The following is a 142,569-nucleotide window of genomic DNA, read 5'->3' as shown; positions in this document are numbered from 1 at the left end:
TCTAACACTAAGTCCTGCTCCTCTTGGTAAGTCCTGACATGTCGTGACAGACTACTCTGGTATTAGAAGTCAGAAACACTTTGGCTGTCTGAGTGATCTTCAGCCAACTATCGTGGGTGAGAACATTTAAGGCAAGGTGATACTTTGGTAGGGTTTTGCTTAGGTTTGAGGAGGGCTTAGGTGCTGTGATGGCTTTTTTCTGTTATTTGACCATTTACATTTCTGCATACTTTTACACCTACATTATAATATATAGAAAAAGAAAAATGGAGCAAATTTAATTATTAATTAAAATTTCCAGTTTCACAAAACATCAATACCACTTTTACAAAAGATTAAAAATAAAAACTATTTATTCAATAATCAATAAATAATATGGTAGCTTTTCTCTGCAGAGTAGTAGGGAACACTCATTCTTTTTTGTTATTTTAGCTTAGTTGTTCAAAAACACTATGGGCTGTGAAAATCCCATCACACACTCTTAAAAAAATTAAAAAATCCAGACCTTTTCAGCAGATGTTTTGAACAGCTCTATTTGGACAGAAGTAATTATTTTCTAAAAACTGAGATTATCTTGTTGGGAGAATATCTACATATCCATACTTTTTTTTTTTTTTTTTTTGAGTGTGAAACATCCTTTATGTAATGCTAATATACAACTGGTTGTACCATGTTTTCTTTCACTGTCAGGCTGCAAAAGTAAAGTTGTAGGATGATGTCAAGATTTTTCTAATTTGTTATACTTTACATTTCATGCTCTTCAATGTGACTATTGCCCAATTACGATGCTAAAATTGTACATCCTGTAGCTCTAGTCACAATGCAGCTTGTTGGTGGTAGTAATTGGTAATTTTCTGGACATTTATAGTGTGTTGGGGTGTGTCTGTTTATCAGACAACTTCCTGCACAGTCCTCCTCTGGATTATGAACTCATTGACCTTGGTATTTGAAAGGAGTCTTGTCAGACTCTGCATATGTGTGTGTTTGTGTGTTTTCCCTCTTGCCTTTATGCCCTCCAGCTTGTGTACATGCATGCTCATGCTAGTACGTCAGTCAGAGCTGCCCTTAGGCTCTCTAAGCCATCAATTATTGATAAAGCTTGTGTCTCGCAGCAACACCAGTGTGCTGCCTGATGTAACAGAGGCAGCTGCTGGATCTTTAGTTTTTATTCCTGCACAATATAGAGTGGAGGTCTGTGAGAGGAGTGTTGTTATATTTAAGTTGTGTGTATGTTTGTCTCTACTCTCCAGAGAAGCTCTTATAGCTGATGCAGTGTCTCATTAATCACAAATGCCTGACAGCTGAAGCAGCAGCCACCTCAGCTAACTGCTGCTACCACCTTCATCTGTCCACTTTGCTCTGTACACTATTTACATATTTTTTATTCTCTCTCACTCTCCATTCACTTCTCACACATCCACTGCTTCTATCTTCTTACACTGCCTTCCAGTCTGTTGACCATTCCTCATGGTTGTTTGGTTTAATTGATGTTGGATTTTTTTTTTTTTTTTTTTTTCCATTTCTTTTGATTGATTGTCCACAAACAGGTATACTTGCATACCTTGGAATTTGTAGCCATGTGTGATGTTAATGGATGTGTGAAAGTTGTTTCATGCGTGTGCTTATTGATCTTTCTTTTGAGAAGAATAATATAAAACTGACATGTGTTTGTTTTGCGTTCTTAAAAATAATTCATAAACTGGCCACCAAACAAAAACTGTTTTGATAGGTGTTTTTGATTGGTGTTTGATAGGTGTGTGTGGACTGCAGTGCCTCCTGCTCGGCAGCAATTACTGAAACTGTTGTTTTTCATTGCGCTGGTTCAGACTATAAGCCCAGTTGAATCAATGAATCAACCCAATATTCAGCAGACTGTTCAAGTGCACTTAAGAAATTGCTCAATTCTCACTTTGTGTAAATACTGGCTCCTCACAAGTCAGAGGCACTGGAATGGTCTTCATCATCAAAGGTCACAGTTTGATTTGCACTTTTGTTTTGATGTGTCTCCCTTTTAGCCACTCGTGCACTGCGCTGCGAAGAGACAATAATTATCGCCCTGGCAACAGTCTCCGTGATGGCTGTGGTTGCTGTAGCAGCCTTCTTTGGGTACCGCATGATGCACGGTGAGTTACCATGGCGCCACACTGCGAAAAAGAGACATTCATTATGCAAGGCCATTTAAATGTTTTTGGACATTTCATAATGAGCTCACAGATCTGCTGTTTGTAGCTTTTATTTTTTCAAGTTTTAGACTGTCTCTGCTATATACTGACTTGGCTGTGAACTCTGTGTGTATGTTAATAGGAGATGGTAAGCAAGGCCTCCACAACCTGAACATGATGGAGGCTGCTGGCTCTGAGAGCTCACTGGACCTGGACAATCTTAAACTACTGGAGGTTAGTGGCCAAATCCATTTGTTTCATCTCTGGACCCTGTATGAAATATTTTTAGTTTGGTGTTAGTCATCTGTTCATCACTGGAAGTGAATCAGTTTTCCGGCTCAGAAAAGAGCCAAAGTATTCAGTGTAGTGGTGCAGCATGCCAGCATGACACTGTGTAACTTGAGTCTCTTTAACTTAATAAGCCTGAAGGGAGCCAATACAGAAGCTACAGCAAATAATTTTATGGCATTGCAGCCACTCAGAGATTTAGTAACATTACTGTTAAAGTCGCACATTACCTAAAAAATGCTGGATTTGGTAGTAATGTTTGCAATATGAAAGCAGCATTAAGGTGTTAACAGTACGTCATCTACATCCCAAATCCTGTGGATTTATTCTTGCCTGTTTTTATATGATGAAAACTAGTATCATTGATTCAGACATGGAGTGCTCTCCTCTGGCTGCAGCAGCTCAACATACAGGGTGTGTACAGTACATAAACAAGAGGAAGAAGGCAGGCAAGAGCTGGGAAGAGAAAGGAGAAACAAATAGCACTGAGGCAAAAATTTGCCCCAAAATACATCAAGGTGTACAGTTACATTTGTCGTTTCAATGTGACTTTTGATCATTGGATCACAACAGGACATATTAAGTGACAGGTCCCGGCACACAAAAATAGGATTATGCTTACACTGACATAGGATCCTGAAAACTCAATATGGAAGTGGGAGAGCTCAAATTGTGATAGAAAGTCAATGAAGACAGAGTAATATTTAGCTACAGTGCTGGTACATTCAGGGGGAGGAATTTAAAAAAAAAAAAAAAGAAGGAAGCAAGACAGTTAAACTATTCTAAAAAAAACTCATCCATTTAGTTATTTCCTTTCATATAAAAGCTTATCATATCCTGACTTGTCCAACAGGAAGATGTTCTCAAATGCCCATTGCAATACAAGGCTATTTTTGTGCTGCTCACACTGATATGTCAGATAAAAGCTAAATTGTCACTGCAAGCAACCAGCTTGCTTCTCTTCTCTTCTCTTGTCTTTCTTTCTTTCTTTTTTTTTTTTTTTTTTTTTTTTTTTTGGGAAATGCACTAGACCAGTGCATGCATCCATCAGATAGATGCCTCCTTTAATCCCAGCCACAAAAAGCTAACACACCAGACAAAATTAGACTCAAGCATGACAGTTACTACATTTTAATGACTTCAAATAAATCCAAGTCATGGTGGTAAGGAAAAACATGTGAAACGGCTGGTATAGTTTCTCAGAGAATGGTTCTGAAGCCGTGCTTCTTGACAAATTAGACAAACCACCAATCAGTATGGAACATAATGAACCAGTGACATAGATGCACTGATATTTTTCCTTTCTTTAGACACCTGTTAACTGCATTTCAGACTCTAGTGCAGAGGAGGGATGTCTTTTCAGGCAGGAGTTGAATTCAGGACACCGTCCTTGTGTCTTATCACATCAAATGCATGCACACGTTCTTTCACATCACACTCATTGTATAGGGAGCTATTCTCAGACAAAACAAGAGCCTGATGCGTTCCCAGTGAACTTTATAGCTGCAGATAAACAGTAAAGCAGACATGGAGGTGGAAACTAGACAAAAACATGCACTCCTCCTGAATTCATTTCCTACTAAAAGGCAGATGGCATTTAAAACAGAATATTTGGACCTTAATGGCTTGCTGTGCTCTGGCTAATTTAGGGACTCTAATTGAATGATTTGTTTATTTTCTTAGTTCAGTCTGTCTGGCTGGCTGCCTTTTTTAATAGTGGTAGCTTTGTTTCTTTATGTTGACTTCCTGTAGTTTTTGTGCATCTTTACCTGATAATGCATAGCACATGCAAAATGATCCTTTCCCATTTCAGCTGATTGGGCGTGGCCGATATGGTGCGGTGTACTGCGGCTCTTTGGATGAGCGGCCCGTAGCTGTGAAGGTCTTCACTGCAGCCAACCGCCAGAACTTCCTCAATGAATGTTCCATCTACAGGCTCCCACTGCTGGAGCATGACAACATCGCCAGATATGTTGCTGCAGATGAGCGGACAGGCCCAGAGGGCCGAACAGAGTACCTACTGGTCATGGACTACTACCCACATGTGAGTAAAAGGGATAGGTGCTAAACAAAGAAAAAAAAGTTCAGCAAGGATTCAAAGAAGCAAAAAAATTATATATATGTGTATGTATATGTATATATATATATATATATATATATATATATATATATATATATATATATATATATATATATATATATATATATATGTGTGTGTGTGTGTGTGTGTATTTTACTGTGCAAAAGTTTTAGGTGGCCTTTAGATTTGTTGTTTTTGCAGCATTGAAGTGCATGTTTATTTCTCAGTCTCTTTTCTTCAGACACAAGAAAATACAGGAAATATGTGCACAGCCTTAAAAGACACACAAAATATGGAACTAAATGGGTTCTAAAGGTTAAAATCAGTATGTAGTGTGACCCCTGACCCCATGACAAGAAGTGGCAAAAACCATTAGAAACATCTGTCATGTGTTGAATGAAACCTGGAATAAAAAATAGTGAATGCCAAAAATGTCATATTGTCTGAACAAAAGGATTAAAGACGTGTTAAGTGTAAAAGGAAGGTCACACTAAATATGACCACTTTGGTTTATAGAAGCTGTGTTTTTTTTTCACTGAACCTTTTGTTTTTACTGTTGTAAATACTACAGTAAAGTATGTATTTAAAAAAAAAAAAAAAAAAAAAAAAGACCTGACATGAACTTGGGGAGGTAGGTGAGTGGGTTGGGAATCACCTGAGGATATAATGATGTTAGGACATAGTATATCCAAAAAGTTAAAGATCAGCTTCACCGTGAGATCACAATGTTCTGCAAAAATATTTTTGTGGTCGTATTTAGTGTGGCCTTCCTTTTACACTCAACATGTCTTTAATCCTTTTGTTCAGATAATATGACATTTTTGGCATTCACTTTCTGATTTTTATTTTATTTTTTTTATTCCAGGTTTCATTCAACACATGCCAGATGTTTCTAACAGTTTTTGCTGCTTCTTGTCATGGGGTCAGGGGTCACACTAAATACTGACTTTAACCTTTCCAATCCATTTCGTGTGTCTTTTAAGGCTGTGCACATATTTCCTGTATTTTCTTGTGTCTGAAGAAAAGAGACTGAGAAATAAACATGCACTTCAATGCTGCAAAAACAACAAATCTAAAGGCCACCTAAAACTTTTGCACAGTAGTATATATACACTAATGGTTAAACCATCTAAGCTTTTCCTGCAGACAAAGCTGATGTGAGGACTGAACGTCAGCACTAAAATGCTCACAACTGCCTCCAGCTTTTCTTCAGTATTAATGTGCCTTAAAACTGAGCATTTGCTGTCAAAAGCCTTCAGCATCCTAATTAGAAGTCAGTTGACCACCAGCCACCCAATGAAAGGAGTCTATTATGCATCACAACATCACTGCAATGCATGTTTTCATGGCAACACAGTGCAAGCAAGGACATGAGTCTGGGACAGATAATGCATTTGCATTCAAGTAAATAATACTCAATAATATAATTTATTGCAAACGAACAGATGTAATGTAATTTCGTTTAGTAGCGGATGCACGAATTGCACGATGATTGATTTTGAGAGAAAAGATTAAGTGTATGCATGTGTATGTGTGTTTTTTATTGTGTGTTTATGCATCAGAGTTTGAGCAGTAATAGATTATCTAGGTTGATGAGATAATTAGGAAGGAAATTAATGATATCCAATCATTTCTGGTAAACATTTTCATGGGGTTAATTATCTTCTTAAAACACATCATTGTCATCCATCCATCGTTATCAAGATTAACATGAAGTTAAGATGGAAGTTACAAGACCATTATAGATACAGTTTCTGCTACATGTAAATGATTGTGGTGCACCGCCACACCAAAATAAAAGCCGCCATGCCTTCAGAACTCCGATCTTTTTTTTTTTCAGATGTTACAGATGTAAATTATAGTATATGAACGGATACATATAAACATAAAGTCTATATTGGTGCACAATTATGGACCATAATAAGAGTGTGAAATGTGACACTGCTCTACAAATAACTTAATTTTGAAAAACAAACACTGGAGTCTCATCTTCCTGTCCGGCTCAACTGCGGCTCACTCGAGAGTGGTGGCAAAGAGGCAACAGAGCGAAGTAAACGGAGAGAGAAATGTACCTAAGTAAGAATAAGTTTAACGAGTATTTTGCACCACCACCCCCCCCCCACCCCCCCACCCCCCCCACCCCCAGTTTCAAAATCCTTACATATCTCCAATTATTATTAACATTTCGGGAAGTATTCAAATAATTCGTCTTTAGAAAATATGTCTTGAAGATGTGGGTTTTCCATCTCCAAAATAATATTAACCAAGGTCGGTGGCATTTAATTTTTTTTGCAAAACAAAATAACTTGGGTAGATATGATATAACGATATTAAAGGTTCATGTAAGCAAAATGTGTTTTCAAGTGGAGATCATTTTTAAGACATTTTAAAATGACAGTACTTGACTAAAGTATTGTACAGTCAATAACAAATTACTTATGTTGATTAATTTGATTTCAGCAGCTTCTGTTAAATATACATGAATACGTGTTGCAAATTATCCTCAGGGTTTCTCTGGATGTTCAAATTTCAACTCAGTTCAGTGGAAAAATTATCATTCGGTGCGGCTGTGAGTACACATACTAATGATGAAATTTAGCTCAAAGGACCAACCTTAATGAGGTTCATAACTCAGTGGGAGTCGAAACTTGTAAGGTCCATAAATTTCATTATTGCTGTCTTGAATTATTTCAAGAAAAACCTGAAATGAACTGGGAGAGCTTAGAGTGAATATGGCATGTTTCTCACTGGAAATGATTCATGTCAACTTCGCTTAAAAAATACACTTAATATCTTTAACTAAATTCCTTCCAAATTCCAAACAATAAAAAATGTTGTTTTGAATGAAACCTAGTGTAAATCAGCCATTTGCATAAATTCAGATAGATAAGCACTGACAAGCTGATAAAATGGTCCATCACAAAGACGGATTTTCAATGTTAATTGAGTGAGGAATCTCTGTATTATGTTGTTGGGTGTGATCCTCCTGGGATTCAGTTAATTGAACAATAGTCTCTTGCTCTGTGTTACTGGGAGTGAGAGTATGTGAGTAAGGGGGTAGGACACACTATCAGTTGATGTTTGTTGACTTGTGTTTGAAGTGACAATCCTGGAGTCAGCTATTTTTTTCCTCCTATCTCTGTCTCTTCTCATCTGTCAGTTTATGCAAGTGATGCTGTTGTTTAATTTCTTCTGTGTTCTGTCCCCCACTTCACACTCTCAATCTTTCCCCATCTATTCTCTGCTCCCTCCTCACCTTTTCTTCCATCCTGGCTCCTCATCATTCCTTCTTCAGGGTTCTCTGAGCCGCTACCTGAGTGTACAAACCAACGACTGGGTCAGCAGTTGTCGGCTGGCTCACTCTGTCACCCGTGGCCTGGCGTACCTGCACACTGAGCTCTTCAAAGGAGGTGAGCTGGAGGACACAGAAAAGACACATGCACACACACTCACAGTTAATTACATAACTGCTCAGTTTACTCAGGCTCAAGTTCCAAGGCTGCTGCTTCCATCTGTTACTGAAAACACAAACCCAGACAGAGAATCGTGGTGCAAAATGGAAAAGCTTTTTGTGTCTTTAACTGTGTTAGTTTAGAATAACTAAGAAAGGCCTGTGCTGCTCTCTCTTCCTGTCTCAATACCCAGTGCTTGAGCCGTCTTAGGACCTCCACACTGGAGCTCCACGTGGGTCTGTTTAGCTTGGAGCGCTTTGCATCCTCGCATTTGATACACACACAAACACACACTGGATGCACCTCATGCCAAGGGTATTTATAGACTGGCCTCAAGCTAGAGTGAAAAATGGAGAGAGGGATAAAATAGGGGGAAGGCAAGATAGGGATTCAGATGACGAGGGAATATCCTGTGGCTCAATGAAATCATTCTTCAGAGGCAGAACTGACAGTTACTGTTTTTTTTCCGCATCATCTAACCTCAGCTCGGCTCCTCTTTTCACATCAAACAAACTAACTGCACTCGCAAAGACCAGGGCTGTGGAGCACGGAGACTAGTGAAGGGACAGAAGTAATTCTTTTTGTGCAAGCGTGTGACAAATACAGGGCTTACAAAAGGGAAGAATCAAAGGAGCTCAAGTGATCGGTAGACCAGAGGACAGCACACAGGGAGGCAACAAAACCTAAAGAAGGACCTGGTGTTTGTCTGCTTTGTGTATAGCCGCTAACAGCAGAGTCTCTTGGGCTTGGGTACAGTCATCATCATCCTCCCCCACTCATTCTGCACATCAGTAGTAGGCAGGAAAGCTTGGCTGACTGAACTTCCCTCTTGCTCAGTGCACCCTCTGCTGGACTGCGAAATAGTGCAGGCAGAGGCTACTCTGATTCAGTCTTAATCCCATTGTTGTAGATTAGATTAGTGGGTTTAGCTCTCTGTTGACAAGTGCAGCCTGTTTTGGTGAACAATGAGTAATGAGGGAAACGGGATGCTGTTTGAAAGGATTTTCTGGATGTTATCATCATTAGCACATAACAAAAACTCAACACTATGTCAGGGTAGCAAGGAATTTTGAGAAAATGGCTTTTGATTTTTAATGAAAGATAAATGAGCCCACTTTCATTGTCACATCTTCTCTTCATTCTCTCTCTTCCTCTTTCAAGACTTGTATAAGCCTGCAGTTTCCCACAGGGATCTGAACAGCCGGAATATACTCGTCAAAGCTGATGGCACATGTGTCATCATTGATTTCGGCCTGTCCATGAAGCTGACAGGAAACAGGCCGGCACGTCATGGGGAGGAGGAAAATGCTGCTATAAGTGAAGTGAGTGTAAAAGAATTTAGAAGAAAAGTTTTTTAGGATTTTTCTTTTCTCGTCTTTCTTTGATCCCTTTTCTGATCCCCTTCCCGTTCAAAATCCTTATTTATTTCTCCTGTCTCCCAGGTCGGCACAATCCGCTACATGGCCCCAGAGGTGCTGGAGGGGGCAGTGAACCTGAGAGACTGTGAGTCGGCGCTGAAGCAGGTGGATATGTATGCCCTTGGTTTGGTCTACTGGGAGACCTTCATGAGATGTACCGACCTTTTCCCCGGTGAGCAAGCCACACAGACCATAGCTGAATGCACAGAGTTGAATGAACCATCAAGAATTTATTTATCAAACCAGAAAAAAATGAACAAGCCAGTATATTCATAGGTTGACTTAATGTATGGGCCTGATAGACATATATAAGACATCCTTTCTCCTCCTGTCCTTTTCTAGGAGAATCTGTGCCAGAATACCAGATGGCCTTTCAGGCTGAGGCAGGAAACCACCCGACGTTTGAGGACATGCAGGTCCTTGTGTCCAGGGAGAAGCAGCGGCCCAAATTCCCTGAGGCCTGGAAAGAGAACAGTTTGGTATGTGTGTGCGCAAGAGAGCAGAGCTACAATTTAGGTTATTGTATTGTGAAAACCATAAATAAACACTATCAGTACATTGTGAACCAAATCACAGGGTTTCTACAGGCATTTTAAAAATCAAATATCCAGTAATATGAATTTTGATCCTTTAAAAGTACAATTTTAAACAGACAACACTCTTTTTTTTGCAAATTTTGTATTTATTGCAATGAAACTACCAATTAACCACAAATGCACAATGTGCAAGTGTGTCACAATGTGGCATGTGGACAAATGTAGTGGATACTTGGTGAAATAAAAAGTTAAAATTGGTTCAGTTTATGTTACTGTAGTGATATCTAATATGGTGTATTACAGGTTTAACAATGTCTGGCTTCAGAACATCTCATTTATAGCACTGTTGAAACCATTTAAAAATAACAAATTACAAACCTGCTGCAACACCCTGAAATTACAGTATGAAGGCGTTATAGTGCCATGGAAGTCAGAAAAACATGTAGCCACTCAAAGAGAACCACCCATTAATGTGTATTCTCATGGGAACATCACCAAAATCTGGCCCTAGCATGACCCACTTTACATGAACTAGATCTTAAATTGTATTCATAATTATCATAAAAAGGTTTAACAGTCTTAAATTTAAGTTGTTGAAACCTGCAAAAGACCTCTAGTTAACTGTAGGGAAATCCATGAAGGTATTTGGTGGGAGTCAGCCAGTAAAGCTAGAAATATGTCTAATTTTATGGAATTAACATATGCCTGTTCAATACAGATTCAGTGATGTACTTAAACATACAGATAGCTAAATATAAAGTTGTTGTTTCCAGGCGGTTCGCTCTCTAAAAGAGACAATGGAGGACTGTTGGGACCAGGATGCAGAGGCCCGGCTTACAGCCCAGTGTGCTGAAGAACGACTGGCAGAGCTGCTTCTCATTTGGGACCGCTCTAAATCTGTCAGCCCTACACTTAACCCCATGTCCACCACACTACACAATGAGAGGTATGGACATAAACACACTCCACATTGGTTTGTGTTTCTCCTTTCAGCTGCATCTTGAATATTTTCTTTTTCTGTCTCACACTAGAAATCGTATGACGCCGAAGTCTGGTCCATACACAGACCATCCCTCAACCTACATCGAAGAGCACGAGGGTGTGGCTAAAAACACACAGGCTGAAACCACTGGCTCTGTAAGTGGCAGAGCTGTGAGTGGGACTGGAGAAAGAAACAGGAATTCCATCAACCAAGAACGCCAGCAGCAAGCCAATGCCCGTCTGCCAAGCCCAGAGGGCAGCAGCACTAGTGGAGCTGGCCTGGCCCTGAGAGGGAGTCCATCAGCCTCTACTACAACCACCACCATCATCTCTGAGTCTGAAGGATCTACAGGGGCCACAACGGTCCCTGTGTGCCTCCACTTGACCCAGGAGGACCTGGAAACAACTAAGCTTGACCCTAAAGAGGTTGATAAGAACCTGAAGGAGAGCTCAGATGAGAACCTGATGGAGCACTCACAGAAGCAGTTCTGCTCTCCAGACCCACTCAGTCCTGGCAGCTCAAGCCTTCTTTATCCACTCATCAAGATGGCCAGCGAGGCCTCAGGTGCATCAGACCCAGCTGTGGCCATACCCACCACCATCTTCCCCCTGCCCAAGCAGCAGAACCTGCCCAAGAGACCGTCTAGTCTGCCCCTGCGTACCAAGCCCACGAAGAAGGAGTCGTCATCATCTTCACTCAGGTTCAAGTTTGGACGTTCTGGGAAGTCCAACCTGCGTCAGGTGGAGGGCACAAAGATGAACATTGGTGCAGTAACAGGCACAAACACTGCTGTGGAGGCCCACAGAGGTACAGGCACAAACAACATACCTGTTCTACGAGACACACATGTTAATGGTAGTGCTAATGGCCATGCCAGCGGGGCTCTCTCATCCATGGCAGCAGGTGGGGCTACAGGGTTTGGAGGATCCAGCATAACTCAAAATGGATCCGGAGCCTTGCGGTCAGATGACAGCAGATTGAGTCTAGGTGTCATCACAGCCAGCCCAGATGAACACGAGCCACTTTTAAGCCGAGAGCGTGAGCAGCCTGATCCGAGAGATGCCAGTTCGAGTGTTGCAGCTCTCCGTTCAGCTCGACCCAACACTAACAACAACAACAGCAACACAGGCCATGGCCAGGGGGATGGGGAGAGTGAAGGAGAGAGTGATGGAGGAGAGGAGACTGCAAGCGCAGAGGGAGGCAGCAGAGAGACCACAGGCGGGCCTCCGGGAGAAAGCTCCGGCTCCGGCCCTGGCTCTGTCATTTCAAACCCCCAAGGAGAAGCTTCCGTCACCATGCGAGGGGAGGCCCTGCTCAGACAGCCACGGGCTCGCAGGCCTGAGAGACCCAACTCCCTCGACCTGTCCTTCACAACCATGGACCTGGCATCACTAGGTGATTTCACATACTGACTCCAGTTCATTGCGGTAGACTTGGTGTTTTCCATGTCCAAAAATACATTTCAGACATCTATAGAGCTCCAGCTGTCCAGTAGTTTCATACATAGAGTTTTTATGTCTCAAAGAGAGAAGTTTTGGATTTTATACCACTCGAACCTGGTCATGTCATTGAGGATCAGTAGAAATGTCAAAACAACAATATGTCATCTAAATAACATTCTGAAAATTTCATTTAGATCAAAAACTACTCTATAGTCTGAATGTGTGTAATGAGACAACCTGACCTCAGTTTGATGAGGCCCCTTTGGAAATACATTCACACTGCAATCCTGCAGTTAACTCATGGAATATACATGGATAAGGCAAAAAATTTGAGCTATATTCAACTTTGGAAGCGGTTTGTTGCACTGCTCACAGTTTCAAAACTTGTGATAAGCGTCCAGTGTAAATTATATGGATCAGTCATATATAACCTGTTAAGTTTTACAGTATTATTTTCAGTATTTCAAGGATCCAAATGTGGAGTGTATTCTGATAGGACTGAACCAGTTATCAAGATTATCAAAACTGCAGTGTGCTTGGGTACAATTTTTTTTAATATAGGTATAGGTAGGATACAACATACTGTTTTAAGTGAAACATTGGTGTCTTGAAAGTTTAATGAAGTTCCTAGTTCAGTACAGGCCCAGAAAAAATCACCATTAAAAATTAAATGCTAATATGACCAGTGAGACTAAAATCATGACTCATTGTAATCATAATGTCATGAAGTCCTGGCAGTTCTGTATTTTTATGTAATTTAAATTTTTCCAAATATCTTGATAAATTACAATTACTCTCTTTGTATTCACATTTAAACATTTGCCTCCAGATACTGATGAGTGTCCCTCTGTGTTTTCCAGAGGAGGGTTTGGTGCAGCCAGACGGAGCATTGGGCACAGCAGATAAAATCAAGAAGCGCGTCAAAACGCCTTATTCCCTGAAGAAGTGGCGGCCGACTACATGGGTCATCTCAACAGATACCAGGGGGCCAGAAGTCAATAACAATGGTTCTACTCATGGTCAAGGCCACAGCCACAACCGGCCCAAGTCCAGTTCTGCTATCTACCTTCAAGGGGGGAACTTGGCCAGTGAGCCCAGTGACACACATGTGTGAACATGGACCCTCCTACAGGACTGAAAAGCACCACAGAGAGCATTTGGTTTTTGTCTGTTCAGCTCTCTGGTCTGATTCAAAATCAGCAAGAGGAAGCTATCGAGTGTCTTGTGAACAAACAGTCGAGTCTGATCATGTACAGTAATTAGGTCTGTCTCGCTCCTGTGTGTCTTTCTGATGACGGCATTGCTTTAAATGGAATCCAGCTATGCAGCATTCTCATCCGCTTTTGTTTCTGTGGGTTTATTGATCTCCCTTGGTTGGTTTGCTTCGTGTTTTCTGTTTTGTCCTCATGAGCATAGCAGCGTTTTGAGTGGATTTCTTTTTCTATGTGCACTTTGAACAGAGAAAATCAGTGTTTAAAAGTCCTATTTGTTGCGACCATGACAAGACATGGTCTCTAAACTTAAAAAGGCGATGACAAACAATCAACACTTCGAGCATTCTCTTTCCAGTACTTTGCTGTATCAAGCATTAAGAGTAGGCTCTGTAAAAGAACTGACGGTCTTAAAAGACAGAACAAGCTACTTTAATTTTTGTATTTCCTTGATTTGTATGCAATACCTTTTATTTGTCCATGTATCCATTTTTTGTGTCATAATTTTTAATTGTGCAATAGGATGTAGCTTTTAGATGCGTTCAATGTTTAATCGCTTCCATTACTTTCATCATTGTTTTATCCCTTCATTATTTTGGTATGTTAATCTTCATTGCACTTAAGTATAGTCACAATTGTTTCTAAACAATTCACCATACACTATCAAACCCCCTGACTCTAGAGGAGAGGATGGATGACAATCCTCTCTCTTTTTCTTCTTCTCTGGACTTTTAATCTTAAAGGGGGCGCACACGCTAACACTCAATCCTAGCTGACTGAACGAGTTGGTTTCCTGAACTTCTGCTTGCACAATTACACCCAGAATGGTTCCAGATTTGGGGTCTGTTAACACTACAGTCACCAGAATCAAATCTATGGAGGGATCTGTAACAGTGTCCGACTAAATCGCTGTACCACTATCACCTGACCTCACTGTGGACTGTTTCAACTGTGTGTTTAGCTGTCTACGTATATGTGACTGAAAGACCAGAAACACTATAAAAAGCCCAGATTCTACTCTTCGGACTCTGTCAGAAACCAGACACAAGTCTAAAAAGAAAAAACCAAACTCCTCTGAAGCACGCTGGATATTATTTCTGCTTCTTGTTGTCTCATCCTTTGGTGTTGGAGTGAATGATTTAAGTATGCGTGTGCCAGTGAGCATGTGTTGTGTTTTCTTAATGTCAGCAAGCATTATAGTCATTGGGGCCTAGCGCTGTACAGGCGTGCTGAAATGTCATTGTATTCATTCTGTATTTTCAGCGCTGCTTCAGGGCATATGAAAAGATCTCATTTATGTTTTTGTAATCTGTAATTTGTATGAAAAAAACAATGTATGTGTACTGCATTAATATTTGCATCATTTTTATGGAACTCTGTTATGCATTCAATGGACATGGCCTTTGATTCCATTGCTATGCGTCTGCTCGGTACAGTTTCTGTTAACATTTTTGAGTCAATATGAAAAGAAATCTCAATAAATGTATGAAATAATTGTTGCTCATAGTTAAGGACTTGTCTCAATTGGATTGCAGGCTCATCATTACCTCCGCCAAGGAGGTTATGTTTTTGCCAGCGTTGGTTTGTCTGTCTGTCTGTCTGTGTGCAAGGTAACTCAAAAAGATATGGACGGATTTGGATGAAATTTTTAGGAAATGTTGATACTGGTACAAGGAACAAATGATTAAATTTTGGTGGTGATCGGGGGGGGGGGCGGCACTGATCTGCCTTGGCGGAGGTCTGTGCTCTCCAAGTGCTTCTAGTTATAGATACATCAATATAATATCAAATTACACCATTTTCCTTACCATTATATTGTGTACACACAGTACTTCAGCAAAATCACTTTGTCCCCAGTGGACATTCCTGAGTTTTGTTTAGCTTGTTTATTAATTGTCTGCTCTAACTTTCCCACATTTTTGCACACAGATATGGTAAGAATAATCTAAAATTACGAGAAAGAGACCTTCTAAACTCTCCAACCACCCAAGTCTCTTGTGAATAAATAGATTATTCTGTTTTTGCTGCATTATGCGCAGCCACCTTTCTTTTGGAAATGTGGTAAGGTTAATGATCAAACACTGCATGAAAAAGAAATTCATTTCAGCACTGCCGGAAGCCATAGCTATTAATATACATAAATACAGACGAGTGATAAATTCAGTGGAAAGCCTTTTGTGAACCATTTGCTATGGCCCTCAACTCTAACACCTTATGGGACATTTTGGACCAACATGTTCTCTACATCATCAAAACATGAAATAAAGGAATATCATTGGGGAAAATGGTCTTAATTGTCCAGCAAAGTTCACAGAGCACTGAGGCTGTTCTGGAGGTGTGTGGTAGACCCAGTTTGTGTTGTTTTTTTTCCTTTAATTCATCACCTGCCTGTACATTCATTTCTAAGATTAATGTGTATTATTTAAGTATAATAGCAAAACTAATTATTGAAAAAAAAGCAATAAGTAGGATTGTTACCTTATATTTGTAGAAGAGTAGACACAGGTGTAGAGTTCTTGGGGACCTGCCACTAAAAAAATTATCTTTTTCAGTAAGAAAATATAAAAGTAGAGATTATTTTTAGTAACCCATCGCTATCAATCAAGTTGAGGAATCTAAAGAAAGCAAAATAGAAATTAAACAAGTAATCATCAGTTTAGTATGTGGTCTACTGTTGACTAAGGTGTTTTACAGTCTGATGTCATATCACTTTGGACCACTATTATTGCCTTTATACAAAAACGGCTAAACTATTAAAAATAAATAAATAAATAAGAAGTACACTGGGGATTGCTGACAACCATTAGAGCTGAGAAAAGCCATTGTAGCTAGGTTTGATTGTCTCTTTGCTTTCAAATTAATGTGGCATGCAGTAGGTGGTGGCCTGAATGGCTTGGGTGCTGTATCTAAGCCTCATAAAGGAAGGGAAAACACTGATTATGTATCGTTATAACAACTAATTGTCACAGGTTTGTAGAATTGGATCCCTTCCAGCAGTATACAGAGGCCCAACACCAACCAACTAGAGTACTCCACAATTTTTTCTTTAGCTTAGAAAGAGCTGAAGAAAAAAATGTGGAGTACTCTAGTTGGTCAGGGATAGAAACTAAAAATGAAGAATCAGCTACTCATCTAGGACAGAGCTAAATCATATCAAAGTACAAAAAACAATCACTGTTTTTCATCGTATTAGAACCAAACAGTCAATGTTATTTCTTCTTTGAGTTTATCAGTTTATGTTTTGTCTTCTAATCTGTATTCCTGGCAGCTGTTTGTTTTAATAGTTTGTTTTTTTAAACTCGAGGTACAATTAGTAGCCCATCCAAAGTGGGAACTCAGGTTTTACTATGATCAGACTTTTTAGTGTGATTTCCAGTTCACCTAACAGATCTAACAGGCCTTTTTCACAACAGTAATTTAGCTTGAAAAGGAAAGTAACAACAAAATCTCTCACCCATCTGTATGTTTACCCGATAAGGTACATGTATACACTTTTATGTGTTATATAATAATATGATATTTGTATGTCAATTAATTCATACAAAAAAATCAACTAAAATATACTTACCTTACAAAGATTTTGGTTTTCCCTTTAACTTAACTTAATTATCAAGTGTCTATATTAAAAACAATCCCTATTAACTTGTTATTTTTAAATGTGCTATTTCAATCAAATCATTTGATAATGATTATTACATTATTATTATTATTATTATTATTACATTAAAAGCAGAAGCTCAGATTTATTTTATATCTATTCTAATGACTTTTTAAGAGGCTAATGCCTCTAGGTGATGAGAGCAGATGTACTGTATTTACACCTACACTGGCAGAGATCCAAAATGTTTCACAGCACACAATTTGGCTCATAAAATGGGAAAGTACATGTGTTCCTGATATCATTGTTCACTTTGGTGTTCAATGTTCATTCAGGAGGCCGTTCTATGGCTTAAAAGTAATGGATCAAAATGGGATGCTGAATTTTGTGTTGATACAAATTACAGCTGAGTGTTTTTCTTCTTGCCAGGTCAAAATCAGGATGTTAAGGTGTTAAACACTTAAATGTAATGCTTTTAAAGGGCATTCCAACATAATTTAAACTTAATTTGAGAATTTCAAATACATTTGTGAATATAAACTCACTAAAAAAGCATTTAAGTTGACCATTTCACATGTCCTACTTTTTATTCATTTTTTATTTATTTATTTATTTATTTTACAATTTACCATTCATTTTACTTGGGCAAAATGTTTCTCATGTCATAAAAAACAATGTAGAACCCTATGTGTGGTAGAAATTAAACAAAAGGCAGAGATCCCAATGTGCACAGTTATATTTAGGAAGGTTACCTTTAGGCGCAGAGACCAGCAGCTTTAATGCTACTCCATTTGTGTTGATTTTTTTTTTTTTTTTTTTTTTTTTTTTTGGTTGGATGATTGTGAAAAACCAGACTTGGGACTTTTTACTTGCTAGTTGAGGGGAAGAAGACAGAACATTTTGTGAAAGACTGAGATGTAGGTGACTTAGAGACTGTTGTGCACATTTTAGGTGCATTCCATTCTGTGTTCATGCATACAGAATGAATTTTGGCAAGTGTGTATTTTTATTTGATCGTATTTCTACACCAGCTCTTACAGTAAGTCTTAAATACACTGTGTGCAAGCATACCGTAAAAATGTGCCACTGAAACCTTTTTAAATCAACTGTATAATATTCTTATGAGTATGAAAAATATGTGTGAGTATTTGATGCACAAAAAATTATAATACATACAAATTACTGTTACTGCCAATCACTGACATATCCCAAGCTGTCAATAACATTTTTTTTCTGTCTCATCTTAAAACATGGTGGCATCATGACAAAAATTTGGCATTTAAAGGGTTAAAGTATCTGTAAAAATTAATTAGTATTTGATGTCAATAATTACGTCAGATGTAGGTAAGAAATTTAACTGAATTAAAGTAGATTGTAATATTAAGTTATAATATTTTTAGTGCTTGCTTTTTAAAAGCACATTTTTGTACTTTGCGGTAAGTGTGACTAATATTAGAAAAGACAGCCAGGTTCATTGGTAGATTTAACCCTTTCATGCACACTGGTCACTACAGTGGACAGCTATTCTACAGTTGTTCTCTTGTATATTCATGGATTTTGTTTTTCTTTTCGTTGTTGTTGTTTTTTTTTACACATATCTTTATTAAAGTTTTAAGACACTACATATCTTTTCTGGCATGAATTGGTAACATTATGTAGATCTCTCCTGAGCATAAAGCCTCAGAATCACAAGCCCTCTCCATAGTTTTCACACAATTTATCAGTAAATACATATTTCTGTGCGTCAAAAATTAAACATGTGGTGTCCAGCTGAGTGGACATTTTTGCAACTTCATGAAAAATAGTTTTTTTTTTTTTTTTTTTTTTTTGTTTTTTTCATTATTATTTTTTTAATGTATTTTTTAAAAAATGTTTTAATTATTATTGGTATTTTTAAAATTATTATTATTTATTTTTCAGAAGAAAATTTTAATTGCATTGTTTTTTGTTTTTTTGTTTTTTTCATGCCTAAAGAGGAATAAAAACACTCAGGAAAAAATTTTGATTAAGGTTCTCATAATTCGTGCATGAAAGGGTTAAAGTTATTTATCCGTCTTTAACCGTCTTGACAACAATACATTTATAAATTCCCCGTAACATGTACAATTTAAGACATTTTAACTAGGTTGTGGATACTTCTACTCACCCTGCAAAAACTCCTACGTTTTATTCCTCACTTTGAATTGAAGTACGTCCAAAACTGCGACTTTTACATACGAAGCAGGCATTTTTACGGTACTACACCCGGTGTAGGTGACTCTCTTAGGCTCTGGAGGGCGCCATTTTATCTTCTCCACTTGTTTACGTTGCTTCTCCTCTCTGCCGTCTGCTCCGCGCGCCCTAGCAACTGCAGCATCAGCACGAGCGGTACGGCGTTGGTCGCTACGTCAGCGCCGCGTTTGGTGTGTCAAGTCAAAGGACGTTAGACGTTACGTAAACCGGAAAACACACTCAAAATGCGTGTGTAAAATTAGCCGCCAAGTGAGGATTTCAGCGATTTCATTTTCAGGTTAACATTTAGTACGAGAGATTAAAATTATCTGGTCACGAATATATGTAACTGACGTAAATCTAGTATTTTATATAGATTTTATACTTGATAAGTCAACATCCTCTATACAATCCACAGCCAGGACTATCAATATGCAGTGTAAATACCTGTCACATGTGTTGATGATCATGATTAAATGTTTAAAATACAAAAGGCAAAGACATGACCAATGTACTGTCATAGAGGAGTAAAGAAAGGAGACATTATTCATATTTATTTGTTTATGTTAGAAAACACATTGGCTAGTTCAGCAGATTAATTGACCATTAAAGTAGTTAACAATTAACAAGTAAGTTAATTCCATTACCATCATACATCTGAAGCAGAATTTATTTCAGGTCATTTCAGCACCATATAAATCCATAGTTATCCACAGTCAGATTTAAAGTGCTTTAATTAGAGAACGTACACCCACTCCCCTCCCTTCCCTTTTTTCCCCTAAAAAAATTGTTTAACCAATTAACTGATTGAAAGTAGCTGCCAGTTAATGTAGCTGTTGAAAACTAATTGATAGTTTCATTTCAGTAATGTAAAATATATGACAAGAAGTGACATTTATTTCAATTAATTTCAGTCCTATAGTAAATCTAAAGAGGATTTTTCATTACTATATACAGTCCTCATTATTCATGTGAGGAGCATTTATGTGTTGACTATTTTCACATTTACCAATTAGTTTTTAGTCATTAAATGTTACAAAATAGAGGAAAAAAAACAGCCATTTACCCCAAAGACGAAGCTTTCTATATTATTTGTTACTCATTTAAGGAACTTTAAATTGTTTATAGCTTCTCTCTTTTTTTTTTTTTTTTTTTTACATTTAAGCTTGAAAAATACTATTTAGAACAATTAACTGACCTCTAAAGTAAATGCCAAATAATTTAGTAGTTGATAATCGATTAATTGATACGGCTGGATGTAATGTCGCTAAATTAGGTGATTGAAGTGCTGTAAAGTATTGCAGATGTTAACCCAGGACAGATGTGGGGCTTTTACTTTGACAGTGCCAGGCGGAAGTGTGTGGTTTATTCCTCAGTGTTTGACTGTGGTCCTTCTCCCGTCGTGTCAACCGAGGCTAGCCCAGCATCATCACCGCCCTCTTCTTTCTATCCCTTCTGTATTTTCTGTCCTTCTATTTCTCTTTTCTGCCTTTTCCCGACAGCTAACGGCGGTCAGCGGTCTGCCGGGTGAGCACGTCCAGTTTTCTGTTTTTTTCCGTTGACCTGCCGCCGTCTCGGAGCTGCTTCCACCGTCGTGCCGCATCAGCCGGGAGAGAAAAACATCCATCCACGACGACGAGGAGGAGGCAGGCTGCGAACACAGCAACGCCCATTTTGACACCTACTGTATCCCTACTGTACGAACCAACGCGGTCGGGTATCTTTTTAATGCCTCCTTGTTGATGTCGAAGACGGCTTTCCCCACTTGTAGCCGGTTCTCTGCGGCTCTTGCTCTGCCTCTGTGCCCCCTTTAGCATCTTCGAATAGCAGCAAACATCAACACAGTCTGGGCTGCTCCGGAGCTCCATGCCTCTCTGCAGTCCACGTTTCTGTAGGTGAGCATGTTTTCCATCATTTTCCCCCGCATCAACCTGAATATTATTAGTGTATCTGCTAGTATCCCATTTGGAGAAGGATTTATGTGTACAGTGGTAATATTGACATGACTGTTTTGCTGATGATGTTAATATGTGTGTAGGGAGGGGGTGCATATTTATCTGCTAGTAAACAAACCTGGCCTACATTATTTTCTGCAGACTGACACAGAAATTGTGCATGTAAGTGTTACTCAGGTAGATTTGTCTCAGGTAAATCACAGGTGCTTATGATATTAAAGTAAATTGCAGAAATGTGATGAAATACATCTTGAGATTGACTTCTTTTGATAGTAAAACACCAGAAAATTACAAGGTGAATCATGTTAGTGCTGTGACTTACAGTTACTTTAGTTTTGTGTTATTGTCTTGATTAATCGATAAGTCATTTGGTCTATAAAATACAAGATTATCATGGTCAATGTCAGGAAAATGGTGGCCTGAATAAACTCAGTTTCTTAGAAACTAGGAAACTGTTGAACTAAACATTCAAGTCATAGTAATAAGTGAATGAGCAGAAGTAATTCAATCTGAAAATCAAGCCAATTGTCAAAAATATTGGTGATTGTAGGTGCAAATTTTATAGCTATTATTTTGTCACAAAGTCAGCATCTCCGGTATTAACCACCGGTCAGTACCTGTACTAAATTTTGTACATATTGGTCCAATCAGCCCTAATGAATCAGTCTAAATCTATTTCAAAGTGTCAGAAAATGGGAAAAATGTGTCTCCCAAAACCCAAATGATGTCCTCAAACATCTTGTTTTGACCACAACCCAATTATGTTAATTTTACTGCCATAGAGAAGAAAATAATTACAGGTGGTTTGTATATGGAATTGATAAGATTAATTGAGGTTTTGTTTTTAACCAAGTTTGTTCCTGTAGAAACCATTCTTCCTCAACTAAAAAACATCATGCAACCTCTTTGCTTTTTGTTGTGTACTAATTGCAGTCGTTTAGTCCTATGAAATATGGTTTTAGTTAAGAAAGTGTCTTTTCGGATCATGTTTTGTCTTCAGGTCTTATAGCCAGTCTTTTTAGTCTTTTTGGCCAAATTGCCCAGCTGTACTTGTTGAAGCTCTAATACATATTCATTCATTCATTCATTCATTCATTCATTCAGTCATTCATTCATTCCATTTATTTTATTCCAGTGTGTTCAGAATGCACAGGTGGTAATCAGTGCAGCCTCTCCACACCGCTTGTTGTTGTAGCACTACTACTGTACTCGCAGGGTTACTACCACTGTCAGCCTACAGTATGTTGTTGTGGGTTGCTGATTTGTGGCACATTTACAGACTCAGGCGGGCGAAGTGGCAGTCAAAATACAAGTATGAACGAGAAGACTGCTGGTGAGGCCCTGTTTATGTACAGACACACATACACAGGAGCGCTGCTGTGTGTTAATGAAGATCAGTCAGCTCCCGTTCCCTAGCAACAGTGATGTGTGCTGGTCAAGGCCCTTGCCAAATTTAGCTCCTGGACTGGCCCCGCTCGTCATAGCTGCTGTGTGTTGTTATTATTTAGGATGGAATAGGGATAATACATGCAGAAATATAAAGCCCATTTGAATGCATTTGAATGTAAAAGAAAAAAACATGAAGGCTTTGTTTGATAAGTTGCTGCACATTCCTTCTGGTTGTGAAAGGTGTGTTTGTGTGCGTATGTTTGGCTTCAGTAATTCTTACCGCCTGTGCTCTCTTTGCAGGTGAGCAATAGCAAAATACAAAGCACTAAACTGATAGATTACTGAGATAGACATTTATAGATGTGTCTTAACCAGTGTTATATTTAATGCAGGTGAAATATTCAGTTTAGAACCTCAGTTTTTGTTTGTTAGTTTGTTTGATTTTTTGAGGGGTTGACTTACTAAGAAAAAATGAGAAAAATACAAATAGAAAAGTCAAGTAAATCTAAAACAGATTATGTGTAGAAATTTCCCTTGTGGGAGATTAAAAATGGATTCTTTTGGGTTTCTGTAAATTGGCTTGAGAGTCTGGTTTGATTGAGTGATTGAAAAAAAGTCTACCTGTATCTGGTAAAGAACATTATGAACTAGAGCTGCAACAATGACTCAATTATTTGTCAACTACTAAATGAACTGACAGATATTTAATCGCAGCTTCTTGAATTTAAGCATCTGTTTTTACTTCTCTATGGCATTAAACTCAGTATCGTTGAGTCAATCGAGACATTTTAGGTCGTCAACTTGGGGTTTGGGAAAACACCGATTGACATTTTTCACCATTTTATAGGCCAAACAAACAAATCGTTAATCAAAAAATGACTGCCAAAGAGTAGTGTCCTATGAATGTAGATAACCTGTATAAATTCACTTCCCAATAAGAATAAAGTGGCTGAAGACCAGTCTATGTATCTACTAAGAAAATAAACAGTTCTCTTGAGACCACACACTCCCAAAACCAGTCTCTGCTTTACAGTCATCACACCCCCAGTAGTAATAGTGACATTTGTTAAAACCTGTGATCACAAACAAGTACAGTATGAGTTAAATGAAGCTCAAACCTCACCATATGAAATCAGTATAAAAACCACACTGTCTCCATTACTTGAATAAGATCATTATTGCCTCGTATCTAGTGTAAAGCCATAGCTCCACATTTGCTGATGCTGACAGTCTGACACTGCAGGGGCTTATAAGAGTCAGTGCAAAACAAAAATGCAAGTGAATGTGAATGCATGTAAAACATGGATCAGGGTCTGGATCAGGGTCAGCTGAGCAGAAGCCGACTCCGACCCTCCGTGTCCCCCCTCCCTTCCCCTCCTGCTTTAATCTGTGTTAATGCCATTAACCAGGGGCCTGTGTGAAGATTTAAAGGAGGGGGCATATCCGCTCTGCACAGCATGGGACAGATTAAGATCAGTCTGGCAACACACATGCATAAACCTAGACAGACAGGAAGACCATGATGGGCTTATCCTATAGGCCAGCTGTTGATTTGCTGATATGTTTACCATGTATTGACAAATAACTTGTTTACATCCTCAGGGAGCTCATCTTGACCCTGCTCTTCTCAGACAACATCAGTGGCCTTAACTTCCCACATCTTTGTTGGTTTTCCTGGGTGTCCTCCTCCAGTGGCCCCCTTGTCCCCCTCTGAGCGACCAGCTCCTCTTTCTCTTTGTGGTCTCCCGCCATCGCGTCCAGCTGTGGCCCTCACAGGGCGCGCTCGCTGGCTCTCACCTGACAGGTCCCTGGCCTCAGGACGACAGCCAGCACCAACACGTTCCCTACATGAGGGACAAAGCGACGCAGGTGAGTGCAGCTTATGTTTTACATGCTTGTCAGAATGCTTGGGACCTATATGAACCAAGCTGCTTAATGCAAAGAGGTTAGGAGCGATTGCAGATGGTTGCATCATCGACTGGTGGTGTAGCAGCTGCTGCGCTGTTTCTGCCTATCACTCAGCGACCAACTTTGATCCACACTCTGGTCCAACCGTAATTTTTCATCTGCAGGTCCATTTAAGGCAAACAGTCGAATGCATATTTCAGCACTGACTCCACTGGTTTGTATTGTGCTTGTATTTAATGCTGCTTATAGTCTTCTTTGTGTTTTTGTGCAGGTCTAGTCAGACTCTTTGTAAAGAGTGCCATATTGATTGCTACCGCAGTGTTTTTGTTCGTGTTAGACTCCCCAGATGCACAACAGAATCCGAACAAGCGGTTGAACATTTAGGTTTTTGCAGGGCCGATACTGGTTATTAGTGATGATGGTGAATAACATGAAGTCATATTTGGAACCAATTTTTGCTGGAAAATTAAACCCTTGGTTTCAATTCAACAGTCCTTTTTCACAAGGAACTGATAGCCTGCAGCATCTTAAGTGCACTTCTGCAGCCTGTGTTGTTGTGTCATTGTGGTGACAGAATGGAGGCAGTTTTAGAGACAAACTCACTTCAGTGTTCAATGAGTGATAAAACAGCTTCAGTTCAACTCATCAAAAAGCGACTGAGGTTTGTTAGAATCTGACTGATGGACTGAAAACTTCTGACTAAAGGCAGTGACAGTGATTTTTTTATACAGTCATGGAGTCGTACTAAAACAAAACCCTAAGTATGAGTTCCATTAGATTTGAGTCTTGGGCCAGACACTATATTAAATTAATTCAGTTAATCAAGGTTTTTCTTTTAGAAAATTGTGGGAAAAAGGCCAAAACTGCAAACATTTTTAAGGAATATTCCTTCCTCAACAAAAATTCAATGTATGTAAAGAAAGAGTATTTTTCAGTCATCAGTTCTCATAGTCAGAAAACAATCAGTCGTCCATAACAGTAAAAAAAAAATGTAGATTTAATTTTCAAAGTACTGGCTGTATCCTGGTACTTTTATTCTTGTATGTTACTCTGACTGCTCACTGTCTGTGGGTTTTAGACCCCCAGGGCCTGGGCAGATGAGAGGAGGAGAGGCTCTCACAAACGCTCGGCCTCCTGTGGGAGCACCGACCAGCTCAAAGAGGTCAGTTTTTTTCTCATATCTACAGCTATAGAAACAAACAATGATGTCTGTGAATTTTCTGACTGTTTGGTGTTTAAATTAAAGTTATCTGGGATTTTCCAGATTGCCAAATTGCGTCAGCAGCTTCAGCGCAGCAAACGCAGCAGCCGCCATCGGAGAGATAAGGATCGGAAGTCCCCATTCAATGGCAGCCACACCATCATCCAGTCGCAGGTGATCAATACACACAGTGTGTTTAAAGGAGTGTGTGTCTGCTGTGTTTCAGACAGGATCTAGGTTGGGTCTGTCATCTAGAGAGTTTTGAGGACGCCCCACTTTTCCTCACGTCCCTGTTTGGCTCTAACTATGTCTCCCGTTCATGTGAAATGCGACATGAGGCTTTTAACAGCCTCTGTCGTATGCAGAGTCAGTTAAACACATGTTCACGTTCTCAGTGAAGACAACAGGTCCAGGAGCAGGTCGGGGTCTCCCTGCGGAGTCTGCTGTAGTGCAGCTGTCCTGCTTTTTGAGGATCTTCATGAGACAAAGAAAAAGCAGGACAAGCTGAGTTACTATGCAGCTTCTTCTTTCACAAAGACTCTGACAAGCTCATTCATTCACACAAAGAGCCACTGGCTTGCAAACTAGGACAATAAGTGAAACCAGCACTTAAATAATTATTTCACTCCCTGAAATAAGGAACACTTAATTAAAACTAAATAAAAACTACAAATAATAATGCAAGATAACCTAAATGAAGAAGTACTACAGGTAAAATCAACTTCATTTTCATTTTCTCAGTGTTAAAGGCTCATGATGCGCAAGAATAATATGCCTTTACACAATATGGAACATATTTGAGGACATGTATTCTTTCATCCTGTCCTTTTTCAGCATCTACAAGGCACAGCTTTTGTCAGAATGCCTTAAAAAACCCTTGTAAAGTCTCATCCACATTTGTGACATTACAAAATCTTAAATCGACCACAAAACCTAATGCTTTTATACTTTACACTTGAAATTACTTGTTGGCAAATACAGGTTAATCAAACTTCAATATTTTTAATCTTGCATAAAACCTCCCTCTGCACAAAATACACCTTGACTTCATATTTATCTGTAGTAGCTGAATAAAATTTGTCTTAAGAGGAATGAAATGAAACTTCTGATACCTGTAGATAAGCCTATTAACTATTACAATTCTGATACTCTGCCTTCAGTTATAGTTTTTATAGTGTTGTCATTCATTATTATTTCATTATTATTTTAATGTTTTTAAAAACTGTTCCTGTTTCTTTTTCATTTTTAGTTTTAGTCTGGCATTTATTACTTTGCTACTTATGCAAAGTAACTCAAACTAAACTGAATTCCAAGCTACAATTTCTCCAAAATGAACAGAAAAGGGTAAAACAAGTCATCCAGGTGCTTCTGTTAACTTGTGCAGAATTCATGTTAAATGCAGATGTATGTTTGTGTGTTTTGCAGTCACCTATGCCCAAGACCATCTTGATACCCATCCCCATATCCAAGTCATCTGCCCCTCGTTTCCGCAACAGCGTGGAAGGACTCAACCAGGAGATTGAACGCATTATCATCCGAGACACTCCTGAAAAGGACGAGGCCATTGTTGTGAGTGCCACTAATGAAGATAAAATGTGCAGCAGCTTTTGTGTTTTCATATGTGCTTGATGCAGGTTTTTTAAGGACGTGAGGGATTAAGCCCCTGTGCCATGTTGTTATTGTGACCTCATTTTTGTGTGTGTGCGACAGCCTCAGGATGTCCCAGATGGGCACCGTGCACCCCCACCCGTCCCCCCACAGCGCAGCAGCAGCACCCGCAGCATCGACACACAGACTCCCTCAGGGGGCGGCCTGAGTGGTAGCCATAGCAACTGCAGTAGCCGCCCCGACTCCATTTCGCCCTCCTACCTCACCGTCCTCAACGACACGGCTGGAGGCAGCCCCTACGAGGACAAAGGTGAACACGCTATACATTGCACAAAAACACAAGCCCGTCAGAGTCTCTGTGGGCACCGACACGAGCTCCTGCGGGGCAGATCTGTTGCTTAACCTGACCTTTGACCTTCCTGTCTCTGTGTGCTCTCAGAGCTGGGCCCCTATTCTCCTTTGCCTAAGTATGCCGCCTCGCCTCGACCCAACAACAGCTACACATTCAAGAGGGAACCTCCAGAGGGCTGCGAGAAGGTCAAAGTGTTCGAAGAGACCATGTGAGGAGAAACTCATCCAATGCTTAATTTTCAATCAGTTTTCACATCTTTAATCAGCATGTTTTACACTCACTGGCTTTATCAGAGTGTCTGCAGGTTCTTACAAAGTCTGACATTTATTATAATTTAGATTTGACACACATTTTATCTAATTCTGTGTATCGTCTACTATCAGAGTGAATCAAGGTCCACATTTATGACACTTTAAACAACCACTGAACCTAATGCTGGTAAAGGTTAACCAAACTCACTCTGGTAAAGGTTAACCAAACTCACTCTGGTAAAGGTTAACCAAACTCACTCTGGTAAAGGTTAACCAAACTCACTCTAATAATCACATTCCTACATGAAACTTATGTCTCACATATTTACTACTTACCTTTATATTCCTGTTCCGCTTGAATTAGATGATTTGTCTGAAAGGTTCTTAAATTTGGTTAAAAACTGTCACAAATTTAAGCCCATAAACACCTGTTTATTGTGAAAAACAATTATTTTTTTCATTTATATTCATATTTGTTTGGAACAGAATATTAAATAGATGGATAAGTGGCTAAATATCACAACTCAATTGAAATGTAAAATTAGATGTGAAACTCAGGCAACTTAATCATACTTTGCAAAGTTTGGTATTTATTTTAGTGTTTTAGTGTTATTTTAGTGACATAATGATGCCACGTGCCAATAGATAGTTTTAAAATAAAATAACTATTTTCTCTGAATTTGACCATTATTGCAAGTATTTTATATAGTCTAAGTACAGAAGTCTGCAAAATTTATAACATAGGCTTAGTCGTTTCTGAAATTTTAACTCAGAAATGGTGCATTTTATGCCTTTAGTTGGAAATTTGCACAAAAGTTCTAGAGAAGAGAAAAGAGAAACATGATAACATTAATGTAACTATCATGCACGGTTGTAACGCAAAAAATTCTAAATACAGTGAGAAATAGGCCTATCCCTGTGGTCATTTTTATAAACTATTAATTTACTGAATAAATGTAGAAACTGTACTGTAATGCGATATGTACCATTACCTGGATATGAAATGACTTCTATCAGGATATGAGGTTTTGGTCACTTTTACTTACAGGTGAAATGGAGAAGTAAGTACATTGCATTGACTAAAGGAAAAACATTACATCCCATATAGTTTGGGGAAGATATCTTGTAATTGAAAGGTGTGATAAGTGAAGTCAAGTTATGAATCTGTCAAATGGAACATGAAAAATATTTAAGAAGTGTGATTTTTTTTCCTTGGACTAATAATAGGACAGAGACTGTGTGTATATGTTAAGTATATTTCTGCACAAGCAGCAGCTCTATTTGTGGAATGTTGTGTTGGTTTTTTTGGGCTCAATGTCTACATACTTGTGTGCTTCCAGGCCCAAACCTCTGCAGGAGATCCCTCCCTTCCTGTGTCCTGACCGCAACAAGGTCAACTTCATCCCCAACAGCGGATCTGCCTTTTGCCTCGTCAGCATCCTCAAGCCCTTACTCCCCGCCCCGGACCTCAGCTTCCGCCCCGGGGTCGGCCTCCGGAGTCTGTCCCCGTCCCTCGTGCCTCTGGGCGGTGTTGGCCTGCAGAGCCTGTCCCCGTCCCTGTCCACTCAGCCCTGCCTACTGGAGGAGCCGGAGAGCTTCTGACGGCCCCCCTCACTCCAGGCTTCACATCACCACATCCCCCTAAAGACCCTCCTACCCACCTTCCCCTGAAATCAGAAAACATTTGAAACTAGCAAACAACCCTTCTGCTCCAAAAAAAAAAAATGCCTTCAGCATGCCAGCTAAGCTCTCTCTGATGTCCTTATCTTGTTGAAAAAGCGCTTCCCACTGCCTCTCCTCCTCAGACGACTAAACGTGAGAGTCCTGCAGCCCCGTTCAGGGATCTGCAGCAACATTTCATCGCTTTATTCTACCTTTAGTGCTGGTTATGTTCCTGTTTTTAGGAGGAAAAGGGCGAAGGACAGATTTTTATTTCATCGTATTATACCATGGCGCCTTTCCACGGACATATCTCTTTTTCTATCTGTAGTTATTTCTCTTGATATGAAATATGCCTTCCATTAAAAAAAAAAAAAAAGGCCGCTGGTCTCCTTGGCGACCAAAAGATTGACCATGGAGGCTAATTTTGGTGCTGCCAGATTTATCGTAGCAAAACTTGAAGGGTCACGAAAAGGAGAAATTTCAAAATGTGCCTGATATTTTAGACCGCTCAGTTTCCCTGCACCGTTATAGCGCTCTGATCACGTATGTTTGTGTAGGTGTGATCTCTGCGCTATGGCGACCACAGATACACACAGAAAGGCGGGGTGATAACCAACCAACAGGATGAAGCATCTGTCAACCAAATCCAAACATGTTTTATACTTTTATTACCCAGGTTTTGTCAGCTTTACTCACTTGCTGTAAAGTGGAACAAACCGATGCCTTTCTTAACTCGGTAGCAGTAAACTGGTCCCCGCTGACTGGTGTGTATCTACGGGAAACACAGGCCAGGGCTATGACGTGTGCAGCGTGTTCAACCTGTGTCTGCTTGCCCCTCCTTCCCCGAAGATCCAGCCTTTGCTAAAAATGTCTCAGCCCCTCACCATCAGCCCTTCTAACTCCACCAACGCCTGCTCTCACAGCCTCCTCACTTTCCTCCTGCTTTTTCTCTCCTTTTCTTTTCCTCACTTTAACACCGATTTCCTTCTGTGTTGCTCAACTAGTTGTCGTGAAACCTCTCCACCCCCCTCTGGCGTACAGGGAACTGAGCATGGAGAGGTCGGCATGAAAACCACAAGGAACATTTCATGCAAATTTAAAGAACTTTTTTTACAGAAGCTTTGGCAAAACTATATTTGTTTCCAACATCACAGGAGCAACTCACATTTAGTTTCTTCTTGTTGCCTGCCATGTTTAACACTAACTGAGAAAACCCAAAATATTTTTAGGGCTAGTATCTGTTGATTGTTGTGATACCATAAGTAGAGAGTTGAGCACCAAGACATGCACAACCTCTAGGGAATAAACCTGTCGAATGGAGAAAAATCAATGTACCAAGACTAAAACAAGTAAAACTCCACTCACCAGTAGAGCACCAGTATCAGGGCTTTATTTTAGATACACTACTTCAGACTTTGACTGATCAGATCCACATGTGATCAGTCTTAATCACTACTTCCCAGTTTACATTATTGATACTGAATGGTAGTTTAAAAGACTGCTCTCTAGCTCTTGCATGTAAACTGTTTAAGTATAAAATCATACTACTTTATTGATATTTTCTTGCACCCCTCACATCATGATACATGTAATATATGGTAATATATTAGTTTTTAATCTAAACAGAAGTGCATATAATCTATGTAAAACTGATTAAAAACAATCAGAACAGTAGGATCTGCATTCGCATGTAGGATTTACACCTAACACAAACCACTATCTTATCATTTTGTGCCAAAACTGGGAAAAATACACCAGAATTTGAGAATGCACGCCCTCACTCTGCTGTTGCTCTCAAGTCCAAATCAAAAGACTAAGTATAAGAATAGATAAACCTGATGTCATGCAGTTAAAACCACTTTACTAAACTTTAATGTCAGGACAGTGAAGAGCAGGTCTTGTCTGACAGAATCACATTATAGATTACTTATTGGGCTGTTAATCACGTTTTCAATACCCTACCTGCCTAAAAATACATGTGACTGGACAAAAGTTGATGTTAGAGAGTAGATACACAAGTCTCATGTCCTCTCTGACCACTTGAATTACAATATGGTGAAAGGAAAGTATGGCATTTTTGCCCAGTGATGCTAAAAAAGTATGAAGCTCTGCAGCTTTTATTAAATTCAATGTTTTTGAGGATCATTACATTATCACAAAACATGATATTTTACTGTTGAAGTAGAAACATATTCTCATAGACCTCTAGAGGAGAGTTGTTGAGATGAGCCAAGTCAAGTGGTTTTAGTGCAATGAAATACTATTACTAAATACATGACTGCATTCTGCATACCCTGATTCTTATTTCAGTTGGACCAGGATGGACACGCATAATAACAATAATAAATCAAATGTGATATGTATACATTTCACAAGTCAAGTAAGGTGTGGTTGTAAAATCAGCGCTGACCATCTCCATGCTCGGGCCCTACCTCCTGTATATGTCATTCTACTCGACTGTGCCTGCTCCTGTGGGTTAGAATGTACTGGGATTGTAAATATAGAGGCACACTGTGTTTGTATTATTGTCTGACAAAGATATGTATTTGAATGAGTCAACAATTGTACCATAAACCCCTACTCTTCCCCCTCCTCCTCCTCCGCTGAGTACTGTGAATTACTACATGTGTCATTATTGTGAATAATAATGTATTTATTATTTATCAGATTTCAGGAGTGTAATTGGGTCTTCAGAGAATTTTAAACTAATCGAAATTAGATGACATTGTCCATCTCAGGTTGTAGTGATAGGTATTGAGATATACTAACTTTTCAGCACACACTAACACACTACTGTAAGAGAGCAAACCAACAGCTGCTATGTATGTAGCCTCACAAGATACAAGATAAAGACTTAACCCTGTAGCAGAGAAGTAGAGAGAAACGTGGATGTCCTTAATTCATGGAGTTGATCTGGAGTAACATAAGAATATTAGAGTTATGCTCCAACATGAGGTATCCACTGGCTGAAAAACAATCAAATGTGCAACAACGGGTTCCTGTTCTGTCATTTTTAGGCCTGAAAGAACTGATTCATACATTAGTGGCATTTATATGGATAAAAAGCATTTTGGAATGAGGCTCAAAAAACACGAAACAACTCTTTGTTTGCTTGTCCAGTTTATTGGAAACAGAACTGCCAAGTTTTCATCTGTTAAATCCCTTGAGTGAAATAAAAGGCATAGTTGAATTAAATAAAGCGTTTGTGATTGACTTGAGAAATACATTCTTCAGTGTTTGACGATGTGACATAAAAGGAAATGCAACGGCGGGGAGCAGCGGTCAAGTTCATTCATGTTCTAACAACAAAGACAAAATAAAATAATTACAGAGCTATGAATGTGCAGCTTGTATCAAAACAGTTAAATGACTTAGAGTTTACAGGCACACAAATGTGATGCATGTCAACGTTGGGGGAAAAAATGCATCTGATCCAAGTCAGTTTTACAGAAGAACAAGAAATGAGTAAACATTCACAAACGTCAGTCATGATACAGTATTTTTCCCCCAAAATATAATCAGAAGTAATTATTAAACCCACACCAGTGTCAGGTAACATTTCTCCAGTGTTGATATTTTTGCCTTAAAATAATATATTCAGAAAATACCCATAACAGCGCTAAAAATAGTGTTTTATAGTGTCTCTCTGCAACAAAAACAAGAAAATAAACAGACTTTAATACAGCTTTCACCATGGATTTGTTGGATTTAAATAACATCCACTCTACAATGATAGAATCCCTTGGTCTTTTTTATCCTTCATATATGGTTATTAGACTTCGGAATCTAACAGGATTGAAGAGTTCATCCTATTTTTACAAGAACTGAAAATGAAGTTGGATGAAGACAAACTGGAGCTGGTATTCTGATCATTCAACTGCAAAATTGAACACTTCACAGTTCAACGCTGGCCTTTGAATGCACCTTAAACTGGCTCCTGACAATGGAAAACAAAGGATTAAAAATGTATTATTATCATTATATTATTATTATTATTATCATTATTAGAGCGTTTCCTGTAACAGCTTAAGCAAGCACAGGCTCAACGAAAGTCCCGTCATATCTCAGTCAGCTATTTTTAATACATTAATGCTCTTCCTTCAGTGACAGTCATGTGCTATTAACGACATTAAAGAATACATAGAGGATTTTTCACACCCCAGGTCCCATCGTGATGTGTATACAAAATAAACCAACACATACACACACACATACACCCAAATAATGCAAACAAGAATAAAAACAGGAAAGCACACAACATGGTCCAAAATAAACATTCCCTCCAAACGCAAACCTTACCAGGCCTGCAGTGTGCATATGACGCAGTGGCTTCATGTGCAGAATTAACAGTCATTTGTTTAGAGCGAGTGTTTAATGATTCTTAACTTACTGTGTTTCTATCAGCTCTTCTTTCTTGTAACATGATGTCTTCTATATTTGCAGATACATTCACATATCTCCTAGTGCATGAGTGTCTGCATCAGTAATTATGTTGTTCACTGTTAATATGTTTTTACTGGATGGAAAGCAATTTCTTTCCTGCTGCGCACACACACACACAGACACACACACTCAGAGCTTCAGGCATTGAGCAGTTCATCTGCAGAGCGGCCAATGGCGTCTGGGTTGGACAGAGGGTCCAAGTCTGCAAACAGGTTGAACCAGGCCGACATGTCTCTGGATCCACCCGGTGCAGCTGCACACACATAAATGACATGATTAGGTCTATGTTTACATTTATGAGTAGGAAAACATGAGGAAGAGCTCTTCTTATCTTACGGTTGCTTGCTGCAGTTGGAGGCAGATGAGTTGATTGGTTCTGGCCTGAAGCAGGAGGCTGCATGGGTGGAGCCTGAAACATAGGGGGAGTTGCCCAGCCTGAAAGATAAGCAAGGTGACATAAGGTTAAAATGTCAAGTAAATGTCACAAAAAAAATGTAAAAACCAAATTAAGTGTGCGTCTATAAATGGGTATTGAGGGAACAATGTGTTGAAGGGTAATGATGGAATTTTTGCCCAGTGATGCAAGAAAACTATCAAGTACAGGAACTTTAATAGAGTCTAAATTACGCAAAAGAGACCATGACACTGGGGTAAAAAAAATACACATGAAATGATGACTGCTGCAGTGAGTACATCCCACTAGCAGGGGGCAGCATGGCGTACCTGTAGAGCTTAGACTGTGATCCAGCAGCTGGGAAGGCAGGAAGCCTGTGGGGCTCGGGGGGTTGGAAAGTTGGCGGGCTGCCGCCACTGGTCCACCGCCGCCACTTGCAGCACCTGAGGTCGGAGGAGGACCACTGGGCGGTTCAGTGAGCCCAAAAGCATCCTGCCACTCTCTGCTAAATTCATCCAAAGCCCCTGGACCGGGGCTGAGGAGGTCTTTGAGAAAAGCCATGTCCCCTCGCTCCCCGTCGTCTTCCTCTTGTCTCAGCCCTGACGCAGCCGGGTAGGATGGATCTAAGGAGGAGCAAAGAGGTGGACTGTTGAAGTAGCTGACAAAACAGACCAAACATCTGAGCGTCTTTTAACTACAGACTGAAATGAATAATATACAGCCAGAGTGAAATTCAACACTGAAATAGGAAAAAGAAGGGTGAGTAAGAAACAGACAAATCAGTAACGCAGGAATCAACACTTTTCACATTCTATTAAGAAATCACTGAATCGACTGAATGGTCTGAACACCATTAACTTCAGTCAGATCCTACTTTTAGTGATGTAAAATATGAGTCATCCAATGTATTGATAGAACTGCCTGTATTTTACACATGTATTAGGCCTGTGGAAGATCAGTAATGTGTGATAACACTGTGATGGCAATATTATGACCTAACCACACTAGAGTTTTCATCTGATTAGTCCAATTTTTTGACTGTGAATATAATTTTTTAAAAAGCATTTTGTCAATATATAATATGCTGTGTTTGGGGTGTTACAAATAAATAGAGATATTGTATATTATGGTTTATCATACATAACCATTTTTCATCAGCTAAAATGGCTGGCCAAAATCAACATGATATATGCTGTTTTTAGCCATGTCTTTATCAGCCTGCTTTATTTACCATCTGTGCAAAATTTAGCTGCAAGTTTCAATAAAGTGACAACCAATGAAGAAAAGAATGAAAGGGTAGTGTTATATTAATCCCAGAAGAGGTGAATCGCTGCCATTAAGTGTCAGTCAGGAAAGATGGGAGTAAATAAAGAAGCCTCAGGTAGGTAGTTAGTAGAGAAGAAATGCAGACAGCCAGCCTGTTTACCAGTGGCAGCGGGCAGCTGTGATTGGCTGGCCTGGGCTGATCCAAAGTCCCACCAGGGCTGCTCTGGGTCTGCACCCTGGGGAGCAGGCAGGAGCTGAGGCTGGAGGGGGGCATTTACAGGGGTGGGGCGCTGAGGCTGTGGCAGATCACAGGCCATGAGCATCAGGTCGTCATCTGCTGACAGTCCGCTTATTTCATGTAGAGCAGGTGTAGGTGTGGTGGAATGGAAGGAGTCTAAAGCCAACAGGCATCCAAACCACAGTGAGCAACGACAATCCCAAAGTACACATAGGAACTGTTTACACCGCAACACTTTATCTGCATGCATACACTTACCACTGTCACTTAACTGGCTCAGTCTGTCCCCGCTGAGGGCAGGCTCTGCAAAAGACAAGACATTTAAAACCATTTTTCTTCACCCTTACAGTGGTAATCGAGCATTAGCCTACAGGGGGCAGCACATACCTGCATTCGAGGCACTTCCTGGTGGCTTGTCATCATCCAAGGACACCAGGCTGAAAAGGAAAGAATGAGGGAGGAGGGGAAAAAATGAGAAAGTGCCTTATCTAATTGGGGAGACATGGTTTTGGCTATTTATAGCAATGCACTAGCCTCTATTTGATTTGGAGCTGCACTTAGGAAGCTCAGGTTTGCTGCTCTAAAACTGAGATCACTACAGCAGATAAACCAGCTGCAGAAACTTACTTGTGAGTGAACACAGACACGGCATTGGCCTCAAGTTGAATGAGAACATAGCTGAGGTTTTTGTGTGGAAAAAATGTAGAAAGAAAGACACAAAAGGAAAAGAAAAAGATGGAAACTGAGGAGAGGCATGAAAACAGAGATGCTGTAGCAGGAAGTCACTGTGGATCAGCAGGTTGGATGCATTTTAAGTGACATGATCTCTGCTCTCACCTGTCTGTGTTGTTCTGTAGACTCTCCTCCTCCTTGTCTTCTTGTTTCTGTGTCTCTGCAATCTGGTCCAGTGGGTCTCTTAAGTCCTGTAGAGAGGACAATAGCGATAACCTACATCTATTTTTGGCAGATTAAGGCTGTAATCACAACTGTTAAAAGGCAGGAAATGATCAACAAAAACAGAAGTAGAAAAACATCACAAAGACATAACACTATAATACATAAATAATCATGGCCTAGGAGAAATAAGTTTGTATAACAGAGTATAACTAAATAATAAATAATATGTATAACAGTCTTTGATAACCAGATTCAGAGGGCATGTGCCTAATGTACCTTGAGTGTTGTGAACTGGTACGGTACATGTCCTCGGAAGGCCTCATGGATTTCTGACATGGCGTGCGCTGTCTTCTCCCAGAACTGGAGTAGAGTAGTCTGCAATGACACAAAGAAAAGACATTATCATATTAAGTTAAACGGCTAGTGATTTATATTTCTTTCCTAAAGCAAACTGCATGTTGTAAATTCAGCTAAAAAATTTTAAAGTATTAACTGATTAAAAAAACATGAGAGAATGAAATTATAAAGAGGAACCAAATGAGTGAGTGAAAAAGCAGAACCACACACTTGACTTTAATGCTAAACGGTCTCTAATGGTGATTCAAGGGACAGGGTAAAACAAACAGAGAGGTGGACCTCATTAGTCATGTTCTGCACCATAAAATAAGATTTAAAAACAAACAAAAAAAACCCCATTGCTGACAAGTCATTACTAACAAGACAACATGGCTGATCATATTTTTCAGCACAAGATGAAAATAAAGTTTTATTAGTCTCAAACAGTGCAGGCATTGCTGTAAACAGAGCACTTAAGAGTTAGGTCTCTTCTTCACTATAGCACTTTGAAATTCTTTTGAATGAAAAGTGCTTTATAAATTCAATTTATTATTATTATTATTATTATTATAGCGGACAGTGAAACACTGGAAATGTAGTAATTTCTGAAGATTTTTAATAAGCCATGTGCCTGTTCTACACAAACGCACAGCATTTGGTTGAGACTACCCAGGTGGTTCAGGCTACCCAGTCAGCTCAGCACTACAGGATTCTGACAATGTGGGAAGAATCCAAACCAGATTACATTCCCACTCCAAATGACTTCAGATCACTAGGGGTGGTTAGGGATGAATGAAAGCTAAAATGTGCCATGTCATCCCTGTTACATTAGATTACGACAGATCCACCAGTACCTGGTACGTGCAGAGGGAATGGGACAGCATGTTGCAGCGACTGGCTCCGAGCATGTCCACCTTCTGACACACGTCGTTCTTCAGCTTCTCAAACTGGCCCTTTGTCCCTCTGACCTGGGCCTGGACCTGACCACACCAACAAAAGTCAAAGATGTAACACCCATATGGTACATCATTGAAAAAACAATATCCCTACTATGTCTGTGTAAGTTTTCATTTGCCCAAGTCATCGTTATTCTTGGTAGTTCTAGGTTCAACTGGACTTGTTCTGCTCTCTCATCCAAGAGCCTTCTTCAGAACTGAAGACCTTCAGGCAGCGTGCCAACCTGAAGAAGTCTTCAGAACTGTAGAAGTCTCTTGAACGAGAGACAAAACTTTTCCAAGGAGTGGAACAAGTCCAGTTGAACCCAGAAGAACTACAAGAAAAATGTCCCTACTAAAAGCATCCTCCTACCTTGCGGAACTTCTCCAGCTGCTTGTAGGTGTCTGGGTCCAGTTCTTGGGAGACATCTTTCATCCAAAGCAGAGCTCCTCTGTACTCTGTGCGAGCCTTCTCCATTCGACTGATGGTAAGGAGAGTGTCTGCAATGGCACGCCGCCTGAACGTCTCCACTTCCTGGTGCAGACGGTGTAGCGGTGGACAAAGTGCCATCCTGTTGAAAAAATAGAGACTGTGTACAAGAGCAGTAGGAGGATGAGACTGACTAGTTACCAGCAACTCTAGATCATTACCTCTGCTTCGCCGACGTGCATAGTGCCTTGCTGGTGGCATCCATCATATTCCCAGCTTTTGTACGATCATGTTCAGCCTGGAAACGCAGGAAGAGACCAAGCTCGTTCTCCTCCTGGGACAAACCTGAGGGACAAGGCATGAGATTAAGTGTTTAAAAAAACAAAACCAAATGTGTAAGAGTTTCCTTGCTGCTATGACTTACGTGTGATCCTCTGTTGGTACTTTTCAATCACCTTCAACAACTCTGTGCATGTGGACTGAACTGAGCGGAAGAACTACAGAAACACAAGGGTGGGAGCGGTTATTTTAAAAGTGTATTTCACAAGATTAAAATAACGACCAGTAATTTGATTATTTAGTTTGGGATTACCTCAACACCAAATATGCAAATAAATACAAGAGAAAAAAAAAAAATCAATAAGATGACTTCTCCTTAAATGTATTCTGTTAGAACCAACCAGTGAAATCAGGAGACCAGCATTAGTCCTTTTCATCCTCTGTTTAGTGTATTTAAAAAAATAAATAAATTTTTTAAAAAAACATTGGTTTTCACAAAGCAAATTCCGGTAGTGCCAACATAAAACATGACCACACACTATAGTTTGAAAAAGAAAAAAAAAATCTGCTGGCTTCACAAGACAAAACAGGAAATGCTGTATAGGAAACAGACAATTTTTTAACAGATACATATGTGTACTGAATTCTCAAAAAATGAATAAATAAATAAATTCAGAAACAGTTTAATTTACAAATTGTATATTCTGTTTTTACAGAACACAGATTATGCTCATTTTTTATTTTATTAAATGGATTAAGAGCATCCATTGTATTTATCTAATTAACTGATAATAATGCGATATGTCAATAATAAAACTATAAATCAATATACTGTTATTGCTGTTGTGAAACTCTTAATCCTAAAACATTCATTCATTTATGTGCAAATATGTTCATTGTGCTTTAACTGAAAATGTATTTTTATGTTGAAATCCTACTAATACATTCTGTTTACATCTTTATCTCCTGTCATTTCAACAAAAAATAATTAATACATCACTGGTTCCTTTACATCACAAACCTGGATAGAAAACATATTCACCTCTGATTCATTCATTTATTCAAAGACTTTTTTTACTCAAATTCAGGCTCACTTACTAGTGCAAGAGACGGGGAGGGAGGAGATGACTTGAGCATGTTACAGTTACTGATTAACAGCAGAATAAACAGTCCCTGCCTTCAGTCCGTCTGCCAAAGCAGTCACCAAACGCCTGTCAGTATCAGCCACTTGGCCACTTTGACACATCTCTGCTTAAGCACTACTCTATATTTTTCTTAGAGACTGATTCATCTTTGAGTCACAGGGGAAAAACAGAGGCAGACGGAGATACATATCCTAGCAAATGAAGTGTACACTGATGAAAAACAAAAGGATGAAAACATTTATAACAGCTCACAGTGCATGCCAAAGTAATTCACAGAAGTGGAAGAGATTCAATTTGTGTCTTCTAATGTATAAATGTAAATGTATGGCGCCTGAATTGTAAAATGTGCATAATAATACTCATAAAGGTCACCAAGTAAAGGCAAATAATACTAAATTGGACCATGTGCTGTGGCAAGGCTGTGATAAAGAGCTGATAAAATCGGGTTAGCAATGAGGCAGCTATCCAGAAGCCCCAAATCTAATCACCCCCGGTGGTTTTGGTGCTCTGCTGCTTCACAGTGGCCTCAAATTTGAGATTGCGGCAGATGACAGGTCTGCTGTTTTTCTGCCCAAAAAGTCATAGTTGTTCTTCTGCCTCTTTCAATACCTTCTCGCTCTGTTACCATCTCACTGGGGCTGAAGTGAGGGACAGCGAGACATGGAAGACAGAAGAACCTTGTTCCAGGGTAAACAAAGGCCTCACAGTGCGTCTCACAGTGAAACTCGACCGCGTTGTCGTCTCACAGGACAGCAAGTCACAGTTAAATGCCAGCCAGGTTACAGCCAATCGCAACCGGCCTTCCTCATTAGTTGGTGGGAAGCAACAGAAGAGCAGAACGAAACATCTACAGGGAAGATGGAGGACACGCAGCTGATGCTCCACAACACTTAACAGCTTTTTGTACTTACAGCATCTTTCAGCTATAAAGTGCTACAGTAAAGGAATCACCTTTACAAAATGTAATTATTACATTCTTCTACATCTAAATTTCTGAAACATTCAACTGTCTGTCACGTGTTTAGAGAACAGAAGAATAGTGTAAAACCACTTCTTCAGCTCTAGACTTTAAACTCAAGTTAACGATCTGATATTTGTTGTGATACTTATCAAATGCAATGGGGGCCCTGGTCACCTGTTAATGAAGCTATATTGTTTCTAATGTTACCTGTAGCTACTTCATCATTTACATTATGTAAATAAAATTTACAAAATGTAAAGCATGAGAGTTTGCCCATCCAGTCCAAATGTGTTTTGTGGATTTGGAGAAGGCTTATGACCATGTCCCCAGGGGCATCCTGTGGGGGGTGCTCTGGGAGTATGACGTGGATGGCCCCTTGTTAGCAGCCCTTCAGTCCCTGTATCAAAGGAGAGCAAGTCTGGTGAACGTAGCCAGCAATAAGTCAGACTTGCTCCCAGTGAGGGGTGGACTCTGCCAGGGCTGTCCTTTGTCACCGGTTGTGTTCATAACTTTTATGGACAGAATTTCTAGGTGCGGCCGGGTGATGGAGGGGGTCCAGTTCGGTGTCGGGAGGATCTCATCTCTGATATTTGCAGATGACATGGTCCTCTTAGCTTCATCGAGCAGTGACCTCCAGCTCTCACTGGGGCAGTTCGCAGTCGAGTGTGAAGCGGCTAGGATGAAGATCAGCACCTCCAAGTCTGAGGTCATGGTCCTCAGCCGGAAAAGGGTGTAGTGCCCACTCTGGGTAGGTGGGTGGGGGTTAAATAGTTTAAATATCTAGGGATCTTGTTCACGAGTGAGGGTAGAATGGAGTGGGAGATTGACAGGCAGATTGGGGCAACGTCTGCAGTGATGCGTACGCAAAACCAGTCTGTTGTGGTAAAGAGGGACCTAAGCCAAAAAGGCGAAGCTCTCGATTTACAGGTCGATCTATGCTCCAACCCTCACTTATGGTCATGAGCTAAGGCTAATGACCAAAAGAACGAGGTCGTGGGTACAAGCGGCTGAAATGAGTTTCCTCCGCAGGCTGGCTGGGCTCAGCCTTAAACATAGGGTGATAGAAAGATAGGGTGAGGAGCTCAGACATCCAGGAGGGACTCAGAGTAGAGCCGCTGCCCCTCCACATTGAGAGGAACCAGTTGAGGTGGTTTGGGCATCTAGTGAGGATGCCTCCCAAACACCTCCCTGGGGAGGTTTTTTGAGCTGGTCCAACCAGGAGGAGACCACGGGGCTGACCCAGAACACGCTAGAGGGATTATATCTCTCGGCTGGCTTGGGAACACTTTGGGATTCCACCGGAAGAACTGGTGGAAGTGGCAGGGGAGAGGGCTGTCTGGGCTCCTCTGCTGAAGCTGCTGACCCCGCGACCCGGATAAGTGGAAGACAACGAGTACGAGTATATACAGTTTATGCAGTTGCATGTGATGAATTTTAGCATTTAGAAGATGGGTCAATGATTTAGAAGTGACATTTAATATTATTTATGTATCTGGGAAGGGGTAATTATGACTATCATTTGTTTCTTGTTAATTTTAATTAATTTATTGCCCTCCAACACTCTTGGTAAATTGGTAACAAAGATAAAAAATTTTGTTTTCTGACCTCTCTTTGTCTCCTTTTGTGGATTCTCTTTACTCCAGTTGTGGGGTCATACAGAGGAACATATTGGACCATCAGGCTATGGCTTCATTTATTAAGATCTGCCTGGCCTTTTTCTTTCATTAATGTATGTAGGTTGTCTTTATATTTTATGGTCACTTCTCCTTTGTTGCTTGTTGTCATGTAGTTTTTTGATTCATGCTGCGACCCTCTGAAACAACTGTGTCACCCAACTGCACTGTGACTGCGACTATTAAAGGGGAAAAGGATAACAATGGATCCCACACTGGTTTTAATTTTACCTGGCAGCAGATGCATCCTTCCTTACCTCAAGCTTGGCATCCAAGTCAGCATCTGAAGCCACCACATACTCATCCTCCTTCTTTCCAGTAGCTTTAATGAGCACCTGCTTCGTTTTCCAGAACTTCTTTTGCATGCGAGCCATCACCGAGCTGTCCTCATCGAGCAGGGCCCGGCCACTGCTCAGCATGTCCCCTGCAAACCTGGACCAAGGACAGACGAGCAGTCAAATAAAGCAGTTGGCAAGGTCGTCCTGCACATCATCATGACAGCAGGTTGGGCTTTAATGAAGATATTAAATATGCACATACCCGTCCATTATTGGATATTAGACTTTTTATGCTGTGGAAACACACAGAAAAGATAGATGAGTTAGGGGAAAGAGAGCAAATACTTGAAACTGCTGTAAAAAGACATTTCCACTTAAAGAATGACTGAAGTAAGACTGAACAGCAATGCATTTAACTTGGATACACATACAGCAAAGCAACACAGAGCTGACAGTTGTTCTCCCAGCAGCAATAATCAAGTTATAAATCGGTATCAGCGAGGTTATCGATGGCAAGACGAAAACACCAGTGCTAAAGGCTAAAAAGCTAATCTAATATGGTAGTTGGAGCAGGGATCAGACACCTGCGACTTAGAGGAGTCAGGAGAACAGGGAGCCAGCTGGATGTCAGGCAGGTGTTCAGTTACAGACAGAATACAAAACGCTGCTCGCCAAACACGGAAAGAAAACTCAACAGACATTCATTAACATACTGCTAATAAATTCATGACACTGTACGAGAAAATACACGTAACGGTAACCGAGACCTGTCATTAACTCAAGCTAGCGGGAGCTTAGCTAGCATCCACCGCCGAGTCCGTGACGCCGAGCCGTGGAGTGGACGACAGGTCGATTAAAGATGATTTAACAGTCTCTACCTCAAGGTCAAATGCTCCACAAAGTGGTTCTAACTCTACCTTGTCTTCGTTTCGTCCAGCTGTCAGAGCATCTGTGGTCAGCTAACCTCCTCTGCCGATAGCCATCGTCCTCTGAGTCACAGAAACAGGATATGCAAACCACAAGTAGCGCGGTTTGGACACTAGGGGGCGCAGACGTGTACTTAACGCCAAAATCGTCTATTGAGAGGAGCAACCACTGTCTAGTACACTTCACCATGTAAAATTTGCACGATTACAATGTGTTTTACATCTTTCGACCATTTTATCATTTTGTTGCATGTCTAAGGATTGAAGTCTTAACCCTTAAATACCTGGAACAAATTTTTCTCTATATTTTATTAGATGATTTATCACCATGTACTACATTATCTTTTGTATTTGTCAGTGAACATCATGTATTTTCCTGTCTATAATTTACTGATCATAGATATTCATAAAAGCTCAGAGTAAAATTAAAGGTATTTATATATAAACTGAGAAAGCTGATGAAAATATGACTTTTTCAGTAAAATATTTCATTAACTGAATGTAAAACCCATGCATTTATAACCAATCATTTGAAAAAAAAAAAACATGTATTTTATTGACTAATCAGTGTTGCAGAAAAAAAAACAGTATTTCCAAATTACAAGATATAGCTCATGCTGATGAAAACTAAAAAACTACATTCTACCTGAATTGTACTAATCCTATCGATGTATTACATAGACTGATGTGCTAAAAGCTGCATGTTGTTTGTAGAGCAACATGAACAGGCAGAGTGACTCCTCTTCTTTTTCTCTTATCTCCACACAAACCAGTCTAAAGAGGAAAAGCCTAGAGTTTTCCTATTGTTGTCCAGAAACATGAGGAAGTTCATAATGTTAAAACAACCATGGAGAATGTGACATGAACAACACAGACAATGGAAACTGAACAAAACGTCAGAAATACTTTAATATGACTGATGTGAAATATTCAGGGTTTTTTTTAATTATATCATTGACTTCTTTTGCATCTTCAAAATCAATATATGCTTGAGACAACTTTTAAAGTGAGAAATTTATTTTATCGTTTTCTTGGTTTACAGGGAAAAAAAAAACACATGCAATAAGAAAATATGTGAAGGCTTTTCAGTCTGTCTCATGGAGCCTACGCCCCGGCATCGGTCTGACAGGCTGAGTATCTGTAGGTGTACAACTTGTTGTCTGCACCCCCGCTCAACATCAGCTGTAAACAGAAAAATACAGTGGAGACAGAACATTATAAATTGACTTTATATGGAGTATTAAGTGCTTATTCGCCTTCTACTTTCGTGTATCTTACCCCGTTTTCAGTCCAGTCCACACAAAACACTTTGTCCTCATGGGCTGCCACGTCATACAGAGGAGCTTTACAGCTGGGAAACAATATGAAGGTACAAGTGTTTTTATTTACAGAAATTAAAAAAAAAAAAAGACACAGAGGTCCAAACATATTGCTCTTAAATGGTGATATTGAAAGAAACTGAGGAAATGACTCCAAAGATTTTTACACTGTTTGACAAAGAATTTTCAGAGGCAGGAAGTTAAAAATAAAGTTTACTTTCCGACGAATGACAAAAGAAATGGTCATCCTGAGTTTCATGTATAGCTGCAGCAAACTTTACAGCTATACTGTAAAGTTAAATTTAATACCATTTTGTATACATGATAGTCTGGTTCAGACCAAAGATTTGCTACAAGAAACTATGTGAACCCTTTGTGATTTTTTAGTTTTCTACATGAATTGATAATAAAAATCACTCTTAAGAACACAACGTTCTTAACCTTAAAGCACACTAATGGAATATTTCACGTCTTTATGAAACACAGCTATTAAACATTCACAGTGCTGTGCGAAAGTGAGTGAACCTTGTGAACTCCAAAAAAAGCAAATTGAGTAAAGTAGCAAAATGAGTCAGGTGGGAAGCAACTTTAACATAAAAACTTTTTGAGTTTTCTATTCACAAGAATAATCTGCTAATGTGAATGATGAAAAAAGGGATTGCCAATATGAGAAATGTAGCTGTAGTTAATAAGCAACTATCACTGTCCTTGTTCATATTTTTAGATGTGACAAAGTGCATACAGCTGCAAAAAAGCATGAAAAACCACTGGTTAAAACAGATGCAAATGATCCACAGTCTCATGTTGTGACATTGGTCCATGCAGACGTGGTTTGGAGACGTTTTCGGCTTATCTCATCACGAATCTTTGGTATGAACTCAGTATAAGACCTATTCACATCCATACTGACAATAAAGTATAAGAGACATGACTTTTTAAGAATCTGTGGAAAACTTGCAGAAGAATGTCACGTTTGATCTTAAAGTAATGCTATTTTATGCAATTTTTCCACCAAAATCAAACGTATAGTAGCTTCCCATCATCCCAATGCCCTGCATGATCTGATTTGGTTTCTTTCAGTTTAATATGTGCAGCCAAAGAATTCCATTTACAAAAGACTAGGTTACCATGGTAACCACCTGAGCCAGCCACACATGGCAATAGATCTTCGCACTTTTCTATGTCATGGTAACCACCAATAGAAAAGGGTCCTGCAAGGTCCCACAGACTGAAATTCTACGGTAATCTCTCACTGCTTTGATATTTGTTGTATGCTTTCCTTTCCAACAGGTTTCTTAGAAATTAATGCCAACATATTGACTAAAACTGAAGTAAAACTCCTGCTAAAACTCATTTTAGGAGGTGACATGCTGACTAAATCTATGTTTTGTGAATAACATGCTCCACAGACCTTCTGGTGTCCCACAGTTTGACCAAGTTGTCAAGGGAACCAGAGACCAGCTGGTGTTCGTGCAAAGGCGCCCACTTGACAGCGGTCACCCAGCCGGTGTGGGAGGTCAAAGACAGCAGCACCAGCGACCCGTCTGTGAAGGAAGGAAGGAAGGAAGGAAGGGGGTGAGGAGGCTTGGCCAACGGAGAGTGAAAAGGAAACAGGCCAGTGCAGGATTGTCAGAGCTCGGCAGTACCTTTAGTGCGAGGGTCCCACAGTCTGATGTGTCTGTCGGTGCTGCCTGAGGCGAGGCGTCGACACAGAGGCGAGTAGGAAATACAGTTAAACACTTTACTACCGGTCTGAGAGGAAGAAAAACAAAAGGCTGTTCATTCAAGGGATATGCATATTTTAGGTGCAAAATGAATCAGTTTATTACCTGTAAGAGGAAAAAGGAATACTGTTACTGAAGCAAAATAAATCAAAGTATTTATTATTTTTTACTATTATTGAGTTTTACACATCAGTGACTGTAACATAATCTCCTCAAAGAAAATAAACCATTTCTCATTGCATTTACCCATGTTCTTTTTCTTGTTTATGTTTTTACTTATATTGCTGTAGTTTTTCTGTTATTTAAATTACATTTTTATTTCTTCTGAGATCAAATTCCAGAGATTTTAAGACATTTTAGGGTCTCTGTTATTATGAGAACCTTCACATCTTCACATCTGTTACTGGTTTGTGATTCAGTCTGACTCACCAGTGTAGTCTTCATCACCCCCGTCTCGATGTCCCAAACTCTGATCGTATGGTCCCACGATGCACTGCAAACTTCCTCGCTATCACACCACAGGACGGAGGACACAGCTTCGTTGTGTCCAGATAACGTCATCAGCGGAGTCTGAGAAGATGTGAAATTTCACTCACAAGAACCTTCAACACCTGCTGCCACAGTTTTCATTCCTGCCAGTCTACCAACCAGCACTCACCCTGGTCAGACCCAGCTGCTGAGTCTTCTGTTTCTTTCTTGGCCTGTCTCCAGGTTCCTCAACCTCATCTGCCTCATCTGTGGGCACTGAAAGGCCAGCAAAATGCTTGTCAGATCTGCTTGTCATTAGTAATTCTGTATATACTAAGACTATACTAGTGATTTTTTAATAATTGTGTTCTGTTCCCAACTGACTATCTCCAATATGCTTCATACTTTGGTTCATACTGTTACAAAGTTTCAGCTTTGCATCTTCATTTGTGTTTGAAATACTGAGGTGTTTGAGATTCTTATTGGCTTGAAAATGAGGTGACACTGATTTTACTGTAAAAATGAGTAATGCAAAACAACATGTTAAGATCAACTATTCATGACAGATGCATTGAATTTTAAGTTGTTCTAAAGTACAAGATGTGTTTAGTTTCTGTAAAAGAAAATCCACACATGCAGATTTGCCAAATTATACCTGCCTGAAAACTGTTCAAACAAAATGTTGTGTTTCATAGCAATCACAACAAAAATTTCAAACACATATTATAATACCATAACTATCTCACTGAGAAGAGCATGTCTGCATTGATACATGGACAAAATATGACATTGCTACCTTTAACCAAAGTTTGTTTATTAAAGATAACAAATGCACCAGTTCACTCTGCTTCTGAGGTGTCATTCAGTCACTATGTTTAACATACCTGCTGACCAGATCTTTAACATTTTGTCCCAGGAGCCGCTACAGAACTGTAAGACATTAACACAAATGTTTTGACTGAAAAATAAAAGTATGTATTGGATGTGACAGCCTTCCTCCATTCTCCTTTTTTTATGCTTCTCACTTTTTGCACCACATATTATGAACAGGTTTTCTTGAGAATCTGTCTCACACAAATTTTTCCAACTTTAACAATATTGGTATGAAGAAATTAATAAAAGCATTCAAGTCCACTGGTCTGGTTTTTCCACTGGGCTGAAACACATTTACGACGATCATATTTCATCGGCAAAGAACACAAAACCATCATCTGCCTTTCCCTAGTCCTCATCACCTATAATCAACTAATTAAATTATATCATAAAGTATTATTTACCTTTGTGCCAGTGGGGTCTGTGGAAACAGTGTCCACACTCCCAGTGTGTCCTCGACAGCAGTGTCTGGCTTTCACTTTATTCCTCTCAGAGTTCCACTCCCACAGAAGAACAGTCTGGTCCAGAGAGGCCGTCAGGAGCAGAGAGGTGAGACCGTCTACATAGTCACATCCACACACAGGAGTTAGGAAAGGATGGGAGCATTACCTATGGAGTAATTACCTACCATTTTCCCACTCACCTCTTTTGACCCAGGTTACATCTTTGACCACCTCTGTGTGTCCCGCTACTGTCATCACTGGTTTACCCTCTACAGACCAGATTCTGGCCGTCTTATCGTATGACCCTGTGAGGATCCTAAAAAAAGTACAAGACCCAAACTCAAGCTCATGCTGTACTGTACTTTGTTTTCAGCAACAGAACGTCTTGGACACACAAAGCTTATTTAGAGGGGGTGAAATGGGAGTCTCTTTCTGCCAATGTAAATCTTACCATTCTGCATCTGCATGTACAGCACTGATCCAATCGTCGTGCATCATACATTCCTCAGGCTCGGGGGCTGTGATTCGCTCCACATATTCAATCTCAACCACCTCTTCCTATTACAGAGACAAATGCACAGTGAGCATAGTGTGTACTCACAGACAATCAAAACCACTCAAATACAACTTTACTGCAACTGTCCTGATATATGCAACTGAAATATTAATTCAAGGAATTTTAACATGAGCCATTTTAGATAATAACTTCAGTGCCTTTTAACACATTTGAAGGATCTGCTGGAGACCTGTCTCTATCTTCCCAGTCAATAAAAATTCTACCTCAGATACAATATAGAATATTTTCTTCAACCACTGCAGACTTTTGGTATTTTCTTCATAGCTCTCCAGGTTTCACAAGATAAGTTGTGCCTACCGTCGATATGCCTTCTGTTTCCATGTGAGTGGACAGTGCTGTTCGTAAGAACTGACCCCTGACCAGGAAGTCGAACTCCACTTTGCTGTGAGATGCTGCAGAAACAAGAGCATACACATTTTACTTCTTGGAAAGGCTTAATATAATCTGCAAGAAGGGACATGTCCTTTTATTTTGCTTGTGTTAACAGTGGTGAGGAGCTTCTTAAAGGGAAAAAAAATCTACAAAATCTATTTTAAAAAAAAAAAGTTTGTTTAAACAGTTAGCTGTTTTACCATTTTTGGCCTCCAGTAACTTGTTGATGACATTGCTGAGGTCTTGCACTTCAGAACCCCCTGGGATAGAGAACGGGACGTCATCTACAATGTACCTGTAAACACAGAAACTTAGTTGACCACATTTACCAAATAGTTCGTGGCAGTAGTGGAAAGTAAAAGCATAGAATCATTTTAGGAAAACATTCATTACAAGCCTATAATAATTTATGTAGCAACTGGTAATGGTGGGACTAAATTACTTTATATCAGGGGTCACCAATCCTGGTCCTCGACGGCTACTATCCTGCATGTTTTAGATGTACCCCTCTTCCAGCACACCTGATTCAAATGATAAGCCTATCATCAAGCTCTGCAGAAGTCTGATAACGACTGCCAGATGTGCTGGAAGAGAGAAACATCTAAAACATGCAGGATAGTAACCCTCGAGGACCAGGGTTGGTGACCCCTGCTTTATATACTCTTGGGTAGCTTAATCTGTGATACAGATTAATTTATTAGTTGTTTTTTGTTCTATATTAATAATAACACAGACTTAAACAGTAACTAACAACCAGAGATGTCAAACATGTGCTGTGAAATATAAAATATATGCCTCTGAGATGTAGTAAAACCATATGCCTTAAGTACCTTAAATTTGTATTTTAGTGCAATATTTCAGTTAGGGTACTTAAGATTTCAGCCCATAATGGCTCATGGGCTATTTTCACCCATATATCTCACACACAAATGTCATTTTAGGTTGACTGCCATCAGCAGGTTAAATCAGCGTGAAAACTATTAAATGTGTACAGTGATACAAACCCTTGTGAAAACTCACAATGGTATTTGATGATATACGAGTAGTATATGTTTCAGTATAGGTCTACTGCAACTCTGTACCGTTTATTTACTCTGAGTTTTAGCTTGTTAGCCTGCTAAGCTAACCAGGTCTTTTCTTATTCCATCATTTGTGATTTGCGGCTTACCTTTTGTTTTCTGTAAAGAACCTCGCTTGTAATTGCGACATGTTTCTGGTCGGTTTATCCAACTAACAGACAACTAGCTAAAAAGATACGAGATGATGCTAACTCGTCCTCATAACTCAACTAGGTAACTCATGCAGTGAAGCCATGTGGTACGAAGGCCAGACTTTGCAACAGAACACAGATGGCGAATCAACGATACAGATCTGTGGTTTACTAGTAATGCCTGGCCATTCAAACTGCGCCAACTGCTAACCTCCAGTTCATTAAAATAATGTGCTCTTATGGAAAAATACTCGATTTATTGACATTTACACTATATAAGTACAATTCATTTTTTAGCATACATTTTCATTACATTACTTAAAACCTAATTTTGTTTATAATTCAGTCCTGATTTGAAGGCATATAACCAAATGTTTTACTTGAGGTTTACTTCATGGTTGTATTTCAATCTTAACAAATGTGTCCCAATTTTCATACTGTACGACCAAATATATGAAACTTACATTACACCTCTGTGTACTGACTTTGATTCTTCAACTATATCCCTAAAATATCAATATACACCAACCAAGCCACAAAAATACAACAAAAAAAAGTTTATTTTACCAGGGCAAATTTGCAGTTCACATGAAAATATCTCACAGAAATGCAGAGAATCTTTCCTGAATTTCATACACAAAAACTGTTTAACCAGGGTTGATTTCAAACAGAAAGACTAGATTTACATATTCACTCCTGTTCTGACAGAAAATTCAGTTATAAAAAGAGTAAATCATGAGTTGATTCAGACTTTATGTCTAGAAACAGGCACTCATATTGGTGCCCTTTTCAATTATACACATAGGACAAAACTAAAACAGCATAAAACCTAAAACAAAAATATATATTGTATATACACTGTAAATCTTCAGTCTTCTTCTTCTTCCTCCTTTATCTTCTTTTTCTTCTTCTTTTTCTTCTTTTCTGATGACTGAAGGGAGAGGAGAGAAATGTAAGTCTAAAACAATGCAACCAAACACCAAAAACACAGATTTTTCTTTGCCTTTGAGTTTCCAACCCCCTACCTCCGTTACTACCAACTCCTCCTCTTCCTCCTTTAGTTCCTCGGGAGCATCCTCTGCCTTCTTGTCCTTCTTTTTCTTCTTCTTTTTCTTCGGAGTTTCTTCTGCTGCAGCTGATGTTTCTTCTGCTTCTACAAAATATAGGGATACATTTCTTACTGAACTTCATCAAGTCAAGTGTCCACTTTAAAATTTGCCTCTGTATCAGCTCTTAAATTTCCCTACCTTCTGTCACTGGCTCTGTCTTTGGCTTTTTAGCTTTGACGACTGGTGTTACAGGCTCTTCAGCTGCCTCCTCCTCCTCTACCTCCTCAAACTTTCTTTTCTTTGAAGTGGAGGGGATTGTAGAATCACCGGATGGATCATACATTCTCACTTCACTGTTGAGTAAAAAGGCAAGGTTTAGATTTCCATTTATTTTGTATTTAGAAATTTATCACTTTAGGAGAGGAGATGTTAGTGATTACTCACCTCTTGTGTTGATATTTGTCCGCTTTTGCCATTGCTTTGCCGGTTCCACTGATTCTTCTTATCTGTAAAGAAATATGGAAATGCCTATAAACCCAGAGAACACTACTCATACACACAGATGAGAAAACTGTCAACTTGCTTTTCCGCTTTGTTTATAAAATTTGAAGTGAGGTGGGAGGAAAAAGAAAACTAAAGAAAAAAAGAAAGGAGGAACACAAATAAATAAATTAATGGAAAATGAAAAGAAAAAAAATTATATTTTAGATATCTAAAAAGCAAGGTGCTAGATAAGGACATATCAAACAGTACAGAGTAAAAAGAAGCACACCAATGTAGAGCCCTTAGTTGCAGAATAAATTGTATGCCACATATAATTAAAAAAAAAAAAGTATAGCAATAGTAACTGTGTTGCACTTACTCCTTTCTCCTCCAGCTGGCGCAGTCTGGCCTCCAGCTTGGCGCGATTCTCTGCTCCCATCTCTGCATTTGTGTCCTCTCCCAGAGCATCATAGCGAATGGCCAGTGCTGCTTTAGCTGCCAGCATTCTGGAGATCTGGGTAAACATTAGAAGTAGGGATGTAACGATTAGCGGTATAACGATAAACTGCGGTAAAATTGCCAATGGTTGGTATTACCGTTTAAATTCTAATTATCATAACCATGTTTGATTACCACACTTTTCTGGAGAAAACGCCTATGTAAAGATATGCTTTTATGTCAAATATTTGAGTATAGTTTTAATTTATTATCATTTCAATTTTAAATACCTAATATTTGGAACCAATATTCACTTTTAAAATCTTTGACAAGGTTCGTTAAGCATCTTTGTGTTATTTATGCAATAAATTACATACATTTTTCAAATCGGATTTTATATATTTTTTGTTTTCTGTCCTTTCATGTTGATATTGTAGTTTAAAGTGAAAAAAATAATAGGCAGATGAAACAGATGAAGTTGTGCTGACAAAAAAAAAAAAGATACCAAACATGGGTATAGTAAACATTTGTTTATATAGTATATAAAGGCAAAATCAAAAGTACTGAAAAACAGCCAAAATAGGCTCAGACCCCTAAAGGTTAATACTTGAATGTTTCTGCCAAGAGAAAGTGCATTGTGCCAATTACTTAATTTGCTTTTTTTGTGTTTTTTTTTTTTTTCCTTCAAAATACAATTTGGTTAAATTATTTCAGTGTGTGTATAAGTACTTTTTGAACATTTTGACCACAATTTCAACAATACTGTGATCATTGTGATAACTGTGATAATTCTGGTCACAATTAACCGTGATATTAAATTTTCATATCATTACATCCCTAATTAGAAGATAAAAATTTGTATTCAAATTCTGAACCCTCACTGTGTTAACAAGTCAACCCCTGGCCTCACTAGTCCCTCTTCTGGACTTACCTTGCCCTTGTTCTTGGGGGTGGTCTGGCCCACTAGAGAGGCGTGGTAGATGAGACCATACTTGGGTGTGTCTTTACGAGTCTTCAAGGCTCTGAAAAGTGCCTTCTCTGCTCCGAGGATCTGCACAGTAGAGGCAGGGTGCTTTGCCAGATTCAGAAGGGAACCTGACCATCACAGCAACAAGACGCACAAGTGAACACACTGTTCTCACCAGTACCTTTCACTTCAGACTCATTTTGAAAGCTCAGATGAGGTAGTGACTTTAAACCATCAGTCATTTTCAGGAGTATGACATAATGTCGTCATCATCACCGCTCGACTGATTTTCATACCTGCCTTTATGTTTATCTTACCTGCATGTGAGATGAGACGAGCGCCAACCAGCTCACCCACCATTACTGTCAGGTTTGGAGCGATTGCCATCATCCGGTTCTTCAGGTAGTCATACAGCTGGGCACGGTATTCTGTGATCTCAATCACCTTAAAAAAAAAAAAAAAAAAATTCTTTGAAGATGATGTATTGTTACAAACTAAAACAGTTCAAGTACTTAAAAATTAATGCCATGTGACTGTTCAGATGAGGTAGTGACTGAAAAACCCACATAAATTGTTTCAGGATCATGACAAATGTCATCATCATCACCACTGTCACTTTAGTTATAGGCTTAATGTTGCATAATTAGGGGCATGACATTTCTAAAATGTAAAACTGTAATGGCTTCGTGCATTTTTGAAGGTTTGTTTACACTGCATGCCTTCATATTTATGTTTTATTCAAAACTGTAATCAGTTTAATAAAACCCATAATTTATTGCCCATTTTTGTGGTTCACCTCTCATATCCTCAATAGAATTTCAATCAAACCATTACGCCCCTAGTTATGACTTGACAAAGACATTAGCAATAAAAAGATTATTTGTGTTGTACCTGGTCACAAAGATGAGAAATGTTGCCGATGTCCTGTTCTGACACTTCTGTTCCCATTGATATTTCTGCTGCCAGTTTCACCTCAGCTTCAATCTCCTCTGGTAGAATGTCCGACAGATCAGAGCCAGCCACATTTGTTCGATCACCTGAAAACATAGTACATTGTGATTTAGTGCTCGACAGGAAAACTCTTCAAGGATGTAGATTACTTTTTTTGAGACTGAGTGTTAACTACCTATTTTGCGAACTGTTTTGCAATAGGCCAGGTTGTCTGTGATTACTTTTCCCAGCTCAGGGAAATGCCAGCCATACCACTCTCTGCAGCGCATGATATAGTTATTAAGCTCCTTATCCAGGTCATCGAGAAGAGCTGAGGGAAGAAACAGTCTACATCAGACTACAGGATAAAAGCTTTATTATTTTATTTATTTATTTATTTTTTAACTTTTCTTGCAACATGAATTATAAAACTTACAAATGGCCTGCACAATCATAGTGTCCACTTTGTCTGGGCTGAACTTCAGCTTATAGCGGGATAAGCTGGAAAACAGAGGCAGACATTAGTAAAACTTATATCAAACTTGTTGCTTTTAATCATACTTTAGGAGAAACTGCTGCCTCAGTGGTAGTGACGAAGGCTGAGAAAAATCTACAAGAATTTTCAGACAGCAAGTATAATCATAGGCAGAGTCACATTACTCAAAACGACACCTAGAGATCTTTTTACCTATGAGCCAACCCCAGTGACATGGCACTGATTTCCCTGAAAGGGAGTCCAGTGATGAGGCCCTCCATCTGGCTCCTGATACATCTCATCAGTTCAGCCACTGCAGGGCTGTGAATGCAGCTCACATCAAGCTTTTCCTGTAAACCAGAGCTCATTTGAGACTTGATTCTGCAATTACCAGCTACAAATTGAATATAATCCATATTTACACTAATACTTTAGATGTGTATCTACTTACTTTGATGACTCCACCGAGTTTTGCATCACTGATTGCCAGCTGCTCATGAGCCTCCTTGGCAACAACCTTCTTAAGGACTTTTTTCAAAGTCTTGCCAATTTTCCCCTCAACAATAGCAGTGGCAGCTGAGCAGTAAAAACGATAACACTGTAGTTAAAACCCTGTTTGTTGTACATGGGCTGAATTCTAACAAGTTGATTCATAATACAATGGATATGAACTGTTGTGGCCTCAGTGGTAGTGACGAAATAATGTGGAATTCTTCATTTTAATCAGACACAAATGCATCACAGACCAAATTTACTGTAACTATAAGAGAATATCGAAAAAACGTGTTATTACCTGCCAAGGCCTCTGTTGTGTCCTGAAATTTCTCAAAGTGCTTCAATTTAACACTGGAATAAAGAACAGTTATAGCAAATTACGTGAACTCTCAAGGAAAACTATGAGAATGCAGCTGAACGATTCCAACAGAAAACTACTTACACTTTATTGGCCTTTTCGGGAGTTTCAAAGTCCTTGTACAGACTGTCGACTTGTTGGAGTTTGGATTCATCTAGGACCTAAAAAGAAAGCAGTTAAAAATCGCACTAAAAATGACTAATCGGCCATACACAAACAATACTATGAGCTGTGTGGTAACACTGTCTCTTACATGTTGCACTCATGTTAGTAAACATAACTTTCATAGTGTCAACGTTTTGAATTTTAATGTCATAATATTACTGATGTGAGATTGGTGAGTTAGCCTCAATGTGCACACGTGGTTCACGTTACTCGGCCTCTACCGGCTAAATTATGTTAGCATTAGTTTGGTAAAGACGATATGACAAAAGCAATAGACTGAATTGAATGCTTGTATGTTTGAGTTGCAATACGACTCTGAAACTTAGCCCCCAATGCAAACATAACTTATAACTTAGTCGATATGTGCCGTCTTTACCAGCTATGTGGCTAACTTAAGCTAACCCTGTAGCTAATGTGTAATAAACACTTAATAGTCCCCTGACAGAAACCAAAATAGGGTACATACTTTGAATATTGCATATCCAGCGGCGGTTTCAAATAAAACCAACATCTTGACGACAGCTTACAGTCTTTTAGGGTTTAGTCTGCTCTCTCAATGGAGAGCGCTTGCTTTTCCCTGAAAGCCACCACGCTGCAGCCTCCACTATGAAGATACACGCGGTGAGAGAGCGAGAGCAGCAGGAAACAGCTGGGTTGCCATGTTCAATCAGCAGAAATCACGTAATATCAGGAACAGTGTGACTATGAAGTCCATATTTTGGTTTTTAGCACACTTGGTATAGCTTCTAGCTTTTCACAAACGGAAAATATTGCCTCACTGATGGTAATATCGTGAAAATATTTTAACGAGGTAATTTACTTGTTTGTTCCACAGTACAATTAAAAAAAATGACACCAAACCGATTAAACATTTCACAGAACCAATCAAAACTAGTTTTTAACCAATTTATGTTGTACTGTTTTGTTTTCTAAATGCAGCAAGTCACATGGTGGTTTTATATATGTCTTACACCAATGTAAAATTAAACTCATAAATTTTCCGCACAACATGGCAACCCAAAATGGTGCCCTTAAATATCGCGAGAATATCGCGTATCGTTGCCTGCTAAAAATCTTTTTTCTTTTCAAATTAATCGAGACCAAATTATCTTGGCTTTTGATACAAGTTACGTATGAATAATTAAATTTAATTAATGGCATACAGAATTCATACTTCGTAGTATTATTTAATTGTCGTGTGTGTTCCTGATCTCGCGGAAGTGACGAATCGTCTGTGTAAAACCTTGAGCAAAACATGCACACGTGAGCGGTGCGTGGTGACCCAAACGTTCATTTATTTCAGATTTACTACACTGTTGGTGTGGGAAAAAAACCCTGTTCTGAGCAACATGGATGAACCGGGGCAGTACCCTCCTCCGGACTTCAGCTGTCCGCCGCCTAATTCCTTCCAACCCCTAAAACAGCAGCAGCCCCGCTCCAGCGGCTTCCACCCCAGCATGTGGACTTGGTGTGAGACGTCGTCAGAGACTCCGGGACTCTGGGACTCCGGGGGCCAACCGGGCTGGTACCACGGGTCAGCAGCGGGGTCCGGATACCAGTCAGGTCGTGCAAAGTATGGACCTAGTCGTCCATACGGTGAGTAGGCCGGCATGACCGCATTACTAACAAATATAGTTGAAACATGTGCATCGGTGATAAACTGATCTGAAAAGTAACAAAGCTGTCAAACAAATGTAGGTAGTGGAGTAAACACTACACAACACAATGCTCCAGATACTCCCATTACCTTGAATACAGCACTTGAGTCAAAGTATTTATGGTTATTCCACCATTCATATTAAGCAGCATTGGAGGTAGCGCTACCAAATATTTTATTTCTTGAAAAAATAGCAGACTACCAATACTACCGTGTAAAAGTCCTGCATTCAAAATCTTGATGAAAAGTTCAAAAGTACTAGCAGTAAAATATACTAGGAGTACCAAATGTAATGGTACACACTGACCCATTTCTGAATAATATGTATGACTGGATCATTTTGCTGTCTGTAATGACCGGAGTCACTTCAATATCACGTTTTTACATTTTTATCAACAACTATAATAATAATAAAAATAATCTGAAAAAGTGACTAGCATTTTATAATTGCAATGAATACAGTGATACAATGAATACCATAGTCATGTTTTTCCTCGCCATTATATATTTTATGTGTAGCACTCAACTTATTTTGCAGACCAAGGTCAAGGTTTCATACAAGTTTGTCCTGACTGTTTTTGTTGAACAGTGGAACCCAGGCAGTGCCCAAACCCTGAATATTTGTATTCAAAATATAGAGAAGTAGGAGTGTAAAATGGCAGAAAGTGAATTTATTTAAGTAAAGAACATGTATTTGAACATTGTACTTGTGTATTCTGACATTGATATTATATAAAAATACTGTCACATTATCAAGGTTTCAGTTTTTGTTAATAGTTTTGTTTTATGTGTTTGTTACCCTCCTCTAAGTATATTCTTGTCATCAGGTCAAAACTCAGGGTATGAATGGCAGCAGGGTGGACACCGAGGTGGAAGGCAGAATTACGGCTCTCCCATGAACCATGGGAAAAAGGTAAAAGGATAACTGATGATCTGAGGATCCCATCCTTTCAGAATTTTGAATAGTAATGTAAAGTAAAGGCTTGACTATAACCCACAGCAGAAAATTAGGAAGGAACCAGAGTATTCCCATTACTGTGACACCTGTGATCGGGGTTTCAAAAACCAGGAAAAGTACGATGAACATGTGTCTCAACATGTCAAGGTAATTATATTTTAATATGTTGACTTTACTCCTCAGTAATGTATTGTATATTCATTATTTACTAATAAAGCTACTTTCTTTTTAGTGTTCTGTGTCGGACTGTAGCTTTATGGCTCATGAAAAAATTGTCAGCATCCACTGGAAAAATGTAAGCAGAAAAATCTGTTGGGTTGCATTTTAGGTTTGGATCTTCAGTGCTTTTTTTAAATGTGGTGTTCATGTCACCTCTCCAGAACCATGCACCAGGAGCTAAAAGAATCAAGCTGGACACACCAGAGGAAATTTTGAAGTGGAGAGAGGAGAGACGCAAGTTAGTATAGTTAGTATATCTAAAGAACAAACCTAGTCCACAGACCCATCCAGACCATAGATCCAACAATCACTCATGAAATAAAAAATTGTAATACAAATACACACTTCACTACTTAAATAATTAATTTATGATATACATATAAAGTTACTATATACAGCATGTAACTATATATGTAGTTTATCTGTATATAGTAATGTTTAAAAGTTTCAAAACATCTATCATTTTTCTCTACAGGAAAAATATATATGTCTTACATCAGCACTGCTTTTATACGGACAAAGGTTTAATAATAATAACGTGTATTAGAAGCCTTTTCCTGGTACGGCAATATATTTTACAGTTAAAGTTAAAAATAAAACAAGGATTTGTATATGAAAAAAAACCTGAATTTACTTCCATTTCTTCAGAAATACTCTTACTGGTCCATTAATTGTTCCATGAAAAAAGTCCAATTGTACTGTTTTCCCCCAATTCTTAAAGTCTGTGTCAGTTATCATGTGCCTTGGTCATCATTCTTGGTAGTTTTTCTAGGTTCAACTGAAGTACTTTTGCTCTTTTGAAAATGTTTTGTCTCTCATCCAAGAGACTTCTTTACCTTTATTTGCTGGTAGAAGAAAGCAGACTTATAAACCTGTAGGGGGAGTGGTCTGTGGAGGAGGTTTTTCCATTTATTTATGAGTATTAAGAGTCAAGGTCATCAACGATTCTAAGTCCAATTCTTCAAAGTGTATGAATTCTCAGGTCTAAACAAAATTTTAGCCCATTCACCAGGCTTGCTTAAATTTTAATGAATCTAAGAAAAAAATTCAATATTATGTTGTTAAATCATCTTTCTAGAAACTATCCAACTTTCCAGAATATTGAGAAGAAGAAAATTATGATGCAGATGCGGGAGGCGACGGGAGGTGTCCTGGAGACAGCTCAGTTTGGGTAAATGTACAAACTTAACTTAATCATTCACTTCAGCATAGTAGCATTGATATTGATTGATGCACATTTGTTTAGCATGATGCCTGATTCAAGACTTGTAACTTGAAGACTATGCTATTATGCACAGACGAATAAAAGGCAGAGGACGAGGTCGAGGCTGGGGCAACAGAGCGTTTCAGGGTCCTTACCAAGGAGGTGGTCACCCTTCACACAACAGCTCTACAGAAAATCTCCGAGCCTTTAGCAAACCCCACAGGGAAGGGGATCCTCTGGGAGCTCTGGTCAGCAGTGACCACGGTGGGTAACGATATTCACAAAGCTACAGATAGGTCTAAAAGGTGAGAATCACTAATCAATGATCATGTACTTCCAGATTCTGATAAAGAAGATCCAGGTGCTGAGTCCAGGGCCAGTGGTGTGGTTGTCGCCCCGAAGCAGATGAGCTCAGCTTTAGGATCCCTGTTGGCCAACTATGGGTCCATGAGTGAGAGCGACAATGATGAAGAACCAGAATGTGAGTAAACAGCCTCCTAAAAGATCACAACAGATTCCTTCATAGATCTATACTACGTATAGACACTGTGCTGGATAGTGTAACCAGGTGGAGACTTAACAATAATAATGCAAACATTAATAGGAAGTAGGGCTGGGCAGTATGACCAAAACATTACATTTCATTACATCTTTTTTCAGTGTTCAGGATGATCAGTTTGTTTTTTCCTCACAGGCCAAAACATCATTCAGCATAATTTAATTTATGAAAACTACAGTACTGTGCAAAAGCTTTAGGCCACAAGTAGGTTTATCATTTTAGCAAGAGTATAATGATACTCTGAATGTAATGCACAAACACATTTCTCATTCCGTGCAAAATAGCAAAAATAGCAAAATAGACTTTCCTTTGTACTTAATGTCTTAATGTCTTCTGTGCAGACTCAACTAAAGTTATAGTGTTTTACACCAGGTTTCATTCGACACATGTCCAGAGTTTGTTATTGTTGAGTCTGCTTTTTGTCATGGAGAAAGAGATCACACTAAATCCTCACTGTTTCTTGTAGCAGCCATGTTGTTTATATTTTTGTGAGATTTTAATGCTGTGCACAATATTCCCCTCTTTTTTGTGTATGTTAATAAAGAGACTAAGAAGCAGATACTGTGCTCCTGGCAGCCACATTCAAACGACATACCTGAGGGAGGCCTAAGACTTTTGCACAGTACTATGTATGCCTGTTATATACAGTACCAACAACAACTATAAAAACAGAACTCTGGAAGGGTAACATGAGGTAAAATAGATCATACAATCTAGATTGTTGAACAGAAATTGATTTTAGAAATACTCTTTCTTTCCTATAGCCATAAATGACTGGAGAAACACATTCCTGATTAATATATTACAAGAAGCAAACAGGTTACATTTAAAATTTTTGTGGAGAAAGAAATGCCTCCAGAGGATTAATCGGGATTTCGCAATTTAGACGTTTTCTGTGGTTTTCAGAAAGTGAAATCATGATTATTTGAATAATTATGATATATGATCCAGCTGTACTTGTAAGTAGAAAAATTTGCGCTGAGTAAAGGCCAGTTTTCTGGTTCATGATTCCAGACTATCATATTTAGATTATTCATGTATCATACACTCAAAGTATTTTGTAGATATAATTGAGTTAATTTAAAATAAAGCTGAGCTGTTTGGCAGTAATTAGAGACACTGTTCCAAATTAGTATATTACAATATAAGATAGGTTGCATATCTAGTAAGAAAGATCTCTAGAGTAGATTTTAATCTTAGGTGTATTTTCCACTGAATTTGATATACTGTATATATATTACCCAGTATCATGAAATGTTTTGTTTTTTTGTTGTTGTTTTTTTTAATGAAATTTTTCATTAAAAATAAAATGCTTCATAGATTTCAAATCTTTCAATGCAGCTTCACTTACAGTATTTCAAAAAAAATTTTCAGCTGCCCCTATTCAGAGAGCCAAAGAGCTGATAGAAGCAAACCAGACTCTCGTAAACACAATGCCACCAAATTCCCACGACAGAGGACCATGTAGAGGCTCGGAAGCATTTTTACACAGCAGAGAAATGAACCGAAAGCCCCAAACTGGCTCTGGTCTTCACACATCTGACAGCAGAGGACGAGGAAGAGGAGGAAGAGGAAGGGGTGGAAGGGGTGGTACTAAAGGACGATATCAGGAAACACCATCAAAATGTCATCCTACTCTACTTGAAATGGTAAGAACAGTCAATGTTGCACAATTTTAACAAATAAACTAAAGATTAGCACGATCGTTATGTCCTCTCCTTTTGCTATTTTTATGCCAACAGAAATGCATGTATTGTTAGATTGTGACAATTTTCACTTCATTCTGTTTAATTTTCTTCAGTTACTGGCTCCAGATATCCGCCATGAGAGGAACATCCTCTTGCAGTGTGTGCGCTTTGTCGTCCGAAATGAGTTTTTTGGGCTGGAAACCAAATCCCAGGAGGCACTTAATGCTGCAACAGCTGTTACAAGTGAAAAACATGAAGGCAGGCAGGAGACACCATCAGAAGAAGTCCTGTGTACACCCACGTCTGCCTCTATGATCAATGTAGAGCGGATTTCAGCTGAGGATGAATGTACATCCCATAAAGGAGGAACAGTGGCTGAAGTTGGCAGTCAGGAGGATTTGCAAACAAGTGTGGCTGTTAATGACTGCTTGCCACAAAATTGTGACACTTCAGTGAACGACTGTAGCCAGATTGAAGGTGTAAAGAATGACCAATCTGGAAATCCATCTGTGGATTTATCACAAAATGCAGCAACAAACCCTGAAGAGGTGACTGATGAGACACCTGTCACCGACTGTCATGATAAAATCATCAATCACATGTATGATGATGAAATATGGGAGAGCCCTGGTACCGTTATTTGAAATGGCAAATTACTGTAATGCATCCATGTGAATTACTCAGAATAACATGTTAATGTCTTTACTTTGCATATTTTTAAAAGAATGTCTTATTTTTACATATTTTTATGTGAGTATTACTAACATGTTATACTTTTGTAACATAAGAAGTCATTCCTTTTTTCCCTTTAAAATAAATCACACAAGCTTTCCTGAAGATTTGTGTTGTCTTCACATGTTGACAATATGGAGTTCCCAGTTTGGATTATCAGTCTTCATTTTATTACCTAGATAACACTGATCTACAAGCAAAATGCCTCCCAAATAAAAGTGTTGATTTATTATTATTATTTTAATTATTATTATTATTATTAGTAGTAGTAGTAGTATTAATATTAATATTATTATGATTATTATTATTAAGAATAAAATGTAAGTCAAAGATGCTGCTTGACTTTTTCTTGGTTTCCAAGATTCACAATGTGAAATTCTGGGAGTTAATGAGAGAATGGTATTACTCAAAAGGAATCTCTGAGAGCTACCAGATCTACGTGGAAACACTGCACAGTACCACGCATTCGCATTTCAGGATATTTCTAGTGGAAGATTCATAAATGTATTGCATAAATGTAGCCTACATAAACTAATACATTATACTTCATCATATACATTGGAAACATCAGCTAACCAGCACTCTTGTCATGTTTTCCCCCAATTAATTTTATTGTTAAGTATGTAGAATTTATAACATTAAATCTCTGAAGCAGATAATTAAAAAAAGTAGGTAGACCAGTGTAACAGCACTTCCATCCTAGTCAGACATTGTGTGCTTGATATTAACTTCCATGTAGTATCTTACAACAAGCTATTGTCATACTGAGTAACAAAACAAAACACTATTCAAGTTTGTCAGGCACTTTTCAGGTCTGACGGCAGAAACGCCAAATTCTGCTGATATAAACGCCTATAAAGAGAATACCAGTAGCTACCCCGTCCACCTGGATTGTCCAGTGCTAAACAACGAGCGCTCCTACCGGCGCCGTCGCGTAGAAACCACCTGTTCTGTCCACCGCAGCAGAGTCCCAAACACTGTGAGGGGGAAGTTAACGTGAACTGGTGGAATGCGAGGAGCCAAGTCTGTGGGCCTAACTAGTCTTTGAGCACATTTAGCCAGAGGATAAATATGTCGTTTATTCCGTTTTTAAATTACTAGCGAAACAAGCAAATGAAGTAATAATATGGCAGTAAATTGTGTACGGGTTGACCCACCATTTGTTCAGTTCAACGATGTGCGACTGGGGCAAGTCTATAAGACTGCACTGACGGTGACAAATGTCGGGAAAACTATGACGAAAATAGCGGTTGGCAAGCCAAATTCAAAGGTAATGTAAACCTTTAAGCACATAAACTTAGTTTTAAATAACTTTACGATGTTCTGATATTTTCTGAGTCAACTCAATTGATTATCTATCTATCTATCTATCTATCTATCTATCTATCTATCTATCTATCTATCTATCTATCTATCTATCTATCTATCTATCTATCTATCTATCTATCTTTTTAACGACGTTCTCCACACTAACTTCCTAATATCCCGAATAAACTTAATGTTTCTTATGTTTTCTCTTAAGTTATTTAGAGGGAGTTTTTAACTACTTCACGATGCTAAAAAATATATATTGTAAAACAGCTCAACAATAACATCAACTAGACAATTTCCACACGCGGAAATCGTGAGAGGGGCTCGGGGGTTGGGGGTCGGGGGGGCATGTTCGACGTTACCAAAGACTTCATGGTCGGAGGAGAATTCTGTGTTCTGAACTCCCATTCACTTTATATGGACAATCTGTGTGTCAAAATTTGGCGTCTGACGGACGTCACCATTAGTAGTAGTAATAGAAGTAGTAATAGTATTTTTTGTAGTAGTAGTAGTAGTAGTAGTAGTAGTAGTATTTTTACTAGTAGTAGTAGTAGTATTTTTAGTAGTAGTAGTACTATTTTTAGTAGTAGTAGTAGTAGTAGTATTTTTAGTAGTAGTAGTAGTAGTAGTAGCAGTATTTTTACTAGTAGTACTAGTATTTTTAATAGTAGTAATAGTAGTAGTATTTTTAGTCGTAGTAGTAGTAGTATTAATTTTAGTAGTAGTAGTATTTTTAGTAGTAGTAGTAGTATTTTTAGTAGTAGTAGTATTTTTAGTAGTAGTACTAGTATTTTTAATAGTAGTAGTATTTTTAATAGTAGTTGTAGTAGTATTTTTAGAAGTAGAAGTTGTATTTTTAATAGTAGTAGTAGTAGTAGTATTTTTAGTAGTAGCAGTAGTATTTTTAGAGGTAGTAGTCTTTTTAGTAGTAGTAGTAGTAGTAGTAGTATTTCTACTACTAGTAGTAGTCTTTTTAGTAGTATTAGTAGTAGTAGTATTTTTAGTAGTAGTAGTGGTAGTAGTATTACTAAGAGTAGTAGGTGTAGAAGTTGTGGTAGTAGTATTTTTAGCAGTAGTAGTAGAAGTAGTAGTATAAATGGTATTATTATTAGTAGAAGTAATACTAGTAGCTGTAGTTGTAGTATTAGTAGTAGTACTAGTAGTAGTAGTAGTAGTATCAGTACTGTCTCACACACCCAGCGTTGCTATGGACTCTCCAGGGTTGCTATGGGAGCAGAAACATGTCAGATTGATTGGGTTTATTGGACACACCTGGGACACAGAGCAGAGGGGCCGTTACCGCAGCAACGGCGCTGCACTGACACACACAGAGAATGAAACTGACACACAGAGCAGCAGGAATAGGCTGAGACTGGATCAGAACAGGTCCGGAAATACTGCTAATTACGGGAAAACCGTAAAAGATAGGTGAAAACCGAAATGACCGTGAGTGTCAGAAGGACCTGGGGAACACACAGATGTAGGTTTTTTTTCCCGTACTTTGAGAAGTGACTGAGTTAGAGCAGTTTAAAAACAGTCAACTGACCAAGACAAGAAGGAATCCGCTACAATGGAGAGTTAATGGAGGAAAGAAGGGATGAGCCTCCAAATTAGTGCCTGTCATGTCACTTTAAAGAGAGCTAGGTCTTCAAACATGGGTTCATATGAAGCCCAGGAACCATGGCTACGTTTTTGGAAAATATCAGTCACCTGCGATGTATCATTTGGCCGGGAGGGTGAGTTGTCCAGAAAATTTTCAGGTGAATTTTCACTGCTCTTACACTCTAGCATGATGACATCACCCACTCTAACTCAGGAAATTTTGAGAATTTTCACTCAACCCAGGGGTTTTTGAAGACTCACCTATTGAAAACCATAAACCCCATCCTAATGCCAAGTGCATTTGTGCAGAGAGGACAAAAATGCCTGCGTTTTAAAGTTTAAATGAAGTCTGTAGGTCAAAGTATGGCGAAGTAGTAGTGTCTGGAAAAAAAGTTGACTTTTCTGGCTGATTTTTTCCTCTTCCCATTCATTTCTATGGGACTTTTTTCGCATGTTTTTCACAAATAACTCTGCGAAAAATTCGCGAATCTCTACGAAAACAACATAGCACACTATTCCCGATGAAACCGCACGTTTTAATGTATAATTTGCAGGGGTCTTTCCAGCGGTTCGGGCCCTATTAATGGACAAAAAAGTGGCGGAAGATGAAGAATAAACGCGCAGAGGAACAATAGGTGCTCGTGTCGATGCCCGAGCCCCTAATTATCCTAAAATAGCTGCGCACATTTGGTTGTTTATTTTATTAAATTCTTAGAGTTGCTAGGCTCTCGTGTTTCTTTACACTAGGGACCTATTGTATTTTTATTTATTTATTTATTTTTAATTTGTAAATTGTGCACAGGTTTGAGTTATCTCTGAAGTGCGTCATTATTTCCGTGCGCCATTTTGTGTCGTGCAAAATGTCTGCGAGTGCTTCTATCTGTTTTGTCTTTTCACTGTAGATGTTTAAGTTTACATCCAGCAGCTCAGCTGTGGTAGTGGCCCCTGGTCTGGGTGTGAACGGTTTGTTGGAGTTTACTCCAGAAAGGGAGGAGGAGGTCAGAGGGAAACTTCAGATTCACATAGACGATACGGACACAATGGAAATCCCACTACTGGCGTAAGCAAGCTGGGTGTATTACCTTAAAATTAGGCCAACACTGTTTGCGTTACTGGTTGACCTTCATGTTTGTATTTATCTCCAGTTATGTCATTTTAGGTTTCCTAGGGCTTGCTCCCTCATAATGGAGTCTGTGGTTGACTTTGGTTGCGTTGCTGCCAATAGCCAAGTGATCAGCAAGTATCATCCTATAACCAACCAGGGATCAGCACCAGGTAAATTAAACATATCTGTCTTGGCCTGTTGACACCAAAACCTTTGGAAATGATGAACCACTTTAACCCAATTCACTAGGCCTGGTCTATTATTCACAAAAACAGCAAACATGTGCATAAATCAGTGTTTGTAACCATTTTACTGCCTCCTTAGCTCTTAAGACCTTTGCTATGGACCAGCACTTCCTCTTAAGTTGCCTTGCCTTCAGTGCATGTACTTCTCCTTTCTGAAGTCATCCATTCATTTGAAGATTGGTACTGGCATTACAAAACATTATAAATGTTAACATGCAGAGCCATCTTGCCCTTTAAGCAAATTAAACTACTGCTTAGGGCCCCACAGCCACCAGGGGGGCCCACACTTATGCATCATGTCATTTGATTTGTTGATGATCTGCCAATGCCAAATAGTGAAAAGGGTGACTGTAATGAAAAACTGGCAACCAAGGATGAAGTCATTAGTCAATTAGTTGGAGCAAGCATTTCACCAAGTCCAAATGACTAGACCTGTCGCTTACCGATAAACGGAAGAAAAAAAACTTTAAGAAGAAAAGAAACAACTCTCTCAAGGTAATGTAAAATACATTTTTCCATGAATGCATAATAACAACAAATGCTTCATGGTAACTCGGCCAAGTGTTTTTGATCGCTGTCTTTCTAGTGTTTGGCTACAATCTAATGCAGTGCCGCCATGTCCTGTCACATTGTCAATACCGCTTTCAACTGTTTATATGCAATAAACACTACGCTATGCCAAATGCATTTTAGTCCAGTAAATATGCAAGTCCAGTAAATACGCAAGGGTTAGGTTTAGGGTCAGGGATTGGTGCGATTAGTGATTAGCGACTTGCGCATTGACATGCCATCAAATGGTGTTAAATAGCACACTAAAGGATGAAAACCCATACGTATAGCATGCCAAATGCAATAAACTGGTGTCACATACAATGCAATTTAATGAGATCAGTCTGAAATAAGTCATGTTAGAACAGGGGTGTTAGCAGTCCATGATTGTTGGAGCTGGGGGGAGGGTAGTGTGCAAAGTGAAACTGAAACTGAAGGAAGATGCTTTACTATTCATCTAACTCTCCAGGCCTACTCTACTGCTGTATGGGCCCCCGGGAAGTCTGGGCCCCATGAATTTGTCATGTTTACCCCCCCTCCCCTCCTCATTAACAGCGCCCCAGAGTAAGACAACTAGTGGGATTTTGACCCTTTTAACCCATAAAGACCCAAACATCCACTGTCAACAAAAAGCATCTACTGATCTAAATTGTAAATCCATTAATCCTATCAATACATGTAAATGATTGGTGTAAAATGCAGTTTTTCATCTTTTCAGGGTCATCAGATATGACCCATTTGGATGGTCAGAGGCTACTGTGGAAGCGCTGGGGGGGGGAGGGGGGGGTGCAGGCACATGAACAGGGCTAGGCCTGCTAACACTTAAACTTATTACGTTATATTCCTACAGCCTAGACAAGGCTTGTAACATAACAAACAAGAAAAGCACTCGGAGAGTGCAGACCTCCGCTTAGTCGTGTGTGTGTGTGTGTGTGTGTGTGTCCCATCACCACCAAAATTTAATCATTTCTTCCTTGTGCCAGTATCAGCATTTCCTGAAAATTTCATGAAAATCCATCCATAATTTTTTGAGTTATCCTGCTAACAAACAAACATGCAAACAAACAAACACACAAAGCAGAGAGATCACAATACCTCCTGGCAGAGGTAAAGATAAACTTTCAGTCAAATTCAGGCCCATCAAAAATATTTTGCACTTTGACAGCTTTTTGAAATGCAATTTATTTGAACACTGAAAAACTCGACTCAGTCCTTGGTACTATACAACCAGTTAATCCAAACCACCACTCGCATTTGCAAAATAATCAACAGATCATCTTTCATTCTTGGTGTGTCTGTATGTTCCCATATGTTGAAGGAATGTTCCAGGTGCAGTTCAGTGGAAACCCAGCAATCAAACTCTCACCCATCAATGGAGTTATAGCAGCAGGCGCCACCCAGTGGCTGAAAGCTGAACTGCGTACTGATGCATCAAGGTTGATTGATGAGAGGGCTATGTAAGACAATCAATGACACCACTCCAAAATATACACCTTTATTAAAGTGATAAGATAATATGTTAGATATTCATTATTAATACTTAGTTACTAAGACAATATGAAAATTTGTACAATACACAATTAGTTAGAGTTAAGGTACTGACTTTGGAGATACTGTGTTTTATGGTGACACTGGAAAATGTACAGCATGCCATTTTGAGTGTTTTTTGTGACAGCTGATCTCTCTCCTTGGATCTCACTCTCCTAGGGTGAAACTCCAGAATTGCTCCACCATACTTTGCATTAGGGCTCATGTTGTGGCCCAGCCCCTTGAGATATTTGACCTGCAAGTAAGAGAGTCTTCCAGAAAGGTTTTAGTCACAATGATTGTCACATAATTATCTTGTCATTTTAAAAAATTGTCATTCTATCATTCTAATTGTTTTTCTAAAATTATTTAGCAAATTTCTGTTGATAAACTAAATACAAATATTTCACAGGGTTCTCCACTGTCCAGTCTGTGGTTTGGACCTGTCTACTTTGGGACGTCCCGTGTAGAGAATATAGTCTTAAGAAACAATTCACCCCAACCGTGTGACTGGGTCTGCGTGTTCCAGGAAGCTGCTGCGGGAACTGAGGTGGTGAGTGATGACCTTGGGGAAACTAAGATGTCCTGTCAGTTGGCTAAATTGTTGGAGGATATGAAAGACCCTAATTGTGTAGAATCAAAAAAAGTTTTCAGTAAAACAGCTTTGATAATGATGCCTTTGTAGGGGACAAACCTCCAGAACAGCACAGACGCCACCCTGGTGGACAGAATAGAGATGTGCAGCTCAGCCTCTGAACACGTCTCTCAGGTCTTGGTGTGTGTTCCTAAGCAGGGTCGACTTGGACCATGTGATAAAACCACGGTGGCTTTACGCTTCAGTCCTGTCTCCCACAGGTAAACAGTGTGTGAGAGTGTGTTTCAATGTGTCCTACAACAATGACGGGGTATTAAAAATTAGACATAAAGTTGTGTAGCATTAGTATAACATAGTCATTGCTTATGGTAATATAGTTACTTATTTTCAAAAGAAATACATTCCATAACTTCTGTGTAATTCTATAATAATATAGTTTAGTGTGAAAACAAATGTATTCATATCAGAAAATATAAAGTATATTACTCCCCGTCGGGGAATCGAACCCCGGTCTCCCGCGTGACAGGCGGGGATACTCACCACTATACTAACGAGGAGCAGATAGAGGTGTAACTAGAGGACTAATTTTTGTTCATGTGTGCTTTTATTTTACTCACTTCGTGATAATTTGTCTGTTTCAGTGCACATGAAGAGAAACCACATGTTTACTCAACCAGACGACAGGACTACTGTCTTTTCCTGCTGTTTGAGTCAGTGGGAAGCAAACATGGCTTCACTCACCATACTGGTACTCAAAACATACAGCACAGACACAATCACAGGAACCAGCCCATGAGTCTGTCCTCTTTGTTATGCCATCTAACCAATTGCTGATTTATTGATTTAAACGTTAAATCACATAGTCTTAATGTTGATCTTTGTCCTCAGGTAACAGCAGTGTGGAGTTAGCAGTGACAGGCTCCGGGCTGCCGGTGTCTCTTGTACCAAGTCCTTCTCATAGGTTTGATTTCCACACCTGCATGGCTGGTCAGCGTGTAGATTTGTTATGTGTGCTGCAAAACTTTTGCCCTCAGCTTCCAATAAACTTCAGCTTCCGCAAGGTAGCACATTTTAGCACAGAGCCCTCCACAGGCACCATCGCACCTGGGCAGTGCCAGGTAAGGATGGCAATTTTATTTAGTGATGTATTAAAAAAAACAAAAACAAAACCTTTATAACACTTTATTGTAAGATTCTTGTAATAAGCTTGTTCTCCTATCCTGTCCCATTTTGGTTCTGGATCCTTTATTATAGCTTTTTTAGGTAATTATAATTTTTTATAACATTTTATAGACTGCTTAAGAACATTAATAAAGTAAGAAGTAGTAAATGCTATGTATTGGACTTCAGCAACAAAAATCTGAGTAGACATACAGTCGCGGAAAAAATTAGTAGACCATCAAAAGTCATCAGAAACACTGGTTATGCAATCATGTACTAACTCCTGTTTGTGTTATGTGACTAAAACAGATAGAAAAGAAAGCATGGAATGTGTAAAAGCACTGTTTTTGGCAGTACAATGCTATAGCTATTGATGTAAGAACTTAAGTGATTTTGGTTACTATCAAGAAAACATGAAAAATGGCTTGATATCAGCTCTTAAATTAAACTCTTATGAGCTATTTTTGTTGTTATCATTATATTTGTCCAAATGTACCTTTAGTTGTACCAGGCATTAAAATGAACAAGAAATTGAAGATAACAAGGTGTGATCTAAGAATTTTTTCCGTAACTGTAGCATAATAGTAGATAACAGGCAAGATACAATATTGATTAATGTGTCTGGATTGCTATTATAAACAAATATACAGAACTCCTGAGGCTTGTATTGATATTCAAAAGCATTGTACAAACTGTATAATGTTATTAACATATAATAATGTTATTAAGCAGCTTATAAGGTCTTAAAACGGCTTTATTATGTATCAACTATTGCTTAATGCAAATTTTGCATTTAATTCTTTTCACAGGATGTAGTTTTGTCTTTCAAGGCAAGGCAACAAGGGACCTTCCAGGTGTGTCAATGGATAGATATCCTCGGTTATGTCATTCAGCAAAGAGGTGATAACACCACAGAGGACTCTACAGTACTTCAGCTCCAGCGCTTTTACACTCTCACTTTAAACCTATCAGCTGTCTGCTGCCACAAAACAACACATCCTGTGCCAAAACTAAATTCTGGTAAATATTAGGGAAGTCCATTGACTTCCTTAGCTACATTGCTGTTTAATTTGGCATTCCAGGTTTTTCCCTAATTTAATAATTTACATTTTAAAATGTTGGAAGAATTATTTGTATCCTGCTGTCTTACAGGCATCACTCCAGCTGTGACAAATCCATCTGGGTTGTATCCATATGTTCGATCTAGTGAGCTTGCTCACTGTCGTGAGATGGTGCGTACTGCTGTCCTTAGTGCTGACAAAACACGACTCCACAAACATCACAATGACCTCCTACAAAACACTGAAGAGGAGGAGTTCCTGGCATTTCCTAATGACCGAGCCAGCAGCATTAGGCCTGCGTCCCCACACAGACACTACAGGTAGGTGTAAATTAAATATTATTAGTAACTTTATTTAAATTATTAATGTTAATTAATTTAAAATTGAGAAACCTCAAATTTTCATCAGGAATTTTGAAATCTCTACTTTTATATGTTAAAATGTCATGTAATGCAATAAATGTTTTGAAAATCTGCAAATTTTTGCATTACATATTTTCAGAGAATGTGTAAAGACTAGGGCATTACTTACCTCTGATTTTTTTAGATTGGTAAATAAGTCAAGAAAGTCAAAGCTGAGTCGACAAGTCGTGTGATAGCGTCATCACACTGACAGCGGAGGAATAACACAGACACACAGCTGTTCAACAGTGAGCAATTTGTACTAACGTTCACTGTAACATTATCAATGTACAATAAAGTGCAGAATAAAAAACTTGCAAGACACAAGCATCAATTGTCCTTCTCAGACATTTAACCAAAACAAAACATAGGCTAACACCTTGAATTTTCTTTTTAAATTAAAGTGAACAACATGAAGTGGGAAGAGGTTAAAGCTACACTGTATGATGTGGCATTTTTACACTTTTCTTTTGTCATCTTAAAATGCTCCTAATAAGTGTGTGTCAAAATAAAATGTAAAAGAAATCCACCAGGTTATGAAACTCAGAAATGTTTAATTCTCATATATTTCTGATAAAAGTCTAACCTATCATTTTGTTTGGTCCGAATAACATAATTGGCTGAACCTGGCTGAGTCTCCTGTCAGCCATCCATTACCACCATCCCACATCCGATATGGGTACCTCTGAATCTGACGTTCCACCTCCCGCTGCATCTCCTGTCACTGACCGCAGTCTCCTGTCTAGGGATGCGGATGGATGGGACTCAAATGCACAGTGTAGAAGGGAAAAAAGGATTAATTAACAGAAACAACAACTAAGGGGAACAAACAGAACAACCTGATTGCAGCAGTCAAAGTTTGGTGAATGAAGGATTGAGATGAAGTCCGGGAGTCGGGTGTACTTGACTCCACAGACAGGTCTGCACAAAGCGACCGCAGGACTCCATGTACATGTACTTGGTGTCAGTCAATGTAGGGTGATGTAGGATGATAAATGTATGGACTATGAAACCGCAAATGTCCATGGACAGTGGCAGAGTCCACACACTCACAGTATGCGCGCTCACAGTACGGTCCACTCAGCCTAGGTGATGAGGTGCAGTCAAGACAATGACCCAGCGCTACACAGACCAGACCTTTAAATACAGGCTCTCCTAATGAAACAGCTGCTGCTGAGCAGCAGGTGGATGATGTTGTGTCTGATTGCTGAGGGAGGGGTCCGCGGATACACTGAAGTGGACCGGAGCTCCGCCTCCACCTCCGCATCCACCGCACGCATCAGGTGAGGGGAAGGGAGCATCAGAGGTCAGGCAGGGGAAAGCGTGCGGGGCTTTGGAGGGAGGCAGGTTGTTCATGTTAAAATTTTTACTAAGTGCTGTGTGAAATGCCAGATCAGTAGGTATATCTTTAAAACAGCGGCAGCCAAGACACACAGCGTATTAGAGAAGAGAGTGCATTGTCTTAATGAAATAAATGAACAGAATAATCCAAATGCACTGACTTTCTAAATTAATATTCAGTATTGGTCGTGCTTGCATGGTTCACAGAACATTTACTTAGATGATAGTTTTTCTAGATCACAATCAGTTTATTAATCCTACTCTGAGTCATCTTCCTTCAGTCTTGGCCTTGTGCTAGTGATGCGCAGGTTGGGTTTTTTTTTTTTTTTTTTTTTTTTTTGTTTTTTTTTCCCAACCTGGTTTTGTAGAATTATTTGACCCACCCCACAAATACAGTGACATTTTTTGGACCCACACTAATCCGACCCAGGTCTACTGATCCACGCATCACTACTTTGTGCTCCATGTTTTCATGCAGTATTCACATGCGCTGAATGAACACTCGCACGCTGTCAGGTGATGGAAGAGAGAGAGAGAATAACACACGAGTAGTCGACTCCTCCGAAGTAATACTGACTTGTGCCACAGACGTCGACGCATCGACAAACTGGCCTCTCTGTTAATGCCCTAGTAAAGACACATCCTCAACATCCCTTTCTTAATCCTCCTCAGAACCATCTTTACTGGAGTACATCGCTATCACTATGTGGACACTGACTATGCCTTTACTGTGGAAGAAGAGGTGCAGAGAAAGCAGCATTGCCAAATATATGCAGATTATATCAAAAAGCTTAGATCAACACGTCTACAGAAGTTAAAGGAGAGGTAATTTGATTGTGCTTATTCAGCTTTTTGTTCAGCAGGTGCCCATAAGTGAGAATTACTTTAGCAATTGCCCAAAAAAAAGTGATCACATTGCAACAATGCAAGATTTTCACAGCAGTTTCATATCTTTGTTGGTTCTCTGTTGAATAACATAAATGGCAAATGCAGACAGATCAGTTTGTTATTTCTGGATGGTAGGCAGCAACCAAAAGTCGAGGATGATGTGGACATTGGAATTGTTCCTTTCCAAGGGCTTGTTCCTCCTAAGCTCTGCATCAAGGATATGGAAACCAGCAACATGTCACACACCAGCCCAGAATCTAAAAAGAAACCTTATATAAAAAGAAAAGGAATCTGTCTCCAAGATGTGACATCCACCAAACAGCAAATTACTAGTCAGGTGAGATTTAACTTTAATGAATAATAAAACTGTAAATAGAAACTAGTGTTGTTCTGAGGGGACTTTTATTCTTTGCCTGTTCATATGTCTTTTTTCTCACTTGAATCTGTAGGTTGTACATGTTGTAAATGCAGTTCCGTCCACCAGCCAGGAGATGGCAGAATGCAACAGGACTCTGACAGCTCAGGAGCTCTACCAAGTTGATATAGGTTCTGAGTTTTCTTTCAAAATTTTCAGTAATAGTTGAAGTGTAATGTATATTAGTTGAGTTTCTATTTTATAGATGATCCTGAAGTAGAAGTAATGTTTGTTTTTTTTTGGTCATGTTCTGGTATTTCCTTGTACCCGATCTGAAAGGGTGATGGTAAATAAATTTTTAAAAGCAAGATACAATTTCTTCCCTCCTTAGGCCCATTGTTGGTGGACTTTGGGGAGGTCTGTGTGCAGTCTGTGTGTGTTCAGACACTGGACATGATCAATCATCTGTCAGTGCATGTCTGGGTGCAGCTGGATGTGGACTGCCCAGAGCTTCAGGGCTCCTCCCCTGTCTCACATGTTCTACCACCCCGATCCCACACTACCTTACCTTTGACATTCCAAAGCAATAAGCTGGGAGAATTTTATAGGTTGGTGAAAGGAGACGCTCTACAAAATTGCATTACATAAAAGATTAGATTATGTGTGATTTAAAAGAAAACAGTATGAATATATTCTTGATTTCTTTCTCATAGACCTTTGTCCTACTCTGTGAACCAGAAGCACCCCGGTCAGATCTTAGTCCAAGCTCAGGTTGTTCCTGTTGCTTTGGAGCTGTCCCCCTCACAGCTAGTGCTTCACCCAACCTCCTCTTTGCTCGCCCAGTCAGGATACAGGAGCTCAGTAACCCTTCAAAACCATCGCAATCATGCTGCTGAATTCACCTGGCAACCGGTGGTCACGGAAAATGGCATCCTGTTCTCTGTTCGACCAGCTACAGGTGCTCCAGTGCAGCTTAGATCTATACCACTGTTTTTTCTTTAACACTTTCTTTTGTATTGTTTTTTTTTAAGAACATGTAGCAGATGTGGGCATGCAGAAGGAAGACAAAAAAAAGAAATACAAACCTCAAAAGAAAAAGAACATAGTGGATTACCTTGTGTCCACAATATGCTCCTGTGTTATTATTAATAAGATCATCCTTATCCTCTATACCACTGTTTTACTACGTCTTTTTTTAGCAGAGACTAGGACAAACAAAACATTGTTAAGGTGTGTGGCACTACTGCATTCAGTGTCAGGAAATAACACGTTAAATGTTATGGTATACGTTAGTTACAGACACACACCAAATCAGGTGGCCATGTTTTCAGGTAAGAAAGCCTTCCAGTGCAAGGAAATTCATTATCATTTTCTTTCTAAATCAGGAAAGGGCTTATCTTTTCAGGGATTTTCTCAGCCTTATTGTCTATTTTGAAACATTTGTTAGGAAAAGTGAATAAAAGTATAGCTGCATTACTTTGATGACCTAATTATTACACTTTAATGGAGTAACTAGTTACATTAAACATTTACATAAAATATTCCATATAAATTTTCAACACAAATTACAAGAGCATGTGCCGAAGTCATGGGTTTTGTAAAAGGTTATGGTTTCAAAGTGTTTTATGAATTCATCTTTGAAAGGTATGATGTGGAGAAAGATAGAAATTGAAATAATTCAGTCCTAACCTATTTAATCAGCAGTTATTGTTGCACTTTTTAATAAAAATATCAGAGCTGATGGTTTAGTTTCACCTCTGGTTAGGCACATTAGCTGACATAGAGAGAAACACAATGTCTGAGTTGGCATTTCCACTCTACTGATGTACATTTGTCTCAATGGTTTGATGCACATTTACAAAACCTGCCATGAAACCTTTTCCCATATTTTTTCTCTTTACATTTTCAATTCAGTTTTTAAGAGCTGCATTTAGAGGACATGGTTTTAATTAGTTGGTGATCTTTGTGAAATTAAAGCTGATACAATAAATCCTCTGTTTCCTCTCCAGGTACTGTTGAGGCGTACAAAGAATTAGACTGTGAGGTTGTCTGGCATGCCTCGTTCTCCTCTCCTCCAAAAGGAGACTTTGACCTCTGCGTCCTTGAGGGCAACACACAACATCTTCACTGTATCGCCAAGGTCTGTCCCTAGAATTGAAAATGTTACTACTGTGCATTTCCCTCCCACATGTGGTTCTTAACAGTGTACAAAGACTTTATTCTGTTTGAACTGAATGTAAGTCTCAGTTTTCTCTAAAGTGCTTAAATGATAGGTTTGAAAGCAGATATAGTTTTATGAAACTAAATAATCAATGATAATTGAAATAAAATAGATGATCAAATAGGAAGAGCCTTTTTGTAGACTCATTCTCCAAGTGTTCATCTATCATACAATGCCAAATCTATCAAAAAGGCAGATATCGATTTCTCCTCTGACAGCAGCCTCAGTAGACCAGAACCCAATTCAGCAGTGTTATGTTTAAGTAAGGCTGTGAAAAAAGGAAAAAAAAAAGTCTCACAAGAAACACGCTTGGAGTTATATGATTACTATCATTGCTTGCTTTACTAAACCGCATGTGTGATCTAAGGGCATGTGTACTGTAGGAGGTTAATACAACTGCGTGAATGGTTGTAAAAGTCAATCTTAAATTATGAGATTAACAAATGGTACTTCAAGTCTACCTGAGTTATCAGTGAATCCAGAATATCATCATTTTTTACCTCCTTGTTGATGACATTCATGTCTCCAGGTCTATACACCTGATAGTCAGATGACAAATACACGACACAAGATTCATTGCAATAACAGAGACTGATAAATCAGTTCTTTTTCATAACTCTAGATTATAAACAGACTGCACATAAACAGAGATTCACTCAATGCACATTTTTAATGTGCAGTGTTTTTCCATTAAAGACTGCACACACTGACATTGTTAATGTGACTAAATTTGTACAGTTTTACTTATTAAAAAATAATTTAATAAAATGCAGATCAATGACTAGAATGGATTGAAGTGCACAGTATCATGTTAAAGAATACAATACAACACAATCTATTGAATATCATGGAACACTGAGAGTACCTCCAGCCTTTTCTGTTTTTTCTTTGCCCTCTTCTCAGGTTGGATGCACCAGTGTTCAGCTGGCAGAGAATAGGGTGACATTTGAATCAGTGTCTCTCAAGATGACCTCTGTTAGAACTGCTGTCCTACACAACACTGGACAGAACCATGCTTACTACCAGGTGCCCCAACTCACACTATTTTGGTTTTACACAGACACATACACTTATTAAACCAGTAGTATACTATGAGATTTTGTGCTATCCTACACAAAAGATGAGAAAATGTAGTGATATCTTTGGTCGTGGCAAAAAGCAACGGCTGTTATCCTTCTCTTGCGGCCCAAGATAATCTGTGAAAAATTCTGACAGTGTCAAAAGTATGATTATCTCAAAGTGTGATTGTAAAACCTAATGACCAAGAGTTATTCATCATGAAATGAAGCACCAATGAATACAACACATGCTAAAAAAAATACTAACCTGATGCTTTTAGCATCACAGTTTGGGATGCGTATGCCACAGCCAGATCGACATACTCCTGTTCCTAAACCTTGACTTAATTTAAAAATAAATAAATAAAAATAAATAAATAAACTTGACCTTGATTACCTCCATATACATAAAAACATTTTTGTTGTAGTGCAGTTATTATCGTAACTTCGTTGGCTACAGCTTTCGCAGCACTAATAGACAGTGTACACTGATAAAATGTAATTCTTGTAGATTGACTTACAGCATAGCTTGAGATTCAGTAGATGGTATAATTGCGTTGTGTACCTGTCATGCATAAGTTAGTTAGATCCATGTGACACAGTGCGGCTTTCAGTAAAGTTATAAGACTGCTGAAATCTAGCAGTTTATAGGACCCTTAAACAAGGGGAAAAAAGACAATCTCTGTCCCTCTAACTGTTTGGGGAAACAGGTGCTAGATGTGTGCCCTCTGCCAGGCATGGTGGTGAGTCCATCTGAAGGTTTGGTGCCAGCCGGTGGGCAAGCTGTGCTCAACATCCACTTCAACCCAGACTCTGTTATCAGGTTTGACACCAGAATTGAGGTGAGAGCTAGAGAGTGGTTTTTATTTTCACATCATTATGATTTTTATTAAGTATGTGCTTGTATTACAATGAAAGAGTGGATTTTTTTATCCACTGAGCATGTTTGTGTTTCACAGATAGCTCTGAGAAACATGAAGTCCATTGAGCTTAGAGTGGATGGATCAGTGGAGCCTCCAAACGTAGACCTCAACATAGTGGGTTTTTGTTTGTGTGTGTTCCTGCATGCTTTATTTTTCTGTGTCAGATTAGCAGTGACCAGCAGGCAGCAATAAACATTTCTGGGGGAAAAGGGAATTATATTAAAAGTTGTGTAACTGTTTTTGTTTAATTATTTAGAAATGCATGGTTTAAGAGACAAACGGTACCCAACATGTGCAAAGCTCACAAACATAGAGAAAATTCATCCCTGTACAGATCAGTAATCAAAAGACAGAAGCATTTAACCCCTTACTCAGCTTTCACTCTGCTGAGCAAGTTAATGGATCAGGTACATTATCCCTAGACTAATGGAAGATTCCTCTTTTTCACATTATGTTTTGTACCTTAAAGTGTCTTAGTGAAGCAATTCAGTAGAATTTTTTAGTACAACTACTGTAACTTTGAGTTAACTTAGCATAAAAGGAAGTGCATAAAAATGAGTTCAACAGAGCTTTCAGAACTATGAAGGACATGCACACACTGCCCTTTATCCAACTCTATCATTTACAGTATTTTCTAGCTTTGGAAGCCAGTTCTCTACAAACAGATGCTGTTGATCTTTGTGGACTGGCCTTGCATCGACACATTTAGCTCTAAATTGCAGTTTTATGATAAAAGGAAATAATTTTCGATAGTTTCAAAGATTTTTTTAAAATTTAATTCAAATCCATATGGACAGGTTCATAAGTATTTATACAGTTACTTACCTTTTTTTGTAATTTTGCCTCTGTACACCACCACAGTGGATATGTAATGACGCAATGCAGTGTGGACCTTGAGCTTTAATTCAATGGATGTAATAAAAATACTGCATTAAAAGTACAGGACTTAAAACCATTTTAAATGCCCCTCCATTGTCAAAGGCTCCAAAGTCCATGACTATGAATTTATGAGATTTAGACACTCATATGCCATTCTGTTTTCCCTGTTATTGACTTTGTAAAATATTATTTATACTTGATTGTTAAGGGTTTGCTTCCTGATTTCAGGTTGGGTTTAGGTTTATAGAACATCTCTATCATGTCCCACTGAAATGTATTCAAATACGATCCTGAACAAAAATAAGATGATTTATACAGCATGTAAGTAGACGGCTTTTAAAACAGTTCCCAAATCTTTTCCATGTGCATTTCATCACTATTAATCTATGCAGAGGTGATAAAATCTTAACTTTGTAAATGTAACAGAGAAAGAGGTGTGGGAATCCAGATAGAAGCACACTGAGCATTTGTGTCATTTGGGGTTCATATTTGAAGGAGACTTATGTATATCTTCAGTCTTTGCAAGAAGAAAATTATTCTGCCTCTTTTATTCTCATTTTCAGTAGCTGTTGATTTGCTGCAGGAGAGTTTCTTTGACAGAACATGATTCAAGAGAGGCGGTTTTGGATGTGTTCTGCCTATAGAATTTAGCATATTAATGTAATACGGTAACATTTCAGTTTGACTGTGATCAAACCCTCAAGAAGCAGTGTAACATAGTTACTGCAGCTGGTTTTATTACCCTGATGCACAAGAAAATGGGTTTTAGAACTTAAAATAAACTGTATATATTGTACTTGGTACTTGAGTCTTTTTGTTTTTGGGGACTGGTGGCTATTTCCAGTTAAGATTCCTGTGTTTCTTTCATTTAGTTTTCTCCTCTGCTGTTCAGTCTGATTTCCAGCTCTTTGGGGTCTTTATTGGTTCCCGGCGAAGTGCACCTTTTACTCTGACAAACCACTCTTCAGCTGCAGCCAGTGTTACTTTTGACTTGACAAAATATAGAGACTTTCTTGTCCAACTCCCAGACCAGTCGACAGGTATGCATTCACATCCTATGCACACATGTTTACATGCAAAACATTACACAGCTGTTCAGAGCTGATAAGTGATGGATGGTGGGTGATAAGTCCTAATCAGAAAAAGGTTTTATGTGAGGAACACTGGGCGACTCATTTTATAGTATCAGTGTGTATCTGTGGACAGCTACTTAAGTGGAACGTTCACATCTAATTATATTTTATGTCCTTTATGGTTTCTGTGTACTGTTGTTTTTAATAAGCAGAACAGGAACCTGGTGTGAGTGTTGTGGAAATCCGGGGCTCTCAGGAAGTCAATTGCTCCCTTGTATTCTCCCCCACCCAGGTGAGACTTTCAACTAATTTCTCTGAATATACAGAAGCTATCATGAAGACTGAATAACCCAAGCTTTAATCTAACCTTATAATATACTGAGTATGAAAAACTGAATTTGAGAAATGTCTTCCTGCAGGTGGCCAGTTATGATTTTGACCTGCCAGTGATGGTCAACGGAGTGAGCTCCCACCCTTCTTCTCCATCCTCTCTCCCCACTTCATCTTCGTCTTTCACCTCCTGCTCCTCAACAGCAGGCAGCAAGAAAATGACTGTCAAACTCGTCCCCCAGCCTGTCCCCATGGCAACAAGTCCACGACGCATACAGGCCACAGGTGGGGTCATGAATGTGGAGATGGGTCTTTGTGTATGTGTGTGAAATGGAAATGAGAGCACAGAAGAAATGCATTGTGTTTTGTTGCTAAATGTAATATTTTCCTTGTCATTTTTATGTTTCTAGTACTTCACGCCCCAGTAGAAATGTCCCCCTCTACTCTGATTTTTTATGTGAAACCTTTGGACACACAGGCTGATGATTACACCAAGGTACTGAACGCATCTTTATGTGATTGTGTCAGCCCCTCCCACTCCTATGCTTTCTGTATTTTCTGTCTCAGCTTTATTGTTACAGCTTTCTTATCTGCTGCCACTGATCTCTTTGTAGATGCATCTACCTTACTCTTAAGATACATCTTTCTTATGCTTACCAGTCCCCATTGCATTAAAATCAATTGTTCTGCTGTTTCAAGTCAGGTTGATTTGAAACTTGGTAGGTAGATTGTTATAACTACTGACGATAAGGATAGTGGATGCATCTTTGTATTTATGATTCCTGTTTCTTTTCGTGTTACACTTTCTGTCAAATAGATATTGTTTTTCAGTGTTTTTTCTAGTGCTTGTTGATTTTTTTTACTGGTCATGTTTGTTTCTGCTGATAGTTAATACTTATTATTCATTCTATATCTGAGTGCTTTTCCTTATCTCTATTTCATTTTCCTTGAATTTTCTCTGTCTGAAATAGCATTTTTTCTTTTCTCATATTGCTAGTTTACTTTTTTTTAGTTTTTTTTTTGGTCCTTGATTAATCATTAGTTATTTGTGTTTTCTGTCTAATCCTTTCTCTTGCTCCTGTTTGATTGGCCTGTGCAGACTGTTCACCTAAAAGCAGAGACTGAAGGGAATGTGTGTTGGGGTGATGAAGTTCAGCCAAATGTATGCTGGTGGGTTGACTGCAGCTCAACAGCAACTTTAATAGCTGACAGAGAGGAGGAGATATGTAAAGTGTCTCCATCATCAGGGAGTCTGGGGCCTGGCCAGTCCATCTGCTTGACGGTCAGCCTTAGGCCTGAGGCTACCAGAACAGGTGAGAAATAAGCGAAAAAACAATTGTGCTTACATTATGATGGATTGCTTTATCTCATTGTCTTCCCCTCTCTTAACACCAAATGCGCTTTCTTTATTATACTATTACAATTAATGTCTTTTCACCTTTTTTCCCTATGTACACACGCACCTCAGGAAATGACTAGGATGTCTCATTGCAATTGAGTGTAAGATCTGTCCCAATAGTATTTGCCTGTGCAAAATTGTAAGATAAAATAAAGCATAAATCAAGACCAAATTAAAAATAATATTCATGCAGCTTAGACTATTAAGTTATGGGGTCTTAATAATCTTTAGTGATGGTCCATAAATTAAGATTTATGTTTCACCCAGGGACACAGGCTCTTAAGACAATACATCATTTTGTCAAGCAGAAAGCCACTAAAAACAGGCCAGTGGTTCTTTGTCATTTTTGTCCAGTAGTTTTAGTAAGAGTGATTTTGTTGTGAATTGGGAGTATGAGCATGAAGACAATCTGGTTAAAGAGCATTTAAAAGACTGACTTAGACTATTTGGAAACATAAACCCAAAATTGTGTATTTCTTTTTCTAGTTCCTGGCACAGTGATAAAACTGACCATCCCTGTTTACTTGGGAGACCAGAGAGTGAAGGGACTTCACCCTTACAGAGAGCTGTCTGTCACTATCCACCATCGCCCCATTATAACAATCCACCCTCCTCAAATCCTCCTTACCCCAGTACCCCTAGGAAGCAACTCGAGTGCCACACTCACTCTACTGGCATCAGGATATCCAAGGTTGGTTTACATATAGACTCATATGCAATATACATATTTTCACACAGCATTATGTGGAGGTTCAGGTTAAAGCAGCCTGGTCCAAGAACCATCATGGTAAATGTTACATTTAATACATGTGTTGTTTTTGATTATTTGGCTGATGACATATGGAGCACACCTACAGTCATCAGCTTGTTGGGTAGGCTGGGCAACAGCAGTTATACATTGTTATTGCATTTACATTTTTCTAGCTTTTGCCAATTTCCCAGCTGTGCTGAGCCACTGAGACCAAATGAATACAATCACAACACTGCCACACATATAAACCAGCCACGTCACTCATTTCTCTGGGATTTTTATCATTTCATGCTAGGACTCATAAACTGGCAGGTCAGCGTTCATGTTGGATTTTGCCTGCATTGTAAGCCAACAAGCTAATGCACACTCCTGGGTGGTTTACATTGTTCCTCAGATTGGACAACAATCTGGCTGCACTTTGCCACTGCTGGCAGCATTTTCTGATGTACATCCTTGTGACTGAACTGAGGAACAGGGTAAATTAATGCAGATTGAGCCTTTCTTCTTAAGAAAACATGTCTCTAATATTAATTAACATTTATATAAAGCATTCAGGAAAGATCTGGATGATTACTTTTATTCTGGTATTGAAAAAGAAATGTAATAGCTGAACTCCATCTAATTATGTAAAACAATGGTAAACTGGTCTTTGGAAAAAAATTCAGTAATTGTCACTGCTGGGTTTAGTGTGCTGGTACTTTAGTTAACATTTTCAAATGAAATTGTGCTCGTTCACAAATCCCTGGTTTGTTTGTCCAAACCAATGCAGTGGAACCCAGGTATCAGCTGAAGTGTGTGATGTGGAACTGGAGGATGGGACAAAGATACAGCCTGTTTCTATTATTTTTCCTCAAGGGAACTACGTTCCTGCTCAAGACATGAATCAGGTACGACCCCGTACTTTAGTCTCATAAGTCACAGAATACCTCTGGCCAAAAGTGGTGTGCCTTCTTGTCAGTGCAGATTTAGTGTTGTATATAAAGATTTAGAATATATGACAGGGTTTTGCATTGTATTTTAAAAGTAGAATACATGTGAAAGTTGTTGCACTGTGATTATGTAGATTGAGTTGAATGAGTAGGTGAACTGATAAACTACTGCTGGGCTTGAATCACTGATTTGTTATGCAAACACTATCCAGACAGCACCATCTCTCCCTAATAGTTATAGTATGAGCCTGATGTCTTGCAAGTCTGAGTCAGTTACTGAGTATCCTGTAGTACTGTGAGCAAAGCAAATTTTTGTGCATTCGGATCTTATAGTGAAAACAGCTGGTGATCCAAAATGACTTAAACTACATAATGACCTGCAAAATAGCTTGACTTTGTCACTTTGTCTGCAGCCAAAGGGTGTGAACAAGCCAGATACCAGTGTGGCCTCTCTCATCTGCAATGTGTCCTTTAGCTGTGCCATCCCTTTGACCATCTGTACAGACATCATCTTCACTGACCACCTTCAAAACAGGTCCTCTGTTGTCTCTCCTCCTACGTTATGCCTGTAGTTTAGTTTTTAATTAACTTTTGTTCACTTTTCAGACTGAATTAATGTAAACTGGAAAGGGTAGAAATCAAGATTGTATGACAACAAATATGATTGAAAATATAAGAACAAAGCTGATTTTACAAAAGGCAAAAGACAAAATACACTAGCAGTCAAAAGTTTTAGAACACCCCAATTTTTCCAGTTTTGTATTGAAATTCAAGCAGTTCAAGTCCAATGAACAGCTTGAAATGGTACAAAGGTAAGCGGTGAACTGCCAGAGGTAAAAAAAAAAAAAAAGAAAAGATAAAGTTTAACAAAACTGAAAAACAATGTACATTTCAGAATTATACAAAAACACCTTTTTCAGTGAACAAGAAATGGGTTGACAACTTAAAGCAGCTCTGTAGCAATGGAGGTTGGTCAAGCCTCAAATTTTGGTGCTACCAGTTCCTGCAGGTGTCCCAATGTTTCTTAATTACTTACAACCCCCTCTGTCTGCATAACCGTAGTGTTGGAACACACTTTGGTACTATACCGTTGTGTGCATTATTTGAACAGTATTGTACTGCAGGACGTAGTGTGCTACTATAAAAATGGTGAGGAAAAGGCAATTAATGATTGACTTAGCAGAGAAATTGCCAAGAAAGTCAAGGTGTCAGTAAGTCCAGTTTCCTTCACCATCAAAAGGCGCTCAGAAACTGGGGGAAATGCTGACAGGAAGAGGTCTGGCAGACCCAAAGCTACAACAGAATCAGAACACAAGTTTCTGAGAGTCAACAGCTGGAGTGATAGGTGACTCACAGGACAACTGCTTCAAGCACAGCTCAATAGTGGTCATAGTAAGCAAGTCTCAGTTTCAACTGTGAAGAGAAGACTTCCAGTTGCAGGTTTGATGGGTCGAGTTGCAGCAAGAAAGCCACTGCTGAGACTTTAGAATAAGAAAAAGAGGCTTGGCTGGACCATGAAACACCGCCAGTGGACTACTGAAGACTGGAAGAAGGTGTTATGGACTGATGAATCCAAATTTGAAATCTTTGGTTCATCCCGCGGGACTTATGTACGCCGTTGAGTAGATGAAAGGAGGGTTCCTCAGTGTGTGACATCAACTGTCAAACATGGAGGAGGAAGTGTGATGGCCATGTTGCCATGGTGTCACATTTCATGTGCAGAAACAGACATGCCAACTGAGAGGTTATTCAACTGAAAATACTTGTGGAATTTACAAAGATCTAGAACCCGTGGTTCTCCACGGGTCAATGCGCTAGTCACTTATTTAATCCCCTTATCTCTCCTATAACCTAGCAGTGTTCAAATCGTGGAGATTTTCTGAAAACAGAGGATGTGGTCTGTCTTTTAGTCTGACCACTTAATTTACAATTATGTAGAAAAGTAATTTGTGTAATATTTTTTGACACTGAAAACCTATTAAGCAGTGCAGCTTCAATTAAATTATTTATTTTCTTGTATATTTAGTTTAACTTTTCATTAGTTATAATAACCATGGTTTAAGCCTCAGTTTTTTGCAGTTTGTTTCTAAACAAAAGCTGTTTGACCTTGAGAGGGAAATCTCTTACACAGTCACAAATACTGCACACTATGTTTAAGTAGAACACAAAGAAACTACAATTATAGTCAAATTGATCTGTAACCTTGCATTTCTTTCCATTTCTTTTTTTCCCTTTCAGATTTAAGGTCAAGATATGCGCTATGGTTGACAACTGTGTGTTGACTGTCTGGCCCTACATGGCCTCACACTGCTCTGACCAACAAATAGTACTCAAGACTGGTACTGGATAACGTCCATACACCCATGTAATTAAATGTTTGGTTGTGCTGTAATAAAACATTAAAATGTATGTTTGTGTTAAAAAGGGGCCACAGCTGTCGAGGCAGTTCTTCAGCACTATCACATACCGAGTCCTACCTCTTGTCCAAATTCATCGTCTTCAACGTTTGACCACAACAGCTCAACAAACAAGACCTCAGGCACAGGTTAGACAATTCATTTGTGTGTGCTCCATGATTGTGATAAGGATCAACTGATGTGGTTATATTTGTTGTACAAATTAAATTCAACATTGAGAACAGCCTCAACACAAAACTTTGCACTTAATCAAAGCCGACTATCAAAGTAACAAAGTACAACATTTCATTAATCTTTCTTCACAGTTTTTACACAGAAATAAACTCTCTTTACTTATTTCAGTGTTAATTACTTTTGACCAATCAGATGAGGTTTGTGGATCTTTGAGACCACAGAGTTACTTGGCACCAGGACATCCTAGGTCGCCATTCGATGATCGACTTTGTAGTCATATCATTAGACCTCCCATATGTTCTGGACACTCGGGTGAAGAAAGGTGCAGAGTTGTCAAACGACCCCTACCTGGTTCTGAGTTGGATCAGGTGGCAGGGAAAGACGCCACACAGACCCGGTAGGCTCAAACGAGTAGTGTGGGTTTGCTTCTGCCTGGCAGAAGAATCTGGCAAGTTGGTCTTCAACTTACACCTCTGGCAGAGCTTCAACCGTGTCCCGAGGGCAGAGGGGAACACTGAGTCTGAATGGGTTCTGTTCTGTACTGTCATGGTCGAGGTGGCTGTGGCAAGTTGCAGCCATAACGTAGCAAGGGCCATTTGCGGTGGCAATCCCCAAACCCACTGGTGAACTCCAGAGGTGAGGGGACCCATCAGGCTGAAGGAGACCTACAGGGTGTGGCTGGCCTGTGGGTCTGAGGAAGTGTTCCAACTGTAGGGGGATCACACTCCTCAGCCTCCCTGGTAAGGTCTATGCCAAAGTACTGGAGAAGAGGGTACGGTCCATAGTTGAACCTCAGCTCTAGAAGGACCAATGCTGCTTTTGTCCCAGATGTGGAACCATGGACCAGCTTTTTACCCTTACTAGGGTCCTGGAGGGGGCATGGGAGTTTTCCTATCCAGTCTACATGTGTTTTGTACATCTGGAGAAGGCTTACGATTGTGTCCCCAGGGGCATCCTGTTGGAGGTGCTCCAGGAGTACGGGGTGGATGGCCCCTTGCTAGCACCCATTCAGTGCCTGTACCAAAGGAGTGCGAGCATGTTCCATGTAGTCGGTAATAAGTCGGACCTGTTCCCAGTGAGGGTTAGACTTTGCCAGGGTTGTCCTTTGTCACTGGTTCTTTTCATAACTTTTATGGACAGAATTTCTAGGTACAGCTGGGTGGTTGAGGGGTTGAGTTTGGTGGCGGGAGAATCTTGTCTCTGCTTTTTGCAAATGATGTGGTCCTCTTAGCTTCATTGAGCAGTGACCTCCAGCTCTCGCTTGGGCAGTTTGCAGCCGAGTGTAAAGTAGCTGGATGAAGGTCAGCACCTCCAAGTCTGAGGCCATGGTCCTCAGCCGGAAATTGGTGAAGTGCCCTATCCAGGTCAGGGAGGGAGTCCTTCCTCAGGTGGAGGAGTTTAAGTATCTCGGGATCTTGTTGTCAAGTGAGGGTAGGATGGAGCGGGAGCTCGATAGGTGGATTGGGGCGCCGTCTGCAGTGATGCATAAACTAAACCAGTCTGTTGTGGTTGAGAGGGAACTAAGCCGAAAGGCGAAGCTCTCGATTTACTGGTCGATCTGTGTTCCAACCCTCACCTATGGTCATGAGCTCTGGGTAATGACTGAAAGAATGAGGTCACAAGTACAAGCAGCCGAAATCAGTTTCCTTTGCAGGGTGGCCGGGCGCAACCTTGGAGACAGGGTGAAGAGCTCGGACATATGGGAAGGACTCAGAGTAGAGCTGCTGCTCCTCCACGTCAAGAGGAGCCAGTTGAGGAGGTTCGGACATCTAGTGAGGATGCCTCCCGGGGGAGGTGTTTTGGGCATGTCGGTCGAGTACGGTTGTCGGGCCATGGTTTTGGCACGTGTTTTGTGTGTAAAGAGAACAGTTTTTTTTCCTCACAAAATTATATTTTTGTTTTACGTGTCAGCAAAAACTGAATTTCACAGTAGGAACAAATTATGTCACAGTATTGTATGTGCCAGAGTCCTGCACCGAGTTGGGTACTTAAAAGTGAATTACTGTGTAGACAATGTGTTTAATCATGGGTCGGGTCGGGTCAGGTCGGGCTGCGGGTCTAATGTACGTGGGTATGGGCGGGTGCGGGTTGGACATGAAAGAAAATGCTGGTAGTGGGCTGGGTTGCAGTACTTAGTTTTGTTGGTATGGGGGGATGCGGGTTTGGAAAAGTGGACCCGTGCAGGACTCGGATGTGTGTTGAGTCTAAAGCCGCTTCTCTGTCCGCTGTCTCTCACTGAGGGGTGGGGCTTCTTCACACTGCACACTCGCATGTCCAGAGAAAGCATATTTTTAGTCATTTCATTTTAAGAAAACTAGCTAACTTTGTCCTAATAAAATTTACCAACAAATATTTAGCTAAATTTGACCAGTCACATGCAACAAACTAGTTTTGTATCACAACAGAGGGAAAAGAACAAGTTGCTAAAAAATTCACTTTTTTGCTGTACTTTTAAGGAGCACAGCTGAGTAAGATTTGCTCAGCTCAGATTGGCTTCAATACAAGGGAATCTGGTTATATGTACGAGTATGTGATGAGTTTCCTTTTTTGTGATTTTTTTGAATCTCTTTGTCTGCATGTGCACTTCTGCCCCCTTCAGACTCCTTTCCAGACAGTGATAGTGGTCAGGCCAGTGGGGATGAGCAGTTCTCTTCAATCAGAGACACCCCAACTAATCAGGGCGTCCCAGAATTCCCTTCCTCCAGCTCAGCAGAAGGCCTGTATTACCAGAGTGTGTTACTGGCTGTGGAGAGATGGTTTACTTTCTTTGGCTGGCCAAGTGGACCACACCCTGTCTCTGTACCGCACACATTCAGAAGGTGGGTCTCTGGAAAAGAGAAAAAAAATGTAAAAGAAAGCTTTTAACTGAAAATGTTTCATGTAATGCATTTATACTATTTCTCTGTGTCTTTTCAGAGTTATATCAACAGTTCACACAAGCCATCACAGTGGACGAGCATATCGAGTCACTCAGAATAAAGACTCCAGGTGTGTGTGTGGTATTTTCACTACATGAACAACAGCAACATATTTTTTCATTATTTATCAAGCTCAATATATTTGAGGAACTTCTAGTTTAGTAATTCCTTGTCAGGACTGAGTGAAAGACTGAACTCATATGCACAGTGCTGTAGGGAGAAAACAGGTTTATTAACATAAGATAAACATGATCGAGAAAACGCAAACCTGGGAGTGAAATATCAGAGTCCGCAGTGACAGGATCGGGATGGTGAGAGTCTGGGTTATGGCAAAGAGGTGAAATGGGATGAAAGTCTGGGTGAGTCTATGGCGGTAGTGACAGTAACAGAAATGAACCAGCAACGCACTGGAACAGAGGAGCCGCTTATGAAGGCTGCTAATGGTGATCTGCTCCAGGTGCGGTGCCAGCGGGTGAACGAATCTGAGGGAGGGGTCTGTGGCAATGCAGTGCACCATGACATTCCTAGATGTGGATTAATATACAAAAAAGAAAAGAGAGATGTTGCTGTCTTTAATATATCAGTTTTAGAATTTGTAAAATTTTATTGATTATATAGACAGCTCAGCCAAGCTGCAGTCTTCTGGCAATTATTTGGCAATTTAATAACATACATAGTCAGAATGTGAATGTATTATAACTGATGTCCACATATAGAAAGATGTGTGTGCTTGTACTGAGGTTTCATATAAATTAAACATTTACCAAGGAGACTAGAAATTTGAGTCGATGATTAAAATGAAAGTCTATCATTAAAATGAAAAATGTTCTTGTGGGAATTCTTTGCCAGTCAAGGCTCAGACTTTGCTCTATATATCTGCATTTTTATCCCAGGCTATATAAAATCTTTATTTTTTATGTCTAGGTCTGCAGTGGACATGCTTATTCATTTGACTGGCAAGCAGATTCCTGGTATTCCTCACATCCAGTCATTTTCTAAGGACTTAAACCAGCGCACTAATCAGCTCTTAAAACATTATGAGGCTATGCTCACTTTTCTCAGGTAAAAGCTACACATACAACAAATACATTGCCTTATTGGTTTGAGACTTTTTTTGACATTTTGACATATTTTTTCCAAACTGTCAGTGCACAAGGAGCCTGTCTGTGTCACATCAAACCAGAATACTTACTGGACAAACAGGAGTTCAACCACTGGTGCTCCCTGCAGGTATATGCATATATTCACACACTGTTTACTCAAACCAAATCAGCTATATTATTTATTTCTCTCCAGTGAGGATTCTTTCCAACAGTTATAAACTAATTCTGGTCTTATGATGCGCATAATGTAGGCTTACTTACAATACATGTACCATTTACATATTTGTGTTTTAGGTAAAAAAGCCGGAGTATGGTGTTGACTACAGCAACATCAACTATGAATCTCTGAGCAAACGGTCATGGACAGATGTATTGCTACAAATATACAAGGTGAAAAAATCTTTGTGGCTCTTTCTCACTCTGTTGAGCTGTCATTTGTGTTGAATTTAATGCAGTATCTGTATATTTGTAGACATTATCTTATGTTTTAAGGTATGGCATGACTTTGTCCATAGGTTTAGATATTAACTCTAAATGTGGTGCCATTCATGGACACTATTTTTCTCTCTTCCATTAAATTGCTCCTCTTTGAAATACAGTAATGTTTTGATTTTCTAAAAAAAAAAAAAAAGATGTTTCAATGGTAAAATTGACAGAAAGGAGTTGCGGTTTCTCTTTTTCAATCCCTACTCGATTCTCCCTTCCAGACAGACATCGTCAGATATAAATGTTGCTTACTGCTGGTCAAATAAAGGTTGAATATGACATACAATAGACTTTTAACTCAAAACGGCTTAATGGAAGATAATGTTTTGTTGTGACAAAAGCTTATGAATGTTTTTCTCCCTGTGAATATTATGGTTGTCTTTGTATCCCCAGGTATTTGTGTTGTGCCGTGTGTCAGTAGGAGGTCTAAATGCACCTCTTGCACAGAAAGATACAGATGAAATTATCCCCGTTTGTTCACAACCCCTGGCCAGTAATGTCTACTCTCCCTGGGAGCTCCAGTTACTTTCATGGCTTAACAAACACTATGAGAGTGTGAGGAAGACTGTCTGGGGTACAGGTAGAAAACACTACCTCTTCAAACATATGCACTAAAAAACATTAGCAATGAAGCAGCCCAACATGTGATTCTGTTAGATTTGACATATTGGCTGACTGATAATGGATTTTAAAGGCTGATATTATAACAGTATGGAGAAGGAAAAAGCTGATAAAGGTTTAATCACCTGATAAACCTCCCACATTAGTCACTTCAGAAATTAAAAATCTATCTTAACTGCATTCTACTGATAACAATAGCTTGTACAATTTCCTATTTGCACAGGTTTACAATCAGTCCAGTCAGTACAATCTGTAGCTGTATGTTTTACTTTTATTTTACAAAATCCTTGTTTGTTTCACTGCTACTCAACTGTCTGCTGCAAAATGGATGTTTATATAAGGGGGATTTCTGTATAATTTATCATGGCCTCAGTCTTTTATTTACTTTACTGTTCTGTTTGCCACCCGATGCTAAAGTAATAGATGCTGTGTATTGAAACATTGCTGTGTTCTGAGCGCCTATGGTCTTATTTACCTCCTCTGATGGCAGATTTCTGCATAAAGTATGGATTAATCTGTCCATACGTAATTTAAGGATTACTGCTGTCTGCTCAGATTCTCAGCACTTTGTGTTTACCATCATCTCTGAGGAGATGATGGCCCCCTTTCTCATGTTAAATTCTGAGTTGCAGACTTTTGCCAATTCATAATGTTTTGGAAACTGTTCTGGAATAATTTTCTCTGTGATTCTGTATCTTTTCTAACATATAAGAGAGATAAATGAAAGCTCTTATTTGTATTACTGAAATAAAGCCTCTCTCTGGAAATGTTTTATAGGTTATGCCCCATCAGCTCGCTGGATAGTAAATTTTGACCTGGACTTGACAGATGGACTGGTGCTGGCTGCTCTCCTGGCTGCCTACTGCCCCTACCTGGTCAGTGTGTGTGCACATGTCTCCTGAGTGTTACTGTTCATTTTGTGCAGACCCTCTTCAGTGTGCTGTGAGTCAATGAAGGATGGCAGTTAATGCCTCCAAGTGGCACTGTGATTGATGTGATGAGGGTGCAATTAGTCCTGAACAAGATTATGGGAGCTTCTTATCATACTAAGTACCATTTTGTGTGTAATGTATGAAAATGTGTATGTGTTTGAGGAGCCAACTCACTTAGAATAAGTCAGTAAATGTGTTGGGCTTCACAAGTTTGACTGGAAATATGTAAATTGCTTAAATATTTTAAACATCTTTAAAACCTTTTTGCAAGAACTCTGACTTAATTTGATCTGAATCTGACTAAAGAACATACTGTGAGGTTGAAATGCAAAATGTAGTACGTTCTAAACTAAGGCAGCGGGGTGGTATAGGAAGATCTTACAACTACATGCTAAAAATAATGGATGTCTTTCATATATATCTGCTTTGTTCTTCAACAGATCTGTAGCCACTTCAAACGGATGTACACTAGAACAAGCAGCTTGGAGCAGATCCTCCACAACAACATTATTGTGGTGCAAGCCTTAACTACACTTTGTCTCAACATAGATATACATGTAAGTCGATATGTAACCTCCACTTGATTAAGACATTGATTTAATTAAATTTTTCACGTGTGTATTCAATGAGAAAAGGGAACTTTTTAAGATTTTGAGTTAACGTTGGTAATAAGTTTTATGAGTGACAAAGGATCGTGGCATTTAGAAATATTAGCGCATACTGCATGAATTAATTGTGCTAATAAGCTCCTGAGCATAGCCAAAGAAGAGGTAATATATCACAGTGGTTAGGTTACACATTACGTCTACGTCTTGTTGTAATGTCCGTGTTTGGGCCTTCGTCTGAGTGTATATGCATGGTGTGTTCAGCCCACAGACTTGTCGGATCCTAACCCGGTGCAGATGTTAATGTTGTGTGTTCACCTCTTCGAGAGGCTTCCTCAGTACCTGCCACTTGAAACCATTACTCTATCAGGAGAACTGCACAGCACCTTTAGCAAGCAGGTGACACACACATACACAAAGCACATTCCCAAATAAAATATAACTGCCTTCTTTGTTAATCAAATTCATGAGCATTGGCTAGACTGCAAATGGCTTGAAAAATAACCTCCTGCGCAAAGTAATGACTCGTATACACACATTGAAATACTGCAGCTGGGATCACACACAGACATTAACAGGATTATAGATACCCACATACATTAATAGGATTATAGACACACCCACACATACCCTAACAGGATTACAAACAGACAAATATATACGCATTTGGGTAATGATGCACAATGTCATGTTAAGCCGCATTACAAGGCTAACAGAAATAGATGTCAGTTTGAGCTAAGCAAGACAGATTTCATTGTTAGAATTTTGTCTGACAGCATCATTTGTCAGTGTGCTTATTGCTGTGTCTCCCTTTGTAAGTACAGAATATGGCAATTTTGATGTCTTTCTGTGTCCTGCAGGTGTGTCTGAGAAGCCCGACCTCTAAGCCAATCAAATATCACGCCTTCTTTTTAGGAGAGCACACCCATCTGTTCACCCTGCCCAATGGATGCACAGTCACTATTCCTGCAAAGTATGTTTTATTGTGTGCTTAAATGAAACCCAACTCACATCAGTATGCTAACACACATAACAAAGTGACTTTCCCCTGTCACTTGTTTGTATTTGTCATCACGAAAATTCAATTGCCTTTTCATTATGCTAAACATACCAGGAGTATTAGAGCAAGCTCCTGCCGTAATTACTGCAGATATGTCGTTTGTTTTCTCTTGAAGCTTCTCTTAAAGATTGACCTTGATTTAACTGTCCCTTCATGCCATATTGTGCACTCTTAGTTTTAGAGTGATGAATGTGTATATATAGTTTTGTACCCCTTTTTATGATAATATTGTACTCAAACCTGTAGACATTTTGTGACTGAAGGTAAAAAGAAACATCTGACAAGGACACTTACCCTGGACAAGTGATCTAGTACTACACTAGATTGCAGGCTGATTTAAATTTCTTCAGGTTGTACGAAAAAAGAGTTAGTTGTAATTGACTTACGGTTGTTGTTAATTAAGAAACACTGTTGCAAGCCTTTGTAGTCTATACAAACAATGGATGCTTAAAAGTTGACTAAAACTGGTATCATTAACAAGAAAGTGCTGCCTTTGCATCTGTTCTTCCAAAATAACTTTAATCATTTTGGGCAGATATGTGCCCAGCAGAAAGTAGGAAAAACCTTCCTCAGCTTATTCAACCCAGAATCCATACTGAGTAAATTTAGTCTTTCCCTGAGACTGAAGCTCATTAAGATGTGCCAGATTTTTTTTTATTCTCTCAAGTGAGGCCTCTCTATAAAAATAACTCATATCCCATTTTTCATCCTGAGCTTTACTTTCACAAATGCTTTAAGGACATTATGCAAGAATGTGATATTGTAATTCTGCTGACTCACTACTGTCAGAATTTGAGACATTAGAGGTTGTACAATAAAGATCATATGAGTTGTGAAACCACTATAATAGTCATTTCAAAGGTTGCATTCATATTAAACCAGAAGGCCAAATAATATGAGAATCTACTAAATTTTACAGGACAAGCACTGAACTGACAGTCCAGTATAGATGCTCCTTCCTGCAGTCCTCAGAGGCTACCCTCCTGCTCGTCTCCGACTCAGCTTTTGTCACCACGCTGGCCTTTAATCTGAAGACTCAAGTTAGCCACATCAGACCTAAAGTGAGTACAAAGGATCTCTGACTTCTGTAGGTATCAGACTGAGTGAGAATAAGAAAGCTGCTGGCCTGCTTAGCTGGTTAACTTTATTTTCTTGCTGGCTGTGGTTTCATCGATAGCTTATAGAGTACAGCATCAGTCTTGCCAATCATTTCTCACTGTTTCTTACGTAAACCACATATAGTTTGAACCACTATGCTTGCATTCTGTAACAGTCTGGATTTCTGCAGTTGTTGGATGGTGATACAGTAAGTGAATCCATAAATAGGTTCTCTTCCACTATCTCTCCTCACTAGACTGTCAAGTGCAGTTCTCCATGCTACAAACTGAAGGAAATCCAACTACCAGTCACTAATCCATTCACAAAGGAAGGCAAATTCAGGTAAGTGAATGTATGTATGAGCATGCATATGCAAAATATTTTGCAATTTGCCCCCTATTACTAATATATAACCATTCAGACACCATTGCTTTTGTTGCCAAGTTTCATACTACATTTCTGCTGATGTAAAAGCAGTTGTATTTGTGGTAGAAACCCCAATAGCATGTACAATGTCTTCTGGTATGTGTGTTGTGTTTAGGGTGGTGCTAATGGATTCTGTGTCCAACCCACTGAAGCCGGAGAAGAGAAAAGACCTAATTCAACAGGCTGCCTCCAAAACCAAGTAACACATGCACTGTTAACAATACTCATATTGTAACAACGATGAGAAAAGTAACTATGGACTGTCTGCATTGCACACACACACACACACACACACACATATATGTATATATATATATATATATATATATATATATATATATATATATATATATATATATGATTTTTTTTACCTTTATTTTACCAGGAAAAAGATCCCATTGAGATTAAGAACCTCTTTTCCAAGGGAGTCCTGGCCAAGAGACAGCATGAAACACAACACATAGTTACAACATACATATAATGTACTAAGACCAACATGGATAATTTATTATGTCTTATGAAATCAGTAAAATGCCTTCATGAAATTAAACTGTACAGAAAAACTTTAGAGAAAAATATAACTGACTGTAATGACTTAAAAACTCAGTTTAATACTGTGTTTTAAACAGACTTGGAAGTCACCTATACTTCTCTGAATTATCATGATATATTAGAAGATCTGTGTACAGTAACCAGAGAGCTTGTCTGTCATAAAAAAGATATTCCTTGATGTATTTCAGAAGGTTGGGTACATGTAAGGTTGTTCCTCAGGAGAGCACCAGGTTGTCATTAAAAGTGTGTGGTTAGTATGCATCTCTAACCACCTGAGACGTCTTCAAAGCTAAAACATTCCTGTGGCTCGTCCAATATCAGAAGACAACGATAATGACTTCAAATAGGACAGAGGTTGTAGATGGTTCTCATGGACTGAGCTGTGTAGTCTTATACATTTACGTGAATAATTGTGATTTAGATTTCAATCTCCCCTCCCTATAGAAGTCCCTCAGTGGAGACAATGACAGACAGGAGCTGTGAGGAAGAGACCGGAGGAAAGTGCTCAGATCACAGTAAGTGTAAACAAAACAATGTACATATGCTGCAGACTTAAAGAGTGTTTATGCTTTGGTACAACTGCTATAGTTTTATTCATGTCTGCTTCCTTGTATTCTTTTTGTTTGTGTATTCAGGTGGAGAGGACAGTGATTTCTCATGTGCAGTGAGGAGTATTTTTCTGAAATCAGGTCACACAAATACTCTGAAGCTCCACTACCTGCCCTTCTGCCCAGGGATCAAATACTGCTCTGTGCTGCTAGTTTGTCCACAGGTCAGTGTGTCCATTCGGGTCTGTCTTCTGACATGTGTCTTTTTAGCCAGACTATTAACGTAAACATGGAAGACATTTCATGAGATGAAATGTCAAATATGTCTGACTGTGGAGAGAATCAACCATTCAGTCTTATTTAATTTGCTTTGAAGGTGGCCTGTGCTGTTTACTTGAAAACATATCGTAAAATGCTATTATGTGATTCCAAATTTAAACAAAAAATGAGGCTCTTACACAGATTTTGTGTATAATCAGGTGCAGTGTGTAAGTCTGCAATGTGATTTAAAGGCTGTGTTGTTATGTACTAACAGCCATACCTCTGTTTATGTGTCACTTTAGGTGGGAGACATGGTATATATGGTCAAGGCCACAGCAGAGTTGCCTCTTCCTTTTCCACTCACTGCCAAACCCAGTTGTAACATAGACCAGAGTCTCATCAGCTCAGGTAGGAAACTCCACACAGTCTTTTGAGCATTTGATGGAATCATATCAAAGCAAACACCAAACATTTTCTTAACAGATGTGTGTGTATCAACAATAAGCCTTAACTGCAAAGTGGGACAAGTGTGTGAGGAAGTGATCTGTGTGCCAGTAATTAATATGGCCTGGGAGCAAGCTCTGGCCATCTGGGGTCAATACAGCATGAGCGCCGAAGAGCATCGAAGGCGGTTGCTGACGCACTCTTTGCATAGCAGCAGTGTGAGAGCAATCACAGCAGCACGGAAACTTAGCAAACAACAGGTGCTCACATTATGGATTTGTTCATATATGAGTTTGATATTGAGATGCTATCTGTGATTTTGTACTGACTTGGAATGTCCTTTATCTTTCTACTGCTGCTAGACCCATCTGATGAAACATGATGACAACAGTAAAGGAATAGAGTACAGTGTGGAGGTGTCTCTGCCACAGTACTTCACTTTACCTAATATAGTCACTATACCCATTAAAGAAACCATCAAAGTACCGTGGAAGAATCCTTCAGGTATTGTCGATGCACAGAAATCTGATAATTTCCAAACTGACTAGGTCACATTACTTCTTTTTATCACTTTAGAAAAGTTACTTTGACTGTTATTGATCAAGTAGCTCAGCTTGATCATTAGGGGTTCCCACGCGTCCTGGAAAACCTGGACTGACCAATTTTCCAGTCATGGAAAACATATGGGAAATGAGAAAAAGGGTCCAATGTCCTGGAAAAGGTTAAGTTATCCTGGAAAATTATTTATCCTCGCACTGCCTTGTGAGCAAATGTAAACGGGTTAAAAGTTATGCGCATGCATGTCTGTTGTCACTTTATCTTCTGGGCAACATTAAGGCCCAGCGCTTCTCTGCTTCTAGCTGGTGCAGTGCCCCACGTAACACTACCAGCCAATCAAATTTGCTATTTCCGCTCAGAGCAGTTCTGCAGCCCAGTGCTTCCAATTGACTTTGTTGCTAGATAGTGACTTTTCAGACCCTGTTAAGGACTTAGCACCTAGAAACAAAACTAGCGACTGTAAGTTGAAAAGCGTTGCTAATATTGGCTTGCTATTGCGAGATTTTTCTCCCGCGTGGCCACAGGCTCCTCTCTCTCCTCCATTGAGTGACAGGCAGAAGAGCAGAGGAGAGTTAAAGTGGGCCTGTCGTTTACTGAGTTGGCTGTGCGCAGTGAGATGCAACATATCTCTGATTTTAGCAGACTGGGAGCTTCAAGGTAATTACAGTTAACAGGTAATCTTAATGGGACATGTTTCACTCAGTATTTCACACTTGTTTTATTATCTGACAATAGAAACAGGAAATAAGTGAATGAAAACAACATTAGGAATTTGGTTGTTTTAAAATACTTTGTATGTGCACAGATAGATGGGGAGAAGAAATTAGAGATTAACGACTTTTCATGTAGACTGAAGATCGTTAATTTCCAATGAAAGTAGTTGTCAACAGAGTGAAATGCACACAGGGACCACAGGGAAGAAGGGCACTCTTAAAATGAGAAAAGTAGGCAGTGAAAACTTTAACTATTACATGTTCATTTGAACCGCTGGCATTTCTTATTTCCACTGTTGTTAGCAGAAATGAATTGATTTAACATGGCTAAATTACCATTACAGCAATCAATCAGTGAATTTTATTTTATTTTGGAACTTTTAAACAAATCAAATGCAATTCAAAGGGCTTGACAGGTTGATTAAACAACAAAAATGGGCAGTACTAGACAGTTTCAAATGTGTATTGTCCTCTTATTACAGGAATGAGTGACAATTTCAGGAGGACAGTCTAAATTCAAAAGTGAATGGATGGAAGACCGCTAGGAGAGGTGTCAGAAGATATACACAGGGCATACTGCAAGTTTTGCAGAAAGTCTTTTGATTTTGGCAACATGGGTTTGTCAGCCCTAAAGAGTCACACGTGAGGGCAAGGCCACATCAAGATAACTGGACAATCAAAGAATGAGTGACGAATGACAGATTTTATGAGGGGGTCTGCTTCAAAAGACACAGGAGAGTGAAGGAAATGTACAACCAATAAAGAACCACAAACAGCCACTGTAAGTGTCAGTCGTGGAAATACAGCATTACAAGGCTGTAGTACAGAAACACAAGGAAGCTCAGCATTTTTTTTTTTGTTTTTTTTTTTGAGTCAAGCCATGTTTGAAGCAGAGATTTGCTGGGTAATCAGGAGGGTCAAGTCGCACTATTCATTAAATTCCAGCTCAGATTTGTATTATGTTTGAGAAATGCAGGTGCCAGCAGTGTAAAGTCAACTGAGTTGTGCAGAAAACTGAGATGAAACAAAGGACATTGTTTTTCAGTGATTTATTGAAAATATGCAAATGTTTTTAGAGGAAGTGCAGGACAGAAAGTAAGAGAGAAGAGAAAGTCGAGTTGGGAATCGCCCAATTGAACATTGTAACTCCAGTTTGTCAGGCTAATGAAGTGCTATGCTGTAATCTGTGGGTGTGTTTGCATTATTTTATGATACATTTGTCCTAATTATTTATCATAGATAAATTATAGCCATAGACTGCACATAAGATGTCTGAATAATAAATGTAGAAACAATCTGGGTAAATGCAAGTTACAACTGTAGAAAAGAACACTTCCAAAGAATGAGGAGGACAGGGGAATGTATTAGTGTATGATGTGATAACTTGTCTCTGTAGCAGCTGAAATGTCCTGGAAAAGTCGTGGAAAATAATTTCAGGGAAAGAGTGGGACTGCTGTCACTTTTTCCACATCATTTGACACTTTACTTAATTTGATACTCTATTTTCACATATACTTATCATCAGGACTTCTTTGATTTTCCACCTCCTCCCTCCCTTCTTTGCCTCCACAATGTTCCCTAGACTGTGGCTGTGTGGAAATCCCAATACATTTTCAGGCACACTCAGTGGGACACTTCACATGTCGAGTAGTTCTGAGGTCTTGGTGTGATACCAGAGTCTACATGTTGGAGGCCAATGTTACCTCTGAGGTAAATAATAAATGATGAGTTGAGTTGAATTGATGATGAGGTATTTTTATTCCCAGAGCTTTATCTTCATTACTTTTGATCAAACAATATTATTTAATTGCAGCATAGAGCACAAGTAGGGATGTATCATCATATATGATATCACACATACTGAGTGCACAGAAAATAAGAACAAATTGTTAGATAATTTTGTGAGGATGTCAGTGTCAGTGTCACTTTACTTATGTTGTTAAGAGTGTGTAGCATCATGCGTAGTTTGTAACAGTGATGATGCTTGGGTTAAGTAAGCTAGGGTGTGGATTCAGGTCTGTTTATAGTGATAGATAGATAGATAGATAGATAGATAGATAGATAGATAGATAGATAGATAGATAGATAGATAGATAGATAGATAGATAGATAGATAGATAGATAGATAGATAGATAGATAGATAGATAGATAGATAGATAGATAGATAGATAGATAGATAGATAGATACTTTATGAATCCCAAGGGAGTAATAAAGTACTTTATTCCATGTCTTCCATGTTTACTTTAGTACTTTACTCAATTCTAACATCGAAGAATATGTATATCTTGTGTTGATTCTGCTGTAGCATCAATGTTTCATGACCTTTTGTATGTCTTTGCCTTACAACTGAAAATGTAATACAGTTCATGAAAAAGTGTTGAGCTAAATATTGTATATTACCATTCAGGTAAAATGTACACTGTTGCAGATAAAGTTGGAATAATTTTGTTTTCAGACACCTTCTTTTTTAATTCATGTTTATACACATCAGCGATCACCTTTGTTTAGGTGCAGTAATTACATACTGAGCCCCATTACACTCTCTCTATTAAGAATAAATCACATTGTAACAATCATTTAATGAGAAGATGTTAAAATGTTTTATTCCAACTTGGGCAACAGTGTATATTGAGATATGATTTTCTTGTCCATATGGTCCAGTCCGGTGCCCAGGATATGGTGACTTTTATTTAGTATTGACTGGTACAATATAGAACCATTGTACTATTGTATTACAAGATCACATTTTACTATTAATAAATTATTTGTGCCTATAGCGAGTACCTGTGCAGTTAGACTTCAGCTCACCTGCTCACCGCTCAGTCAAGCAAGACATACTACTGGTGAGTAGGTCCTGTTTTAAATAAATCTGTGTGTGCATGGGTGTGTGCGTGTGTGTGTGTATGTGAATGTACTGTTTTCCTGCAAATTATTGTTGACTGATCTCTCAAAAGATTTGATTTTGTTTGTTTTTGTATGACATTTCAAATTGATGGGTTGCAGATTGATCTCAATAAATGGTGTATGTCACACCAGTTCTTATGGCATTTGGCATGCTATACCTAGATATTTTCGACCTTTCGCGTGTTATTCAACGCCATTTGATCATGTGTCAATTTACGCCAAGATCTCTGGTTCACATAACCCTAACCCCCAGTGCGTAGTATTTTACGCATTGATTCAGGTTGAACAGGGGGCTAGTAACGGCGTGAACATACACGCAGAAAGCTTATAATGCATACAGATAACATGCCAATTAAAGTAGCGTGTATATTTATGCGAGTCATGATATCACGTTGTGGGTTCAAGTAAATGATGGAACTTATGTGTCACCTGTAGAACAACAAGACCGACCAGGACTGGAAAATGCAAGCTGAATTATGGGGTGAAGGTTTCTCCGGACCAAAGGTTTTCCATGTGGCTGCAGGGACAAAAGCCTGTTACCCTCTAACCTTTCACCCTGCTACACAGTGCATTGTCAAGGTAATGCCCTTTATCCTGGTTTTACTTCTTTTTCTTTCACTTTTCTCCCCTCATTACTTTGTTTTGTTGTGCAGTCTTGCTTGGTACTTTCTGCATGACTATTCAGTATCTTTCAACATCAGAAGCACTTATGAGAAGAGCCCACTTTGAAAATCCCCCGCCTCTAAGGCTCATCCACTCAGCCATGATGTTTGGGCTTTCTTCTTATTAGCCTCCTCCACTCTGAGAGAACTATTAGCTCCACAGCTACCACTTAGTGTATCTTATTTCCTCAAAACAAACCTGGAAAAATATCTGGTAATTCCAGGCTCCTCTGTGGCCAACATTAGCTTCCAGTCTTTTTCCAAACATACAGTACACAGGTATGACAGCAGTAGGGCTTCCTCCTTACATTAATATGCAGGATGATTAACAGTTCAGTGACTCAGTAATTAATTATAATTACAGACGAGGAGGTGGAAATTATTGTGCTTTTTACAAGTAGGAACCAAGTATGTGAGAAAAGATTAGTTCACTCCATAAATTATTTTTACTTCATTTATTTTTACTTTCTTAAGACAATGTTGATAGTTATACTTTTAGGATGTGATCCATGGGATTGTCTCTCTTGCAAATATAAAGGATCCACAATAAAAATTCAAAACAGTGTTGCATTGGCCGGGAATCGAACCCGGGCCTCCCGCGTGGCAGGCGAGAATTCTACCACTGAACCACCAATGCATTTCTGGAATGAGTAGAGGGGGAGGGGATTACATAGAGAACATCCCCTGGGCAGTTGCAGACTACTGATTGCTTTTGTTGTCCCTACACTTGCCTTTTCTTGTTGATCTGCTCACATGTAATACTCCACAGATGTAGAGATGTTTCTTTACCAATATGAATGTATGAGTGAAGTATGAAGGTACATTACTGTTTATGCTGTGATTTGTAATATGTCTGACCTAAAAAAAATATTTGATGTCTGTGTAATCCACCATATTCATGCTAAAATGTAGCTGTTGCCATTATTCTCTCTTGCTCCGTATACTCAACACCAGTGTGTGTGTTTGACTGTGGACTTTATCCCCTCCCCACAGGGCAAGTTGTCTTTACATAATGACTGTGACGGAACTGAGCACGTGTTTACCCTTAGAGGAGTGGGAGAGCGGCCCCTGCCTGTGGACCATATCGTATTACACTGCCCTGCTGGGCAGACAAAACACACACAGCTGGATGTTCCCAACTACAGCCAGAACAAGCTCACTCTGAAGGTATTCAGTTAGGAAAACATTTTAAGTTGTGATTCATTTTTTATAAATGAGAAAAAAAAAAAAATTAAATAAAAGAAGGGTATTGTTGTTACCCAAATGTGTTTGTATTGTAAAAACCATTGTGGTTATTTATTGTTTATCTTTGCATTTGTGTGCCAGTTTGTGGATATCTTTGTGTATCTGTTTTTGTCCTCATTGAGTGTACTGTACTTGTGAATTTCTAGTTAAAGACAGACCTTTCCATTGTGAGTGGTCATCCATATCTGGAGATCAAACCGGGTCACAGCACTCCTTACATACTGACCGTATCACCATGGAAACGAGGGACACAGACAGGTAATACGTCTTTTGTGTGTGAGATTGTTAGGCTTGAGTGTCTTGGAAAGCAGGTGCTCTTAATTTGCTTAAACACTTACATATTCTTAGTATAATTATTTGAAAACCCACTTTAACACAAGATTTTTAATGTCTTTGTGGCTCTGTGTAGGTTTGTGGTTCGCTGTAAAAGTAAGATATAACATTATACTAATGATTATCCTTGCAGGATTTCTGTCATTTGTAGAAACTGATGATGACAAAGGTAAAGTCTGTGCTGTACAATATACTTTAAATAATCAATAAAATATTCACCTTTTTAATAAGTTGTTTATATATTTTTAACTATGCACATTTTACACAGGAGCTGCTGGGAGCTATGAAGTGTATTTCTCTCTGGAGGTCATTTGTAAGCCAGCAGAGCCCTTAAAGGTCATAAATGTAACATGTGTTGTTCAGGTAAATCCAAGTTGTCTTTGGTCTAGTGTGAGCTTCATTTTTGCACAAAAATAGTAGCACATCTGTGTGTTGACTGACTAAATCATTTTAACATACATTTTGCATTTAATGGAGATTAATCGCAAATGGATTTTTTATGATAATGACTGAGTCATTATATTAATATAAACAATTTTTACTGAAGTGAAGTAGTTAAACCTTCATAGCACAAATTATGTTTCTGCATTTCAAAACACAATTGCTATATAAATCAGCAAGCGAGACACAACATTGATTTTAAGGATGATTTTAAGTAAGGCTACTATCTAATCTGTACAGAATCCAGTTAGGATAATGTTAGTACTGTTAGTACTCTGCTGTATGGTGTCTGTTACAGTACATTTTCTGCACATCAGAAGACTTATACATGACATGGAAAAGCATACATAGATTGCACATTTAAAATTTGTTTTCCCAGAGTGAAGTTGCCATAGAGATCCCCATCAATAACACACATGAAGAGCCACTGAATTTGGATGTTTCCCTGGACGGTGATGATCTAAGTGGGCCCAAGTGGATTTCAGTTCCCCCTCGGGGGGCTCTTACCTATAAGGCCATGTTTTCTCCTGACAAAATAGGAAAGAGCGAGAGCAGGTAAGACTCACTGCACAGCTGTAGGGACGACAGAAAAAAAGAAAAATGAGAAGAAACAAACACCACTCTGTATTGTGGCTGCATTCACATTGGCACCATCACCAGATTCAGCTTTTTGACTCTGACTTTCCTTTATCTCTTTCACATTTCTTCCACCAGCATAAATGTCACAAGTCTTAAATTGCATTTAAAATGGTCTTATAAATTACAGCTTAAATGTAACATGTTGAAAGCTGCAGAAACCCTTTCTCCAGGAGGGTTAACCATTCACAAATGCTATTAATAATCTATTTTAAAGATTCCTCTGGCCGTCTGCATTCATCCTTTTTCTGACCCATTTCTCTAAGGAAATAAAACACATATGATCATTTCTTGCTGAAAAAGAAAGTTATGACTGCTGTCCAATATGTAATTGAGTGATACATTTTGACGGTGACCTTTTATTCAAAGAAATGTACTGTTTCAGACGAGCTCTAGAATATGCAGCTTCACCTTATACAACCTAAATTGTTGTCCATCTTATTAAATCAGTTTCATGTTTATGTCTTACTTTCTGCCAGTGTGGTGTTCCAGTCAGAAATGGTGGGGGAGTTCTGCTATCAGCTGGAGCTTTATGCCCTTCCTTGTGCAGTAACTATGCTTCCTCAGGTCGGCTGTCAACTGGGCAAGTAGGTCCACACACAAACACACATTGCCTCACTGCAGGGCTATTAGCTCGGTATCTACAGTAAACACAATCACAAACCAGTTTCAGTACATTCTTACCAGTAATCCCATTCTTATGATTTTTCCACACAGTTGCACCCAGCTCTTGGTTGCTTTCAGTTCTGTGGGTTGAGGATTCTGTCATCCCACCACAACAGAGACAGAAACACATTACTTTATGTATGTCTTGTAGGTGTAAGAGAAGTACAGGGTGGGGAAGCAAAATTTACAATATTTTGAGGCAGGGATTGAAAGACAGTGTATGACCAATTAGTTTATTGAAAGTCATGAGAATTTAAATCTTCAAATCATATTTTACTGCATTTCTAACGGTCTTGTTGTCTTCCTCAATTTCAATTGCCATTTTTCTCATGGATTTGGTTGGATCCTTTAGGATTTTGGATTTGAGAGCTTTAATAAAAGCTTTGGTACGTTTTTTGTTGCTTCCTCCACTTCCAGACTTTCTCGTAATAGTTTTGCTCATAGTCATTCTCTTCTTTCCATTCTAAACAGTCTTTATGGACACTCCAACTATTTTTGAAATCTCCTTTGGTGTGACGAGTGCATTCAGCAAATCACACACTCTTTGACGTTTGCTTTCCTGATTACTCATGTGGGCAAAAGTTTCTGAAAAGGTATGGATAATAGTGTTAGGTATGATTATGACATCAATATATGTTTGGTTTCAAAACAATTGACGTAATGCCTGCTGAGAAAAAACAACTAAATGTTCATTGTAAATTTTGCTTCCCCACCCTGTATAGTATAAAGAGTCATGGTTAAATGGGATACATAAATGCACTTTAAGAGAAATGTCTTCATTTATTATTATTTGTACCAGTTAGAGTCAGTTTGTATACTGGTTTAAGAAAAATATTATCAGAATGTATTACAAACTATATTTTGTAACCCTACATTCTACAGATGGCTTTTAGAGGTTGCATACATGAATTCACCTGTCATTTATATATGTTAGTTTTGATAATTTTCAGTTTTAATAGCGACAACACTAAGGCTCATTTGAAATCTTTACCCGTTTTAAGGGCAGTCCTGTAAACTGCTGTTCCTCAGCTGATCTTAACAAGTCCCTTAGGCATGTCACTACGATCATATTTAATGTATAAATTAGGTACATATAGTTGGATAACACTGTTTCTTTTGACATCTTTATTTTTATACTATGAAAAAGAGACTACAGTGCTCATCATTACATGCTTTAATATGAGCTGTGGTTATTACGACAGCATATCTTCAACATGACTGAAATCATTCTGACTAGAGATTCCATCTTAACTGTTTTCACTCACACTGAACAAAGTGTTATGATAAGATTTGTATTCATATGCCCCAAAGAAATTAATCAGAACAGATTTTCTTGACATGTACAAGAGGTTCCATCCACATAAAGCATCTTATCTAACAGATAAGATGCAAATACGGCTTTAGTTTTCATTCATCACACACCGACAAAAATGGACCCACCCCTGGGAATAATACTTGTGCTTTACATTTACATCCTTACATTTTTTTAGATCTCCCTGGAAAATGTGCCATTTCCATGGTTATTAGGATTATTTTCTTTACACTACTCATATAAAGCCAGTCTCTTCAAATCGAGGAAGCCACTAGTGACATTTTTATTCTGATTGGGCAGTTAATTCATGTGATATCAGATTCCAAATGACTACAGCTATTATTAAAAGTTAACTTTAAGTGCGTCTATTTGTGTGTGTGTGTGTGTGTGTGCGTGCGTGCGTGCGTGTGTGTGTGTGTGTGCGCGTGCATGCTTTTTTGTGTGTGACAGATGGACCAGAATAACCCTTCCCCTGGTGAACCCAACTGCAGAAACTCTGGAGCTAATTGTAGCCAACAGTAACCCCAGAAACTACTCACTGGAGATGGATTCAGGAAACACCGTCAGTACAGTCTCACACACTTTGTTTCTTATCCCTACTTTCACCAGCTCTTTATTCCATGTCAGTATTAACACCCTTTCTGACAGACTTTCGAAGATATTTTGATGTATTTACTTAGGACTTCATCCCCAAAAAAGGACCGTAAATAAAATAATGCAGCCTTTTTTTTTAAACATCTAAATAAAATTTCTTTGCATCTTTTAGTTGAAGTCCATATTTTATATTTTGTATTTCATATTTTCATATTTTAAATTATTTTTTCACTACAGTTTTTGCCACCCTTGTCTTTTTGAGGGAGCAGTCTTTAGTGTGTCTGGATGGAAAGCTGTGGGTTGCCTAGCAGTGCAATGTTGAGGATTTGTCTCTTTCAGCATGAGTGTGTTTATCCTTGCTTACTGTTCCCATAGAAGCCATTCCCTGTGCTGTGTTGTGTGTGTTTCAGCTTATTCTTGAGCCACACTCTTCCAGTCAGCTTGGTGTCTGTTTTAGCCCTTCATCCATTGGGGAGGGGAGCCACGCAGCAAAAATCACTTTCTCATGCCCTCAGGTATAAACACATACACAGAGAAAATACATGACATGAATCACCATCCCTTGTCTTCACACACAAAAGCACACATAAAGAAACACATGAATGAACTGCTATTTCTGATTTTTTTCTTTTCAGATTGGTTTAAGCAGGTGCTCTCTTTTTATTTGCTGCCTCATCTTCAGCTCAACTTAAGTCTTGAGCAATTAGATCAATTCATAAAGCTTTTCATTGGCACAGATATAACTTTTACTCAAGATACAGGAAGCTGCTGCTTATTGCTGACGATTTTAGAATATTTAATAAAATACTTGATTTATGCAATATGTTAATTCTGTTCTATCTGTCTTTTGTTATACTTTCTCTGTCACTCTATAGTTGCAAGAATGGTGTTTCGAATTGAGTGGGCGTGGCCTTAATCCAAAGGTTGAGGAGCTCGTGAGCATCTCATCCATGATTGGCTCTAGAGCCTCCATCAACATTCCTTTCACAAACCCCATGGAGCTACAGGCTGTGCTCGATCTCACACTCACAGGTCACAAGAACATGCTGTTTTTCACATACACATGAATTTTGTCAAACATTTGTTCCTATCACATACATGTAACACGTTCAGTGCTTATTATGTGGCTGTTTTTCTCAGATGAGGACCCAAAAGGGGCGTTACCATCTACTACAGACAAGACGGTCTTCGTTGTCCCTCTGAGTCAGACTAAAGGTGTGGTGTGTGTAAGGGACATCTTTGAAGAACAGTTCAGCTGGGAAAAATATTTTTAAAAATTATACGTAATACATATACAATTACCTGATATTAAAGCTCCCTTACTCTTTAAATTCTTCACCGGACTGTGGAATTTTAGTTTGATGCAACCTTTAATATGGTTTTACACACATCCCCAAAGGCATCATAGTGCATTTTGATGAGGATTTTATAAGATAGACATACTGTATATGACACTCAAACAAAATGCAAACAAATGATTTTGATGTTTATAAACTACACTACCGGTCAAAAGTTTTAAAACACCCCAGTTTTTCCAGGATTTCATTGAAAATAATGCAGTTTAATGTCTCAGTGTACTCTGAAATTAAAGCATAGAACAAATAAACAATTGAAGTTAAACAAGAAATCATGGAATCAATTTAGAAACCAAAATGAATTCTAAACTTTTGACTCATCAAAGTGTCCACCTTTGGCAGATGTAACAGTTGAACACACTCGTGGCATTCTTTCTACAATGGAAATCAAATATTTTTCAGAAAGTTCTTTTCCAACTCTGTTGCAGAAGTTCCCATAAATGTGTAGCACTTGTAGGTTGCTTTGCTTTCACTCTTCTGTCCAGTTCACCCCAAACCAGCTCATTGGGGTTTCAGTCTGGAGATTGTGCTGGCCACTCCATGTTAGTTCTGGCATAGCTTGGATTTATGTTTTGGGTCATTATCTTGCTGTAGGATGAACCCCTGACCAACTAGGCACATCCCAGAGGGTACTGCATGGCGCAGTGGAATGCTGTGGTAGCCGTTTTGGTTCAGGATGCCTTTCACTCTTTACAAGTCACCGACCCTGGATCCAGCAAAACAGCCCCAGACCATCACACTTCCTCCTCCATGTTTGACAGTTGATGTCACTCACTGAGGAACCATCCTTTCATCTACTCAACGGCGTACATAAGTCCTGCGGGATGAACCAAAGATTTCAAATTTGGATTCATCAGTCCATAACACCTTCTTCCAGTCTTCAGTAGTCCACTGGCGGTGTTTCATGGCCCAGCCAAGCCTCTTTTTCTTACTCTGAAGTCTCAGCAGTGGCTTTCTTGCTGCATCTTGACCCATCAAACCTGCAACTGGAAGTCTTCTCTTCACAGTTGAAACTGAGACTTGCTTATTACGACCATTGTTGAGCTGTGCTTGAAGCTGTTGTCCTGTGAGTCACCTATCACTCCAGCTGTTGACTCTCAGAAACTTGTGTTCTGATTCTGTTGTGGCTTTGGCTCTGCCAGACCTCTTCCTGTCAGCATTTCCCCCAGTTTCTGAGAGCCTTTGGATGGTGAAGGAAACTGGACTTACTGACACCTTGACTTTCTTGGCAATTTCTCTGTAGGAAAGACCTACATTTTTAAGTGTTATGATGGTCTGTCTCCTATCGTTAATTGGCTTTTCCTCGCCATTTTTATTGTAACAACACTACTTCCTGCAGTACAATACTGTTCAAATAATGCTCACAACGGTATGGTACCAAAGTGTGTTCCAACACTACTTTTATGCAGACAGAGGGGGTTGTAAGTAATTAAGAAACGTTGGGACACCTGTAGGAATTGGTAGCACCAACTTTCGAGGCTTTATCAACCTCCATTGCTACAGAACTGCTTTAAGTTGTTAACCCATTTCTTGTTTGTTGAAAAAGGCCTTTTTGTATAATTCTGAAATGTACATTATTTTTCAGTTTTGTTTAACCTTACCTTTTTTTTTACCTCTGGCAGTTCACTGCTTACCTTTGTACCATTTCAAGCTGTTCATTGGACTTGAACTGCTTGAATTTCAATACAAAACTGGAAAAATCGGGGTGTTCTAAAACTTTTGACCGGTGGTGTATTGGGACACATCATGGCTACAACTGGAAGATGTCCTGTTCATGCTAATTTGAGATGTGAGAAGTAGATGGTTAGTTGTGATATAAAATTGTTATTTACAGGATACATTGAAAAAATTTTGAGGTAGAATGTTTAAAATCATAGTCATGGATAAAAAAACAAAAACAAATCATCTCTAAGGCATTTTTGAAGCAAAGATAGCAATTTAAACAAAACTAACCAATGCAATGCAATGATATTTATCACAATATAAAACTGTATTATTATATTTGTCTTTATTGATTTTTAGGCCAGACTGCTGTTGGAAAAGAAATGCTTGAATTCAACATGAATACTTTTGTCCACAGTGTAGTTAAATTACTAAAATGGCGATGCTCTGCCACAGGTATACAGATCAATGCAGGAGCCAGTTTTAATGTTCCTGTTGTGTTTGCCCCGACTTCTGTGGAAATACAGCGAGTCTGGCTCTGCATCACTATGAGGTCCCTTAGCAACGACTGCACCTGCAGTGCAAGCAGCATAAGGTATGTATGCATGCCTTTATAATCTGTATAAATGACCTAAACCTGGATCTGTGCCCTGTCTCAGGTTTTATCACCTTATAGCCTTGCTGCTTGATCGCTAGAAAATCAGTTTTGTCTTTTTTTTTTTTTTACTTTAGTTTTAAACATGCACTGTTTTTATTTGGTTTTTCATCCAGGCACATTTCTGCATAGTTCAAATGTCATAATTTGATACATACAGTATTTAATTATTACATTCTGAGTAATTCAGTTAGTCGAAGGTTATGAAGGAAGGAATGAACTAAGGACACTCTCCTGTATGAGGTCTGGCATCATAACACTCACCCTTCAGTTAGCTTACAGTCCCCTCAGGCCATACAGGTCACAGTAAACCAATAAAAACAAACACACTACACCATATTCAAATAACAACAACTAAATCATATATAATATATAATACAATACAATAACAACTCTAAATCAGAAGTCATATTGTTCGGTCCACCACATTCCACCACTGCCGTAAAAAACTGCCTCGGTCCCCTCTCCTCAAATATTACACCAACTGCCAGAAATCTTGGTGTAATATTTGACTCAGACCTCACATTCCAACCCCACATCAATAAAGTTATCCAATCATGTTTCTTACATCTGCGAACCATTTCAAAAATCAAACCAATAGTCCCTCACTCAGATCTGGAAACAGTTATACATTCATTCATATTCACAAGACTCGATTACTGTAACTCACTTCTGTCCGGCATCAATCAAAAATCACTGTCCCGCCTCCAATTGGTCCAGAACACAGCAGCTAGGCTTCTCACTGGTTTTAACAGACGACATCACATAACTCCTATCCTGGCATCCCTCCATTGGCTCCCTGTGTGTTTTAGAATTGATTTTAAGATTTTACTGATTACTTTTAAAGCCCGAATGGGTCTGGCCCCAAGCTATATAGATGACATGTTAGCTACCTACGAGCCAGCACGTAGCCTTAGATCCTCGGGCAGAGGGCTCCTGGCTGTTCCAAAGTCGAGGCTTAAATCTAAGGGTGACCGGGCCTTTTCCATCAGGGCCCCTCGACTTCGGAACGGCCTGCCCGAGGAAATAAGGCTTGCGGAATCAGTGGCATCTTTTAAGTCACTTCTTAAAACACACTTTTATAGACTTGCTTTTATGTGATGTTTGTCCCTTTTAATTTTTAAATTTTTAAATTTGAATCTTATCCTGTTTGATTGTTGGTTTATATTCTCATACATGATGTTGTTTTATCTCACGCCTCTACTTCTGCATTGATTTAACAGCATCATGTTACATTACCCCTGCCCTCCTTATTCTGATTCATTTAATCTATTTGAAGTGTCTTGTTTCTGCATTGTTGTACACATCTCTTCTATTATGTTGCTTCTATTTTAGTGTTTTTAGTGTTTTTATTTACATCTTGTATCCTGCTGTTGTGCCCTTTTATTTGTTTGTCAAAGCACTTTGTAAACTTTGTTTTAAAAGGTGCTATATAAATAAAGTTATTATTATTATTATTATTATTATTATTATTAATAATAAATAGTAAGAGGTAGAAATAGATTTTTATGCCTTCCTCAAAACATTTTGCTGGATGTAGTTCCAGTTTAAGGAAGCATTCTGCACAAACAAACAGCATAAAACCATTATTGTTTTACACACAAATACACACACAGGCAAGTTTTGTATGTGTAATGCAGTTACCATGTTCAAAATGTCTCAAATGTTAGACACGCCATAAGAAAAATAAAAGAAAAAAACAAAGTGGCACACAGACAAATAAATATGCAGACACCCATAAAAGGGAGTTCACTTTATTTTGTCCCTTAGTGACTGTACCCAGGACTACATATGATACATGAACTCTATTAAAAGCAGAGATCAGTTTTAGGCATTGTATGGGTGTCCTGGTATTAGAGTTGTGAAAATCCAGGTAGATATCCTACACCAGTGACAATACTGAAATTTAAAACTATGCTAATACTGTATTTTAGGTCAGATCAGGATTTGTCCACCATTTGTTGGATTTACCCCCTCTGTGGGATTCCCTTGGAAGTGTCTGCAGAGAACCCATCACTCGGAGTAGTCCAGTGTGAAGCTGGCTGCCAGTTAGAAAAGAAGTTTGATGTACAGCTCAGTGGATGTGTGCTGGGAAGTCAAGACCGGAAAAGCCAGGAAGGTGTGTGCCAGTTGGGCTTTTTTTCCTTCATTAATTTCAGAACAGGCCAGGATTTGGGGCTTGCATTTGGGAAAGTATGAGAGATTAGCACTGTTTTTTTTTCTCATAGCAGAAGTGGACAAAAAGGTGAAATGATTTTACTCCACCAAATACAATAAGTCGTCAGAAAATGTCTAAACTCTTCAACTCCAGCTCTGTTCAGACCCAAATACATACTGCGCATTTGATGGAACTTATCATTTTAGCATAAATTGTAGTATGCAGTTTGTGAAAATGAACTATATAAACATATATTTACTACATAGATGAGCACCAGGTACATGATCATGCAGATGATTACCTGGCAAATGTTTAAGTCTGGGTTATCATAAAATAATTTTTAGAGGTAGAATCACAATCCACAGGCTGAAACAATTTTTCTCATCTATAAAACGATTTGACAAAAGTTACTTTGGTTTTTGGAGAGCTAATGCTGTGCGAGGTTTTTTGTTATTTGACTAAAAACTCTGTATCTTTTGCTTTGTAACTGCAATATTTTTCTTACTGATTTCAACAGATTTACTGTTTTATATGTAGGCTATGTAAAACATTTTACCCATTAAGACCCAGTGCTACCTTTGTGTCAGTTCCCAAATGAATTTTTCTTTCTGTTTAACCTTTCTTGAGTGATTTATCACCATTTATTATAATATTATCCTCTGTATTTTACATTTTTTTCAGTGGAAATAGGGTATTTTCCTATATTTAATTTACTGATCATGTAGATGTTCATAAAAGCTCAAATTAAAATTGAGGGTTATTCTATTAGAAAGACTCAAAACTGAAGGACAAATGACTTTTTTAGCAAAGTTATCAGTAGCTGAACATAGAAACAAATGTCTTCAACCACTTCCATTGATCCAGCTCCATGGGTGTTACTGGTGAATCAATGTTGTAGAAGATGATGGTGTTCCCACCTTCACAACAGAGCCTCTGAACGTCCAATTGGGTCATATCTGATGACCATGAAAAGATGACAAACTGCATTTTACACCAGTTATTTACATGTGTTGATAGGATTAGTGGCTCTAAAGTTATTCACCAATTTAGATCAGTACATGGTTTTGGCTGCCAGTGGCTTTTTGGGTTTTTATGGGTTAAACAAGAGTAGAGATGCATTTAGTAGTTAGTTAGCTAAAAAGTAAATAAAAAGGCGTCCAACAGCACAGTGCAGTAAATACTTGGAGTCAGCTTAATTTTCTCAAGTAGCTCAAATCCACTCAGAACAGAGGCTTGTTTTTTCTGTTTATCTTCCTTTCATCTTGTATTCTCCTTTCTAAACAGTTTCCCAGGTGATGAAGGAAGACTTCCTGTGCAAGGTGCAGTCAGTCTGTGAAGAGGAGCATTTGGACGTGGAAGACTGTGTTTCTGCCTACATCGAAGCTGCAAGCAGAGACCCAGAGTCTGGCAACATAGTGCTCACCCTTCAGCTAGTCTACAGCCCTGTCAGGCTATGCAGGTCACAGTCAACCAACAAAAAAACAAAAAAGTCAAAAAACAAAAGAGAAAACACATTTGACCACTATTCAAATAGAAAGAGGAAGTAGCCAAGAAATGTTTTTGCATAGCTTGCATACCTCTCAACTGTAAGCAAATGCACAAAGAGGATAACTATTATTACTGTACACACAAACACTCAGTGACAAGAGGAAACCCACAGTTAGCAGGAAATGCCATACAGTCCCCTGTAAAAAAGAAACTCTACATCAAAAACTACAGAAGCATGTAAAATACTCAAGCCTCACATGCAGAGATAACAATATTATCACACCAAACAGTGGATTATGTTCCAGAGTCAAGAGATGCACAAATGTCTCAAATGTTAGAAAAGCACAAACTGTCACACTCACACACTCAGAAGAGCAAACATGCAGACAACTTCTGTGAAGCGAAGAAACAAAGGTATGCTAATAATAAGACAGAGAAACTAAGCAACCACATAGAGCACTAGCACTTTTTTTCTATAATACAAACACACAAAGAGGAATAACACAGACACACAACAGAGAGGAAGGCATACAAACACAATCTGTTTGTTGCTCTGTCTGCTGTGTAAAGGACTGATAACACACTTGCATCGACCTCTTGTGAGTAAACACTGCATTTATTTATCTTGTCTTCCTCCCACTACAGTAGCAGTGTCTTTTCTCTACACCTCACTCTTTCTCATGTGCCCTCCCTGTCTCACTCTCCACTTCAGGTGGGTGTGGCGTCTGCATTCATTTATTACTGTCTGCATGTGCTGAGTCTTACTGTTTGGAGCTAAAGGTTGGCCTGCTCTCACAGAGATGAAGGGGAAGGCCAGCTTATTAGATACCTCTGGTGTTGTTTAACAGTGCTTTCCATGTTAGGTCAGATTCCCAAAAATGATAAATTGACTTTAATGCCAAAATACACTTGATACACTGGAAAAAAATCTAAATCTTACCAAGTGTATTTTTCTCATTTCTAGTCAAAATATCTAATCACACTTAAAATGCAAAGACATAATCACCTAAAGAGTAACTTTTCAGTGAGATATAAGAACTTATTTTTAGACCGATTTTTTTTACTTGAATTAAGCAAAAAAATCTGCCAATGGAACAAGTGAAAATGATTTTGGTAAGATTTCTTGAAATAAGATTTTCAAGATCTATTGTCTAAAAATAAGTTCTTATATCTGAGTGAAAAGTTACTCTGTAGGTGATTATGTCTTATTTTAAGTGTGATGAGATATTTTGACTAGAACCGAGAAAAACACACTTGGTAAAATTTTGTTTTTTTTGCCAGTGTAATTTTTAGATAAGAAAAAAGTATGTAATCCTATGTGGATTAATGTAATACAAGGGATAAATAGTAGACTCGTGTAAAGGCTGTTTCTATATAATTTGTATTTGTCTCTACAAGTCATTAAATTAAGTGTTTACCACTTGAAGGCAAAACATCAAGCTAACATAATAGATGATTAAACACAACAGGAGCTCAAGGAAACACATTTCTGAAATATGCTTTTTGATTTAAGTTGCATTTGCAGTGCGTAGTGTTGAAAAGGATCTGACTACAGAAGTAGAATAGAAAATTCATAATTAGGTTTTTGTGAGTGTATAAACCTCTGAAAATGATTGTGTTTTTGCAGTAGCTTGTAAGGAAACAAAAAGGTGCATTATTGCCATCTACTATGTTTCAGCATGAACCAGAGACTAAGTAAGCACTTGCTTTTTTTCATGTTTATGTGTTTTGACTGGATACCACAGGGGAGGATAAGGTGAAGGACATTCACTTGTTGAAATCTTCAACTTCTATCTTAAGGCCAATTGCCTCTGGTGTTCACAGGTTCACACTTAGAGTAGTTATGATGGCCATTTTACACCAGTTCATATAGATGGTGTATCTTCGTAATTGCTTTTTGTTGCCAGGTATAATTTGCAACTTGTTAAAATACGAATGAGGGTTGTGATAGTGAGTTACTGTTATCACAGGTACACTTCCAGTATTAATGTATCTTTTCCTGGAGCACATAGTCAGGCCAGGGGAAAACAAACTGGAGTGCCACAACACATATATACTGAGAAAAACAATGACTAAGCAACACTATGCTCTGGGTTGTTGGGAATTAAAACCATTGCAGGTTTTCCCTGCAATGTAAAATAGTTGTGTACAATTGTGAATCTTTGGGCTGAACTGGGATTTACACACTGAAGCTTCTTCCTGTCATTGATTTTAAAATGAATACAGTAGCTAGATCCGTCTTCTCTGTAGCAGAAAACAAAAACAGTTTACCTGGTCTCCACTGTCAGCCTTACTGTATATCGCATGTGACATCCTGCTGAGTGAACAATGCATTCATTCATCAGCCCCTGTCTTCATCTGTGGAGTCCATTAATGAGGCGTACCCTGGAAGAATCAATACCTCGGAGAGCTAATGACTTCTCCACGAGGAAATGACGGGGGGGTGTGGTGCCACTAATAGGCTCTTCCATTATCTACATGGTATTCCTCTGCCATGGGTAGAATGATGAGCTGGGTCAAGTGAATAGAACAATGAATATTAAAGGCTTGCTCACTAAATCGTGGTTTTCAGATAAATATGAACACTTAAATTACACTTTTCAAGAGAAACGGGAGAGTAAAGGTGATCTGAGGATAACACACAGGTGAAGAGTCGTCACTGAATTAGAGATATTCATCTGTTCCAGTAGAAGGCCAATGCTGTATATTTCTCTCATTAGTCCCTCTCCTGTGGATGAAGGTACATGCTAATCAGTGCAAATAGCTGCTGTCCTCATAGGTTTAAATATGCATATGATTTACCCTTCATTGGGTAGACTGTTATGGACACCACTGTAGATCACTTTTACACTGAACTATTTGATTATGAAAATGTGCAGACAAGCATGTCAGTCACAAAACTAGGTGATGTTTTGTCTTCACTTTCCATAGCAGTATGAAACGATGTCATCCATCTTCAGATACACTCTACATGTTTAATAAAGAGTGAAACATATTCATCATGTGAGAACTCACAACATAAACACACAGTATGAATTAAAAAGTGTTCAGACATAGCCCTAATGGTTGCATTGCAGTCGGTTTGAATCAATACCAGGTGGTTGGAAATGTTTAGGAGTGGACAAAAAACAAAGCATATAAATCCACTATCCAAACTGAAACAATAAAAAGACTGTGTATGTGTGTGTTCAGGTACTCAGCAGTTGTAGTGGTGCAGAGCATGTCCGGGGGGATCTGGGAGTTTCCAATCACACTGACTGCAACAGAACCAGTGTTTGATGATGTTATCGTCATTGATGCCAATGAGTTGGACGAGACATCAGCTGTGGGGTTCCGTTTCACTAGCATCACCAGGTCTGTGTGTGCTTCGTCCAATTTGTTTTTGTCAACAAGAAAAGCTTTTGTAGTTTTGCAATGAAACATACTGTTACCACTGTACCAAGATTTCTCATCCTAGTTTGTGACACGCGTGTTGCACAAGGTTGTACAAGTATGAGGTTATGTGTCTGACTAATCAAAACCCACTGATGAAATTGGAGTGTCTGGGTCATCATGAAGTGCAATTTCTGGAGCAGGGATTTGTTTGGCAGCAGAAACCATTGCTGAGGAACTAATTTGAATCCCTGGTCACAAAGGTCTAAGCACTATCAAAGTCCTTGAGTACCTGAAGTTGTTCCTGGGGCCCTGACATGCTTCTGTTGTAGAAACAAGCTGACAATGGCTGAACATTGCCAAATGTTTGCACACATTTTCAAGTGAGGGTAGGCTCTTCTTGAAGTCAGTTTGATATCTGCGTTTCAGGAGACCAGAGCCGTTCATAGCGACATTCCTGCCAGGTAGCAGCAGTGAGTTCACTGTGACTCCAGCCTCAGGAATGCTTCCTCCTGTTGGTTCAGCAGGAGCGCTCATCACTGTGTCCTTCACACCCACCTCATATGGCAACAGACACAGAGCGAGGCTTATCATCAAGGTATCTACCTTTCTTTGTTCTGTAAATGAATTACATGCGGCTTAGTGGACTTTAAGACACTTTTTCTATAATTTTTAAGCATTGTAATGCTTTCAAGGAGTGCAAGAATTGATGTTTCTGTAACAAATGTCTGGGCATATGCTGCGGGGGGGGGGGGGGGGGGGGGGGGGGGGGTTATAAGATCATAAATGGTGATATTTTTTCCTTTGTACTCAAGATTATAACTTGTTCCTTTTTAGGACTTTAGGGGGCAGAAATGTAAATTGCTCCCCCCAAAAAATCTCCGTTCTCCAGTTCCTCTTTATTTTTATGAAAACAAATCACCTTGAAACCAAAAGTGAAAACAGGTTTAATAGCAGACCTAATACAGGCCTACCATTTTTACTTTTTTGTTACTGGTGCCCTGCTTGATGTCTGCTCTGTAGAAATAACCCACAGTTATGAAAGTCAGTATGACTGATGACTAACCTGTTATTTCACAGGCAGCAGACATGCAGTGGATCTACGAGGTGAGAGGTAAAACCCCTCGAAAGCTCCCACCACTCTGTCCCACATCCTCCTCAGTCATCCAGCCAGCCAGTAAACAGCAGGTGAACTTTGTGGTCCACAACCGTCGGCTTCCTGCTCTGGCAAACTCATCCCCTCTGAAAGCCCACAGATAAACACCTTCATCCCTTCTCATACAACTAAGGTTCTTTGCTTTTTGTATGTTTTTCACAATGTCACCTTCAATTAAAGTGATTCCTTTATAACTTTCAGGCATTTTGAGGCACATTGCCACACTAATTGTATTGGTTCCACCACTTGTTTATTTTTCTTTGAAATGGGTCATTAGTCTTGTTAGCATGTCTCATCAGTATTTCTAATGAGCTATGCATCTGCCAATGCAAACATGTTTTTTCCGACACAGTGACATATGACGGAAATTTAGCTGGATGAGACTGAAGATTGGATTCTTTGTAATTTATAATTTATGATTCTTAACTGAAAGAGACATGATACATGTTTTAACAGACTATATACATACAGATAGTTGGTGCTGCATATGCTATATTCTGAGGACACAAAAAACAAGGAATTTCTTGATAAAATCACTTCTGAAGTTCATTTGTTCCTCTTTGTGTCCTTCCCTTTCTTTATGGTTGGCATAGACATAATAAGGATAATTGATTAGGGATAAAGGCATTTTCTGGATTGAACTCATCACTGTTCCTCAAGAAAAGAGCCTTTGTCCCTGAAGTTTTACCCATTCAGCATGTATCAGATCTATGACCAGCAATAAATGCTAGTAATGGTTGTAATGTCCCTATTATGCCTCAGAGTCCACTTCAAGTAAAATGTTACCAGCCTTGCTTTATTCCCGCCTTCCCTTATGATCTGCTGTTAGATAGTAAAGACTCGGTCTATAAATTAAAGCCACCTCAGACTGCCGATTCGGGGATATTCCAACTACAGACTATACTTCACTAACTAGGACAACCTTGAAATATGCATTTTACTTTCACAAAATCTCTGTATCTTTCAATTAATAAATCAAATCATATGAACCCTAAAAGGCTGTAGCTTTTGCTGTGTGTGCTCATGCTCATTCAAAGTGGAAATGTAAGATTTTCTCAGTATTTAATATTGTAAGCAGCATAATATGAACAACATCTGTGCAATAACACTAGTCGATTTATTATTGATGATATGACTTGTGCTAACAAATCGTAAAGTGTGTTTATTAGCTACATAGATTGTTGCTTGAACAAAAAACCCAAAATATTCAATAGCTTAAATGTCCACAGAATAATACTACAGCTGCATGACTACTGAAGGAACAGACCATTTTTGTCTTATTCATATATTTTCTTAAATGATTTTTTCCCTTTGAGATTCATCCAGGTATTTGTGTTCATCTTGTGTTTATATTGCAAAGAAAACATGACGTATCAGTTAGCCCACATTTAATCATAAATGTAATAGGAGGACTTTAGTGCTTTTTGTTGATATGAAAGTAATGATGAATTAATCTGCTCATTGACAATATGAACCTATAAATGCTTTTTAAAAGCTAATTCGCTAAAAATAATACTGTCTCCTTTACTTCTGTTATATTCTTTTTCTTTGCTTTCTTCACTACATTTTTTGGTCATTATCTGGCAGTTTTTGTGTGACATATGTGATGTTGCATGACCAGGGTCATATGATGTGTTCTTAGGCCTAGTAGAAGACTCTGGAATTTAAAGTGTTGCCATGGTCCCTGTAAGTAAATGACAGATCTTTACTTTTAACATCAGAGTGCCTCGGACATTTATTATTGATTATTTGCTTGCCTCTTTTGTCCTCAATTCATCCGTCCCTGAACTTGCTGAATACAAGATATTTATACATATACAGTACATCAATAGTTCTTGCACTTATTTTTGCTTTTGTCCCAGTGTAGCACCCACTGGTAATGTTTTTACTGCAAAAATACTGACTGTCAGAGCTAAAGCGGAGCATCCACTGTGCAGTTTTATGTTGTCCCACACAGATGACAGAACATAGTGACAGCTTTGCTCGCCGATTAAAATGGCGGTCTTAGGACACGTTGGAAGAGAGGTTCACAGATGGACAAAAGTCTGACAGTCGCAGGAATTGAGTTTGACATTTGTCACATTGTGAAGCTGCTACAACTATCTCCACTGAACAAGATGGTGTTTTTAGAACTCAACATGAGATGGTGCATTGATTAATGCAGCACATGTTTATGATCTAAGATCTAAAATTGTCAATTGGATTTTCTTCTTTACATATAAAATCGACTTTTGTAATGGCTCAATCTGTTGCTTAGCTTAAATTTTTACATCTATTGATATGTAGATGACAAGTGTATCATTGACATATCATCATCCAGTTCTTATAAATATTGTTTCCAAGATTATTAGATCTGTGACTGATAATTAATTTCCAAGACAGTGAGAAATTTCAGCTCATTTTTTGTTGTTGTTTCTTCATCTTAGGTGCTGCACCAAATTCTGTAAATGATGCAGAAATGTAAAATACAATCAGTTTGACAAGATTTTTCAAGCAAAATAAGTATGAATACATAAAATAATAAATGTAATAAATGCAACATAGAGTAGGATGTGCATGTGTGATGCTCTCAGTGGCTTCCTGTGTGTCCACATATGGAGCTGTCCTATGGCTCACCTTGTGCCTGTGGAATTATTCACAAGGCAGTTACGCTCAGTTATGCGTCCATTAAGCACCATCTGCAGCCTGCTGGGGCAAGAATGGAAGCAGGGGAAGGAAAGAGAGCAGATAAAACAAGTAAGTAATAGTGGGAAGATGATGAGCAAGAGGGAGGAAGGAGAAATAGATGATGGAGGGAGCAAAGGGGTGAGAGAGCGAGGAAAGATTAGAGCGGCAGATAAAGTGAACTGTGAGCAGAAGGAGGAGATGCTCCATGTATTTTGCATATTACTCAGAGAAGCCAAGCGAGGTGTCTCTGCAGTAGCCTGTATAACCATGTATCAGCAAGCATGCACATGTTGTGTTTTTGCATTTGTTGATTTCCATCCATAGATTACCTGCAGGAATTTCCTCCCCTTCTTGCCTTCCTCTCCTACGTTGCCTCAGCAACAGATGAAATGAGCCAGCAGTTATTGGCTGATGGCTTGTTATGTAGCCCGGAGTAACGAGAGATCAGACACATAATAATGAAGTCATGATGACAAGCTGCCAAGTGCTGACATCCCAAAACTAAGCTGAACAAAACCGATCCATTGACCTCCCGTACCAACCCAGAAAACACTTTTTTTGAAGATTCCCTCTGAAAATACTTCAGTGCCACAGTTCTCTTCTATGCCAACTCATGTCAGAAGTCAGTACCTGTTTTATCATCAAATGAAGTAAAGTCTCCTTGAAAACTGCTTTTCCTGCACCAAGTCTGTCTGTGATATTCAGTGAAATATAATTACAATAATGCATTTTTGTGTGAATTAACTATCAGTAATTTTCCATAAGCAACTTCTTTATAAGTATAGGCTACTTGTGCATAAATAATGTTAAGATCAACTGAACATTGTTGATCAACTGAACGTTCAACATTATGTGTTAACACAAAGAAGATTAACTGCCGTTTTTATTTGAAAGGAGATTTGCTGCAACCCGCCAAAATGCACTTCAAGAATGGAGTGAACACTTCGGTGGACCTATAAAATCACATACTTTATCATTATTAAATTATGTGATTTAATACAGAGGGAGAAAAAATACCTGTTTTACTTTAATTCATTCATTGTCTGAAGCCACTTTATCCTCACTAGGGTCATGGGGGTCGCTTGGAGCTTATCCCAGCAACTTATGGGCGAAGGCGGGGTACACCCTGGACAAGTCGCCAGTTCATCACAGGGCTGACATGTAGAGACAAACAATCACTCTCACATTCACACCTATGGGCAATTTAGATTAACCAATTAACCTATCAGTTCATGTCTTTGGATGGTGGGAGGGAGCCGGAGTACCTGTTTTACCTGTTTTACCAAAACCAGGTAAGCTGAATCCAAATGTGAAATCAGAGTTTCTACTGACTCAAAATCCTCTATGTCAGGATTTTGGGTCAGTATGTAGCCATTACAAGCATATCAATGGAGAGGTTTAGTTGTACAGGGTGGGGAAGCAAAATTTACAATATTTTGAGGCAGGGATTGAAAGACAGTGTATGACCAATTAGTTTATTGAAAGTCATGAGAATTTATTTGCCACAAGAAAATGTACATAATAGAAAATGTTTTTATTCTATGTGTCCTCCTTCTTTCTCAATAACTGCCTTCACACGCTTCCTGAAACTTGCGCAAGTGTTCCTCAAATATTCAGGTGACAACTTCTTCCATTCTTCTTTAATAGTATCTTCCAGACTTTCTCGTAATAGTTTTGCTCATAGTCATTCTCTTCTTTACATTATAAACAGTCTTTATGGACACTCCAACTATTTTTGAAATCTCCTTTGGTGTGACGAGTGCATTCAGCAAATCACACACTCTTTGACGTTTGCTTTCCTGATTACTCATATGGGCAAAAGTTTCTGAAAAGGTATGGATAATAGTGTTAGGTATGATTATGACATCAGTATATGTTTGGTTTCAAAACAATTGACGTAGTGCCTGCTGAGAAAAAACAACTAAATGTTCATTGTAAATTTTGCTTCCCCACCCTGTATAAATATTAAGTGATCAAATTCAGAGGCTGAAAACCTGAAATACCTGAAAAAAAATCACAGCAGTAAAAAGTGCTGCAACATGGAAAGCTGGAATTTTCACTGGACTCGAACGCAGAGAACTTACTGGTGAACCTGTTCCCCTCTAAACTCAGCTCTCGAACTAATAGAATGAGAATCATTTTTGCAAGTGGTAAAGAATCTTCTGTTTAACCATAGAGCAACAAATTGTGATCAAGTAGTTGAGGACACGGTAAAAGCATATCTTCCATTCATATCTAAGATTCTGGAGAAAATAGTAGCCAATCAGTTATGTGACTTCCTTCAATCCAACAGTCTATTTGAGAATTTCCAGTCAGGTTTTAGGGAACATCATAGTACAGAAACGGCACTGGTCAGCGTTATCAATGACCTTCTAACTGCTTGGGATAAGGGTCTTGTTTCTATACTAGTTTTATTCGACCTATTAAAGGATCGGCATTAATGTGGTTCAAATCTTATCTAACAGATCGTTTTCAGTTTGCTAATAATGAATCCCCTCAGCGCACTACAGTAAGTTATGGAGTTCCTCAAGGCTCAGTTCTTGGACCAATACTGTTTATCTTATACATGCTTCCTTTAGGTAACATAATAAGGAAACACTCCCTCAACTTTCATTGTTACGTTGATGATACCCAATTCATTTATCTATTAAACCTGTTGAAGCCAGTCAGCTAACTAAACTACAGGAGTGCATTAAAGGTATTAAAGATTGGATGATCAACAAGTCTCTGCTGTTGAACTCAGACAAAACTGAAGTCATTGTGCTTGGCCCAAATACTGTTAGAGATGCAGTGTCGAGTGAAGTAGTCACCATGGATGGTGTTACCCTGGATCCCAAAACCACCGTGAGGAATCTAGGCATTATGTTCAATCGGGATGTATCTTTTAACTCACACATAAAACAGATTTCTAGAACTGTCTTTTTTCATCTGCGTAACATTGCTAAAATTAGGCATATTTTAACACTGACTGATGCGGAAAAATTTGTCCATGCTTTTATTACATCCAGACCAGATTATTGTAATTCATTCTTCCCAGCCTGTCCCAAAAAGTCTTTCTAGACCCTTCAATTAATCCAGAATGCTGCTGCTTGTGTACTGATTAGAACCAGTACCAGAGACCATATTTGTCCTGTGTTGGCTTCTCTGCACTGGCTCCCTGTAAAAGCTAGGATAGACTTTCAAATACTCCTCCTCACTTACAAAGCCCTTCATGCACACCTACTTATCTCAAAGAGCTTTTAGTTCCATACAATCCATCTGGAGCACTATGCTCTGAACATGCAGGCTTACTGGTGGTTTCTAGAATCTCCAAAAGTAGGACGGGAGCTAGAGTCATCAGCTATCAAGCTCCACTAATGTGGAACCACCTCCCTCTTTATGTTTTAGAGTTGGCCAAAAACCTTCCTTTTTGATGAATCTCATAGTTCATGTGGCTCAGGCTGCTTTTAGTTATGCTGCTATAGGCTTAGCCTGGGAGACTCATCATGATACACTGAGGTCTTCTCAGCTTCTCCTCCTCTCTGACCTCCTCTCTGCTCCTACTCTTCTCTGACTTTCTCTCTCCTAATCTTTTCCTCTATTCATGCCCCAGCAAATACATACTGACTTGACTTCATCCCCAGAGTCTCTGTGCTTTATCGCCTCACAGGTTTTCCCTGGATCATCCCTGGACCTGCTGTTTGGGTCCCTTTTCTCTACTGCCTTCATCGTCATCACTCACTTATCCATATTGTTTTGATAGTGTTTATTATATACTTACGTAGATGGTAGAGGTTTCTATTATTTGTACAAACAGTTGCAGTACTAGTATATCCACTGTTAATACTTTTACTTGTAGTAGTAGTATTAACAGTTATGGACATTTGTTCTAGCCATTGGTATTTATAATAGCACCAGCTGTTCTACTTTTTAACAGTTAAAGTTCAGTTTGCTGTGCCTTTATGTGTCCCCCCAATCTCTCTCTCTTTTTCTCTTCCTCTACCCTCTCTCTTTAACCCCAGCAAGGCAGATGACCATCCTCCAGGAGACAGGGTCTGCTCGAGGTTTCTGCCTGTTAAAAGGAAGTTTTTTCTCACCACTGTCACCTGGTGTTTGCTCCTGAAGGATTCGGTTGGGTTTCTGTAAATTGGCTTGAGAGTCTGCTTTCAAATCAGCTCTATATGTAAAGTGTCATGAGATAACTTTTGTTATGATTTGGCGCTATATAAACACATTTTGATTGACTGACTGATATGAACAGATGAGTCGCAGAAGGTTGCTCAAAATTAATTTCCTCCACTTGAATCTTGATTTTTTTTTTTCCCTCCAGTTTTGGTGATGTAAGTAATAAATGGGAGAGTTATTTCATCCAGATATTTCTAAAATGGAAACCAGGTACCAAGGGGCTTCAACCCAAATGTGATGGGGATTACTGTTGGTTCAGCAGGAAACCGTCACAACCAACAAGAACAAGACACAGTCTCTTCTTTATTGGGATGGATGTGCAAGTAAATTTAACCAGTTTGCCATATTATGTTCGAATGATGAATACACAATAAAAGCTGCACAAGTAGAAAATGTATGTTTTTTACATGTTCACATTCAAAATCACAGCTTCCTGGTGGCATTCTTCAGCCTTCCTGATTTAGTCAAGATCAGATATTTTTTTATAAACAAACACATAAAACAAGACAATTCCTAAAGAAACCTTTCTTAACATACTTAGGTTTATTCTTCTTTGGGCTTTCATACCCATAGTAAGTTTGACCAATTTATCTCAGTGTTTAGTCTTTTTTACTTGGTCACATATCTCAAAATCCTGACGAGCAGGAGGATTGGTTGGGCGTTGTCCAGCCAGTGCTGCGAGCGTTTATGGGTGATATCACAATAACCACTGTGACTCACATCCAAGCAAGATGGGTATTGGAAACTTTGGGCAGCGTCGCTTCATGGGCATGGATGCTGTTCAAAGCCAGGAAGTCAAGGCGCTTGATTATCAAGAAGAGCAGAGTTACCAGCAAATTTAGTCTTCAAGTCCAGGATGAGGTCATCCCATCCATCGAGGGCAATCCAATAAAGTGCCAGGGGAAGTGGTTCAATGCGTCATTGACAGATGGTGCCAATGTCGAAGAGGCAGTGAAGCAGACTGAAGAGTGGCTGAAGAGGATCGACAGATCTCTACTTCCGGGCAAGTTCAAGACCTGGCTGTACCAACATGGCCACTTGCCCAGGCTCCTTTGGCTCTTCACTGTTTACGAGTTCCCCATAACAGCCGTAGAGGTCATTGAGAGGAAGACCAACAAACATCTATGAAGATGGCTTGGTATTCCCCCAAGTTTCTCCTCAGTGGGACTTTACATCCGGTCTGGGCAGCTGCAGCTCCCTGTATCATCAGTTGTGGAGGAGTACAAGGTGGCAAAGTGCAGAGTTGTGTTGAGTCTGAGGGATTCCAACGATAATCTGGTCAAACAAGCAGGCGTCACAACCAGGTCCGGGTGCAAGTGGGCTGTCAATGCAGCTGTGGAGCAGGCAGTGAGCACTCTGAAGCTGCGTGACATCATCGGCAACCAGTGCATCCATCAGCAAGGCCTTGGCACTGCTCATTTCCAGACTTGGAGTGATGCAAATGCAAGGTCCAGATGAGACATGGTGCAGGCAGCGGTCCGGAGCAGGGAGGAGGAGAAACGGATAGCCAGGGCAGTGGAACAAGGTTCCCAGGGGGCGTGGACAAAATGGGATCTGCCCAAGCATAAGGACACATGGTCAGAGCTTAGGCGACTGGAGCCTTACCACATCTCCTTCCTCTTGAGGTCCGTGTATGACACCCTTCCTTCGCCATCACACCTGCACACGTGGGGGCTGAGAGAGGATCCACTCTGCAAGCTCTGTAGCCAGAAGGGAACTTTAGCACACATACTGTCCGGGTGCAAAACAGCTTTAACCCAAGGACGGTATAGGTGGTGCCACAATTAAGTTCTCCTCTCACTTACTGACACCATAGAGCAGGAGAGAGGCAAAAAGAGACCAGCTGGCACAGTCACAAGGAGTGCGATCACCTTCATTAAGGAAGGAGCTAGGCCTACTAAGACCATAAAAACAAAGCCCATCATTCTTCAAACTGCAAGCTCCTGGGAGATGAGGGTTGATGTAGGAAGGAGGTTGCAGTTTCCGGAGGTGGTCCAAACAACCCTCCAGCCATACATTGTGCTGTGGTCAACCAAAGACCAGAGGAAAATTCTGGTCGAACTGACAGTGCCATGGGAGGAAGGTTGTGAGGAGGCCCACGAAAGGAAGGCCGCGAAGTACCAGTCTCTGATCCAAGAGTGTAGAGACGAGGGCTGGCAGGCATGGTTGTTCCTGGTGGAGATTGGGTGCTGGGGCTTCCCAGCCCAGTCGGTATGGCATTTGCTGTCAGCTCTGGGTCTGGATGAGGATAACAAAATGCAAGCTGCTCGCAGGATGGAGGAGGAGGTAGAACGTGCCTCATGTTGGATCTGGAGTAAGCAAGAGGAGGAAGGCTGGAGGCCAGGAGCAGGTGGGCAGTGAGCTGGCCACTCATTGCCAGCCCACCAACAGGAGAGTGTTGTGGTTGAGGGCCGAAACACTCAGTGAAGGTTGTGCACCACCTGATGACACCTACTCCTGGCCAATGGCTACAGCTACCTGCTAAGGTAGCTGAGAAAAAGCACTCAAAGTGTATGCAACAAGGCATTTGTTTTTTGTTCAGCTACAGACCAAAAGGTCCTTTATCATTACTCATTAATAAAAAGTTTAATGGAAAAGGCCTTTTACAGTCAAAGACATCATATTGCGTCTCTGTTCACATATTTATACATTACATCTGTTGAGCAAGTGCTAATTTACATTCAGAGTTACTCTTGGGTTCAGTAACAGCTTTGTACACACCTCATCAAAATTTAAGACCGATTGAAAAATTGCATGAATTTACATTTTGCACTGTTGGATCTTAAATGTTCTATGTAGAGTTTGAAAATGCAAAAAGAAGAAATAGGAGTGAGACAAAAAAAATATTTGAGTAAGCAATTTATTGAAAACAATCAAACTGAAATAGGCTGTTCATTAGCTGATCAAAAGTTTAAGACCACAGCCTTTAAAAGCCAAAATCTGAAAAAAAAAAAAAAATCTGGATTCAGTGTTATTTTCTGTCAGGTATTCACACTGTCATGACCTGATGACAAAGGCAAAAAAGTTCTCTCTCTTTGAACATGGTCGGGTTGTTGAGCTGCATAAGCAAGACCTCTCACAACATGCCATTGCTACGAGGTTGGATGTAGTAAGCCAGTCATTTTGATTTTTTTAAAAGATCCAGAGGGTTATGGAACAAAAAAATCAAGTGGTAGACCCAAAAAAATATCACTGGCGCTGAGCCAGAGGATCCAGTTGGCTGTCCATCAAGATACGGGACGATCCTCAATCCAAATTAAGGCCATGACTGGTGCCAACTGCAGCCCAATAACCATCAGACGGCATCTGCCAGAGAAGGGCTTTAAGAACAAAAACCATTTTCAAAGGTCTGGTCTCCTTCAACGCCACAAAATTGCCCGTTTGGACTTTGCAAGAAAGCACCAAATATGGGACACTGAAAGGTGGAAGAAAGTTTTATTCTCTTATGAGAAAACATTTAACCTTGACATTCCTGATGGCTTCCAATGTTACTGGCATGACAAGGAGATCTCACTGGAGATGTTTCCAAGTGGCACAGTGGAGGGGGTGCCATCATGATCTGTGGTGCTTTTTGCTTCAAGTGGAATAATGAAGCTTCAGGTTGTGCAGGGGCATCAAACGGCAGCTAGCTATGTGGAGATGTAAGGGGCAAGGGGTCTGTATGGTAATGACTGGATTTAAAAACAGGACAACGCTGCAGTTCACAATGCCCATCTGACAAAGGACTTCTTTCAGAAGAATATTGTCACTCTTTTGGACCATGCTCCCTTGATCTTGTGGTGGAAAAATTTACTTTTTATATTTTATACTCTTTTAATATGTTATACTGTTCAGTACATGCTGAGTCATTGTTATGTGTGATGTTTACCACTCTGTAGCAACCCCGACTTGGGGACGAAGTTCTTACCTTGAGTTGAAACCCAAACACCTAAATGTCTGAATGTGTAGATAGAGGATGGCGCCTGTATTCAAGCAAGGTTAGAGTGAAGAGGTCATCATGACCTCTTCACGGAGCAGAGAAGGAGTAGTATGGGGTGTTACGATGTACGTAAGGAATGACATCATAGTTTGAGGGGGTTGGATTTGGTTCTATATAATCTTTAGTTTTCTCTTGTTTAATCAAACTTCATTTACAGAGCTTTGTCTGTGATTGATTTCTCAATAAATGCATTTATTATTTTAACTCTAACTTTCTCCCTTTTTCTTTGTGTGAGTTAACAGTTGAACGGTAAATTTCCACGACAGTCTCAATCCAGTTGAGAACATTTGGGGATGGATGGCAAGGGAAGTTAACAAAAATGGACATCAGTTCCAGACAGTGGATTCAAAATGACTGTCTTGCTGTGTCCAACCTCAGCAGCGATGGCACGTTGAGGCCTTTCTTACGCAGCTCAACAATCCAACCACGTTCAAAGAGAGAAAGCTTTTTTGCAGCAGGAGGTCATGAAAATGTGAAAACCTGACAGAAAATGACAGTGAATCCACATTTTTGCACAGATTTTAGTTTTTAAAAGCTGTGGTCTTAAACTTTTGATCGACTGATGAACAGCCTATTTCAGTTTAATTGTTGTTTTCAATAAATTGCTTACTCAAATATTTTTAGTCCCACTCCTATTTCTTCTTTTTGCATTTTGAAACTCTACTTACAACCTTCTTACAACCGTGCAAAATGTAAATTCATGCAATTTTTAAACTGGTCTTAAAATTTAGAGTGTATAAACTCCGCATTTATTCACACAGCTACCAAGTAATGTAAACAATGACAAAATATAATAAGTATTTATTGGTCCAACAGAATGTATTTCAAATTTCATTTATGGGCAGGTCATGTGTAGTGGATTACATTTTAGAAGAACCCTGCCAGCTCTAGGCTTTACCACTCGCTGTGTCTTACATAAGCTTTGTTAAAATGTGATATCACCTTACCTGAAAATGTTGAATTTATCTAATCCCAGTACATAAACCTGACAAACTAAACCTTCCTCAGAAACACCAGGACATGCTGTAGGAGCCTTGGAAATTACAGTTAAAAAAACAGGACAGAGTATGCGAACATTGTAGGTTTCAAACAACTTTGATGCCAATTGACAGGCGAGCCATATGGCGCTGCATTAACTAATCCTGCTCGTTTCCCAGACATTCCTAAATGGATTATCTACTTGGCTGCTTAATACTATTTCATTTTCATTCTGTCACAGAGAGTCCTATCCCCATACATCACTCACACTGGGATTCAATTAGCATGGCAGTAATTAAGCAGGGGCTGTTTCTCCCTGAAATGCACACAAAATTATTTGACAGCCTGCAAGTGGCAGGGAAAGCAGAAGTGTGTGTGTGTGTGTGTGTGTGTGTGTGTGTAGGTGTGTGTGTGTGTGTGTGTGTGTGTGCGTGTGTGTGCGTGTGTGTGTTTGTCTTTTATGACAGAGAAGGAAAGGAGTGGGTGATAAAACAAAGTAAGATATTGTCACTTTGTCTAATACCGTCGCCACTTGTTACTAAGGAAATTCAGCGGTTGTCAAGTGACACACACACACACTCCCACACTGGACTGTTTTTATCGTGGTGTCGACTGTAGGTGCTTTCATTTCCAATTAGGTTTGAATTTATTGATTTATTTGGTAACTGAGTCAGTGCATGTAACAATCGGACTCGCAGTACGATAGATGGAAAGGGCAAAGGCTTGAACGTATTGATTTTTGGCAAGTCTTACAAATAAAATATAGAAAATTGATGATGTGCAGATATTATTTTATCTTTTTGAAGTTGGACCAACAGAATATTTTGGAATTGACAGCAGCAGTGAATTTCTGATTAGATATCTCAATAGAATAAATAATGAATAATCCTGAACTACTACTTTACAATAAAAATGTTAACCATCATTCATCAATCATCAATCCTTAATGGTTTGTAATGTATTAGTGTCCAAACCTGAGAACAAGAACAAAATCCTAGAGAATTTATTTCAACTATGACGTTTCCAGCAGCATCACCCCTCTTAAGGCCTTCTAGAGAAACATAGAGAAGCCTCTTAAAAACCAGAATCCCTTTGTGTTACATCATGTGATCTATAAATCTTACATTAGGAGGGTTTTACTCAGGGAATGTTTGTCTCTGAGCTACCATTCTGTCATTAATTCATAGAAGTTCACTTTTCAACTCAATGCTGTATCTTTAAAGCTATAGCTAGCTGGCACTTTACACTTCAGTTGTCTTTATTAGTGACCCACAAATTAGTGACTTTTATTCTGGAAATATTTTACCCTTAGACCATTGAAACCAGTCTTAGATGAAGCAGCTATTTTTATTCCAGAGGGTGCTCATATTCTCCTATTTCTCATTATTTTTGTGAGTATTTGTTTAACAACAGCATGTTCTCCCCATGTTTGTGTGGGTTCTCTCCAGGTGCTCCTGGATCCTCCCACCATCCAAAGACATGCACTGATAGGTTAATTGGTCAACCTAAAATTGTCCATGAGTGTGAATGTGAGAAGGATTGGTTGTTCGTCTTTATATGAACTGGCAACTCATCCAGGGTGTACCCCCCCTTGCTCATAGGTAGCTGGGATAGGCTCCAGCATCCCCTGTGACCCTAGTGAGGATAAAGCAGGTTCAGAAGATGGATGGATGGATGTTTTACAGCATCTCATTAATGAGCATATTTGCTTCATATTTTTTCTTTCTAATGTCTGAGTGCAATGTAATGATTTGTTAATACATAAGCCTCTCAGAAATCATTACAGATTGTACAATACTAGAATGGTATTAATTCCATACTATTCTACCTTGGACATCCCAGTTCATGTAATTTTCTTACATTCATGTACAAACACATTATGTTCGTGCAGCCTTGTGAAATCTTAAAGAACAGCTGCTATATGCAATGAATAGTAACACTTGCAAACAGAAAAATAATCTATTTTGGGAAAATGACAAAATGAATCCAAGTTTGGTTGCTGCAGATTTAATTTATTTGTATTAATGTGATTTCAACCCAGTGATTTACATAAATAAGCAAATTGTCCTGAATTGTTCCTTAGATTTTCAGCAAAATTTCTAATCCGCTGATAAGTTTTAGAAACCACATACTAATGATGCTCTGAGGGCCAAGCTTAAAAAACTCACTATTTGGAGAGCTTTAGAAATTTCAAGACACTCCATGACAGGAATTGTGGGTAGGTTGGGATGTAATGATCAGATTATTGATGTGGTTACTCCATTTAGGCTACGTTTAGACCGCAGGTCTGAATGCACAATTCGTATTTTTTTTTTTGTGAAATACAATTTTTTTGTGTGCTCATTCATATTACACATTAAATGTGACTTCTATCAGTTTTGAGTATGAACTGAATGCAACCCTGAGTGATCCACATGCACAAAAGAGGCTCCGACGTAATACGTGACCATGCAGGCATGCCCTGTGTTTATGAAAGTAACACTCCTGGGATGCAGAATTGTGACATTTGTTGAATTTCAGTGACGTAAAGGTTGGATAAATGCGACCTGGCTGTTCAGACTGACGTTGTATTGCAAAATATCAGATAGGAATTGGATTTAGGACCACATATGAAAGTGGCCTGGGTTGGATGTGAAAAAATCAAATTTGTGCTGTTCAAACTGTCTTTAACAGATCGGATACTGGTCACATATGGGTAAAAAAATCAGATTTGGGCCACATTTGCCTGCATATTTGTCTGAATATTTGTCCAACAGCCTGAACTTGGAGCAAATTTTGTCTTTTTTAAGTACAATTTTAGAGCTCAGCTCAGTCAAAAAGTCTTCTGCAGACTTTGTCGTCTTATCACACATCTTCACGCTCACAAAAACACTCCAGAAATGGTCCAGTGTCCTCCCTCACCTACTGGTTGGAGTGTCCAATCACTCATCAGCTCCTTCTCCCACCGAAACAACTGCAAGGTTCTTTGAAGTGAAATCTAATTATTACTGCGGCGCTTCCTCTGCGAACAGTGCATGTTCGTCTCTACAGTTATGCCTTGGAGCGTGAGTGCATTTGTGTGTGTGTGTGTGTTACTGCACACCTATCAAAACTCCCTCTGGTGAACATGACAGAAGAGATGGGGAGAAAGAACAAGCTGCTCAACCCTGCTTTCATCTTCTTCCCCTTTTTACTGCCTGAAAATGCAGCTTTGACACTTAAAAAATCATTGTGTGTGTGCGTGTGTGTGAGAAAAGAGATAGTCATGCAGCTGAAGATAGCAGGAGATTCACTTTCTGCATACATCAGTGTTTGATAAATTATCACTGACTTTTGTGTGTGTGTGTGTGTGTGTGTGTGTGTGTGTGTGTGTGTGTGTGTGTGTGTAATAGACAGCATGCATGTTGCTGTGTCACACATTTGGAAGCAGCGTCGTGATTTGACAGATTGTTGTGTGTTGACTTGCTGCTGTGTGTGCTTCATCTGAATGTGTTCGTACACTCTGAAAGCTGATGCTTCTATATCTTGGTGAATGATGCTCTGGCATTGTTTTTTTGTTTGTATATTTGTGTGTTGTAAGTGTGCATTTGTATGACTGCTGTGAAACTATCCACAACCAACACCTGTGTCTTGTTTCTGGCGCCGATGGAGACAGATAGAGAGCTGGAAACACTTGGCAGCAGGATATGAAATATGCTAATGAAACACCATTATAAGAACCCATCATCACACACATTGGAGGAAGAAAATGAAAAACTTAGCAAAGGATTTTGTCTCTTTCCGACCTTGTTTCTAGACAAAATTGGAATTATCTTGCCCTCCTGAGGGCAACATTTGCTGCTTTTGAGAAATTGTACTTAGGCTGGGAAAGTGCAGACTGCATTGGAACATCAATCATAATGGAAACAAACTAATTTCTTTTTGTTTAAGGGGACAGTGTACTTGCCCACAGAAGAGATTATGGGTTGCTTACAAATGACATTAGCATCATTTGTAAGCTGTTTGTTTCCTGCAGTACACATGCAATATAAAGGGAGTAGATGCCTCTAACAGCAGGGGTGGCTGTAAAACATTAAAATCACCAGGCATTTCTTGGTTAGTAAGTGGACTCCTGAGGCCTATTCAGTCCATTTTAACCAGAAAAAAACCCTATTTAAAAGCTACAACATTATTAAAAGTAATAACATGCATTCCGAAAATACCAACATTAACCTCCTTTCTTCAAACTTTATAATCAAGTCTCCGACTTGAAAAGTCAGAGAAAAGCAAATCTCTCGTCCACATTAATGCCTGCATGCCCATGGTAGATTTATTGTTATACCACTTATATAAAGTGTAAATCTGAAAGCTACTGTAATCACATCTGAAAAATGAACACATGCCTGTATAGTTTGCACTCTTCTGTCTACCTAACTGCAAAGCAAATGAGATACATTGGATTTTTGGTTTTTCTAAGGAATTACTCAAATGCTGTGCAGATCCAACGTGATAGCATGACTTGCGTAAATATACAAGCTACTTTTAATTGCTGTGTTATCTGTACACATTGTAAGCTTTCTGTGTGTATGTTCATGCCGAGTCAAATACCACGCACTGAAGGTTAGGGTTAGGGGTTAGGGTTAAGGGTTAGGGTTATATGAACCGGAGATCTTGGTGTATATTGACACGCTATCAAATGGCGTTGAATAACACGCGAAAGGTTGAAAATGCGTACACACTACCAAATGCCATAAGAATTGGCGTGACATATGTTGCGATTTCATGAGATCAGTCCCACAGATCCATTATTGATGCTTTCCAGAAGCTACAATTAACAATAATGCAGTGCTTATTTCAAGATGCAACACAGAAAAGTGCTTAAACCACACACTTGTGTTAATCTGTGGAGGGATCTCCTTAGTGGTATGGAACTGGGTTTTCTGAAGCTGTATCAGTCAAGGTGAATCTGTCTTCTCAGGTAGACCAACCAGCTGTAACTGACTGCTGAAAGTAGTAATAATGTTGTATATTTTGTGACAATGGCACCTTGATGTGGGTGGGACATGTTAGACAGGAACTGAATGTATTGTATTGTACATATCAGTGTTTCCCTTTCTGAGCCATGGCACATATTTTACATTAGAAAAATCACAAGGCACACCACCAAACAAAAATGCCACAAAAAGTATATTTATTAAAATATAATGCAAATCTGCAAACCTTGTGAGGGTCTTTGCCACCTTCTTCTTTCTTGCTCTCCCCCCTTCACCCCCCCATGTCAGGTCCGGCATCGAAATGTGGTTCAACAAAACTCCTAATGAAGACAGTAGATCATCAAGGGGAGCTTCATATACTTTATGAAGTTTCCCTTGGCAAAGCAAATTTGTTCAGCACCAAAAGGAACCAGACTACCATTCTGCTGTTATGATGCTGGGCAAGAAAAATTAAAAAAAAAAAAAAAGAAAGAAATATAATGCAAATCTAGTCTCAATTTACTTACTCAGTGTGCAACCTGGGCCTATTTAGTTGAACACAAAGCTGATATTCTTGGAGCAATTGAAGAAAGACACACATGAATCTTCCTCAACAACTCTGAGTCTCTTTTTTTTGTCTTTATATCAGTCACGCTTGAAAAGCCGACCTTGCATAGACAGGTTGTGGAGAAAGGGAACAGAAGTGAAATAGCTTTGTTTTCCAGAATGGGGAACTCCTTCAGACATCGGGGGTGCACGGGTGACATTGTCACGGGGCATTATGAACAAGAAAGCTGAGAGGGGTGCGTCAGCGACCCCTTGGACGGACCCCCCAGTTTACAGATTGAGGTTCATTGTATAATAGTATGGGAGGCATATCTCCCCCCGCCCCAACCTGATACCTGGGGTTTGTGGGTAACCCGCTGATCCGCACATCGCTAGTGAGGGGGGCTTTATCAACAGAACGCACCGCATTGGGGCTGGTTCACTTTCACTTTTATTTTGCAAAGGGAAACAGGAGAGTGTTGTTGATCATTGGTGCGTGCAGTTGTATGGATCTGTATCATGCTGCTTGTTTACAGTACCATTCATTCATTTTCTGAACCCACTTTACTAGGGTCACAGGGGGTCTCTTTGAGCCCATCCCAGCTATTTATGGGCGAAGGCGGGGTACAGCCTGGACATGTCGCCAGTTCATTGCAGGGCTGACATATAGAGATAAACAATCCCTCTCACATTCACACCTATGGGCAATTTAGATTAACCAGTTAACCTATCAGTGCATGTCTTTGGATGGTGGGAGGAAGCCGGAGTACCCGGAGAGAACCCACGCAGACACGGGGAGAACATGCAAACTCCACACGGAAAGGTCCCACCCCCATCGACTGGTGTTGGAATCAAACCCAGGACTTTCTTGCTGTGAGGCACGAGTGCTAACCACTGCACCACCATGTCACCCATTTACAGTACAGTACCAGTTTACCAGTTTACAGTACCCATCAGGTGAAGTTGGATAATTTTCCATGGCACACCTGATGATTTCTCACAGCACACTTAAGTGCCACGGCACACTGGTTGGGAAACACTAGTATTAAACTGTATATATAGTCTCCAAAGTTGACATGGTGGAAGCAGAAAATGAGTGAGTATTAGGATCTGAGCAATGGCTGACGACCAGGTCAGAGCATCTCCAAAACAGGTGGTCCTGTCTGGTGTTAAAGTAGGACCACATAATCTCAATCGAACATCTTTAGTTAATATTTACAGTATATTTATGCCTTAAATTTCTGTTAAATTATAGGAATACTGACAGTGGAATATTTGGTTAAAGAACCACTCAGTTGTTAACAATACCATGTTTTATCACACAGATGGGTAATAATAAGAAGGGAACTGGATACTCTTGTACTGTATTTATTGTTGCTTATTTTACAAAGGATTTGCCTTGTAAATGAACACTGTCATAAACGTAAATGTCTGAATGAGTCTTTGGGTTGACTGCTTCCTCTTCCATATCAAGACTTGATTGGTTTTCATCACACTCTTTTTTGAGATCGACAGAGGCCAATGTCGAAAAACAGGAAAGTGACCAAAACAGACGCAAAGATGCTTCTTGTGAGTATGATGCTTTAATTACTTGATGATATGTTGAGTATTTTATTAAATGATTCAAGATTTTTGTAATGCAAGAGAATGACTAATAAGTTGGTTATTAGTTTAAATTCTTTAACAAAAATTGTAAGTCTGCTCAACAGTTTTTGCAATCCGAGCAAACAAATATTAGCAAACATGTTGATCAAGTTTGCACATATATATATATATATATATATATATATATATATATATATATATATATATATATATATATATATATGTATGTATGTATATATATATATATATATATATATATACACACACACACACACACACACACACACACACATATATATATATATATATGTATTCATTCATTTTCTGAGCCCGCTTTATCCTCACTAGGGTGATGGGGGTCGCTTGGAGCCTATCCCAGCTACATAGGGGCAAAGGCAGGGTACACTCTGGACAAGTTGCCAGTTCATCGCAGGGCTGAACATATAGAGACAAACAATCACTCTCACATTCACACCTATGGGCAATTTAGATTAACCAATTAACCTATCAGTGCATGTCTTTGGATGGTGGGAGGAAGCCGGAGTACCCGGAGAGAACCCACGCAGACACGGGGAGAACATGCAAACTCCACACAGAAAGGTCCCACCCATCGACAGGTTTTGGAATCGAACCCAGGACCTTCTTGCTGTGAGGCACGAGTGCTATGCACTGCACCACCGCGTTGCCCCATATATATATGTAAAAGTGTATTTCACATTTACTTATAGAAACATTGCCAGCTGGGTAAATTCTCAAATATATATGTAACTCTTGCTGAAGCAGTTTAAAAATTATAAAAGTCTCCAAGGTTACCTCAAGAAGCATTTACTGCAATATATTACATTTCAATAAAACAATGAATTACGTTATAATAATATACATTGTAATTGCCCCTGTTGTCATAATGACATACTGCATTCATCTCATTTTTAACTTAATTTTGGTTTTAATCATAGACTTTGAATCAACCTGTATGATCAAGTTTGTTTTCCATTGTAACTTAACAATTTCTCATTTCTCATCCTGTCTGTGCTTCTGTAAGAAAAGCATCAAAACTTTTTCAATCTTATTTTTTCCTTTCTTTTGTGGTTAAGGATACACACAACAAACTGTCAGCATCTACTGTGCATGGACCATAATAAACAAATAATATTAGATTGGCGTCATTATGAATCAGTGTAAATTTTTTTAAAAAATGAATAAAATTGCCTCACTAAAGCGGCGGAATTGTCCTTGACCTCTCCAACCTGGAATTTCCTGTGTAATGTGGGGTGTCTTATCTTTCGTCCATACAAAATGTGCTGTAGCTTTTTTTAATCAGGACTTGTGCATAAATAATAAGAGCAATAATACTTGTTTTTCTTTTTCTAGTTAAAAATCTTCCTGCTGTTGCTCTTCTTTGACTTCGGTAAGATTTCAGTGTAAATAATTTGTCAGAAATGCTGCATGTTGTCTTATTCTGGGTAATGGGTTGATTAGATAAGGTGTTTGAACATAACTACAACAACTTTTCCCATTAATCAAAAATGAAAATAAGAAGAGAAACAATCATGGGAAGTAAAAGCAATCCCATTGTAGTTAATGTGTGATTTGATGTCTGCATAAGAATAACCGAAGATCAAATCAATCTGTATCAAACACAGTGTCATGTTGTTTTTTATGGCATCATACCTACTTACCGGTACATTTTTGTGTTGAATCTAATAATGCTGAACTGAACTGTGTATAATAATGGTGAATGGTATTAAACTATACATTATATGTGTTCATTTAGGTCATCACTGAACTTCAAGTTTTATGTAACATAATGTCTAACATTGTTATCAGTGGTGCATGAGATACTCACATCTCAGCCCTGTCCACACCTTGCATTAACATGTGTCAAGTTTCCAGCCTTTGGTACTGGAATGATCACATCTAATCAAATCTCACATTTCCGAGCCTCTATACAATAAAATAAGCTCATCTATGACCCAGAACACGGCATATGCTTTCATTTCAAGATGATCAGGCTGCATTTGTAATGTTTAAAGGCAAATGTAATTCATTATGTAGAAACCCAATGGCTTTTAAGGTGGAGTGGTTTCTTGTCTGGTACTGAATGGGTGTCAGTACACCTTAAATTTTGACATGACAACCAATTTTTCTTTGTTTTATTATAATAACGTTTGAATTTACTCTGAGTTTTTACAAACATATACATTGTCAGCAGCGGCAGCTGGTGAAATGATTTTTTGGTGGGGCACAACATCCAAATCAGTTTTCAGCTGTACTGTAACCACATATCACCACTTGGATACACCAAAGTACATGCACCACTATTTTAAAATATTAATTTAAATTAGACTAAAAATACACAGTATGTGTTTTCAGTCAGTTCTTTTTCATATGTACATTTCACCCGTCTATTCTTCAAACATTCAAATTTTTCAATGACTATGTCTTTTCCACTGACAGTATGAACATTGTATTTAGACCAATGGTGAAGGTAGTGCAGGTAGATCACATGGCATTAAAAAAAAAAAGAATATCAATGTAAGGGCTAAAACATATCAATAACATATCAATAATACTTTGTGACTTGAGTGTGTTTTGTTATTATATGTGTCCGAATGTGAATGCAGCAATGCGTAGCACTGTTGTCCAAAACAAATTCTCCACTGATATTCAAACATTTTGGCTCCCATATCTCAACAAAGTCATCTCTTTATACATTTGTTTAAATTTAAGCACATATGACATTGTTGTAACTCACTGACATGTTCATATTTCATAACCCTAACCCTCACCACACAAATAGAAATCCAAAAAGCTCTTCCTAGTTGCTCATATTTTTCAAATTATATAACCCCTTTAAATTGGGATTTCCTTCCCTATTAATAATTGTTTTTTTCTGAATATTCTTTGGTAGTTAGTTATTTTTTGCCTTAAACCAAACTTGAGCTGTTTGAAAATTGATCTGATCATTGAGTTTTAGTATTTTTAACTGGATGAATAATGAGTTGTGTGGTCTCTGTACCCAAATTTGTGAATGATTCTTAATGATTTTTTTTGCAGTATAATTAAAGAATGTAATGTCCTCGTAGTTATTTCCCCAGACTTCTGCACAGTTGTTGAAATATGATGAAACCAGTGAAGAGTAATGAATAACAGTACAAAAAAAACCCC

General features: G+C 39.0%; 7 protein-coding genes, 2 long non-coding RNA genes and 4 other non-coding genes across 18 annotated transcripts in view; 6 read left to right on the top strand and 7 right to left on the bottom strand.

Moving 5' to 3' along the window:
• The window catches only part of LOC115433368 (bone morphogenetic protein receptor type-2), a 34,252-nt gene extending 19,175 nt beyond the window's left edge, over window positions 1-15,077 (top strand). Inside the window, exons 4-13 of the mRNA XM_030154744.1 lie at window positions 2,016-2,123; window positions 2,305-2,396; window positions 4,264-4,494; window positions 7,826-7,940; window positions 9,144-9,304; window positions 9,425-9,572; window positions 9,743-9,879; window positions 10,710-10,882; window positions 10,968-12,313; window positions 13,221-15,077. Coding sequence (XP_030010604.1) covers window positions 2,016-2,123; window positions 2,305-2,396; window positions 4,264-4,494; window positions 7,826-7,940; window positions 9,144-9,304; window positions 9,425-9,572; window positions 9,743-9,879; window positions 10,710-10,882; window positions 10,968-12,313; window positions 13,221-13,474 — 2,765 coding nt within the window. The 3' untranslated portion in view covers window positions 13,475-15,077. The remainder of the gene's footprint in view (window positions 1-2,015; window positions 2,124-2,304; window positions 2,397-4,263; window positions 4,495-7,825; window positions 7,941-9,143; window positions 9,305-9,424; window positions 9,573-9,742; window positions 9,880-10,709; window positions 10,883-10,967; window positions 12,314-13,220) is intronic.
• A 9,407-nt stretch (window positions 15,078-24,484) lies between these two features.
• fam117ba (family with sequence similarity 117 member Ba) lies at window positions 24,485-31,025 on the top strand. The gene is made up of 7 exons (XM_030154909.1): window positions 24,485-24,593; window positions 25,711-25,794; window positions 25,897-26,007; window positions 27,259-27,402; window positions 27,544-27,751; window positions 27,881-28,001; window positions 29,385-31,025. Exons 1-7 carry the CDS (start codon window positions 24,573-24,575, stop codon window positions 29,644-29,646), a joined length of 951 nt encoding a protein of 316 aa, XP_030010769.1. The 5' UTR covers window positions 24,485-24,572; the 3' UTR covers window positions 29,647-31,025.
• Window positions 28,008-29,119, top strand: LOC115433543 (uncharacterized). The gene is made up of 2 exons (XR_003937376.1): window positions 28,008-28,237; window positions 28,313-29,119. It is a non-coding gene; the product is annotated as an uncharacterized LOC115433543 (long non-coding RNA).
• A 1,784-nt stretch (window positions 31,026-32,809) lies between the features above and the next one.
• ical1 (islet cell autoantigen 1-like) lies at window positions 32,810-44,024 on the bottom strand. 4 transcript variants are annotated; one of them, XM_030154798.1, is made up of 16 exons: window positions 43,899-44,024; window positions 43,244-43,274; window positions 42,961-43,135; window positions 39,070-39,142; window positions 38,867-38,990; window positions 38,589-38,787; window positions 38,135-38,260; window positions 37,221-37,319; window positions 36,885-36,970; window positions 36,675-36,725; window positions 36,435-36,484; window positions 36,306-36,350; window positions 35,970-36,203; window positions 34,873-35,166; window positions 34,486-34,584; window positions 32,810-34,402 (listed from the first exon to the last, which is right to left on the bottom strand). In XM_030154798.1, exons 2-16 carry the CDS (start codon window positions 43,249-43,251, stop codon window positions 34,287-34,289), a joined length of 1,779 nt encoding a protein of 592 aa, XP_030010658.1. In that variant the 5' UTR covers window positions 43,252-43,274; window positions 43,899-44,024; the 3' UTR covers window positions 32,810-34,286. The 4 variants fall into 4 exon arrangements, with proteins under 4 accessions (XP_030010658.1, XP_030010666.1, XP_030010673.1 ...); XM_030154806.1 differs by lacking the exon at window positions 36,675-36,725; XM_030154813.1 differs by lacking the exon at window positions 35,970-36,203 and having other exon boundaries at window positions 43,899-44,023.
• Window positions 44,025-44,787: 763 nt separating this feature from the next.
• wdr12 (WD repeat domain 12) lies at window positions 44,788-51,020 on the bottom strand. Its single transcript, XM_030154875.1, has 13 exons — window positions 50,852-51,020; window positions 49,884-49,978; window positions 49,609-49,703; window positions 49,186-49,292; window positions 48,935-49,050; window positions 48,696-48,850; window positions 48,303-48,348; window positions 47,609-47,694; window positions 47,380-47,520; window positions 46,873-46,978; window positions 46,638-46,770; window positions 45,186-45,258; window positions 44,788-45,089 (listed from the first exon to the last, which is right to left on the bottom strand). The coding sequence occupies exons 1-13, from the start codon at window positions 50,890-50,892 to the stop codon at window positions 45,012-45,014; spliced, it is 1,272 nt and encodes a 423-aa protein (XP_030010735.1). The 5' UTR covers window positions 50,893-51,020; the 3' UTR covers window positions 44,788-45,011.
• Window positions 51,021-51,435: 415 nt separating this feature from the next.
• On the bottom strand, window positions 51,436-56,877 carry nop58 (NOP58 ribonucleoprotein homolog (yeast)). Of its 2 annotated transcripts, none has more exons than XM_030154859.1 (15): window positions 56,720-56,877; window positions 56,173-56,249; window positions 56,029-56,081; window positions 55,687-55,811; window positions 55,449-55,585; window positions 55,197-55,261; window positions 54,957-55,091; window positions 54,722-54,867; window positions 54,148-54,274; window positions 53,795-53,958; window positions 52,805-52,939; window positions 52,387-52,448; window positions 52,141-52,295; window positions 51,919-52,046; window positions 51,436-51,824 (listed from the first exon to the last, which is right to left on the bottom strand). In XM_030154859.1, the coding sequence occupies exons 1-15, from the start codon at window positions 56,762-56,764 to the stop codon at window positions 51,762-51,764; spliced, it is 1,617 nt and encodes a 538-aa protein (XP_030010719.1). In that variant the 5' UTR covers window positions 56,765-56,877; the 3' UTR covers window positions 51,436-51,761. The 2 variants fall into 2 exon arrangements, with proteins under 2 accessions (XP_030010719.1, XP_030010728.1); XM_030154868.1 differs by having other exon boundaries at window positions 51,919-52,040.
• Window positions 54,032-54,112, bottom strand: LOC115436648 (small nucleolar RNA SNORD11B). Its single transcript, XR_003937858.1, has one exon. It is a non-coding gene; the product is annotated as a small nucleolar RNA SNORD11B (small nucleolar RNA).
• LOC115436642 (small nucleolar RNA SNORD11B) lies at window positions 54,361-54,445 on the bottom strand. The gene has a single exon (XR_003937856.1). It is a non-coding gene; the product is annotated as a small nucleolar RNA SNORD11B (small nucleolar RNA).
• Window positions 56,878-57,457: 580 nt separating the features above from the next.
• Window positions 57,458-63,375, top strand: nufip1 (nuclear FMR1 interacting protein 1). Of its 2 annotated transcripts, none has more exons than XM_030154787.1 (10): window positions 57,458-57,849; window positions 58,738-58,823; window positions 58,914-59,015; window positions 59,101-59,163; window positions 59,249-59,325; window positions 60,166-60,258; window positions 60,386-60,555; window positions 60,632-60,772; window positions 62,225-62,499; window positions 62,652-63,375. In XM_030154787.1, exons 1-10 carry the CDS (start codon window positions 57,603-57,605, stop codon window positions 63,180-63,182), a joined length of 1,785 nt encoding a protein of 594 aa, XP_030010647.1. In that variant the 5' UTR covers window positions 57,458-57,602; the 3' UTR covers window positions 63,183-63,375. The 2 variants fall into 2 exon arrangements, with proteins under 2 accessions (XP_030010647.1, XP_030010640.1); XM_030154780.1 differs by having other exon boundaries at window positions 57,459-57,849; window positions 58,911-59,015.
• A 1,021-nt stretch (window positions 63,376-64,396) lies between these two features.
• Window positions 64,397-121,786, top strand: LOC115433268 (cilia- and flagella-associated protein 47-like). Its single transcript, XM_030154589.1, has 67 exons — window positions 64,397-64,540; window positions 67,086-67,243; window positions 67,343-67,458; window positions 69,401-69,539; window positions 69,790-69,871; window positions 70,022-70,162; window positions 70,295-70,464; window positions 70,846-70,952; window positions 71,093-71,322; window positions 72,175-72,385; window positions 72,518-72,746; window positions 74,841-74,993; window positions 75,192-75,393; window positions 75,506-75,602; window positions 75,803-76,019; window positions 76,125-76,369; window positions 77,421-77,551; window positions 78,536-78,658; window positions 79,401-79,532; window positions 79,650-79,727; window positions 81,385-81,532; window positions 81,775-81,857; window positions 81,985-82,180; window positions 82,306-82,391; window positions 82,995-83,208; window positions 83,781-83,985; window positions 84,815-84,950; window positions 85,394-85,509; window positions 87,213-87,313; window positions 87,400-87,519; window positions 90,165-90,384; window positions 90,482-90,553; window positions 91,408-91,545; window positions 91,632-91,713; window positions 91,881-91,976; window positions 92,466-92,652; window positions 93,471-93,568; window positions 94,066-94,182; window positions 94,495-94,629; window positions 95,091-95,203; window positions 96,210-96,351; window positions 96,645-96,730; window positions 96,930-97,013; window positions 97,811-97,881; window positions 98,002-98,138; window positions 98,478-98,583; window positions 98,659-98,879; window positions 98,982-99,123; window positions 101,473-101,600; window positions 102,670-102,735; window positions 103,232-103,375; window positions 104,452-104,625; window positions 104,850-104,961; window positions 105,170-105,205; window positions 105,305-105,399; window positions 105,857-106,032; window positions 106,593-106,700; window positions 108,542-108,653; window positions 109,096-109,200; window positions 109,561-109,717; window positions 109,826-109,900; window positions 112,159-112,297; window positions 114,292-114,476; window positions 115,800-115,974; window positions 119,196-119,357; window positions 119,805-119,973; window positions 120,456-121,786. Exons 1-67 carry the CDS (start codon window positions 64,397-64,399, stop codon window positions 120,633-120,635), a joined length of 9,255 nt encoding a protein of 3,084 aa, XP_030010449.1. The 3' UTR covers window positions 120,636-121,786.
• On the bottom strand, window positions 70,690-70,761 carry trnad-guc (transfer RNA aspartic acid (anticodon GUC)). Its single transcript has one exon. It is a non-coding gene; the product is annotated as a tRNA-Asp (tRNA).
• On the bottom strand, window positions 104,025-104,095 carry trnag-gcc (transfer RNA glycine (anticodon GCC)). Its single transcript has one exon. It is a non-coding gene; the product is annotated as a tRNA-Gly (tRNA).
• Window positions 121,787-125,720: 3,934 nt separating the features above from the next.
• On the top strand, window positions 125,721-137,113 carry LOC115433552 (uncharacterized). The gene is made up of 3 exons (XR_003937378.1): window positions 125,721-125,885; window positions 125,942-125,952; window positions 137,103-137,113. It is a non-coding gene; the product is annotated as an uncharacterized LOC115433552 (long non-coding RNA).
• Window positions 137,114-142,569: the final 5,456 nt, after the last annotated feature.

The sequence above is a fragment of the Sphaeramia orbicularis genome, chromosome 2, assembly GCF_902148855.1.
Source record: "Sphaeramia orbicularis chromosome 2, fSphaOr1.1, whole genome shotgun sequence".
NCBI lineage: Eukaryota > Metazoa > Chordata > Actinopteri > Kurtiformes > Apogonidae > Sphaeramia > Sphaeramia orbicularis.
The sequence above is the reverse complement of the archived record's forward strand: the minus strand, read 5'-3'. Positions and strand labels throughout refer to the sequence as shown.

What these genes read in the sequence shown, in the direction of transcription:
- fam117ba (XM_030154909.1), top strand. Translation starts at nt 24,573, where the DNA reads ATGAGGGACAAAGCGACGCAG. An exon ending in GCACCGACCAGCTCAAAGAG is followed by an intron (nt 25,795 to 25,896) that starts GTCAGTTTTTTT and finishes GGGATTTTCCAG; the next exon opens with ATTGCCAAATTGCGTCAGCA. An exon ending in ACACCATCATCCAGTCGCAG is followed by an intron (nt 26,008 to 27,258) that starts GTGATCAATACA and finishes TGTGTTTTGCAG; the next exon opens with TCACCTATGCCCAAGACCAT.
- ical1 (XM_030154798.1), bottom strand. An exon ending in AGCTGGAGAAGTTCCGCAAG is followed by an intron (nt 38,261 to 38,588) that starts GTAGGAGGATGC and finishes TGGTGTGGTCAG; the next exon opens with GTCCAGGCCCAGGTCAGAGG. An exon ending in GAGCCAGTTAAGTGACAGTG is followed by an intron (nt 36,204 to 36,305) that starts GTAAGTGTATGC and finishes TGTTGGCTTTAG; the next exon opens with ACTCCTTCCATTCCACCACA.
- wdr12 (XM_030154875.1), bottom strand. Translation starts at nt 50,892, where the DNA reads ATGTCGCAATTACAAGCGAGGTTCTTTACAGAAAACAAAAG. An exon ending in AAACAGAAGGCATATCGACG is followed by an intron (nt 49,293 to 49,608) that starts GTAGGCACAACT and finishes TCTCTGTAATAG; the next exon opens with GAAGAGGTGGTTGAGATTGA. An exon ending in GTACATGCAGATGCAGAATG is followed by an intron (nt 49,051 to 49,185) that starts GTAAGATTTACA and finishes TACTTTTTTTAG; the next exon opens with GATCCTCACAGGGTCATACG.
- nop58 (XM_030154859.1), bottom strand. Translation starts at nt 56,764, where the DNA reads ATGTTGGTTTTATTTGAAACCGCCGCTGGATATGCAATATTCAAA. An exon ending in TATGATTGTGCAGGCCATTT is followed by an intron (nt 55,092 to 55,196) that starts GTAAGTTTTATA and finishes TTCTTCCCTCAG; the next exon opens with CTCTTCTCGATGACCTGGAT. An exon ending in CCCCCAAGAACAAGGGCAAG is followed by an intron (nt 52,940 to 53,794) that starts GTAAGTCCAGAA and finishes ATGTTTACCCAG; the next exon opens with ATCTCCAGAATGCTGGCAGC.
- nufip1 (XM_030154780.1), top strand. Translation starts at nt 57,603, where the DNA reads ATGGATGAACCGGGGCAGTACCCTCCTCCGGACTTCAGCTGTCCGCCG. An exon ending in CCATGAACCATGGGAAAAAG is followed by an intron (nt 58,824 to 58,910) that starts GTAAAAGGATAA and finishes TATAACCCACAG; the next exon opens with CAGAAAATTAGGAAGGAACC. An exon ending in TCTGGTCAGCAGTGACCACG is followed by an intron (nt 60,556 to 60,631) that starts GTGGGTAACGAT and finishes ATGTACTTCCAG; the next exon opens with ATTCTGATAAAGAAGATCCA.
- LOC115433268 (XM_030154589.1), top strand. Translation starts at nt 64,397, where the DNA reads ATGGCAGTAAATTGTGTACGGGTTGACCCACCATTTGTTCAGTTCAAC. An exon ending in TATTGCTACAAATATACAAG is followed by an intron (nt 91,977 to 92,465) that starts GTGAAAAAATCT and finishes TTGTATCCCCAG; the next exon opens with GTATTTGTGTTGTGCCGTGT. An exon ending in TGCTGCTAGTTTGTCCACAG is followed by an intron (nt 98,139 to 98,477) that starts GTCAGTGTGTCC and finishes GTGTCACTTTAG; the next exon opens with GTGGGAGACATGGTATATAT.